Here is a 144,179-nt window from a genome sequence, read left to right on the forward strand (position 1 = left end):
GTGTCGCTTTGTGGTTGACACTTGTGAATGTCAGAAAACTAGGAACCATTAGAAATCATAAAGAAGATAATAAAAATCCATCATTCTACCATCCAGACAGGAACAGCTGGATGCCCATCCTTCCACACTTTTCTGCTCACGTATATCCTTTAACATTAAAAAATGAGAAAGAACTAAATGTAACACTGTATAATCTTTTTATTTTCTTTGGGTTTTGTGGGTATCTTTCCACATCAGCAAATATGAATCTACATGATCATTTTTAATGACTCTATGGGGCCAGCATTTTTGTTTCATCCTTTGTGGAGAGAGATTAGGATGTTTCCAATCATGCTGTTTTATAAATATTCCTGGGACAAACAGCCTCATGCAGAAGTCTTTCCTCAGTTGCCTAATTATACTCTTAGGGGGGGAAAAAAATCCCTAGAATTGGAATTGCTGAATTGGGCATTTGCACTTTCTGTAAGGTTGTTAATCCTTCGTGCCAAAAAGCTCTCTGGAAAACTCTCCCACTTTGCCTCCTCCAGCAATTTAAGAAAACACCTGTTTTCCACACCCTTACTCACTCCAGGTTTCAAAAATATTTCAACCTTCAGTGTACACGTTTTCAGGAAAGCACATCACACTCCTGCTTTGTCTTGACCCCGGCCTGAATGGTCAGAAGCCCTGGGACAGGGGCGAAATGGCCAGATAGAGCCAGCCTCCCCGGGCACACCACCTGGAGCGTCTCTCCCCAGCCCTTCTCTTTCAAGGCAGAAAATGAAAAGCCCTGAGGTGCCAGCTGGAGGTCAGAGGAACCGGGGTCAAGAAGGGACCAAGGGTGTTACAGGGCGCCTCCTTCACACCCCTAGGTGGGAAGCATCGGACTCCCTGCCCCTTCCCCCACCTCCTCCATCCCAAACAAAATCTGCGGATGAGAGATGCCCAGGAAAGGGGAAAGCAAACACAAGGGCAGAAGGGACCAGCTTGAACCTGCAGGTTAGAAGGGCAGTCCGTTCCCACCAGGGACCCCCCTTTCAGCTGCAAACTGCTGCATTTGACATTTCAATGCAACCCGGGGGAGGGAAGCAGAGAGAGTGGAGAGGGGAGAGGGGCAGACTGCAGACCTGAATAGGGGCGGGGAGGCAAAAAAATCTGCATCTCTTTAATTCCGCCACTTGTTCTTTCTGCCTTTCTTCCCTCCTCGCCAGAATGTGACAGTCAGAGCCAAAGGGGCTTCTCTCCCTCGCTTTCTTCTTCTTTTTCTCTTTGACATTTAAAAACAATATACACTTGGGAGCATTGTAAGTCTGGGAGGGGTGGGAGGCGAAGAGAAGAGGAAGATTGTTTCCGCAAGAATTGAACCTCAGGAAAGCTGCTTTCATCCTCCTTGTGACTTGTCCCAGCAGCCGGATTCCTTTTCAAAGCTTTGGAGGGAAAACTGAAAAGACTTGGATTTTGCAAACAAAAAAGTAAATTCTGACCCTATCTAGTGAATGTGCTCTCTGGTGGGGGAGTTGCTTATTCCTTGGAAAGAATCTTAGATCATTAAGGAGCGGTATTCTCACAAAGCTAACCTCGGAGATCAGTAGCATCAGTACTTCAGAGTGGGGTTTAAGATTAAGCTGGGGTCCCAGCCAGGCTTGCCTCTTCTTGCCTGTCCCTGAAGATGAACCAACCCCCTACCCTCCAGCCAAGGAATAGTTCCTAGGAATCTAGACCCTGGGCTCCAGCCTTGGCCTTGGGGAACAGCCCTGGATTTGAACAGAACACACTGGTCTATCCGGAATACAAGAATAATCAAGAACAACACAAGAATAATAATTATAATAATTAACACAAGAATAATCAAGCTTGTCTCTTCTAAGTCTGTCTCTGCTCGCTCCAATTTGCAGATGAGAAAACTTGAGGTCCCAGAAGATTGTGTGTGTGTGTGAGTGTGCTTAGTCACTCATTCATGTCCAACGCTTTGTGACCCATAGACTGTAGCCCGCCAGGCTCCTCTGTCCATGGGATTCTCGAGGCAAGAATACTGGGAGTCGGTAGCCATCCCCTCTCCAAGGGATCTCCCAGGGCTCAAACCCAGGCCTCCAGCATTGCAGGCAGATTCTTTACCATCTGAGTCACAAGGGAGGATTGAGGATGGGAAACTCACAGAGCTAGGGGACACAGGCCAGAACTCGAGGCCTTTCTCTTCCAGGGCAAGGAGCACCTCACCTCCCTGCCGCCTCCACGTGTGTTGAAAGGGAGGAAGTTGTGCTTCCCTCGTGGTCTAGTGGTTAAGACTCCACCTGCCACTGCAGGGGACACGGCTCCCATCCCTGCTTCGGGAAGAGCCCACGTACCTCGGAGCAACTAGACCAGTGAGTGCACCACAGTTCCTAAAACCCCTGCGCCCTAGAGCCTGTGGCCTGCAGTGAAAGAAGCCCCCGCAATGAGACGCCTGGGGCACCGCAGTGAAGGGACGCCCCCCACCACACTGCAGCTAGTCCAGGGGCAGCACTGAAGAGCCCGCGTGGCCAAAAATAAATAAATCGGTCTTTTTAAAAAAAAAGAGAGAGAGGAGAGATGGAGTCCTGCATCTAAATCAGAGTCACCAGCGGCAGCGGCTTTCTCCACCCAGGACGGAACAATAACAGCAGGAAAAGCAAGTCAGGTGTTCCCTTGGCAGAGGAATATCACTCCCCCTGGAGAAGGAAATGGGCGAGCTTGAAACTGAGGGAGAAGGACCATGTTTTCATTTTCAAGTCCTCAGGGACTTCAGGTTGCGGAGGCTGGAGAAGCCGTCTAGCCACCAGACACCTTGAAGACGTCCGAGCTGGGAAACAAGGAGCCAGGACCATTGGGGACCCCAGGCCTGACGCAAAGGCGCACAGGTGTGATGGAGAACGTGGCCTCTGTCCAGTTATGCCCAGACCCTCAGAGGCAGCGCCCTCTTCGACCACTGGGAGCCTCCCTAACGAGGACAGGACCAGGCTGTCTTGGCCAAGGGCACAGCAGAAAGTTTCTCGAGGCTGTCAAAGGGGAATGCGAGTCCATCACCCTGCATGTTGAAAAAGATGTGACCGACCCCCATTCAGTATCCCAAGCTGGTGAAGCGAGACATATGGATTTTGTAAGTCTAGACCCTGATCACAGCCTTTCAAATCCCTTTAGCCTCTATGTAGGACCAGGAAGGACTAGACTGAATTAAAAATAACCTTTTCTACAGTAGAAACTATTATGTAATGGAACAGACCTTTTTTAAAAAATTAACTTTTAATTTTAGAACAGTTTTGGATTTTCTTTCTTTTTTTTGTCAGTGGTAGTACAGAGTTCCCATGTACCCCTAATCCAGTTTCCTCTATTATTAACATCTTGTTACAACGGTGTATTTGTTACAAATGAATGAACCAATATCAATACATAGTGTTAACTAAAGTACATAACTTAATTCAGATGTCCTCGTGTGCGTGCTAAATCACTTCAGTTGTGCCTGATTCTGTGCAAACCCCATGGACTGCAGCCCGCCAGGCTCCTCTGTCCATGGGATTCTCCAGGCAAAAATACTGGAGTGGGGTGCCATTTCCTCCTCCAGGGGATCTTCCCAACCCAGGGATCAAACTCACGTCTCTTATGTCTCCAGCATTGGCAGGCGGGTTCTTTACCCCAAGCGCCACCTGGGAAGCCTGATAGAGTCCTGGAACTGTGTTCCACACAGCCATAGGGTTCCAGGGAGAATTGGAAGGATGTCTGCAGAAGGGAGGCAGTAAGTAGGGGTGCAGCCTCTGGTTTCATCCCACCAGGTGGGCCCACTGTCTTCAGTTCTTATTCTGAGTATCCTTAAAGCATGGGCTTCCCTGGTGGCTCAGCTGGTAAAGAATCTGCCCTCAATGTAGGAGACCTGGGTTCAATTCCTGGGCTGGGAAGATTCCCCTGGAGAAGGGAATGGCTACCCACTCCAGTATTCTGGCCTGGAGAATTCCAAGGACTGTATAGTCCATGGGGTCACAAAGAGTCGGACACGACTGAGTGACTTTCACTCACTCACTCATCCATACAACATAGATTTGGGGGAAAATCATTTTACTTATACAAATACGGTTGAAACACTCTGAAAGAGAAGATGTTTTGCCTTGGTTGACTGTGACCCACCCCCTAACTTCTGACAGCCTTATTCCAAGGTTGCAAATGACTCAATTAGATTTTATTTTTTAAAAAAGAAAAAATATTCCTTGGAAAAAACATTTTACCCTCCTACTTTTCCCTAGGGAAAATACCAGGCCAAAGAGAAGATGGTCCTCAGGTATGAAAGCTGCAAGACCAGCTGAATCACTGAGCAGAAGCGAGCTGGCTTTCTAACTCAACCTCAGCTGTGTCGCCTCCTGTCCTTACTGAATCAGGCGACGGCAATGGCCTGAAGTCCTGCAGGTAAGAGAGGTAAGAAGGCTGCCTCTCCCCCTTACGGCTGTGTGTTTGAGGTGTCACCAGGCAACAGTAATCCTCGCAATTACCAGGCAACACGATTTTCCAAAGTGCTGGATTTAAGAGGATGCAACCCCAGAAGCCAGCTCAGTGCTTTCCTGAGAACGACCTCTCCCTTCTCTTTCTAAAAGAAGACTGGATGTTGCTCCCAATTAAGAGTGATGGGTCCCACTTTTCCTGCCTACAGAGAAATAACCCTCTCCACATTCATGTCTTTTAAATTGACGATCTGGGGAGAGATCAGCTAAGTACACTAGAACCCAGCTGTCTTTATGGAGAGAATCAGCATGGCTTCCAGGAAAGAGCTGTGCTTGGCAGACAGACTGAAGTTTGAATGCCAACGCTGTTACTTACTGATTGTGTGAACGTGAGCAAGTGGCTTGACTCCTAAGCCCTGGTTTCTGTGTGTCGAATGACAGTAGTAATGCCCACTTCCCAGAGCAGTGGAGGAGTGACGTGCCCATGGAGCCTGGCCTTAGATGGGCCCTAAGTACATGACAGCTACTGATATGTTTAAAATTTGGGCAAGTTCTTTCTAGGGGTATCATTCTACAGAAACTACTTCTTCTTTGTGAAAATTCCAAAGCACCATTCAAGAAGACAGCTGGTAGTATCACCCTACGATGAAAAATGGGTCATAGAATACAGACTGACCTCAGAGATACTGAGGGTTTTGTTCCGAACCACTGCAATAAGCAAATGTCATGATAAAGTTGAGCCACATGGAGTTTCTGCATATAAAAGTTATGTTTACTCTATAGTTTATTAAGTGTGTATAGCATTATGTCTGAAAGAATAATGGATGTATCTGTTTTCAAATACTTCATTGCTGTGTGTGTGAAGTTGCTTCAGTTGTGTCTGACTCTTTGGGACCCTAGGGACTGTAGCCCGCCAAGCTCCTCTGTCCATGGGATTTTCCAGGCAAGAATACTGGATTGGGTTCCCATGCCCTCCTCCAGGGGAACTTCCTGACCCAAGGATTGAACCCACATCTCTTATATCTCTAGAACTGACAAGCAGGTTCTTTGCCACTAGCGCTACCAATTTTCAAATAATTTATTACTAAAAAATGACAAATCAATTACAATAGTAACATCAAAAATCATTGATCACAGATCACCATAAGAAATACAATAATGATGAAAAAATTTGAAATATTCCAAGAATTACCAAAATGTTACACAGAGACATAAAGCAAACAAATGCTGTTGGGAAATTGGTGCCCATAGACTTGCTCCATATAAGGTTGCCACAAACCTTCACTTTGTAAAAAGAAAGAAGAAAATGCAATATCTTGGAAACACAATGAAATGAAGTAGACCTGTAATGTCCCTTAGGGACTATTTTCTTAGGAAACTGATGACCTACAGAGGGAGGACTGGGAAGAACTTAGCAGGAAGAGGCTGCATCTTTAAAGAGGGCCCTTACATGCTTCCCGGGGGGCACTAGTGGGAAAGACCCTGTCTGCCAGCGCAGGAGAAGTAAGAGATGAGGGTTCGATCCCTGGGTCGGGAAGAATCCTCTGGACAGAGGAGCCTGGCAGGCTTCAGTCAGGGGTCGCAAAGAGTTAGACACAACTAAAAGTGACTTAGCACACACACAGCATTTACAGAGTATTCAAACAACAAGCCAGACAACTCTAAGCCCTTAACATCCGGGAACTCACTTAATCCTCCCGACGACTGCACTCAATTGAGACTATTATTACCATTACGTGTTTTCATGTAATAATTTGGGAAGTAATTAGTAATAATAGTTTGGGAACCTGATCCTCACAGTAGTTAAGTAATTTGCCCTAACCCAGCTAGTTAGTGGTGGGGCTCAATTCAACCCAGACCTTTAGACTTCAGAGTCCGTTCTCGGAATCACTACTCTCTGCAGAGCTTGTGGGAAAGTCATCTCCCTGGGTATGTGGACATGCTCCTTCAGGAAGAAGAACTGTGTGGACCAGACCGGACCTGTAACAAGAAGAGACTGGGGCTGGTTTGAGCAGGAAAGAAACTTCTTAAACAAATCTGAAACCGAAAGCATTTTTCAAATGCATCAAATACACAAAAAGGCTGGGAAAGGGAGTGATTCCTTAAAGAAATGGAAAGACACAAGATATTTTTAGGAATTGTAGAATGTCGAATAAGAACTGGATATTAGATGATATTAAGGAATTGTTTTAACTTTCTTAAGCATGACAAGGGAATTATGGACATAGAGAATGTGCTTCTCCTTAGGCATCAGGGGCTGAAGTATTGGTTGGTGCAAACATAAGCGTGGTTTCAGACCGTGCATTTTAAATCATTATAACTAAGCACAAATACGTCTTTATTATTAACATATTCTATTTCATACATATGTTAAAGCAGTTAGCTCTACCCCAGAAACTAATACCACGTTGTAAATCAGTTATACTTCAATTAAAAGATAAATAAATGAAAGAAAAAAAAAAAAACTTTATATGCATTAAGCATTTAATATGGACCAGAGGCATTCTGGGCAATACTTAATTTCTTTCTCATACCACCACCTATGAGATGGCTACTAATTTGACCATTCTCTATAGGAGAAACTATTTCCAGAGAGACTGGGGTAGAAATGGGAGTGGCACCACTCACGCTTACCCCTAACAACCACTAGCAAATTCTTCGCTTCCTGTTCCCACAACTCTATCCTCTGCTAGCCTAGAGGTCTTAGTTTCAGGGAAAGGAATGCTTTCACCAGGAGACACAACAATTGTTCCACTGAACTGGAAGTTAAGACAGCCACCCAACCATGTTGTATTCCTCATGCCTCTGAATCAATAGACAAAACAAGGAGTTATGGTGTTGGCTCATTTAATTGATCCTAGCTACCCTATCATTGAGGTAAGGAAGAATCTGGGGGATAGGAGATCCCTTAGGGCACTTGTTAGAAAGACTATGCCCTGCGATTAAGGTCAGTGAAAAACTACACCAAATCTAAGACCAGACCCTTCACAAATGAAGTTTTAGGTCACCCTACCAGGGAAAGAATCATGACTAACTGTAGAGCTTGTTGAGGGCAAAGGGAAAACAGAATGGATATAGTTACAAATATCAGCTGAGTCATGTTCAACTCTGCAACACCATGGACCATAGCTTGCCATGCTCCTCTGTCCATGAGATTCTCCAGGCAAGAATACTGGAGTGGGTTGCCATGCCCTCCTCCAGGGGATCCTCCCAACTCAGGGACTGAACCCAGGTGTCCCTCACTGCAGGTGAATTTTTTACCTTCCGAGCCACCAGGGAAGCCCATAAATACCAACTACAACCATACAACCTGTAATCGTAGCTAGAACTGGAATTGTCATGAATACTTCCTCCTTATCTTGTCACAAATACATTTGTGTGTCTATACTCACATCTGAAGATATTAAGCAAAATCTACTTTCCTATCTTTTCCCCATATCATGCAACATAAGATGTATTGACTTTGTACCAGTATTTTTTTTTTAAGGATCATTGATTTTACATCATAGTGTTCAAAGTACAGAATATCAGGAGAGTAAACATCACTCAAGGACTTTACTTGCTCTTCGGGGAAAGGAATTAGTGTATTTTCAGTTGCACCAGGATAGTCGTGTGATGTTAGTACAAGTGTGACCTCATTATTGCCTTTATTTGGAGATTAAGTATGGTTTAGGAGATGTGTATAGCTGCCAGGTTGACAAGGGGTGGATTTGTGATGGTTCTTTTCATGTATTAGCTTGACTGGGCTAAGGGATGACCCCGATAGCTTATTTCTGGGTGTGTCTATGGGAGTGTTTCAGGTGGAGATTACTATTTGAATTAGTAGATTGACCCACCCTCTGTGCTGTAGGCAGACCCATCCAATCCTTTGAGGTTACAGCAACATAGTGGAGGAAGGGGGCTTTTCCTTTCTCTCTCCATCTCTCTCTCTTTCTCATAGAGCTTCAGTGTCCATCTTCTCCTGTCCTGGAATATTAAAGCTCCTGGTCCTCGGGTCTACCACTGTCTTCCTGCAGGTGGCAGATCACGGGCCTTCTCAGCCTCCAGAACCAAAACATTCAATCCCTATGATAAATCTCTTACGTAGACATATCAAGATGTATCTAATGGGTTTGGTTTCCCTGGAGAACCCTGACTAATAGGGCCAGAAGCTTTATGAGCATTATTTTTTTCCTTATACCACCACTTATGAAGTGAGAACCAATTGCATGCCCATTGTATAAGTGAGAAAATCTCAGAGAAGTTGAAGGCCTTGCCCATGCTATGTGATTAGCAAGCGGAAGTGCAGGGAGTCAAGCTGGTCTGACTCCACAGCCCATGCTCATTCCAATCCAGGGCGCCACTATCAGAGCAAGGCCTTAATGAAGTACGGCACTGCTAGGGTCAGTGCAGCCGCCTGAAAGGTCCCGGAGGCCCTCAGGCTCTGTACCCCCCGCCACTCTTTTCAAGATCTTCTCCTGCAAGCTCCTCCAACCTGATAAATTCCCAAACCCGTATCGCAGAGTGAGGTGTCAGAAGCCATTCAGCTGTTTGGGAAGTCCCAGCTACACAGAGAGTTATCTCAGGGTGTTTTGGGGAGCTCAATGGACGCTCCAAAACTAATTACCCCTCTACCAAAGGGTGAGATCTTAATGGCATTTTTATTTATTTCCTTCTTTTCTGTTTTTCATTTTGACACTTTTATTCCAAAATTGGAATATCACTTTTGGGGTCCTAGAATTTTCTCTCTTGTGTTTTATAGCAAGTTCCTTCTACCTGCAAGACTCTCAGGGCTTCCCTGGCGGCTCAGTGGTAAAGCATCTGCCTGCCAGTGTAGAAGGCACGGGTTCGATCCCTGATCCAGGAAGATCCCGCATGCTATGGAGCCACTAAGACCAGCTAAGCTCATGTGCCACAACCACTGAGCCTGTACACTAACTAGAGCTTGAGAACCACGGCTACTAAGCTCTGTGTTGCAGCTACTGAATCCCAGGGGCCCTGTGCCACAGCTGCTGAATCCCGGGTGCCCTGTGCCACAGCTGCTGAATCCCGGGTGCCCTGTGCCGCAGCTGCTGAATCCCGGGTGCCCTGTGCCACAGCTGCTGAATCCCGAGTGCCCTGGGACACAGCTGCTGTATCCTGGGAGCCCTGTGCCACAGCTGCTGAATCCCGGGTGCCCTAGAGCCCGTGCTCCGCAGCAAGAGAAGCCACCGCGAAGAGAAGCCCGCGCCCCACAACCAGGACTAGCCTCCCCTGGCTCACCCCAGAGAAAAGCCCGCACAGCCAGACCCAGTACAGCCAAAATTTAATAAATAAATAAACCCTTATCTTTGGGGGAAAAAATGGCCCACAGCAAAAAATCTCAAAAAAAAAAAAACGACTCTAGTGAAGCGGACCAAAACAGATTGGTCATTGTCTTTTTTCTCTCCCAGAAAGAGAAGAAAGAAAATCGGGTTGTGCACCTTTTCCAGCCCCTCCCACCCTCCTCCTGCAGCCTGATGACCTTCCCAAACCCCAGCTCCGCACATGGCCTTCTCTGCTTCATGCCTTCAAGGAGCTCTGGTGGAGCCGCAGAGGGGTCAAGAGGGCGCCTGGACGGCGTTCATCTGGCGGGCGAAGGTCTTTCAGCACGAATGCGGCACCGGGCACTGTGTGCTCCTGGACGGGCTGCGTCATCTCCTGCCTTTTTACTTCCTTTACCCCTGCGGCCCCCTCTGCTCTCCTTTGCCTTCCTCGCCCCTGCTGCTGCTCCAGACTTGTGCCAGGTCTCACTCTTCTCCTTAAACCGGAGTCTGGGAGAGACACCCTTCCTGAACAGGGCTGGTCGTGTTCAGGTCTCGATCCTGAAGCTCCTTGTGCCAGGATTGGGCCAGAGCCGACGGTCCATCTGTGCTTCTCTGAGTGAGTCCGCGTTCCAAAGCTGATTAGTGGGGAGACATCAGGCAAGGTATTTCTTTACCCTCTTGAAGTCTCAACTGTTTCACTTTAAACTGGAGGTGACAAACCATCACGACGCTGTAAAGCAATTTTCCTCCAATTAAAAAATAAATCTAAAAATTAAGATAAACTGGAGATGATAACAGCTCCTCAACAGATGGTCCAAGTAAGGACAAAACAAGGTGATGCAGGTGAGATATTCCCAGGCCTGGCCCAGCCTGGCCTAATAGAGCTTGTTCAGGTGAAAAGTCCTGTCTGACTCTGTGACCCCATGGACTGCAGCCTGCCAGGCTCCTCTGTCCATGGGATTCTCCAGGCAAGAATACCGTTGCCATTTCCTTCTCCGGGGATCTTTCCAACCCAGAGATCAAACCTACATCTCCTGCATCTGCTGCGCTGCAGGTGGATTCCTTGCCACTGAGCCGCCACAATACAGCTTAGTGATTCTCAGTAGCTATTCCCTTATCTCGCTAAGGGGCTCAGAAATGGGCCATGTGAGCTAGGGGACAAGGAATCAAATGGCTCAAGTGGCTAACACTGAAGGGCCGGAATGTGCACAGCCCTGTTTAGGAGTTAACAGGTCAGAATGTCCAGCCAAGCACCTAGTACGGCAGGAAAACGCTCTCAGCCAGCCCAGAGGGAAAGCGAGGCTGCTCCCAGGGGACCCCGCACTTAGACTCAAGGTTAAAACTTGATGCTATTTTAGCCACTCCTCCTCCCCAAAGGCATCAGGGGATGAGCAGGGTCTATGACACCCTCTCCCAGCTCAGGCCGTAGCCGCATTGGCTCTAGCCCTGCACTACCCACCTGCACTGCCCACCCTCCCAACCCCCTCCCCTCCACCCCCTCCCCCCGGACAGCTGTCAGGCTCTCCAACTGGACAGGAGGTCAGAACCTGCAAGAAGCAGGATGGCTAAAGGAAGGAGGGGCGGGGGGTGTGGAAGGCGAAGCAACTAGGCAGAGGGCAGCGAAGGCCAGCACAGGTATGCCCCAGGCTGGGGATATGCTCACCTGTTCCAGAAGGTTCTTTCGTTGTAGCTCTGAGAAGGAAAGGCACAAGAAAATATTCATACCCAGTGGCTCCAAACGTGAAAGAAAGAGCATATTTTTGCAAATTTGGAGCTGCTCTGGTCATCCCCCAATGACACAGGTCAAATTCCCACTATTTATGCCACTTTTAGGTCAAAGCATGCTGCTGCTGCTGCTGAGTCACTTCAGTCGTGTCCAACTCTGTGCAACCCCATAGATGGCAGCCCACCAGGCTCCCCCGTCCCTGGGATTCTCCAGGCAAGAACACTGGAGTGGGCTGCCATTTCCTTCTCCAATGCATGAAAGTGAAAAGTGAAAATGAAGCCGCTCAGACTCGCATCGACCCCAGGGACTGCAGCCTAAGGGGTTCCTCTGTCAATGGGATTTTCCAGGCAAGAGTACTGGAGTGGGTTGCCATTGCCTTCTCCAGTCAAAGCATGGCCACCACCAAACCCTCTTGTTAAGTCAATATGCCCCCTTAAAGGGGACACAATGACTAATAACTGCTCAGCAAAACATTTTTTTTTACTTGTTCTGAATTGATAAAAGCAGACTTCTTTTTGGAGAAAGTAGCTATAGACAGAAAAGACTAGCTGTGGGAATCAAGGATTTGGACAATGCCCAGGTCAGGGTGCTTAAAGTCTCCAAAATGGTCCTGAGTTAATAGCTGAGCCAGGAAATGTTGAAAAGTGTGTCTTCAGGGAAGCCTTAGATGTTCAACACCAAGGACTGGAATAAAGCCCCAAATGAAACACATCTAGTAAATCCCTTCCCCAGTTGGCAGACGCACCTATTTGCCCAGCCTCCATCCCCTCTGTGAAACTGATAGGGTCAGATGTCATGCTGGCGGAAGACTTTAATTGAAGCTGAGTCACATTAATTACATCACTGTGCTATCCAAACTTAATTCCCCTGAAGTGACGTCATAAAACCAGGGCATTACAAAGGATTAGGGACCAAAAGGAAGGTAGACGTGAATAAGGTTTCTGTATGGCCGTGACTCATGTCTAATGGTTGTGTCCCAAATGTGGGTGCTCATGACTCACCCCTGGTACCAGCACCAGCTCCACGTGGCCTCCACACATGTGGGGCTCTGACCTGGCCTCCCTCTGCTGAGAAGCCTGAGGCCCCAGGTTTAGTCCGGAGTGAGGGAAGCCACAGACAGGATTCACCGGACCAAATGGGACCTCTCAAGGTCTGTGCTTATCCTGTAAGACTTCAAGACTCACCAAAGTTCAGTGTTGCCCCCAAAGCAGTGCTGCTTTGGGTGCTAATGTGTGCTATGTGGAAAACAAAGGGTTTAGTGGCCAAACATATTTGATAAAGGGATTGATCAATGGGTTTCCTCACTGCAAGAGGCCCTTAACCTGCTAGTGATCACTGAACGCTCGCAGCAATAGGTTATGCAGCGTTTCTTGAAGTTTGCTGACCAGGGAATCCTTTGCACTTATGGATTTTTTTTTTCTGGCTGTATTGCAAGCCATGTGGGATCTTTGTTCCCCAACAAGGGATCAAACCCTTCCCCGCTGCTGTGGACGCACAGGATCACCCACTGGCCAGGAAAGTCCCCAGGGAATCCTTTTTGAAGGAGAATTCGTGGGGTTAGTGCCCTGAAGAACACATCTCATAAAAGCCTTTTTAGTTGTAGCCTCGCCTTTCACCATTTCCCCTTGTCACAAAGACAGAGATGCCTCTGGACATTTGTGTTTCTAACACAGTCCATCAATGTCCATCCAGACCATTGACAGATTCTGCAGCAGATTGCCCCTCATTCCCGCACACAGGTCAACATGCTTTGGCTTCCACTAGAGGACTGCTGGACTTCCCTGGTGGCTCAGTGCGTAAAGTGTCTGCCTGCAATGCGGGAGACCCGGGTTCAAGCCCTGGGTTGGGGAGATCCCCTGGAGAAGGAAATGGCAATCCACTCCAGTACTATCGCCTAGAAAATCCCGTGGACAGAGGAGCCTGGCAGGCTGCAGTCTATGGGGTCGCAAAGAGTCGGACACGACTGAGTGACTTCACTTCAGAGGACTGCTAACCCACTCCAGTGTTCTTCCCTGGAGAATCCCAGGGACAGGGGAGCCTGGTGAGCTGCCGTCTATGGGGTCGCACAGAGTCGCACACGACTGAAGCGACTTAGCAGCAGCGGCGGCAGCAGCAGAGGACTGCTAAGTCATACAGCATGGCACCACTGAGACGGACACCTGGGATTCTTGATTCTGATGTTACCACTGAGGAAAGTAAGGCCCACGGAGCAGAAGCAACCAGCTGGTGATGAGACAGCTAGAGTGAAGCAGAGCCAAGACTCGACCTCCTCTGTGCTGAGTCTCAGTCCATCTCAGTCCCAAAAATGGGAACTGCTTCTTGGGTATAAATAAATGCAGTTACTAGTTAATTACTCAACAACTTACTACAGTTACTAATTACTAAGTTGCTACATTGAAGAGTGATTTTTAGATCAATGGGCTACTAGATAGGTCTAGCAACAGAGGAAGCAGCTACACTCAAGTGGTGCCAAGAGTTAGGAGAGGACAGGCTATTCTTTTCAAAGTCTCCATAAACATCCTGGGCAACTGAGAGCTTACTGCATTATTATTTAATCTGTTGGAGGATCTTTTCCCTGTATCAGAGTTCTTAGTTGCAGATAGCAGAACCCACTATAGCCAGGTTAAGCCCAAATAGTGGTTCATATTGGATAGTTTGTGGTATCTTCAGAAGGAACAGAAACTGACGTCATGTGACACAGACAGGGAAAAACAGAACCAGGAGAAACACCCAACCTCACCATAGGTCTGTTCTGGAGAACCTCCACTGTCTCTACCCGCATCGCTTGACCCTTACAATGCTCTGCCTGATGTCAAAAGAATTCCAGAGACCCTAGAAGAACAGATACCTTAAGCACATGCTTGTGAGTGTATCTGCAGAAATTCAGCACCTCCCCTTGCTCACTTCAGCATCTGCATCTCAAGTAGATGCATCTTTGAGGCCAAGCTAGATCACATGTGAGGAGGGCATGGCAACCCACTCCAGTATTCTTGCCTGGAGAATCCCCATGGACAGAGGACCCTGTCAGGCTACAGTCCATGGGGTTGCAAAGAGTCAGACACGACTGAGGGACTAAGCACAGCACAGCATCACTCTGTATTATGGGCTAAATTGTGTCCCCCTTCCCAAAATTCAAGTGTTAAAGCCTTAACTCCATATCATAACTACATTCGAAGATACTACATTTAAAGAGGTAATTAAAGCTAAATGAGGTCATAATCAATTCAATTCAGTTTAGTCGCTCAGTTGTGTTTGACTCTTTGTACCACCATGAACCGCAGCACTCCAGGCCTCCCTGTCCATCACCAACTCCCGGAGTTTACCCAAACTCATGTCTATTGAGTCAGTGATGCCATCCAGCCATCTCATCCTCTGTCATCCCCTTCTCCTCCTGCCTTCAATCTTTCCCAGCATCAGGGTCTTTTCCAATGAGTCAGCTCTTCACATCAGGTGGCCAAAGTATTGGAGTTTCAGCTTCAGCATCAGTCCTTCCAATGAACATTCAAGACTGATCTCCTTTAGAATGGACTGGTTGGATCTCCTTGCAGTCCAAGGGACTCTCAAGAGTCTTCTCCAACACCACAGTTCAAAAGCATCAATTCTTCAGTGCTCAGCCTTCTTCACAGCACAACTCTCACATCCATACATGACCACTGGAAAAACCATAGCCTCAACTAGATGGACCTTTGTTGGCAAAGTAATGTCTCTGCTTTTGAATATGCTATCTAGGTTGGTCGTAACTTTCCTTCCAAGGAGTAAGCGTCTTTTAATTTCATGGCTGCAGTCACCATCTGCAGTGATTTTAGAGGTCATAATAGTGGGACTCTAATCCCACAAAGCTGATCTCCTTATAAGAAGAGACACCAGGGCCGTGTGAGGACATGGCTTGGAGGCGACCATCTGCAAGCCAAGGAGAGAGGCCTCAGGAGAATCCAAACATGCTGACCCTTCAATCTTGTTCCCCCAGCCTCCAGAACTGTAAACAAATAAATTTATGTTGCTTCAGCCACCCAGTATGTGGTTTTGTTATGGCAGCCCTTATAACTAATATACCTGCATGCAAGGGAGCCTGGGAAACATAGTTTCTCAATTTTCAGGCCCAAGAAAACAGAGAGGAAAATGAGAAGAGCCAGTCTCAGAATCCACTACTTTATCTAAACAACAGACTCTCAACCGAGATCAGAAATGTACGAACAAGGGCTTCCCTGGTGGTCAGTGGTAAAGGATCCGCCTACCAGTGCAGGAGACACGGTTCGACCCCTGGTCCAGGAAGACCCCACATACCGCAGAGCAGCTACAGCCCTTGAGTCACGTCTACTGAGCCTGTGCTCAAGTCTGTGCTCTGCAACAGGAGAAGGCACCACAAGGAGAAGTCCATGCACCGCGACCAGAGAGCAGGCCCCTCTCGCTGCAGCAAAGACCCAGCACAGCCATAAATAAGTAAGCAAAATTATTTTAAAAAGAAGTGTACAAATGGATCCCATCTAGCAAACTCCCTCCCCAGTTGCTGAACACTCATATTTGGACAAGCCCAGCCGCCATCCCCTCTGTGAAACTGATGCGGTCAGGTGTCACGCTCTGGGCTTCTCCCAGATCCACCCAAACTTCCCTCCCATCACGATCCTGCCACCTCCCACCTGGACCGCGGCCATCACTGGGTCCCCACCCAGCCAAGACTCCTGAGCACCCATCGGCTCAGCAAGGCCCTATGCGCATCTCCTCTCACCTACTGAACAGAGCTCTGCTCCCTGCCACACTTCACAGATAGAAATACCTCCAGTGAAGCAATTAAAATGCCAGGCAACCACACACAGGCGGTGAAATGAAGCCTCGCACCCCACAAAAAATAAAGCATCAGTAGAAACGGAACATGAGAACCAAAGAAAAGAGAAATACAAGCAGTCCAGCCATTTGCTTCAGAGTTTCCTAGAAACCATGACGTCATGGAAGTCAGATGTGTTATGTAAATTTCATTAACGCAGAAGAAGAAAAGTGCAAACTTCTCAAAGGGAAACTGGTTTTTCTCCAGTTCTATGTTAAGAAATGGCTCCTCTAGGATTTCAAGCAGGGGCAGTGAGAGACACTCGGGACCAAGGGCTCAGCAGGATCCCTCACTAAAGAAGCAACAGCGGATTTCTTACGGGTGTCTTCCCTCTGAGCCAAGGGAGTATAATTAAGAAGTAATTTAAAGAGCAGCATTCCCAACAGATTCACCTTTCTTAAATGTGCATAAATTATGTGACTTCACTGTCCAGAAGCAGTGTTGTCTCTCTTTTCCCTCCCACTGCTAGGTGAGTATCTCTAGGCTCCCATACCTCCCTCATCCATGGAAACTCGCTCTCCACCACTCCCTGGCGTGCCCTCTGTCTCCCCACCACCTCTCGCTAGAAAGTATTCACCTTTCCTCCTTGTAACCTACCGAAATCCTGAGGCCTCTGCAAGGAGGGATGCAGGATGAAAACAAAGCAGAGAGTCACGTGGGGAAGGGGGCAGGGAGGAAGAGTAGGGAAGAAGGGGAAAAGGAGGCATCGCGAGAAGGGATGGAGGGCGGGAACACCAGGACACTCTACGCCAGGGACTTTGCCGGGCAGGCTCACAGGTAAGGCTCAGTCTAAGCGCTGGCACTTCCCTGACATTTCTCTTCCCACTTCAGGCAAGAGGATTTCCCGGTGCCTTTCATTGCTGCAGGTAGCACAGCGGTAAAGAATCCGCCTGCCAGTGCAGGAGGTGCAAGAGGCTCTGCTTCAATTCCTGGGGCGGGAAGACCCTTCCTGGAGAAGGAAAAAGCAACCTACTCCAATATGTTTGCCTGGGAAATCCCATGGACAACAGAGCCTGGCAAGCTACTGCCCATGGGGTCGCGAGGAGTCAGACACAACTGAACACACATATTTCCCTTGCCCTGAACTATTGCTGCCTGGCCAGTGAGTACCATGCTCTTCCCCCGACATGCTCTCTGGCACCCTAGGCTCTGGCAATACCAAGAATGAGGAACTTGACATTCCTCCAAGCATACCATGGCAAGCTACCCAGTATCCATTCTCCCCTCATCCTTAATAACAGACCTTGGGATTTATTCAGAGTTGCAATGTGCTCAGCTCCTCCCTGGAATCCAGGCAAAGACTAAGAAGTCTCTTTCAAGGGGGCTGATTGAGATGGAAGGAATAAATTTTTCCCCTGTCCCCTCTTCTTTCTCTCCTTGGAACATAGACATCCTGGCTGGAGGCCCAGCAGCCATCTTGCGACCCTGAGGGTAAAAATTATACCCAAGGACGGCCAAAGCAGAGAGTGAGAAGTCACATCCACACCACTGCTGAGCTGCCTGCTTTTGGACTTCCTCATGGAAGAGAAGCAACCCTTCATTTAACTTCAGCCACTCTGGTGTCCTCTTTTAGATGCTAAACCACAGTCTGATACAACCGCCCTGTGGATTCATGCCTCGGAGGACTTGCACAACTGTTCTCTCTCTCAGTGACTCCTCCCCTCCAGTTCTCCACCTGCTGAGCCGGTAGTCATCTTCAGAGTCTCCACTGACGCATCTCTCTGTGTGGAAAGAGCGCTGGTTGCTCAGCTGTGTCTGATTCTTTGCGGCCCCATGGACTGTAACCCACCAAGCCCCTCTATAAGTGAACTTCTGCAGGCAAGAATACTGGAGTGGGTAGCCATTCCCTTCTCCAGGGATCTTCCTGACCCAGGGACTGAACCTGAGTCTCCTGCATTGCAGGTGGATTAATTGACCGCTCAAGTGACCACATGTTGTTGTTCAGTTGCTCAGTTGTGTCTGACTCTGTGACCCCACGGACTGCAGCCCCTGAGGCTCCTCTGTCCTCCCCTATCTCCCAGATTTTGCTCAAAGTCCTGTCTATTGAGTTGGTGATGCTATCAAACCATCTCATCCTCTGCCACCCCCTTCTCCTTTTGCCTTCAGTATTTCCCAGGAAAGACTGAAGTGGCTATTTAATATTTGTTTAATAAATATGCAGAGATGTTTAATAATTGATGAATAAAAATTCCTGGGAATGAATGAAAAATAAACTGTTTGCATAAAATGACAATATCCTCTATTCCAGAGCACTGTCTCCTCTTCAGCCTCAACTCTTAGGGGGTCTCCTTTGGCCCCAGATTCCCAAGGGATGATGTGGCATCTAAACAGACAGGTGTGTCAGAGATTCTAGTCGATGCTGGTTGGGCAGTATAACACAATTCCTACCAAGGACAAAAAAAAAAAAAGCAAGAGAAAGAAAAAGAAGTAAAAGCATATTTGTAAGAGCTTGAAAGAAGCACCTAATGTTTTTCACACTTGCTTCAAATTTCCCATGAAAATTTGAAGCTTTTTTCCCCCCTACATTAGAGTTGATTTCACCCCAAAATGGCTTTCACACTGGGGTGAGCAGCCCAGAATACCAAATGGGTCTCTGCTATGGAGAGAGTAGGGGAGGACACTCATGCAAACTCCATGCAAGAGCTGGGTGGTGGGGAGTCCCCAGAATGCCAAAGCAGGTGAGAGGAACTGCTGTTCCCCCCAGAAATACTTTGGAGCCTGCACTGACCAAAAAAAAAAAAAGAAAGAATGTCCATCTCAGCAAATGGACAAATATTCAGCTAAGCAGGGGCCACAACAAATGTTTCTGAGGACCTAATTGTACTGGGCAGAGAACTGGGTGCTGGGGGTTCCAGAACGGCCACAAGGCAACTGTCCTCAAGCCCTGTTATCAGATCCCAGAAGTGGGAACTGACATGATCTTTGTCACCATCAGCATCCTCCTCCTGGCCGGGGCTGTTATTCCTTGAGAATTCACTGCCTAAAGGATGAAGCTAACCTAAAAGCAGGTGTTTGCAAGGCAATATGATAAATGAAATGATAGAACTTCACATATGATGCGGTAGGGAGGAGGAGAGAATGATTATCCGAGATTAGAAAAGGTGTAGCCAAGAGGGAGATATTGAGCAAGGTTTTGAAGGATACATAGAAGTTTGCCAACCTTAAGCTAAGATGCTTAGAAATTCTTTTGCCTACAGAAGTCTTTAAATATGGTTCTGTATGAAGGACCCCTGTATTTGAACTAATTTCTCAGGAAGATTCCTTAGAGCAGCACTTAAAAAAAAAAAAATTGCCATGTCACATGGCATGCAGAATCTTCGTTCCCCTGAGCAGGAATCGAACTTGGGCTCCCTGCATTGGACGTGCAAAGCTCTAACCACTGGACTGCCGAGGAATTCTGGAACAGCACTTTTCAAACACGAATGTGCTTATGAATTACTTGGAAGCCTTGTTTAAATGATCCTGGATCCAAAAGTCTTGGCTGGGTCCTAAGAATTTGCAGTCTAGCCACTCCTGATGTCTGGACATCTCTCGTCAACCAATAACAGGAGTTCTCAGGCAGTGCAGGTCCACGGGCCATGGAGAATTGGCGTAAAGTATCTCAGATGCTCCGAAAATGAGGGAGATGTTTGCCATTTCTTCCACCAGGACTGCTTCAGGACCATCGTTCTCAACTGCACATAGAAAACCCTGTAGAGCCGTAACCATCCCCATGCCCAGAACACACCTTGAACAGTTTTATCCAAATGTTTCATCAGGATGCAGACTTCCCTTATGGTCCAGTGGTTAGGACTTCGCTTTCCAATGCACCAGGTGCGAGTTCAGTCCCTGGTCAGGAAGCTAAGATCCCACATGCCTCTTGGCCAAAAACAAAACCAACAACCCCTCCCCCATAAAACAGAAGCAATATCGTAGCAAATTCAATAAAGATTTAAAAGAACAAAAGAATGTCTTTAGAGGAGGAACCCCAGCCTTGATCGTTTCTAAAGTTCCCTGTGTTTGCCTGCTCAGTTGTCCAGTCACTCAGTCCTGTCCAACCCTTTGTGACCCCGTGGACTGTAGTCCACCAGACTCCTCTGTCCATGGGATTTCCCAGGCAAGAATACTGGAGTGGGTTGCCATTCCCTTCTGTAAGGGATCTTCCCAACCCAGGGATCAAACCTGCGTCTTCTGCATCTCCTGCACTGACAGGTGGATTCTTCACCACTGAGAAGCCCTCTAAAACTCCCCAGACGGTCCCAAAGTACAAGCAGGGCCGAGAACCTGGGCTTTAGGCCAGGAGAGCTCCACTGGTCGTTTATGATGACTGGATGTGACTCCCCCTGCAGACACTACTATCTCCCACATTGGACAAGCAAAGGCCCAGGAGTAAGAGAATTCTCCTACCTCCGTCCTAACCCCTCCTTCTCAAAGTGCGGTCCCTAGACCAGCACCAGCGGCCCCTGGAAGCTTGTTAGGAATGGATCACAGAGTGATCCTTCCCATCGTCCCTAAAAACATCGACAATCAGGGAACGGCCCCCCTTCTGCGTAGGCTGCCCTGAGCCATCAGAGAATATCTCTGAGTAGAAGCAGAAAACCGGAGCCCAAGGCCTGGGCTGACCCCTGGGTGCTGACCCCTGGGCGACCCCTGGGCCGTGTGAGTCACAGTCTGCGTTCTAACCTGGCTCCCCCAGTCTGTCCCAGCACTGATGGCACCAGCAGCTATGCCCCTCCAGATGGCCGCGATGCCCGCTGACAAGGTGACGGGCAGAGCCGCAGGCAGAGCCCCAGATGTCAGTAAGCCGCAGCAGCTCCTGACCCGGGGGCACAGACGCACGGCAGCCTGGAGTTGCAAAGGCATCCGTATTGGAGCGTTCCCGCCCGCCTCTCCTGGCATGGGGCTGTTCCCACGTTTCTCATGACAGGTGCGGCGCCCACTTTTATCCCCTCCCTTCCAAAAGCACCACGGACCTTCCGCAGGCCCTTTGTTCCCAGAGCGGCTTAGCAAAGCATCCGGGGAGCTGCTGTGGGAAGCTCTCCGGGCCTAATCCCCGGTGGCGGAAGCAGCTGGCCCTCCAGCTGGGCCCGGGTGGTGAGGATGCAGGCCCGGGTATGTGGCTCAGCTGGGCACGCAGCCTGTGAGGGTCCCCACCTGCGGGGCCGCCATGGAGACTTCTGAGCTCTGAATTATAATGGCTACACAGGGCAGTAGGAGAGATATTCTAACACAGTCTGCTTCTACATTTCTGGGTGGTCTGAGATTCTGCTTTAAAAAAAATTTTTTTTGGCTGTACTGAGTCTTTGTTGGGGTGCACGGGCCTTTTCTAGTGGCAGCGTGTGGGGGCTTCTCTCTAGCTGTGATGCCTGGGTTGGGGGCTTCTTCTTGAGGTGCCCAGGTTTCTCCTGTTACAGAGCGTGGGCTTCAGGAGCTATGGCGCATGGACTTGGTTGCCCAGCAGTGTGTGCAATCCTAGTTCCCCGACCAGGGATCGAACCCATGTCACCCCCATAGCAATGCAGAGTCTTAACCACCAGACCACCAGGGAAGTCTCGGATTCTGCGTTTCTGATGAGCCGCCAGGTGATTCTTAGGCTGCTGGTCCTTGGACCACACACTGAAGAGCAAGGGCTCAGCACAACTAGTTTCGGATACTTCCCAGGCCATTCTTGACTGCACGACTTTGAGAAAGGTATTTAACTCTGGGAGCCTCTGTTTCCTTGATTGCAAGATGGAATAATAATCACTGACTCCCCAGGGCAACAGGTCACTAAGCTCCTGAGTGAGCGAGTGGAGCTCAAGGCCAGGCCGTGCCTTCCATAAAGCAAGATACAGACTCTGTAAGGGTGTCTGAGGAGAGTCTGTGGCTCAATTACGTCATTAGTTCCAAGGAGCCATGCAACAGCAGGAGTTTCAGAATCAAATGGATTTGAATGGCTCTCTGAGTCTCAGGAATGCCTCTGCCACTTATGGGCACCACAACTTAGGATGGTTTTGTTGTTAGTTAAAATTAAAAACCTTTAAAATACTAGCACAGGGCTTATTACATAGCAGGCATTCAATAAATGTTAGTTTCCTCGTTTCCTGGGTTAGTTTTTCATTTTCCTATCTTCCAGAGAAAATGCAACTACAAACCACTTAGAGTTTCTGGGGGAAAATCATCCAAGACCATGAGCATGAATGCTTATCTCTAAACGACTATTATAGTCAGAATCCTTTGACCATAGGCGACATGAACCCCAGTTCCACAGGCTTAAAAGGATGTCCATCTCCCTTAACTTTAGAGCTTCCCTGGTGGCTCAGAAGGTCAAGAATCTGCCTGCAATGCAGGAGATCCAGGTTTGATCCCTGGGTTGGGAAGACCCCCTGGAGAAGGGAATGGCAGCCCACTTCAGTATTCTGGCCTGGAGAATCGCATGGACAGAGGAGCCTGGTGGGCTACAGTCCACGGGGTCGCAAAGAGTCAGACACAACTGAGCAACTAATACTAACTTAAACTGAAAAGTCCAGTGGGATTCAGGCATAGCTGGATCGAGGTGTCCACACGGTATTGTCAGGAACTTGTCTCTCCACCTCTTTCCTCTGCATCAGCTTCGTTCTTGGGCTGGCTATCAGCATTTGGTGACAAAAACTACCTCTAGTGGCTCCAGGTTGACAGACCTGGCCGAAAAAGAGATCCTCTTTCTTGAACAATCCAGAAAAAGCCCCAGACGTGACTCTTGCTGACAGATTGAGTGATGCACCTGTTCCTGAGTAAATTGCTATAACCTGCTCAGTCCTGTGTGACATGCTGCCCTGGAGGCAGGCCACCCAGTCACTGTGACAGAGTAGAAGAGTGAAGGTTTGCTAAGGCTGTCACATCACCATACCACAAACTGGGTGGCATAGACAATGGAAATTTATTCTCTCCCAACTCTGGAGGCTGGAAGACCAAAACCAAGGTGTCAACAGGGTTGGTTTCCCCTGGAGGCTGTGAGGGAGACTGTTTTAGCCTCTCTCCTGGATGCTGGTGGTCACCAGCAGTCCTTGCGGTTCTTTCACTTGGAACTCTTGTTACTGGACCGAACTTGGAGTCTGCCCGCCATGCAGCAAAGTCAGTTTACGGATGCTGAGTTCTGGTGAAGGAAACTACAGCATTGGCCCTTCCCTGGTGGTCCGGTGGTTAAGACATTACCTTCCATTACAGGGGATAAGAGTTCAGTCCCTGCTCAGGGACCTAAGGGAGCTAGATCCCACATGACTCACAGCGAAAAAAAAAAAAAAAAAATTAAACAGAAGCAATAGGTCCACATCAAAATAAACAAAAGAAAAGAAAAGAAAGTGCTGTGTTTATTGCAGGCACCAAGCAAGGAATAAGGGCAGCTTAGGCTCAAAAGACTCAAACTCCCTGATGGTTTTCAGGAAAGCATTTTTAAAGACTGTGTTTGGGGTGAGGGTGACAGGATGCATGCCTTTCTTCTGATTGGTTGGTGATGGGGGCGCAGGGTGGTGGTGCAGGAAACTCAGGTCATCAGCCTGCTGATTCCAACCAGTCTGGTGTCTCCATGCTTCTGCTTAGTTGCCACTATCCTCCACTTGGCCGGAGCCGAGTGGGTGGTGGGGGCGGGGGTCTTAGATCCTGAAGAATAACTCAGAGCCCTCCGTCAGATTGTTATGCATGTCCCTTAAGGAGAGCTGGGGCCCTGCTTTAATGCTGATCTATTGCCATTACTTGCCTTGTTTGACTGCCGCTCCTTTTCCTCTGCATTCCCTCACTTCCCTACTTAGCAACTGCATGAGCCTGCTCTTTGGAATTCAGGGAAGGACTAGGAAACTGGAGTCTTTTTCTGCAAAGGAGAAACAGGGAATACAGAGAGACTTTTGTAACCAAGAGACCCCTGCAGGGTTCTGCTCATTTTCAATCTCCTCTTTTCTCTGATTCTCTTCAATTTTGAGGGGAACAGCTATGGGACAAGAAAGGGAACAAAGTTTTGGATAGAGACAGTGAAAGTGAGGTCGCTCAGTCATGTCCGACTCTTTGTGACCCCATGGACTGTAGCCTACCAGGCTCCTCCATCCATGGGGTTTTCCAGGCAAGAGTACTGGAGTGGGGTGCCATTGCCTTCTCCGGGGGGTCTTCCCAACCCAGGGATTGAACCCAGGTCTCCCGCATTGCAGGCAGACGCTTTACCATCTGAGCCACCAGGGAGGCCCTTGGATAGAGAGGTTAATCAAGACTCCAGTAAAGAACTAGGCTTTAGAGGTACTCAGTTTTGCTATGTCACCCTGTTCTCTGCCCCGTGTTTTTCTGTGTCTTCACATGACCTTCCACTGACATCAGTCACTGGATTAGGGCCCACCCAGATCCAGTATGACCTGATCTTAACTGTTACACCTACAAAGACCCAGTTGCCACATAAAGTCACACTCTGAGCAGGAGTCACATTTCCAAGTGGGAGGAGACCATTCAACCCAATACAGGTGAGAAACCAGGCAAAAAAACTGGGTACAAAGACCGAAGACAACAAATGACGACCCGCTCCAGTACCTTGCCTGGAGAATCCCATGGACAGAGGAGCCTGGCGGGCTCCTCCATGGGGTCACAAAGAGTCGGACACACCTGCGCAACTAACACTTTCACCTGTTTTTTTCACCAGAAACTAAAGCGTGTGTATGCTTTGCAGGTAAAATTGAAAACTGACTGATATCCATAACACCACCTAAGTTACCAATCCCCAGATCGTAACAACAGAGATCTTGAGCAAATCTGTTGTCCCGCTGTCTATAAACCACAGTGCCGACTTAACTGTACTCGGGAAATTCCACAGGGAACCAAATTCTACAACCAAGAATCGCTCTTAAGTGGGAATGCTTCTTAGAGGCTGAGCTAAATTTGTAACAAGCAGCCTGAAGTCTGGAATTCTCTTCAGGCAAATTCACAACTGTTCTGATTTCACATGTGTCTGAGATATTCAGAGCCTTACCCTCCAGGGAATTCAACTTCCGTCCTTAGAGCCCAGCTGCATCTAAAAATGTAAATTTCCTTTGTGAAGGCAAAAAGTCAACAATTTCTGAATCTCCGGCTTCAGGAGGCATATGCTCCAACATGCCTAAGCTGGACCCAACTCCTCAGAATTACTGTCACCAAGATTCTAACCTAGTCACAGATTTCTTTTCCTCCTTGCAGAATAAGATTCAACTTTCAATTTCTTAGGGGGAAAAAATGTAGGAGAATTTCATTTAAACTCTTAAAAGTGGTAACCAATCTCTGGATGGTAGGATAAAGGTGGGTTTCACTGCAGTATAAATTATTTTTAAATTTAAAAAATAACAAAGATGCTTATAAATTTAAAATATCTTCTAGCGGTTCTGCTAAACCCACTACAGCATGTTAGCAAGGTAACAACCACAGATTTAGGATGTCCAATGAATAAGAAAATTTCTCCATCGACAATAACCAAAACAAACAAAAAAATCTAAATGAAAAGAAAAGCAGTGGAAACAGAAAAAAAAATTCCAGCCAAGTGACATTTTCCATTCTCATTTCCTCAAAGAAGCAAAGATTTCCCATTTGGTGCAGTGATACTCCTTGGAACCTGAGGCCCTGCAATAGGGGACCCGAGTCCCAGGTCTGACTCACAGTGTTGCCACTTCCCAGCTGTGTGACTTGGAACGAGTCACTTTACCCATCCAAGGCTCTATCTCTCCATTTTCCAAAAATATCTCTACTGTTCGACTATATTTATATAGTTGTCATAACACTCAAGGGCTTCCCTGGTAGTTCAGTGGCAAAAAATCTGCCTGTGAAGCAGGAGCCACAGGAGTCAAAGGTTCTATCCCTGTGTTGGGAAGATCCCCTGGAGGAGGCCATGGCAACTCACTCCAGTATTCTTGCCTGGAGAATCCCATGGACAGAGGAGCCTGGCAGGCTACAAGGCTACGGTCCAGAGGGCTGCAAAGAGTCAGATACGACTGAAGCGACTTAGCAGTCACACACACACACACACACACTAACACTCAAATGGGTCCACCCATGGGCAAGAGCTCTGAAGACCCTATAAATATTATAGGGGATTATTATTAAAACTATTAACCATTTAAGCATGTGTGGCATCCTGCCAGGGCCCATTAAAGCACATACACAAACAAAAGGAAACCCTTTTCCTCAAAATGATGGTCATTTTTGCTTGTTTGTTTTAATCTCAGGTGTGCTGAAATTATCTCACTTCTCAGCCCATGGAGTGTGATCACCTCTACCCTTGAAAGCTTCCAGTCTTATTATTTATTCCCTTTCAGCTCCATTCCTCACTACCATTTGCCTCCTCCCTGCCTACAGGCAGTTATTTTGTCCTGTTTAACTCACAGTATTTTGTACATATTCCTTAAAAGCTGTATATATTTGCATGCATATACTTTTTACCTATGCAAGCCTTGTTTAGTGTTTCGTTCTGCTTCCTAAGTGAAGCAGAGAGTTCTCATTATGTTCTTAAGGCCCAGCTATGTTGCTGTCATATATGGGATCTGTTTCCACTATGTGGATGCTGAACTTCACCTGCACCCATAGCACTTTGCCAGCCTGGTTTTCTAGCTTGAGGGACAACCCTCCACCATGACAGATAACTTTGCAGTGAACACCTTCGTTCAAACCTCCAGCTACAGCTACGAACCAGCTTCCAAGTTGTGTGCGTATACTCAGTTAGCTTGTTCTCCAGTCCGCTTTCTCCCAGCAGTGGGGAAGGCACCTGTATTTCCCATCCCACCACACCTGGCATTATCCAGCTTCCTAACAGACATATGGTGTAGTCTAACAGACATAATTCTGCTTTATTGACTATGCCAAAGCCTTTGACTGTGTGGATCACAATAAACTGTGGAAAATTCTTCAAGAGATGGGAATACCAGACCTCTTGAGAAACCTATATGCAGGTCAGGAAGCAACACTTAGAACTGGACATGGAACAACAGACTGGTTCCAAATAGGAAAAGGAGTACATCAAGGCTCTATATTGTCACCCTGCTTATTCAACTTCTATGCAGAGTACATCATGAGAAACGCTGGACTGCAAGAAGCACAAGCTGGAATCAAGATTGCCAGGAGAAAAAGTGAAGAGGAACTAAAAAGCCTCTTGATGAAAGTGAAAGTGGAAAGTGAAAAAGTTGGCTTAAAGCTCAACATTCAGAAAACTAAGATCATGGCATCTGGTCCCATCACTTCATGGGAAATAAATGGAGAAACAGTAGAAACAGTGTCAGACTTTATTTTGGGGGGCTCCAAAATCACTGCAGATGGTGATTGCAGCCATGAAATTAAAAGACACTTACTCCTTGGAAGGAAAGTTATGACCAACCTAGATAGCATATTGAAAAGCAGAGACATTACTTTGCCGACTGTGGTCCATCTGGTCAAGGCTATGGTTTTTCCTGTGGTCATGTATGGATGTGAGAGTTGGACTGTGAAGAAGGCTGAGCACTGAAGAATTAATGCTTTTGAACTGTGGTGTTGGAGAAGACTCTTGAGAGTTCCTTGGACTGCAAGGAGATCCAGCCAGTCCATTCTGAAGGAGATCAGCCCTGGGATTTCTTTGGAAGGAATGATGCTAAAGCTGAAACTCCAGTACTTTGGCCACCTCATGCGAAGAGTTTACTCATTGGAAAAGACTCTAATGCTGGGAGGGATTGGGGGGCAGGAGGAAAAGGGGACGACAGAGGATGAGATGGCTGGATGGCATCATCGACTCGATGGACATGAGTCTGAGTGAACTCCAGGAGTTGGTGATGGACAGGGAGGCCTGGCGTGCTGCGATTCATGGGGTCGCAAAGAGTTGGACACGACTGAGCAACTGAACTGAACAGACACAAAGGGATATTTTATTGTTGTTTAATTTTCATCTAACTGGTTTCTAATGACATGAAGCATCTCCTGATGTATTTATTACTTGGGGTGGGGGGATTCTTCTCCTGACAATTATCTGTTCATATCCTCCCCCATTTTGTTAAGAGTTGCTAATTTCTTCCTGCTGATTTGAAGATTCCTTGCGTATCCTAGATATATCCTCTCCCATTCTGTAGTCTAACTTTGCCCATGGTGACTTGATGTAATCAGTCGTTGGAATGTAATCAGATTCATCTCTTTTCTGCCTTGCGGTTTGCACTTTCTGCTAAATCTTTCTCACCACCCCCACACCTGGTCCCCATATCTCCCAGCCTTACACCTAATACCTTGTCCTGGCTGGCAAAGCTCACCTTGTGGTTTTGAAGGAGGAAACAGACAGAACAGGTTCCATCTTGAAAGCAGGACTCCATCTTGGGCCGGACTGTGGACTTTGAGCTATACGCCCTGTATCTATGGAAACGACATACAAACTGGAAAATCAGACCCCCGAGTGGAAGAGCCCCAGGGCTCGTACCTAGACTCTCCATCGCCTGAAAAAAAATACTGTAATTATCTGTGTAACCTAATAGAATCATAAATTCTATTATGCTTATTGGAGTATAACTACAGGCCTATTGATCATTGTCCACTGTTAACTACCTAGGCTTAAGGCATACGAATCATGGGCTAACTTTGATTGTATCTTTCTCTTCCTTTGTTCAGACTAGTTTCAGAGAATTTGGGGAGGTAGGTTTGGGCATGTATGCTTAGGGTATATAACGTTTTCACAAAAACTGGTCGGGATCCTTGGCTAAGAGGAGACTCTGCCTTGAGCCCACCGGTGTAATAAACTGCACTCCAATATCTGCATTGTCCTTCTGAGTGAGTTTGTTTCCCAGAACGCATGGCTACAACAGTTTCAACTCTCCTGCTGGCTAAAAAATGAAATCCAAGCACTTGCTCTCTCATACAGGACCCTTTGCAACGTAATCCTGAAAGTTCCCACCTCTTTTCCGCTACGTTAGCCCCCACTTCCACCCCATCCCTCTCCTGCTAGCCTGTCTTGCATACACTGTCCACACTTTCACAGACCCACATTCTCCTTCGCAGCAGACAAATGTAAAGATGCTTTTGAAACAGGAGGGAAGGTGGCAGGGCACAGCTTCTGAAAGAATGACATAGCCCCAAGATATACTATAAACCAGTTAAAATCAGTGGGTCCCATATGGCAGATAATTCAACTTTGATTAGACCTTGATCCTCTATCAGTAAGCTAAATGATATACTCAGAGGCACCATGACAGTTCCAAGGTACCACCAAAAGACCAAAAAGTGGGCAGTAGCCCAACTCCTGGAAATCTCCACCACTTCCCCAAAATAGCTGGACTAATCCTCTCACTCATTAGCCTATGAAATTACCCAGCCCATGAAAACGAACCACCCCACATTTTGAGGTGGCCAGACTCACCATCTGAGATAGTCCACACCCTGTCTGTGGAGTGTGTTCCTCTTCAAATAAATCCACTTCTTACCTATCACTTTGTCTCTCACTGAATTCTTTCTGCAATGAGACACCAAGAGCCTGAGCTTCATTAGGTCCTGAAACCAGGCACTCTGGGTTTAAGCTGGCTTCAAGTCCCAGCCACATGGATTCAAGTCCCAATCTGAGATAAACGGTTCCACTTTCAACTGTTGCTTTTGCTTTTGTGTACCTGGGAGTCTTTCTCCTAGTCAGTACACCATCAACATTTGCACACTTAACACATGTGGTTTCTGCTTCAGGAGACAGTCCAAATGGCCCCACCACCTGTTACTGGGTGTATAGTCGTAATCACAAAGTAACGTACAGAAGAAGAACACTCACATCTCCATTTTCGAGGTCAGGAAGCCGAGTCTCGTCAAAGAAAAATGGGGCCGGACATGTCTTACTGATGGCAAGACAGGCTTTATTCAGACTTCTGCATAGAGGACAGAGATTCCACCGTAAACAGGTCAGCTCCAGCTAATACAAAGATAACTGAGGTTAATGGAGAACAGAGAGGGAGTCAGAAAAGGAGGTTATAGGAAATGAAACAAGGTAAGAAAGAAGGGACTAGGTGGGTTATAGGGAAAATAAGCAATTACAGAAGGGGATGAATGGAGAATTACTGGAAATGGTTTGGAAGGGTAGGTTGGGACAATGTGGATTTTGCAATATGGCAACATTGCACTTTCTTGAGCAAGAATTCAGTCGCAGGGCAGGGGTCGCCTTAAGGCGATCTAACGCAGATGGAAGCTGGGCTGAAGTTTCCTAGCTGTGGCGTTTGGCCAAGCCCTTTGTGCTGCAGAGAATTTACTGTTCAGTGGTTAGGTCATGCACGTGTAGCTGCACAAGCAACAAGGCAAAGCCTGGATTTAAAAGCAAACCTGCCTGACCGTGACACCCAAATGCGACCCTTGCTTCTGGCCGGTACCTGTGATTTTGCTGAGAAGCAGATCTGGAATGTGGAAGCCTTGGAAGCAGGAGAGAGGCACTCAGCTGGTGAGGCTGCCCCAATTACCCTTGGTGTCCTGGGTCTCCTCTGTCCTAAGGGAGTGGGAACATAAAAGCCATTTTTAAAAGTCACTTTCCTCTGGAGAAGGGAATGGCAATCCACTCCAGTATTCTTGCCTGGAGAATCCCATGGACAGAGAAGTTGGGGGCTACAGTCCATGAGGTCACAAAGAGTTGGACATGACTGAAGCGACTTAGCACATAGGCATGCCACTAAGTGGGAAACACACACACACACACCCCTCATGGGAAAGTTGGAGTGATTAAGTGTAAGAGAGTAAGAACTAGATGCTTCTTGATGGAAGCATAATTTGGGAGAAAGCTTAAACTTTCCTTCACGGAGCATGGCAACTCTAAGAAGTTTCTAGAAGTAGCCCTCCCAAACGCCACCACCCTGAGATACAAGGAACTCTCTGAGTAGGTTTTGGCAAACAGCACAGTTCTGGGAATCACCTGAAATTGGCCATGGGGCACTTTACTGCAAGCCACACCCTCAGCAAAAAGAGACATTAGCAGCAGTGCTTTCTGTGGCAAAGAACACAGGGTTGAAACCTTGAGTCCCCCTCGGAGTCTAATTTAGATAATTACAGTTCACTTCCTAGGACTCTCCCTGCGGATACATCTGGCTTTGGTTGTCATCCTTACTTCTGTTCTCCCAAATTACGGGGCAGGGCAGGATTCTAAGGCCGAGCCCGCGACAGGGAAAACACAGGAGGGAAGGCGGCCTCCTCTACCAGCTAACAGGTCCCTGTCTGACAGGATCATTCTTCTCAGAGCACGGTGCACCTGCATTTGGTGTAACATCATCGGGAAAATGAGCGAGTTTTTTCCATCGGGCAGACTTTCTCAGTGAGAACCCTTTGCAGCGTCCTGGGAGCCCAGGTTCCCAGGTTCTGGAACACCGGCCGTCCTGACTCAGAGATGGCAGCCACTAGAACATCTTGTGGGAGCCAGACGCCGTGGGTCCGACCCTGGTTCCCTGTGCCAAGCCTCGTGGCTGTCACGCCTCCCTCTCGGGCAGTCATGAGGAGGGGCTGAATTCACGCAAGGCCCAGAGGGAGCCTGCCCGGGACGCACTCACAGCCCCCGCGCTCACCCATCCACCCGAGATCCGGCCGCCGGCCTCTCTGAGCTGGGCTGGGGCCGATATTGCAGCCGCTGCGAGTGACGACAGCTGTTCGTGTGTGTGTATACCCCTTCAAGGGCTTTCCCGGTGACTCGGCGGTAAAGAACTTACATGCAGTGCAGGAGACCTGGGTTCCATCCCTGGGTCGAGAAGACACTCTGGAGGAGGGCACGGCAACCCACTCCGGTCTTGTTGCCTGGAGAATCCCACGGACAGAGGAGCCTGGCGAGCTACAGTCCATGGGGTCACGAAGAGCCGGACGCAACTGCAGCGACAGAGCACACACACACAGACCCCTTCGGGGTGAGCTGTTGTGGCAGACGGACAAACTGCGAGCGCTTGGCACGCAGAGGGGCCGGGGGTCGGGGGTGCGCTCCACCAGGCACTGGCTGCGGCGTTCTGGGCCCCTCTCCTCCGCCTTCTGTGCCTCCATTTCCCCCACTGAAAAATGTCACAGGTTGCATAGCTCATTTCTTAATGCCCAACTTCCATTCTAAGACTTCTAGCCACTGCCTAGGCCTGGCTAAGGATTCTTCCAAGGTCAGATTTTATAATCATCACGAAGTGTGATGTTTTTGTCTCTCTGGGAAACAGAACTTCCTAGAATGAAGACCAACACGCGTTACGTCAGCTGTACTTGAGGAAATTCCCTGGCGGTCCAGCGTTTAAGACTCTGAGCTCCCCGCGCTGCGGACGTAGGTCCGATCCCCGGCTGGAGATCTCAGAGCCCACACGTCTTGAGGCCCAAAAACCCAAACAGAAGCAGCATTGTAACAAATTCACTGAAGACTTAAAAACTGGTTTGTGTCAAAAAAATATTTTAAAAGAGTGTATACTTCAATTGATTTTCAAAAATTAAAAATAAATACTAAAAATTAATTAATTAGAATAAAAAGACTAAAATGTGAAATTACGGGCAGGTGACTCAAGATGGTTGCTCTCTTGCTTTGTGTACATGTCCTGCTCGATCAGCGCCTGCTTCACCAATACCTACTCCCCTGACTGACCTGCCCCAGGCCCCAGCTAGAATTGTCCCAGCTATGTATCAGAACTCTCCACTCCCCTTATCAAAGGGGCGGTGAGAGGCGTGCCCCTCTGCTGGTTTCCCTGGTAACTGGTGAGCCAACCTGACATCAGTTCCCCCAGTAACCACCCTATCCCACCCATGGGAGCAAAGACTGCCACCGTGTCCTACCAGCCTGACAGCCACTGTGTCAGCGGAACACAGTGGAGGCAGCTCCAGGACCCTGCTTCAGGAAGCTGGGTGTAAGCTCCCTGACCCATGAAACATAGGTGTCTCTGCCACCAACTCCTGGCTCTTCCTTCTGGCTTGGAGTTGGGCGCACACAGGCCTTGCGGACGTGCAACGTACGGCCCGACAGAAACAGACCTCCAAGAGCCTCACTGAGATTAAGGACTGAGGATGAGAGATGGAGAAGTCCTCAGGCTGCCTGACAAGAGATGAGGGAGAAAGGCCCTTCTCCAGGAGGCATTCCACACATCAGGAACGGAAGGGGACGTTCCAAGGTACTAGGGAACCTGACGCCATCACTGCCACAGCTCAAAGACTGTCCTGTAATCCCAAGACCTTCGGTCTCTTGGAGAAGGACCAGCCAAGGTGCCCTCAGGGAGCACACTCCTGACTTGTGCTGGGCATTGGAAAACTCAGTGACAACCAGCTTAGACAGTCGATCTAAGCATCATTGAAATCTACTAGAGTCTGTGCAGCCTTCCTCACCTGGGGGTTGGGGCCTGAGAGTGAAAGGGAGGGAGCTAGACTCTGAGAAGGACAGGACCAAGGCCAAGGACGTTAGCCAAGGGGCCGGCTGCCTAAGTCAGCTGAGGAAGGCAGGTGACCTTGAGCTGGAAGGTGGATGCTCAGGCTTTCAGATGCATCTGTACCCAGCCTTTCAGGTCACACAGCAGCGGGGAGACACAAATGCCTCCAGGCAGGGCCCTCCAGAGAGGAGAGGATGCAAGTCTCCTTAGAATGGCAATGAGTGGCCCAGCCCTCACTGGCCAGGGCTGGAGCCTGGGAGGAGGGGGGCGGGCACCAGACCCTCTCACAGCAGGCTGGCAGCCGCCAGTACACGCCACGTAAGCATCGGGTGGAAACGCTGCGACTGCTGTGTGTGCGTGTCTCGGCTCAGCTGGGTCCATTCGGTCCCACCCCAGGGAGGAGAGAATCCGCAGGCATAGGAGGGGAAAGCATCGTAACTGTCCAACCTCATCTCAGGGTTGATTCAGCGCCCTCTGGTACCTAGAAAAGTGCCCCCAGCCCAAGCTCAGTCCCCGAGCTGAACAATCTGCTCGCCCAGATCGTGGTCCTGTCTGCCGTCTTGGACAAGGCCCTTTGCCACTCCCAGCAGCCCTCTCAAAACTGTGACAACCACACTTGCCTCCAGGTGTGTGAGAGACAGACCTGGAAAACACACGGGAAGCTCGGTCAGAATCTACAGGGAAGCAAGATTTCCCTGGTAGTCCAGCGGCTAAGACTTCCCTTTCCAATGCAGGGGGGGCGACAGGTTCAATCCCTGGTCTAGTCGCTAAGATCCCACATGCTTTGTGGCCCCCAAAAATATAAGAAACAGGAGCAATATTGTAACAAATTCCACAAAGACTTTAAAAATGGTCCACATTAAGAAAAAAAAAAAAACTTTAAAAAAGCAACACAAAAGCAAGAGATTAAATAGACACTGTCTCCTTCTCATTCCTCTCTGATATGCCCACAGTGGTGTGCTTAGTCTCTCAGCAAGTCCGACTCTTTGTGACCCATGGACATCATTAGCATACACACACCTCAGACCCAGACACACACACACACACTCACGCACAACCTGTACTTTGCCACTTCAGCCCTGCTGCCCCCTGCTCGCCACTGTCCCCTCTATCAGTGAGCGGCCCCAGCATCCATCCGTCCAGGACTCAGCTTCTAGGGAGCCCTTGCTGACACCACTTCCACTCCCTGGTCCAGTTCCAAATTGTGAATCCAGTGGAACCCCCGTGTGTGTGTGGCTCAATCATGTCCAACTCTTGCAGCCCCATGGACGGTAGCCTGCCAGGCTCCTCTGTCCGTAGAATTCTCCAGGCAAGCATACTGGAGTGGGTTGCCATTCCCTTCTCCAGCGCATCTTCCCAACCCGGATCAAACTACATAGCTTTTAAGTTCCTCCTCCTGCTCTGATCTACAGCACCATCCTCTCTTGCCTGGGCTGTTCCATTGGCCTCCAAGCTGGTCCCCTCTGCATCTCCTCCTCTGCCAGAGTCAGCTTTCCAGGAAGCACATCTGATCGCACCAACTCCTTCAAAAACCCTTCTGCAAGGGCTTCCCTGGTGGTCCAGGGGTTAAGAATCCACCTTGCAATGCAGGAAACGTGGGTTCGATCCTTGGTCAGGGAACTGAGATCCCTTGTGCCATGGAGCATCTAAGTCCACACAGTGAAACTACTGAGCCAGCACACCACAGCTGGAGACTCCGTGTGCCACAGTGAAGTTTTGCCCCTGTGCCAAAACCAAGACCCAGTGCAGCCGGGTTTTAAAAATGCCTTCTACAGCTCAAGACGGGGTCAAGCAGGGCCTGGGGAGCCTGCCTCCGCTTCTTCTCAGGCCTCATCTCCTTTCGCCTTCCTGACTGCTGCCCCGTGGGTCTTCCATCAGACTCCCAAAGAAGGGCAATGCCCAAGCCCTCTGTTCAGGCCGACCACAGGGGCCCAGAGGAGACCACAGCACATGCGCACAGGCCCTGACCTCCAGCTCAGCAGAACAGGCCCCAGGCAGCCAGACGCAGCGCGGGCGCCCACCTGCTCCCAAGGATGGGGTCCTGATGAACTGCCCCTGCCCTCTGCTTTGGCTCAAGCCCAGAATGTCTCTGACACAGCAGCTTGAAATTCTTCAGGGCTTTAAACCTGTTGAATCTGGGGACAGCTTAATTACGGCCAGAGAAATTCCTCCATAATTTTTGAGCCCATTTAGAGTTTGATGCTTAGAAAGCAAACTCTTTATTTGCTCAGAGTGAGAGTGTTAAAAAGCCCCCAACAGACAACAGGGCTATTGATGAGCCCGGCCCCCTCCCTCCCCTCTTCTGGGCTTCGCAGGTCAGCTCGACGTGTTGGTTTTTTTTGTCTGTGTTTTGTCCTCGTTTTCAGAGCTGGTCCAGGAAAAAAGACAAGACTGACAACTTGGAAAGAGAATGGCCCTCTCCCCCTCCAGTCTGGAAGGGCCAGCATCACCTTGGCAATCAGCCAGCCTGATTTAATGTCCTTCCTAATGATGGGAAAGGGCTGGTGATTAAAAACCTGCAGACAAGATCCTGTCAGGAGGCGTGGCAAGCCCAAGGGAAATCCCGGGGCTGCACAGAGGGGGCTCCCAGTCTCTGCCACCCCCGGGGCCCTCATCAGCAAAGTCAGGTTTGACACAAAACTACACTGCACTCACTCACACCAAGCCTCAGCCGCTAGATGATGGTAGAACTGGGCTACACCCTCGATAGTATAGACCGTAGGGAATAGCCAGGCCCCTGGAGAGGAAATTGAGAGTCAGAGGGACCCAGCAAAGAGGTATTACTAGGGAGCTGTATCGTCACTAAGCAACCAGATTGCAGGTAGAGGGGAGGCAGACCATGGGGCAGAATTCCATGTCCGCACAGAGATGAAGGCAGTGTGCAAGATGGAAGGGGGGAACCAAGGCCAGGAGCCCCCAGCAAGCCACACACCCATCCAGGCAGGGCAGAATGAATGGATGAAAATAGCCTCGGCCTGTCAAAAGCTACCTCCAAGAGTCACCTTGGAAGGCAGCCCTGGAGAATAGCAGTGTTTGATTGACACACCCCACCCCAAGGCACAGCCTCGCTTGCAGAATCTGGCATAATTCCTCACGGTCTAATGAGGTTTGTGGATTTTATCGATTTAAGGGGGGAAAGCTGCAATTCACTCTCCCTGAGCCCTGCTGGAGGGAATGATGGCCCAGCGGGGGGCGGGGGTCGGCAGGGGGAAGGTAACAGGGTGTGCCAGGCTGGGGGAAGGGACCCCGGTAGACAGACAGCTTTGAGAAGATGCTTAATCCTCTGAGCCTCATCTTCACCTCTGCACAAGGCGAGGGTTTGACCAAGCTTCTCTGTCTCCCATTGGCTCCTTGGGAGCTGGAGAGAACATTCCTTTGAGTCCTGCCAATCAGGTCTTTCTCTTTTACGGCTTCATACTTCTCATAAGCTGCCTTCGATGTTCATTGCTGCTGCTGCTGCTAAGTCGCTTCAGTCATGTCCGACTCTGTGCGACCCCATAGATGGCAGCCCACCAGGCTCCACCGTCCCTGGGATTCTCCAGGCAAGAACACTGGAGTGGGTTGCCATTTCCTTCTCCCATGCATGAAACTGAAAAATGAAAGTGAAGTCGCTCAGTCGTGTCCAACTCTTCTCGACCCCATGGACTGCAGCCCACCAGGCTCCTCCGTGCATGGGATTTTCCAGGCAAGAGTACTGGAGTGGAGTGCCATTGCCTTCTCCATCGATGTTCATTACCGTGATTAAATCCTATTTCCCCAAAATAAACTGTGAGCCTCTGAGAGGAGCCCAGCCGAGTCTGACCTAGACCCAACTCTGAGTCACAACAAAGTCCTACTCTCATGAGTGTCTGTGTGTGTGTTAGTTGCTCAGTCATGTCTGACTCTTTTCAATTCCATGGACTGTAGCCCATCAGACTCCCCTGTCCATGAAATTTTCCAAGCAAGAATACTGGGGTGAGTTGCCATTTCCTCTTCCAGGGGATCTTCCAGACCTAGGGATCAAACCCGTGTCTCTTACGTCTCCCATGTTGGCAGGCAGATTCTTCACAACTGCGCCGCCTGGAAAGCCCTGTTAAGTGTCTACTGGGCAGTAAAAACCAACGCCACCTCTAACACAAATAACAGTCCCAAGGGTAAGGAACATTACTGAGAGCCGAACACAGGCCGGATACAGCATGGAGGACCGTCAGCCCACTCCCTTAATCCTCCCAGCAGCACTACAAAGTCTCTTATTTTCCCATCTAACACTCAAGGAAAACTGGGGCACAGCATTAACAAATCTCACAGCCAGGAAGTGTGTAAGCCAGATTTTCAACCCCAAAACCCATTTTCAGAGCTTCTACTCAACACTGCCTCGCCAAACAATACACAAGACAATGCCAGAAAAAATTCACACGAGCTACACACATGTCACCTAGCTTTTGCTGTGTAACAAGCTACCCCAGAAACCCAGCTTAGCTGCTAAAGCAGTACTTGTTGTTTCCCATGATTCTGTGGGTAGACTAGGTGATTCTTCTGGGCTGGGCTGGCTCAGCCAGGACTGGGTGGCCTAGGATGGTCTCGGCTTCTGGGTCTGGTGTTGGCACAGTATCAGCTGGGATGACAGGAGCAACCTTGACACCCAACAAGCTAGCCTGCACCCATTCATGTGGCCGTGACCCAGGGTTCTTCAACAAGAGGGCAAGCCTCAACACACAGAAGCTCTGTAATGAAATCAATAGAATATTGTAGATCAATTATAATTCAATTTTAAAAAGAAGTTTTATAAGCTACGTTACCTACATCACATTTGATAATGTCACACAGCCAAGGCCAGACTCAAGAGGAGGAGAAATAGATCGCTTGCCTTGATGAGAAGACAAGCAAAGTCATATCACCTACAGGTGTACCAGAATGGGGGCCATTTTGCACAGCTAGCTACACATACCCAGAGGTGAGCATGCAAGTGTATGCACGCATACACACACACACACTTTCACAGGCCAACAGTGCTCAAGCATCTAGTGCGGTGCCCCACCTAGTAGACACCCACCCATTGTTTTGGTTTTTTTTTGGCTGCACTGAGTCTTCCCTGATACACAGGGGCTTTCTCCAGCTGCAGCGAGTGGGGCTTCGCTGCCCTCTGTGGGCTTCTCATTGTGGTGGCTTCTCTTGTTGCAGAGAACAGGTTCCAGAGCACACAGGCTTCAGCAGCTGCCGCACGGAGGCACTGAAGCTGTGGGCCCAGGAGCTGTGGGCCCAGGAGCTGTGGCACTCGGGCTTAGTCGCCTGGGGGGCATCTGAAATCTTCCCAGACCAGGGATCGAACTCGTGTCCCCTACATTGGAGAGGAATTCCTAACCCCTGGACCAGCAGGGAGAGTCCTGCCACCCAGGCATTTATTTTGATGACAGCCTCTATTATAAGACTCAAGTTGTCCTGTCAGCTGACCAGACATTTATAAGCCAAAGGATCACATGATTCTCAAAACTACTTAGGAGAAAGACTTAGATCAAGATTACTAATTTCTTTCACTTGGACACTGATCACTGAGATAACAGCAGGAGTCACAAAGGAAAGGTTCTCCTTTTCACTGGAAAGGATTGTAATGCCACTGCTACAATCATGCCCATGAAATTCTCACCCCTCACTCCCTCTCAGCGACCTGCCCGGCATCTCTCCCTGCCTGTCAAAAGCATCTCAAGGGTATGCACTATGCCAGGCATCCACTGTCCGTTCCCCTTTATCCCTATGACCAGATCCTTCGTTTCGTCTGGGGTGCAGTGTGCTGCCCCAGACTGCCTTCCCCCTGGGCGGCCGGGTACACAGTCACAGCCTGAAGGGCACAGGGGAGGAGCTGAGGAAAAGCGTGCATGCTCCTGACCCAGGTTTCCGTGACCAACACTCCTTCGCAGCCCCCTTCCTGCTGCTTCCTGCTTCTGGCCTGCAATGGCGACAGGCAGCCGGAGGGACAGCCACCACCCAGGACCACAGAGCCACAACCTTGAGCACAGAGCGGAAAGGCGCAGAGCTTCAACTCTTCAAAGCACCTCTGAGCCACCGCTCCAGCCCCTGTCTCCTTGTTACACAAGACACACAAGTCCCTTACTTGTCCAAGTCAGTGTGTATGGCATTTTTCCACCACTTTGCATTGAACTCAATATACCCAAAGCTGAACTCACGATTCCCCCCGAAACTGGTCCTCTGCCAGCTTCTGCACATCTGCAAGCCAGAAATAAGGTCCTTTATGAATTCCTCAGGCTCCCCAGGTGGTGCTAGTGGTAAAGAACTGGGCTGCCAATACAGGAGACATAAAAGACTTCAGTCCCTGGGTCGGGAAGATCCCCTGGAGGATGGCATGGCTACCCACTGCAGTATTCTTGCCTGGAGAATCCCACAGGAGAGCCTGGCGGGCTACAGTCCATGAGGCTGCAAAGAGGCAGACGTGAGTGGAGCAACTCAGCACGCACACATGAATTCCCCACCTCCTTGTCCTCTGCACTGAGACGGGTAGATCATCTCATCTCTATCTCCTCCACCTCCCCCAAATTCATTTTCTCCCTAGTGCCACCAGAGTCATCTTCTCCAAGCACAGATCTTCTCAGGTCACCGTCCCCCACCCCCACCCTCACCTCCACCCCCAGGCCCCCCACCCCCCTCTCCCCCTCCCTGCACCGCCACAGCCCTGCAGGGCACTTTGTGCACTTAAGAGAAAGACCGGCATCTTTACCCGGCCCCTTACCTTCTCCCCACGTCTCTCCTCTTCTGGGCTCTCTACAGTCTCACCTTTCAGTCCAGTGCTTGTCAGACTCATCCCATGTTAGAGTCACTGGACTTGTTTAATATTTAACTGAATCATGACCTCTATATGTGTAACCAGGGCATCAGTACTTTTTGAGGCTCGCTAGGTGATTTCAGGGTGCAGACAAATTTAGGAACTACTTCTCCTTAGCCAGATGGTGCCCACCCCACCTGCTCATGGGCTTCACCCATTTTTCCTCTTGCCTGGAGCCCCACACTCCCTTCCCCCTACACCTTCTCAACCTTCTCCTCCTTCAGCTGACAGCTCAGATGTCACTGTCTTGAGGAAGCTTCTCCAAGCCCCCAAACTAGGTCAGGTGTCCCTGCTCCAAACTCTCAGAGCCTGTGGCTCTCCTCCAGAGTGCTCACTGCAGTTGGTCAATATACTTCTATTTTGTGATGATTCGCTCAACATCTGTTTTCCCCACCAGGCTTTAAGCTCTCTGATCTCAAGTCCTTTCTGGTTTTCCTGTCCACTGTCCTGGCTTATTAGGGATGCAATCCATATTTGTTGAATAAAGGGATGCTCGGTATCACCTCCACCATGTAGATGAGGACTCAGAGATGCTAAGTCTAAAATCCCTCTTTTAGTGTGTAACAAAGAAATCCTCAAGGCCAGATGTTAGCACTTTTCTAAGCCAGGGATTTACAAACTTCTGCTACATCGACATCACCTGGAGGCTTGGTAACACAAATCACTGGGCCTCAGCCCCAGGGCGTCTGCTGCAGTAGGTCTGGGGAGAGGCCCAATAATTCACATCTGGGTCAAGTTCACAGATGCCAATGCTGTGGGTCCAGGGACCACACCTGAGGACCATGGACCAAGCGACCCTCTCTCCCAGCCATTGGGTGCATTCAGTGACAAGGAAAGCCGGAGTGAACCCAAATCCACTCTAAGAACTGAGCGTTTTCTTTTCTTTCTTCCTTCTGCTCATTTCTCTGTTCATTCGTTTCTCCCTTCCTGCCTTTCTTTCTCCCTTCCTGCCTTTCTTTCTTTCCTTCTTATACGAGGGTTATGTTCGCATTGTTAGATGCTGGTGTTCCCCCCGGCCTTCAGAAGGGCTTCCTTTCTCCCCACAGCCCTGCTGACAGAGCGACCCCAGCTGTGGCCAAGCTCCATCTCCCCAGGGGGCCAGGCAAAAGCTCCGAATATGTTGGCAGCCAAGTGACAAAGGGGCCTGGCGGGCCCACTCCAATCCCTGCACTCCTGACTCATGTCCAGGAAAGAGGCCATCATGAAATCCTGCCTGGAGGAACAGGGAGGTTACTAGAAGACCCCCAGAGCCACACTTCTGGGCACACACACCCCCAGCCGTTTAAAATCCCCCCTTTTCCACTTTTTTCCTGCCTTCCCTGTACCCCGACAAATTGTCATGCACAAGCCTGAAAGAAAAGAAAGTGTCGGTCACCCAGTAGTGTCTGACTCGTTGTGACCCCATGGTCTGTAGGCTGCCAGGCTCCTCCATCCATTGGAATTCTCCAGGCCGGAACACTGGAGTGTCCACAAAAAAACAAAGTAAAATAGCTCCCTAGTTAATGGCTCATTTCAGGATTGAGAGTACCTTGTCAGAGATATTACAAGTAAGAGCAGTTTCTAAAAAAAAATTGAGAAATTTGAAATATTTTGAACAAACCCATTAGGCAGAACCAAAGTAAGAATGGAGGAGAAGGTTGGACTTTTACGTTTTCATCAGCCCATTACTAACCAGAGCTAAGACGCCATCCAGCCCTCATCCATCTGCCTTTCACATACCAGAATTTTTTAAATAATCGTACTTTAAGCTTTACCCCAGTACAAACTGAGAAGAAAGCATTTGTGTCTATTGTTCTAACTGTTAATTAACTGTGTCAACAAGGTTGTAGAGAAAATGTTTTTAAAGCCTCTTAAGAGGGCAGACACGTCTTAAGCACTTCTAAGTACTTTAGGAATACCCAAGGATTTAAATTGACAATGATAAACAATCACTAATTATAGTCATTCTTAACTGGTTCTCACCAAGGATCTCTTTATTAGATAACACTTGTTAACCTAGTTTCAACCACAGTATGTATTTAAAGAAGATTAAGTTCCATTTAATTCAAATCGGCACTTATATGAGACTGATTATTCTGAAATATGCTGTCATTCAGGGCCTTCCCCAGTTAGCCAAAAATGGTAAGATTAACTGTGCTTCAGAAACCTATAACCATAAACATATAACTTAATTTGCATCATATTAAAATTGCTAAGATGTCCCATGACAAGGACCCAGGCATCCTCTTTGTAGCCTGGCACCCAGCACAACGCTCATCCCAAAGAAGGTCTTGACGCACGTTTGCTGAGCAAACACAGGAATCACAGCAACAATGCAACCTCCATGATGGATTGTCCCAGAAAATAAAAAGGGTAGAATTCATGTCGCTATTTGAAAACCGGACTCTCTTTAATTGCACATTTCCAATGAGCAAACATTGAGTTAAGCTTTTTAGTTGCTTTATCTTATTCAAGCCTCTTTTTCCTCAATCAATTTTTGCTGGAGTCTGGTTGCTTTACAATGTCGTGTGAGTTTCTACTGTACAGCAAAATGAAGCAACACAGAGCCCCTGTTTTTCGGATTCCCTTCCCATTCAGGTCACCACAGAGCACTGAGTGAGTTCCCTGTGTTAGTCAGTGGCTTCTCATTAGCTGTCTATTTTATGTGTAGCCTCCATAGTGTATATGCGTCAACCCCGGCCTCCCAGTTCCTCCCCCCCTCCCCCCCCCATTCATGTTTCTTCTCTTCATCTGTGTCTCTACTTCTGCTTTGCAAATAAGATCATCTAAACCGCTTTTCTAGATTCCACATATGTATATTCATATACGATATTTGTTTTTCTCTTTCTAACTTTTGAGGGACATTTTCTCAGTGTACCCGCTTTACAAATGCAGGCCTGTGTGGTAAGAGAGAGAAGAAAGAAGGCAGGTCTGCTGGGGTCCACTCCAATCTCCCACTGGGCTCCGTGCCTCCCACGTAAATCCAGCCCAAACTGAGCCTAAGCCCACACACCCTAGGCCTAGGGTCTTTATTAGATGTGACAATTTAAGAAAGCAAAAGATGGTGGAAGCAGCCCAGTTATCCAGAGTGAGGATGAAAGAAGGGGGAAGGAGGGGTGGGGGAATGAGAGCCAAGGAAAGGAAAGAGAAGCGCTTTGCAGGAAACATACAAGGGGTGACCTCATTTTGTGAAATTAGAACATTTTCTCACACCATATACAAAAATAAACTCAAAATGAATTAAAGACCTAAATGTAAGGCTGGAAACCATAAAACTCCTAGAAGAAAACAAAAGCAGAATACTCCTTAACATAAATCATGGTGGTTTTTTTTTTTTTGGACCTGTCTCCTAAGGCAAAGGAAACAAAAGCAAAAATAAACAGTTGGAACCCAATTAAACTTAGAAGCTTTTGCACACAACATTGTAAAGCAATTATCCTCCAATTTAAAAAGATCTTGAAAAAAAAAAAGCTTCTGCACAGCAAAGGAATCCATCGACAAAGCAAAAACACAATCTACAGAACGGGAGGAGATATTTGCAAATGCTGTGACTGATAAGAGGCTAATACAAAATATAAACCGCTCATATAACTCAATAACAACAACAAAATAAAACCTTGCCTGATTAAAAAGGGGACAGAAAACCTGCATAGACATTTTCCCCAAAAAAAGACATACAGATGCAAACAGGCATGTGAAAAGATGCTCAACATTACTGATCGTAAGAGAATACAAATCAAAACCACAATGACATATCACGTCATACTTGTCAGAATGGTTATCATCAAACAAGAACACAGGTGACAGACGTTGGCGAGGGTGTAGAGAAAATGGAGCCCCAGATAATCCAGTGGTAAAGAATCTGCCTGCCAAAGCAGGAGGCATGAGAGACGCGGATTCGGTCTCTGGATCAGGAAGATCCCCTGGAGTAGGAAATGGCAACCCACTCCAGTGTTCTTGCTTGAAAAATTCCATGGGCGGAGGAGCCAGGTGGGCTACAGTCCCCGGGGTTGCCGAGTCGGACATGACTGAAGCAGCTGAGCAACTAAACACACTCGGTACAATGCTGGTGGAAGCAAAACGTGAATCGGTGCAGCTGCTATGGGAAAACTGAACAGAGGTTCCTCAAAAAGTTAAAAACAGAACTACCACACGATCCGACAATTCCACTCCCGGGTCTATAGCTGAAGAAAGCAAAACCACTGCTTAGAAACCCTGATGTTTATAACAGCACTGTTTACAATTGCCAAGACATGGGTGCAACTTACGTGTCTATCAACAGATGACTGGATAAAGAAGATAAAGAATAGAATACTACTCAGTCATTAAAAAGAATGAAATTCTGCCATTTGCAACAATATGGGTAGACTTAGAGAGTATTATGTTAGCGAGATAAGTCAGACAGAGAAGTACAAATACTGTATGTTGTCACATATGTGGAATATAAAAAAGAAGCAGACTCACAGATACAGAGAATAAACTAACGGCTACCAGAGGGGAAAGGGAAGAGGAGAGAGACAAGACAGGCGCAGGGGGTTAAGAAGTACAGACTACAATGTGTAAAGTAAATAAGCTACAGGGTTATAATATATGGCGCAGGAATATAGCCAATGTTTTACAATGACTTTATAACCTATGAAATATAGAATCAGTATGTTGTAAAGTACACCTGAAACATAATATTGCAAATAAACTATACCTCCCTTACAAAGAGGAAGGATGGCTTTATCTTGCTCTCCTTTGTGTAATCAATGGCTTTATTATTGCTTCCCTGGTGGCTCAGACGATAAAGCATGTGCCGGCAATGTGGGAGATCCCTGGGTTGGGCAGATCCCCTGGAGAAGGAAATGGCACCCCACTCCAGTACTCTTGCCTGGAAAATCCCATGGACGGAGGAGCCTGGTAGATTACGTCCATGGGGTCGCAAAGAGTCGGACACGACTGAGCAACTTCAGTTTCCTTTCCTTTTTCCTTTCCTTTGTGTAATCAAAAGGCTTCCCAGGTGGCATTAGAGGTAAAGAACCCACCTGCCAATGCAGGAGGCTTAAGAGACACAGGTTTGATCCCTGAGTGGGGAAGATCCCCTGGAGGAGGGCATGGCAACCCACTCCAGTACTCTTGCCTGGAGAATCTCTTGGACGGAGAACCACTGTGTCGTCAAAGCACTGTGGCCATGCAGAAAAACTGCCCTTGCAGAAACCCATGTGAGCTCTTTTCTCCACTAAGACCTCCTTTTTACCGTCATCTTTGAGCAAATCAGTGGAGTGGGAAATTACTACTTAGTAGGAAATCAAGCAGATTCCTACACAAATTGCTGGGGGTGGGGGGGGGGGTGGCGGGGAGGGAAGCATTCCAGGTGGAGGGGACACCAAGTGCAAAGACACTTGAAATTCTGCTGCAACTGACTCAGGTGGATTTCAAGAGCCCTGCTGTTCTGCTGAGTGCTTTACAGCAACGATCTCCTTTCACAGATAAAGCAACTCTGCACCACTAATTATTATGACTCCCACTTTGCCCAGTTACACGGCAGGATGGGGGAGGGGCGGCCACAGATCCAGAAAAGGCTGGCGCTGACATATGGCCTGGGTGGTTGATGGAATTTCCCCAAGCACCGTGCTTTAGGGGAATTCACCGGTGGAGAAAATACCCTTCTTGATCAGTGGCAAACATGCACAGGAGCCATAATTTTAATTCTATGGTTAAATCACTGTCAGATGATGTTTAAGAAGAGTTTTCTTGAACTACGTGGGTTAATGCAACGCCATAGGAAGCAAGAGTATACAGAATGATGTAAATAGAATGAGCTTAACTATAGAAAGGGAAAAACCACACAAGAATATATAATGAAAAGGAAATATGCCCACACGTGAGCTTTCTGGATGCCTCGAAAAAATGGTAGATTTCTTTAACGCTTCTATTTGGTACTTCCCAAATGTGTCTATTATGATAAGCGGATACTTCTTTGATCATCAGGAGATGTGCACAGCTTTCTCCTTTGTCAGTCCATGGTTGAAGTTTTGACCATGACCCCACTTGTGGGGGTGACTGGCCACCCTGTTCACAGTAAGTCCTCCGTGTCACCATCCCTGCCGGCTCTTGTCCCTCCTGGGAGGCCATGCGCCAGGTTCAGCCACCAGTCCCCAGATCCAGGGTCTGGCTGGTCCCCCGGCTGCAAAGGATGGGAGGTGGGGAGGGAGCATGTGCTATCCTCATCCGTCAGTGGCAAAGGGCCACACTCGACAAGAGATATGAGGGCTCCGCTCGCAAATCTTTCAGCGTTTCCCTGCTATAATTTCTCCCGGGTCTTATTAATAAAATATAATGGTAATTCCTAGAATAATGGCCTATTATCCAAAGTCACAGAATGACAGGGCAATCAAAATCAGAAAGAATGATAGTGCCCGTGGAGAGGGAGGAAGGGAGGGTAAATTCTGGCTTCTGAAGGAGTGGCCTTAGGCTCATGTGGGAAATCAAAGGAATAATCTCCACGGCAGTGGGTTAAATTACCCGAAGAATAATTTGTTGTTCAGTCTCTCTGTCGTGTCGGACTCTCGCTACCCCAAGAACTGCAACACGCCAGGCTTCCCTGTCCATCACCATCTCCCGAAGCTTGCTCAAACTCATGTCCATTAAGTCAGTGATACCATCCAACCATCTCATCTCAGTCGTCCCCTTCTCCACCTGCCCTCACTCTTAAGCGTCAGGGTCTTTTCCAATGAGTCGGCTGTTCACATCAGGAGGCCAAAGTATCAGGTGGAGCTTCAGCTTGAGCATCAGTCCTTCCAAAGCATATTCAGGGTTGACTTCCTCTAGGACTGCCTGGTCTGATCTCCTTACAGTCCAAGGGACTCTCAAGATGGATGATCCACCATATACACTAGGTGGACATTTAATGGGCTATGAACCAACTCCAGCCAGCCATGACAGTTCACGTTTTTATATTGTATTTACTTCCTTCTCTCAAAGTGTTTTTATTTTAATTTTGCTTTGTCTGTGTCTGAGTTCTGCACTGACAGTTCTGGAATTGTTCCATCTTCTATCAGGTAAAAAAAATGCATTTGACACAGACCTAGCTATGGTTTTTCCAGTGGTCATGTATGGATGTGAGAGTTGGACTATAAAAAGCTGAGCGCCGAAGAACTGATGCTTTTGAACTGTGGTGTTGGAGAAGACTCTTGAGAGTCCCTTGGACTGCAAGGAGATCCAACCAGTCCATCCTAAAGGAGATCAGTCCTGAATATTCATTGGAAGGACTGATGCTGAATACTTTGGTTACCTGATTCGAAGAACTGACTCATTTGAAAAGACCCTGATGCTGGGAAAGATTGAAGGCAGGAGGAGAAGGGGACGACAGAGGATGAGATGGTTGGACTGCATCACCGACTTGATGGACATGAGTTTGAGCAAGCTCCAGGAGTTGGTGATGGACAGGGAGGCCTGGCCTGCTGCAGTCCATGGGGTCAAAAAGTGTTGGACATAACTGAGTGACTGAACTGAATCAAACTGGCTGTGCCATTTTGAGGGTAAAAGAGAAGTTTTTGAAGTTCAAACAGAATCACTCTAGAAAGAGAATCATAGTAACTAGGAAAATCCAGAGTTCCCACCACCAAGGGGCTTGTTGACCACAGAAAACCTTGACGTGGACTTTGCTGAGAACACTCTGACTCCACAGAGCAAACCTCTTCCCCCAAAGACACCAAGGCCATGTGCTATAATGATTGTGCCTTGCTCCCCCAAGCAGACTTGGAGATCTTTCAAGTTCCACACAGAAGGGATCATCTGCCACACCACCTCAGCAGGGTGGGCTTTAATCATGGCGGTGGTCCCCGAGTTCCTGAACTCCCATCGTTTACGAGGTTCTACGGCAATGGGTCTCAACCCTATAAATCTGGGGAGTCTCTTCAGAAGCCCATAACTAGGACCTACCCCCAAGAGATTATGATTTAACTGTTCTAGAGCCTTGTTGCGAAGAGCTGACTCATTTGAGAAGACCCTGATGCTGGGAATGATTGAGGGCAGGAGGAGGAGGTGACAACAGAGGATTAGATGGTTGGATGGCATCACCGACTCAATGGACATGGGTTTGGGTGAACTCCAGGAGTTGGTGATGGACAGGGAGGCCTGGCATCGTGCTGTGGTTCATGGGGTCGCAAAGAGTCGGACACAACTGAGCGACTGAACTGAACTGAGACACTTGTTACTCAAACTGTGGGTCCTGGAGCCAGCAGCAACAGCATCAGCAGGGACCTCATTAGACACACAGAATTTCAGACCCCACTGCAGACCTCAATAATCAGAATCTGTATTTCATCAAGATTCCCAGATTATTCTAATGCACACTAGGGCTCAAGAAGTGCTGAGCTAGAATAAAACCCAAGAATTTTTTTTTTCATTTCTCCAAATGTTGGACCAAGACTAAGAAGCCCCCACTTAAGTTCTGTCATTGGTCCTTCCTTCTTCTTGCTGACCACTGCTAAGTCCAGAGTCCCAGGCACCAAACCAGCCGATCCCTACTTCATCCCTCACAGGAGGGGCTACTGCTAACTGTGGAAAACTCACAGTGGAAAATTGTTCCACTCCTGCTCGCCTGAGGTTTATCCCCGCCAACCACATGTAGGTGGGTCTCCCCCCACTCCAGGAATCTCTTTTTGCTTTCCTTATCCTGTGGCTGGTATTTCCCTGCCTTGTCTGGAGATTGGGCTCCTGCCCACCTCCCCACCTCCCTCAGCCATTTTTGTGTCTTGGCAGCTTTCAGCAGAAGCATTTCCACAATAAAGAAATATTAAATGAAAGGAGGATAGGCTTTTCCTTTTCTTGTTTTGACAGCACCATCTCCTCACCCGCAAGAGGCTTTCTCCCTGAACCATGGGTAAATAATGAAAGTATATAAGAGGAAGACGAGAAAACCAGGAGGACACAGCAAGAGGGTTGCTGTTGGGAAGGCACTATTTGATGTCTAGCGATAAGAGCAACAGCAGTAGTAAATAACAGCTATTGTTTCCAAACAATAACAATATAAGCTGATGTGAAGGCAACTAGAGACAGAAACTTGGGAGAAAGGCTGCATCCTAATATCAGGAGATTTCACAAAATGGCTCAAAATATTAAATACAATCAAGGGTCTACATCTTAAGGTTATCCAATTTCAAATCACAGCCCCAACGAGAGAAAATAACCATCTCACAAAAATGACTGATGCAAAAATCGAGGTTCACCCAGCTCTGACCATCTTTCATGGCAGGTAACAGGTACAGCATCCAGGGTGCAGGAATGAGTTTTTTGTTGATCCTGGAATACTGAGCACTAAAGAAAAGATTGGAACCTAAAATATAACACAAATGAACATATCTAGGAGAAGAAAATAAAACAGACTCACAAATCTAAAGAACAGACTTGTGGTTGCCAAGGGGGGGGGGGGGGGGGAGGAATGATTGGGAGTTTGGGGTTAGCAGATGCCAACCTTTATATATAGGATGGATAAACCACAAAGTCCTACTGTACAGCACAGGCAACTATATTCAACATTCTGTAACAAGCTATAATGGAAAAAATATGAAAAAGAATATATATATGCATAACTGAGTTGCTTTGCAATACAGCAGAAATTCAACCCAACATTGTAAATTAACTATACTTCAATGAAGTTTTTAAAGAATAGATTAAGATTTTCCTATATATCCCAAAGCTGAGAGTAGCCTGAGAAAAGGTACAAATGTCTCTTCACCTCATTCCAGCCTTTCAAATGTATTCAATGAAAATGAGGAAGTTCTATACTCCTGATGAATTCGCTCCGCTTCAAGATATGCTGGCCTGGTTGTGAAAGTCGTTGGTTAGTACACACTCCCTAGAGGCCAGTCACAAGAACACCTGGAAGCCAGGGGACGATGCAGAATGCTTGGCTGGTTTGTTCGGGTTTTCATCCGATCCCCGCAGAGTCTCCCCCCTCGGGCATCTGCAGACCCCATCGTCTGTCTCCTTCGCTCTCTCCTCTCCGCTCCGTCCCCCCTTCCGGGCCCAGTGCCGAGAAGAACTTCAGTCCTGCTCCCATCGCAGGAAGGCACTCTCAGCCCTCAGTATCTTCCACCCCCAACCCTGTCCATCAACAGGAAACATCTGTAAAATTAAATGACAATTTTCTCCAAAAATGGTGTCTCAACACACACTTCCAGTGCTTCATTATGGCAAGAGAGCCTCTTCATGCCTGAGGCAAGGGTGTCGGAGAAATGGAATTCCCAGGGATGCCACCTCCCAGAACCATTACAGTGGAGACAGGAACAGTCCCAGTAGACGCCTGTGATTCGTGCAGCCAGCGGTGTTTTCTACTATTTTCTAGAATCAGCAAGTCTGCATAAAATTTCTGACAGGAACAGTTATCAGAGAACCTCTAAAGAAAAGTCTTTCTGAGGAAAGAGGGGCTGCAGACCCTCGCAGGGTCGGTCGGTCACACAATGAACACGGGTCTTTGTTACCCCCATGACCTGTCCCCATGGGATTGTCCCTTCTCCATCTTCTGTCTAAGCAGAGAGGCGAAGTCCCCTAGGAGCCAAAATGTACTCAAACACAAGCTTTATCTGAAAAGTTCATGCCAATCTCGCAGTCTCAGGCTGCACGTTTTCATGTAAAAATAATTTAGAATTGTTTAGAATTTAGAATTCCTTATCAGTAAACTATTAACGTCTGTGTCATTAGGGTTCCAGAAGAGAGAAGAAATAAACTGGTGCAAAAAGAAAACATTTGAAAAAGCATAGCTAAAAATTTCTCAAGTAATATGAGGCATAAATTAAGATTTAAGAATCTCAAGGAATACCAGATCAGAGAAACTCAAGGAAACCTGTGCCATTGGTACATCATGGTCAACCTGACGAAAACCAAAGATAAAGAAATATGACACATTACATTAAAAAGAGCAACAGTTCAAGTTACTGAAGTTATTATGAAAATAACATGGATCAGAAGGAATGAGAACATCTTCATAGCATACGGAAAGAAAAGAACCGTTGATGCACAATTCTCCATGTGAAGTTAGCCTTCAGAAATAAGTGTAAAATAAAGATGCTCTTAGATGTAGGAAAAGTGGGATAACCATTGTTAGCAGACTTGCTCAAAAAGAAATGGCAAAAGAAGCCGCTTACACGGAGAAGTGGCACCAAGCGAAACGTGGCATTTCGTAAGGAAGGAAAACCAACGGAAATGATAAACAGCTGCATAACGTATTGCACTCTTTCTCTCCTCTTAAGGTTTTAAAATATTTATGACTATTAAAAGCAAAAATTACAGTATTGTCTAGTGAGGTTTTCACTGTATGTAAGTATAATGCATATGACTACCGAAGTGACAGGGGTGAAAGGGACTTAATTGGTTGTGAGAGTTCCACACTCTACTCGGCCAATTAGGTGAAATTAGTCTAATTAGACTGTAAAAATTCATATGTAACTATTATCCCCAGAGCAACACTAAAAAAAATCTACACAAAGAGAGAGAAACCCAAAAGTTAATAGAAAAAATTTAATAAAAGACTGAAAAATACTCAACCCAAAGAAAGCAGGAGAGATGAGATAGAGGGACGAAAATAAATAATAACAGGGTAGCCTAAATTCAACCATATCAATAATTAATGTAAGTGGCTTAAACACACCAATTAAAAGTCAGAAATCATCAGCTGGGATTTAAGAAAGAATTTTAAAGACTCACTATATGCTGCCTTTAAGAAATCCACTTTAAAAATAAGGATACAAATGAAATAATGGTAAACAAATAGAAAAAGACATGTGATACAAACACTAATCAAAAGAAATTGGTAAGTGACTGTTTCGATTTCAGAGAAAGATTTCACAAGGAAAATACCAGAGATGAGAAGGGACATTATATGACAATGAAAGGGTCTCTTCAAGAAAACAAAGCAGGACTTCCCTGGTGGGCCAGTGGTTAAGATTTTGCCTTCCAATGCAGGGGATGTGGGTTCAGTCTCTAGTCTGGGAGCTACAATCCCACATGCTTCGCAGCCAAAAAACCCAAAAGGTAAAAACAGAAGCAATATTGTAACAAATTCAATAAAGACTTTTTAAATGAAAGTGGAAGTGTTAGTCGCTGTGACCCCATGGACTGTAGCCCATCAGGCTCCTCTGTCCTTGGGATTTCCCAGGCAAGAATCCTGGAGAGGGAAGCCATTCTCTTCTCCAGGGGATCTTCCTGACCCAGGGGTCAAACTCAGCTCTGCTGCATTGCAGGCAGACTACCGTTTGAGCCACCAGGGAAGTCACACAATGAAATATTGTAAATTACGGATGAGCAACTACATTCAAAATATGGATAAATCCCACAATCAGTGCTGAGTGAAAGAATTAGGCTCACATCACGTGTGCTTTCATTCATTTAAAGTATAAAACAGGCAACACTAATGTCCAGTGTTAGGAGTCAGGATGAATGGTGACCCTTGAGGAAGTCAATACTATTTCTTGATCTAAGTTCCGTTACAAGGGTGTGGTCTGTTTTTGAAAACTCAGTGGTATGTACATTTGTGATCTATGTAATTTTCTATAAATACTTTTCAGTTTATTTTTTTAAATAAAAATGTTATTAAGCATTTATTCCAAACCCTTGAGTCAGTTGCGCCAGAAAAATACACTGAGGGTGTCAAATAACCCCTGACACACATGAGCACATGGATTGCAGTTTTGAGACATCCTTTCATAATGTTAACTGATCTTCATGACCTTTTGGGAAATGACAGGTTCTTTCCAGTGCTTCATGCGTTACCCAGAAACCTCTGGATCCCTGGTTTTTGTTTGTTTGTTTTTTATTAAAAACTTTACATCTCTTTTCTGCCAACAGCAAAATAAGGTATCAATGTTATCTTGGGTTTGCAAGCAGTTAGGGTACAAAATTTGACCATGCAATGATGGTGAGCTTCCTGTGGGGTAGCTTCATCAGCTGCTTATTCTGAATTAGCAATAAAAAGAAACAAACTATGGATACATGCAAAGGCATATATTAATTTAAAATGCATCATGCTCAATGAAAGAAGCCAGACTCAAAAGGTTACACACTGTGTGAATGGACAACTAATGAAAAACCACAAGTCCTAAGGACATACATTGCAGCCCAGCACACAGACATAAGATGTACTGCCTCCTTGATTTTCTTTCCTGTTTTCAAAAATTTTTAATTTTATATTATAGTTGGTTAATCGGCTTTCCAGTTGACGCTAATGATATAGAACCCGCCTGACAATCCCAGAGACCTAAGAGACATGGGTTCGATCCCTGGGTTGGGAAGATCCCCTGGAGGAGGGCATGGCAGCCCACTGCAGTGCTCTTGCTGGAGAATCCCATGGACAGAGCAGCCTGGCGTGCTGCAGTCCACGGGGCCACACCCAGGTTCGATCCCTGAGTTGGGAAGATCCCCTTGAGGAGGGCATGGCAACCCACTGCAGTGCTCTTGCTGGAGAATCCCACGGACAGAGCAGCCTGGCGGGCTACAGTCCATGGGGTCACACGGAGTCGGACGCAACTGAAGCAACTTAGCACACATATACGAACATAGCTGATTAAAAATGTTGTGTAGCTTTAGGTGTATAGCAAAGTGGATTAAGTTATACATTTTCCCATTTAGTTTGTTTTATAACATTGAGCAGAATTCCATATGCTATACAGTAGGTCCTTGTTGGTTATCCATTTTAAATATAGCAGAGTGTATATGTTAATCCCAAACTTCCTAGCCTCTCTTCCTTTTCTTTCTTACCTGAATTTTTTTTCTCTCCCTCTGGATCAGTCAATATAGATTATTACTAGTATAAACTAGTAACAAACAATTTCACTTCAATGGCTTTTATTTATTTTTTTAGTTTTTTAAAATTTTTGTTTTATACTGGAGTATAATTGATTGACAAGGCCGTGTTAGGTTCAGGTATACAGCAAAGTGATTCAGCTGTACATATATGTGTATCTATTCTTTTTCAAATTCTTTTCCCATTTAGGTTATTACAAAATATTGAGCAGAGTTCCCTGAGCTATGCAGTAGGTCTTTGTTGGTAATCCATTTTAAAATCAGCAGTGTGTACATGTCCATCCCAAACTCTCAATCTATCTCTCTTCTCCTCGCCTGTCCCCTGGTAGCTATAAGTTTGTTCTATGAGAAATAATGTTTCATTTCTCACTAATTTTATAGTCCACGGTGTACTGGTAGGGAATCTGTTCATTAGAGTTGGTGTGGATCTCCAGCAGGTTGCCATGCCAAAGTGGAAAAGGGGGAAAGGTTTTTAGGAGTCGTGCACATCCTTGAAAAAATCCATGTCAGTTCTGCTCACAGCTCCTTGGTCAGAACTATTCAAAGGCTCTGTCCAACCACAATGGAGCCAAGAAATGCAGTCCTACCATGTAAGAAGGAGAGCCAGGGGTATTTATTGAACTGCATAATTTACTACTACTCTCTTCTAAATTCAAGTTCCCAGGAGAAAAAAAAATGCAGTTAATTTCATCTGACTGCATTGTCCTCCCCACTTCAAGTAGCTAGGCTACTGACTCCTGGGGAAAGAGGAAACTGTACATTTAACATATGTCTAGGAACAAGGAATGGATGGGTGAGGATGAGGAAGGCAAGTTATGGGTTTACAAATCAAGCAAGTAAGCCAGAAGATATAAAAAAGGACCTTTGGGTATGAATGTGGTAAGAGCAGAACCAATGGGTTAATAAACACAAAATAAACCAGTACAACTGCAAGGAATCCAGAACAGCTAATGAGTGCTTAGTTGCTGTCGTGTCCGACTCTTTGCGACCTCATGGACTGTAGCCTGCCAGGCTCCTCTGTCCGTGGGATTCTCCAGGCAAGAGTACTGGAGTGGGTTGCCATGCCCTCCTCCAGGGGATCTTCCCGACCCAGGGATCCAACCTGTGTCTCTTCCATCTCCTGCACTGGCAGGTGGGTTCTTTACCTCTAGAGCCATCTGGGAAGCTCAGAACAGCTGATGCCCATCACTAAAACTCAATCTCTGACCCCAGTATTCCTTCAAAGAAATGTGTCAGCCATGTAGCTGTTAACATACTTTCAAGGCAGACAAGCTTCTCAGTCTGAGTTAAACCATAATGGGGATTGAGCTAATGAAAGACACTGATTTTTCTGTTCCTCCGCTACATAATTTATGTACTAGTCAGACATAGTTTTCATTTAATCAAGAGCTATCTTGTCCAGCCTTTCAACCCGGAGTAACTTTGTACAAGATGAAAATAACTAAATCCATTGTGATGATAGAAATTTTTCTATTTCTTCCAGACCCATACTGGCCAACAGAATGCCAGGAATCTTTCTTCCTTGAATGGTTTATTAAAATGCCACAGACCCAGATTTCATTAGGGCTGTGAAATAGCATGTGCTGCCCACTAACTAATGCTTGCCAGATGTATAAGCTCACCACATCTGCAAGTACCAAGCCACCTGCTCAAAGGAGCAGGCCTCCAGAGTCCATGCAGGGAGAACGCTGCTAGTGCTTTATTTGCCCTTCAAATGATGTACCCTGGAGCAAAAATCATAAATTAAAATGGAGAAGGGGGATTGCCAGGCTGAGATGGCAGTATTCAAAGGGACAAGGCTTCAATGAAGTTATTTCCCACTAGATTTTTCCAAGAACATTCCCTGAACTTCTGCATCTATACATTTAGACTGAACACCAAAGTTCCCGTCCCCACCACGATGACCTTGGGTAAATCCCTTAACCTCCTTGAGCTTTACACTCCGAATAAGGAAAATGGGAATGACCGCATGCGCTTGTGGGGCTGCTGTGAGGATGAAATGACACGAAACCTAAGGAATTGCTTTGCACAGTGAAAGGGCTGTTAAATTGTTCAATAGATGTCTAGTCCACATATGCATTTTTTGAACGTGTAAGTGGGGTCAGAAAACCTGATTCTGTCTTCCATTCTTAAAACGTATTACCCTCCACCCCCCATGTTCATTCCCTTTCTTTCTCCCTCTAACTTTCCCTCCCTGATCCTTCCCCTTCTTCCTCCTCCTCTCCTCCCTCTTCTTCCCCTTGGTTTTCTTCTCCTCCTCCTCTCTCTTTCTCTGTCTTTTCCTCCCTCCACCCTCTCGGCTTTGGCCAGGACTTCACTATAATGCCAAGGTTAGCATGAGACGCTCCAGGGACAGGTAGGGCCAAGGTCATTCATTTTTCCAATGATAAAAGGGCAGAAACAGGCAGAAAGACTGAATAATGCAAGCTCAGTCCCTCCATGCCACTCCCTTGCCTGCCCCTTCTCATAGCACAAGGAAGTAATAGCTAGCATGAATCACCAGCGCTATATACATATCCCTAAGGAGCATATTACTTTGCCAACAAAGGTCTGTCTAGTCAAGGCTATGGTTCTTCCAGTAGTCATGTATGGATGTGAGAGTTGGACTGTGGAGAAGGCTGAGCACCGAAGAATTGATGCTTTTGAACTGTGGTGTTGGAGAAGACTCTTGAGAGTCCCTTGGACTGCAAGGAGATCCAACCAGTCCATTCTGAAGATCAGCCCTGGGATTTCTTTGGAGGGAATGATGCTAAAGCTGAAGCTCCAGTCCTTTGGCCACCACATGCAAAGAGCTGACTCATTGGAAAAGACTCTGATGTTGGGAGGGATAGGGGGCAGGAGGAGAAGGGGACAACAGAGGATGAGATGGCTGGATGGCATCACTGACTTGATGGACGTGAGTCTGTGTGAACTCCGGGAGTTGGTGATAGACAGGGAGGCCTGGCGTGCTGCGATTCATGGGGTAGCAAAGAGTCGGACACGACTGAGCGACTGAACTGAACTGAAGGAGCATATTGTTTAGTTTGGGATGTTTTTGAACTTCACATAAATGAAGTCGTCTGTATGACTTGTGTTTTGCACTCAGCATTACATTTTAGAGATTCATTCATATTAACGCAAGAAGCTACAAATTATTCATGTTCGCTGCTGTGTAATATTCCACTGTGTGGCTGCACCAGACTTTATTCTATAATTTATGGACATTTGTGCTGATGTCAGTTTTTCACCAGCACAGACATCTCTGTGATGAACATTCTTATGCTCATGTACACGATCAAACTGTTTCCCAAGGTAGGAAGGAGAACACTGCTGAGTCACAGGTTATATATATTTTCAAGTTTAGCCTATAGTACAAAATCATGTTTCCAAAGATCTTGCTCCAATTTATACCCTGATTTCCCAGTTCCTGGCAAAAATGTTGACAACTACCTTAGAAAACATTATTCTTGCAAGTAGTGGTCACTGGAGTTTCAGACCACTAGCCAATTTGGTTCCCACACACGTCACTTGCAAGTTCACAGTCACAGACACTGCCCCCGGGGAGGGAGAGGTTTTGTCATGTACATAGTTGCTAACAAAGAGAGTCTTCAGGTGAGCGGTTTTGTGGCCCCCTGGCACTGGGGATGATTCTTCCACAGGATGAACGTGTACCGTTCAGCCCGTGAACAGAACACTCTGTAGCTGCTACTGGTTTTCACACGGGGGTGGTGGAAGCTGGCATAAGGCTTGCTTTCCAAACCACTTTTCATCAACAGATGCCTCCAGCTAGACTGTGATGTCTTTGAGAACAAGGACCACTCTTTCCTACCTCGTGTGTATCTGTAATGCTTAGCATGGTGTCTGCATATCATGTGGGTGTTCACTCGCTCAGTTGTGTCAGACTTTTTGAGACCCCATGGACTATAGCTGGCCAGGCTCATCTGTCCATAGGATTTTGGGGGCAAGAATACTGGAGTGCGTTGCCATTTCCTCCTCCAGGGGATCTTCCTGACCCAGGGACTGAACCCGCCTCTGTTGCATCTCCTGGACTGGCAGGCAGATTCTTTACCAAGAGAAGCCCCTGTACATCATCAATTTAACTTCATAAGAGTTAATTGTTTTGGCAGACAGGCTATGTTTTGCCAGAATCTGTCTCCTCCTCCTTCCAAGTACAGTGCTAGGTTATATTGCCCAGCATCCCTTGCAGTGTGACATGGTCTTGACACTTACTTGGGGCCGATCAAATGCGAGCAGAGGGGCTACTTTCTACCTCTGGTCCTGGCTGTCAAAACCTCCCCTAGGCTGCCCCACACGCTCTCTTTTGCTGGCTGCCCCATGGATGCTCTTTTTTTCCCTTAGCTATCACCTGGGTTCACATCACAAAAGGTGGAAGCAGCATCTTTATAAAATCAAGCTATAAAATAAATACGTTTTCTCTTTAAAATAAACAAAACTGCTTGAGAACCTCTTTGTCTTATTTTAGGGTGATTGTTTGAGAAGGCAGATGGGCACATTCCTGATTCAGACCTTTGGGTGATTTGAGGCTCAGCTGCCCAGGTTGGATCTGAATAACCTTGTTGTATTTCTATGCCATGTGTACCAGATTTCACCTGTACACACCTCTGGTTAAAGACTGGAAGCATAAGAAACAGTGATGTGGAAATCAGCAAGCAAGAAACGAAGCATTTTAACTCTTTATTGACCAGGAGATTTTTGCAGAAACTGACACCTGTGGCCTATAATTTGTTATGTAAGTGAACACACCAGTATATATATTGAGGCACTCTAGTCAATAGCATTCAGGTAACAAAAGACATATTAATACATTTCTGGTCAATAATGGGTTACTTACCTATTGCAGCATAACACATTACTCTAACTTTAGTGGATTAAAATAAAAGCATGAGCTATGTCACATTATGTCTGTGACTCTGGAATCTGGGCACAGTTTAGCTGAGTCCTCTGGCTCACAAGGTCTCACAAGCTACAATCAAGGTGTTGAGGGGGGCTGCAGTCATCTAAAGGCTTGACTGGGACGAGATCCATTTCCAAGCTCACTCCGTGGTTTTCAGCAGGATTCCACTCCTCGTGGGGCATTGGACTGAGAGCTTCAGTTTGTCACCAGCTGTTGGCTGGAAGTCGCCCTGGAGGGTGTATGTGGAGGCTTCCTTATAACACTGCAGCCAGGTTCATCAGCATGAGCAAGTGAGAAGAGAGAAGGAGAGCAAAAGAGAAGTCACAGTCCCTTACAACCTGTCCTTGGAAGTAATATCCTGTCAGTTTCTTTGTTATCCCATCAGTTTCACCAGGTTCAGCCCACACTCTAGAAGAAGGAATCATCTTAGAAGCTGCCTCCCACACAAGAAGCTTAAAAGTGATAATTCTGGGGCTCCCCTGGGGGTCCAGTGGTTAAGACTTCACCTTCCAGTGAAGGGGGTGTGGGTTCAGCACCTGGTCAGGAAGCTAAGATCCCACACGCCTTGCGGCCAAAAACCACCGCATAGAAGAGAAGCAATATTGCAGCAAATTTAACAAAGACTTTAAAAACGGTCCACATCAAAAAATTTTTCAAGAAATGATAATTCTGCCAAATCACTCCTATATTTTCTGAGCCTAATCTCTAAATTTCATTTATTTAGTCAAAAGCCTTAGTGGCCCTTCAGGCTGTCTCTGGCATTCCAGAACCCATTGTTAAAGTAAGAAAGCTATAATGAGAATTAAATGCATGCTTCTTCCTTTACTGGGAATGAAACTATCCACTCCACCAATGGGATAGTTTAAATAAGTAATAGCAAGTGACCTGTTCTCCTCTTTTATGTCAATATTTAGAGATAAAACTCAAAATTAATCAGTTGAATTTTTTTCAGTCAAAATGCAGGAATTCCAAATGTGAGGTCACAAAAGCAGGTCTTGCCTATTTTCAATGCTAACACATAATTAAATTTCCATTTACATTTTAAAATTGTGTTTCTCAACCAAGTGTGATCAACTATGCAATTACTGAGTGTCTTTGTGGATGAATCATGCTTTTCTTACATAATTAATTTAGAGTAAATAGAACAGCATGCATCAATAATTAGATGTGGAAAAACATGTCTAAAAATTCTTAAATTCAATTTTGGTAACACGAGAAAGTGACAAAATGCTTTTTTTTTTTTTCTTTTAATTCCTATAGGACAAGGCAAGGTAAGAGATTATATATTCTTAGAAGGAGGTTCCAGGTGTAAGTTTTGGAGAAACAGCTCAGTGTATTACAGACCTTCCTCCCCCTCTCTGGTTCATGTGACAGTGGACAAATCAAATGCATTGGAAAAGACCCACCATCATCTGTTCCCATAGCCCTATACAGTACACAGATTTGGAACTATTAGCTCCCAGCAAGCTCACACGTTTTAGTTAGCCATGGTCAACTGGAATGACGGAACCCGTCAGCCGTGTCAACGCTGCACAGCTGGTCCAGGCTGCAGAGACTGTCTCCTCCCCAGAACATCACCCTGTGTCCAGCCACAACCACATGAGACCTAAATGCAGAGAGTATTTCCCCAGCTGCTCTCAAGAGCCCAGATGAAACTCACCTTGAGCTGAGGAGAGAGCAGGGAGCATGGAATTCTAGCCAAAGTGGGAGTGTGTTGGAGGAAACCCCAGCTGAGGAAAGAAATGGGCAGAGCGGGGGTTTAGGGGCAAGAGCGAACGGGCAAACCTAATCAGCCCAGCAAACTGGCAGTGACATTTTCAAGTGCAAGGTCATCCAGAGTTGCAGAGCTAGGAACGTCTTTAGATGTCGAAATGGCTTTTGCTAAATGTCAGCTTGGTAAATTTGTTTTTCCTTTGGCTCTTTAAAAGAGAATTAACCATTTATCCAATAATGAAAAGAAATATGACCCTCCCAGGGTTCACAAGCATCCACCTGAGGCTGGCCTAGCCTCTCCCATCTAAAATTTCGCTCATTTTATAGATATATGTTGCTGTTGTTCAATTGCTAAGTCATGTCCGACTCTTTTGAGATGCCATGGACTGCAGCTCCCGGAGCTTGCTCAAAGCCATGTCCATAGAGTCAGGGATGCCATCCAACCATCTCATCCTCTGTCATTCCCTTCTTCTCCTGCCCTCAATCTTTCCCAGCATCAAGGTCTTTTCCAGTGAGTTGGCTCTTCGCATCAGATGGCCAAAGTTTTGGAGCTTCAGCTTCAGCATCAGTCTTTCCGATGAATATTCATATTAGCAATATGTACTTACCAAGAGGCCTCAGGTACCTGAGAAAGTTCCTGCCCTGAGAACACTTTCAGTCTGCTGCAGGGACAGAGTGGGATGCAGATGGTGATGCCACAACGTGGATGGGTCCCATTCTGCAGAAGTGCTGATCACTGCGCTACAAAAGCCTCTTGCAGGGGACCCTGCCCAGGGGGCTTCTGGGTGATAATTAGCTATCATGGCATTTAGCTGAGCCCTCCAGGGTGAACAGGAGAGACCTAAAGAAAGTGAGAGGTGGTTTAAGGTACTACATTTCTTTACCAGAGAGGTATTTATTCTTACTACTCAGGTTACAGGAAAACAACATGCTGGCATTCTAATGTGCCTAGATTTTACACATGTTTCAAACAGCTTCATTTATTTGTTTAAAGTATAGTTGACTCACAATGTCTCAGATGTGCAGCAAAGTGACTCAGTTTTACATAGATATATATTCTTTTTTCAAATTCCTTTCCATTAAAGGTACAAGTAATTGAATATTGTTCCTGTGCTATAGCCCCTTGTTTATCTATTTTATATATAATAGCATGCATCTATTAATCCCAAACGCCCAGTCTATCCTTCCCCTCCCTTTCTCCTTTGATAATCGTAAGTTTGCTTTCTATTTCTGTGCAGATACTCCTGCTTTGTATCATTTTTCAGATTACACACGCAAGTGCTATAGGATGAAGTTCGTCTTTGTCTGAATTACTTCACTTAGGGTGACTATCACTGGGCCCATCCAATGACATTTTTGCAACAAACCGGCACTGGCTCTGGTCATAGCATGACATCTGTTTTAATTTATTTTATCCTCAATAACCCCTGGCAACCCCCATTATCTCCAGTTTACAAACAAGGAAGCTGAGGAACAGGAATGTTAACTGACTCCCCTCCGCCAAGATCCTCCAGCTAGTAAGTGGCTAAAAATGATTCTAAATAACCGAGGATAGGGGCTAGCGGTAGGGAGGAGGTGATGAGGCATGGGCTGTCTTGAGATTTTTTAAAAAGCCAGAAGAGTCCAGATGATGAAGGTCCACACACATCAGGTTCAGAATTTGCAAGTGTCTTAGCAACTCCTGAAGGGGTTCGAGTTGGTGACGGCTAAGAGCTGCGGTGAACTCCAGAAAGTCCACACCGCGTGCCACGTGCGAACTGTATGGGAGGCAAGCAAGGCTGCTGTCTCCACCATCTGGTAAGAGACAGGGAGCCTGGGCTAGAGGAGCTGCAGCGAGGAGGATGGGGACCAGGATGAACCCTGGACCCTGGGTAAGTAGCATCAACTGGACACGGCTACTGGGATGAGAGAGGATGGGAGGAGGGAGGCAGGGAGGCCAACCGCCAGGCTCCTGGCTTGGGATCCCCACAGCTGATGTGGCTAGAATAACAGTGATGGTGATAGGCTCTGTCCCTCAGCTCCTTGATGGCAGCAGGCTAGACATTTGGAAGACACATCTGCTTTAGAGCTAGGAATGCAAGCTCTCTCACCTTGTCACTCTTAAACAGAGCTTGAGCATTTGCATAAAACAAAAGTGAAAGTGAAAAAAAGTGAACGTGTTAATCACTCAGTCGTGTCCAACTCTTTTCAACCCCATGGATGGTTGCCTGTTAGGCTTCTCTGTCCATAGCATTTCCCAGGCAAGAATACTGGAATGGGTTGCCATTTCCTTCTCCAGGGGACCTTCCCAATCCAGGGACTGAACCCAGGTCTCCTGCATTGCAGGCAGATGCTTTACCATCTGAGCCACCAGGGAGCGAAAGTTGCTCAATCGTGTCTGACTCTTTGTGACTCCATGAACTCTAAGTCCATGGAATTCTCCAGGCCAGAACACCGATGTGGGTAGCCATTCCCTTCTCCAGGGAATCTTCCCAACCCAGGGATCAATCCCAGGTCTCCTACATTGCAGGTGGATTCTTTACCAGCTGAGCCATAGGAGAAGCCCAAGAATACTGGAGTGGGTAGCCTATCCCTTCTCCACTGGATCTTCCCAACCCAGGAATCGAACCAGGGTCTCCTGCATTGCAGGTGGATTCTTTACCAACTGAGCTATCAGGGAAGCCCTGAACCACCAGAAACTTCTTAAAACAGGAATACTGGAGTCAGCAATGTGGCAAAGTATCAGAGTCAAAGCTTGCCACCTTTCTATCCTGTGGCCTCATCTTACAGAAGGCCCTTGAAGATGCTCAGGGAACAAATATTCCAAGTGTTAGACTAATGCCTCATGGTTATTTCCAATTACTCTAATATGCACAAGCTGCCTCAGTGTCCTGAAGTAATCAGTGCTTTTTATATTTTGGCCCTATTTCCTCTAAGGAAGAGATCAATTGATACATCAACTATTTAAGATTAAATGTTTTTGAAGACTTTCTCCTACTTTGCGGGGGAAAAAAAACCTAAAAGTCACCCAGAAACTCGTTTTTATGACGGCTGACACATCTGGGGGCTATGAAAGATGTCTGCATTCCTTCCCATTTTTTGGCCAACCCTTCAGAGAGCGTGGTTTTGGATTCCTGTGCTGTTCCCTCTCTTCCTTCGAGAAGAACAGGCCAGCCTCGCTTCTGTCCACTTCCGCCAAGCTATTGCCCAGGGCCCACCTCTGAGGCACTTTGTTTATAAGCAGTTCTGAGAAGCAAGCGGTCAGAGCAGGCGAGAGCTGGTCCAGGGAGGCATTTATGGATGGCAAAATTCAGACAGCAGCATGCATTCCAGAGAGGGCAGCCCTGTGGTGTATTCTGCAGCTGGGCCCAAGGAAAATACGCCTGCTCCTCTCAGCTCCAGCCCCTCCCTGGTGGGGCTGTCTCTCACTGGGCCCCCCCACTCTTCAGGATCAGCTGATGGGCCCACATTGAGGGAGGCAGCTGATGAAGAATTCACCTGGGCTGATTTGCAGAGAAAGATCATTGATTCCTCTGGGCTTGTTAAGTCGATATCCTCTATACAAACTATAATCCAAAGGCTTGCAAGATTAACCAGCTGAAGCCACTGTCACCAAGGGCTCTAGCCAGACACTAGAATGAGGCAAAATACCCACAGGGCAGGAGGCAGTCCAAATGGCATGCCATCTGCCACCTCGATTGCCTCCTTGTGTTATATCTCAACTCCTCAGCTCCTGTTTACACCGAGACACCAGGAAGGGGACTTGGACTCACTGCTGCCGCCAGCATGAGTGAGGCATTTCTCCATTTCCTGCTTCTTTCGTCCCTTTTCTTGCTGAAAAAGGAACACGGATGTGGCAGGCAGTCTTCGCTAAGAAATCATTATTGTCACCATTTTTGTATTGGCTTGTTTGTGCAATTTATTTATGAACTTGTGCCCAAGCCCCATCCACATAAAATTTGAGGTAGCTACAAGAGAACCATAAAACAGAAACTGTCAAATGAGAAGCATCAGAATCAAGGAAACATAACCTGTATTGGAGGTGCTGGCTTCCGATTCAAGATGGCAGCCTGAGATTCATCTTCCATCCCTCCCAAGAACCCCTGAAATACAAATGCCGAAGGACAAAGATGAACACGCCTGCACAGTGGCTGTGTCACGTGGGGGCTCCAGGAAGTTAGAACTGAGCCTATATTGGTATTGCCCTAAAGCCTTTGAGAATCCCTCTGTGCCCAGGGCTCAATGCACAGGAGGAGAAAATTAATAGGCTCTAATAAAGATAAACCCTATAAACATATTCACAGGCAATGGTGCCTGTTGGCACTGAGTCAACCCACGAGCAATACTACAAGTAAGGCAGCTAACATTTGCATCGGTGGAAGGGGAGGATCATCTCTATGCTAACTGAAACAGGCATCATTAAACCAGACCACTGTGCTCAGCAGAACAGGATGCATAAATTCCACAAGGAGACCCAAAGGCAAGTAAGCACTGAGAATTTCTCCATAGAGGTCCAATAACCAAGATTTTCCTGGGAGATGTTGAAAGAGAGCAGCTTGTGAACACCCAGGAAAACAATATCAAGCAACCCACAGCCGTCAAAGAGGACGGATGGGAATCGAAGGCCAATTTCAGGCCTTCCCACATACTAGACTGTCTTCAGGCTACCCAGAGTGAGTCAGATTCCTCACATCTAAAACCCAGTTTTTGCGTCTGTAAATGGCAATGATGCTATTACCTACCCCACAGGGATAATGAAGGGCTCAATCAAATAAAGTGCACAACAGCTTAGAACAGTGTCTGTCATGTTGGAAATATGCTAGCATATAAGCAGCTTTTATCAGTATTATTCATTGTAATGGCAGAAAGTGAAGAGGACCTAAAAAGCCTCTTGATGAAAGTGAAAGAGGGGAGTGAAAAAGTTGGCTTAAAGCTCAACATTCAGAAAACTAAGATCATGGCACCTGGTCCCATTACTTCATGGGAAATAGATGGGGAAACAGTGGAAACAGTGTCAGGCTTATTTTGGGGGGCTCCAAAATCACTGCAGATGGTGACTGCAGCCATGCAATTAAAAGATGCTTGCTCCTTGGAAGGAAAGTTATAACCAACCTGCTGCTGCTGCTGCTGCTAAGTCACATCAGTTGTGTCCGACTCTGTGCGACCCCATAGATGGCAGCCCAACAGGCTCCTCTGTCCCTGGGATTCTCCAAGAACATTAGAGTGGGTTGCCATTTCCTTCTCCAATGCATGAAAGTGAAAAGTGAAAGTGAAGTCGGTCAGTCATATCTGACTCTTAGCGACCCCATGCACTGTAGCCTACCAGGCTCGTCCATCCATGGGATTCTCCAGGCAAGAGTACTGGAGTGGGTTGCCATTGCCTTCTCTGACAGCATATTAAAAAGCAGAGACATTACTTTGCCAACAAAGGTCCGTCTAGTCAAGGCTGTGGTTTTTCCAGTGGTCACATATGGATGTGAGAGTTGGATTGTGAAGAAAGCTGAGTGCCGAAGAATTGATGCTTTTGAACTGTGGTGTTGGAGAAGATTCTTGAGAGTTCCTTGGACTGCACGGAGATCCAAACAGTCCATCCTAAAGGAGACCAGTCCTGGGTGTTCATTGGAAGGAATGAGGCTAAAGCTGAAACTCCAGTACTTTGGCCACCTCATGCGAAGAGTTGACTCATTGGAAAAGACTCTGATGCTGGGAGGGCTTGGGGGCAGGAGGAGAAGGGGATGGCAGAGGATGAGATGGCTGGATGGCATCACCAACTCGATGGACATGAGTCTGGGTGAACTCCAGGAGTTGGTGATGGACAGAGTAGCCTGGTGTGCTGTCATTCATGGAGTTACAAAGAGTCGGACACGACTGAACAACTGAACTGAACTGAATATGAAAAATTTACAAATTTTATTTTAGCTATAATTAATAATTAAAGGGCCATGTGTGTTCAATCACACTCGATCGCTCAGTGGTGTCCAACTCTTTGGGACCCCATGGACTCTGACCCACCAGGCTCCTCTGTCCATGGAATTCTCCAGGCAATAATGCTGGAGTGGGTTGCCATTTCCTCCTCCAGGGGATCTTTCCAATCCTGCAGGATTGAACTGCCAGCCTCCAGGGATCAAACCCAAATGTCCTGAGTCTCCTGTATTGACAGGCAAATTCTTTACCACCATGATACCTGGGAAGCCCAAAAGGGACATGGATAGAAAATTTTTTTTAAAAAACTGTTTATTTGGGTCACAAAACACAGTGTTCTGTGATCTTACAAGGTCCTTCTGATGCACTATGCCTTCCTGTACACAGTACATCTCAACAAGGTTGTAGGCCCAAGTTCTGGCCAGAGCTGCTTGTCAGTCCCTAAGTATTTTTAGACCTTGGCTGAGTGGTTTCTCTCCTTTTTCAAAAGGGCTGGATGACAGCTTGCCACTAAGAATAGCAGTTTTCCAGTTTAATCAGCAAGTCTCCTGGCTTCATAACTGTGCTGGCACTCATGGGAGGTTGACTGGCCACGTTCACCTGTGGATCCTGAGTTGTCCATGCCAGCACTGGCCAGACCTGCTGCCCTCTCCATAGCCTGCTCCCTGGGGGCCTGTCAGGACATGCAAAGGAGGAATAGAAACATCTCTTCTCCCAGGAGAGAGAGAGAAAGAGGGAGAAGTCTGGACCCAGCATCTTTGGCATCTCTTCTGAGAAGCTTGACTCTGTAACACATGGGATTGTGGTACATAGAAAATTCAGGCTTAAAACTCATCTTCAAATCAAGAATTGAGAGGTAGGTCTTCCTTAAGAAGCCCTGTAGTCTGAATGTTTGTGTCCTTTCAAAATTCATGTGTTGTAACTCTAAAGCTCAATATGATGGCAGGATGTGATGTGGCCTTTAAGTGGTGATTAGACCATGAGGGTGGAGGCCCCAGGAACAGGACGGGTGCCCTCATAAAACAGAACCAACAGAACTCCCTAGCTCCCTTCCACCATGTGGGGACATAGCAAGAAGCTTGCAGACTGCAACCCAGAAATTGTCCTTCACGGAACAGGTCCTTCATGAGAATCCACCATGCTGGCAGTCTGACCTTGAACGTCCAGCCTTCAGAACACTGAGAATTAAATTTCCATTATTTATAAGCTACCTGGTCTATGGTATTTTTTTTTATAGGAGCTGGAATGGACTAAAACAGGAGGGTAACTGGAGATTTTATTCAGATGTGTGTGTGTGTGTGTGTGTGTGTGTGTGTGTGTGTGTGTGTGTTAGTTGCTCCATTGTGTCCAACTCTTTGCAACCCCATGGACTGTAGCCCACCAGGCTCCTCTGTCCATGGGATTTCCCAGGCAAGAATACTGGGGTAGGTTGTCATTTCCTTTTTCAGGGGAACTTCTTGACCCAGAGATCAAATCCATGGCTGCAGTCGCATCTCCTCCTATGTCTACGGCAGACATGACTAATTGCTCATGACTTTCTTTCCCACTGAGCCTAGGCAGAAATTCAGAATGTTTTCCAACACCATGCTATCAATGATTAGGGTTGCCACACAAGATGAAGCCTAATTGCTAATCAGACCTAATATAATGCCTGGAGCCGGGTAGCTGCACCATGAAATTTTGTTGATTGAATAAGTGAAATGAAAAAATGTCATTAGTGAAGTGAAAAAATATCATTAGGTTTCTGGAAATAAGAATAGTAAGTTAATTAAGTAATACAAATGCCCAACCATTGAAACTGGGACAGGTATCTAAACAACCAGTTGGCAAGTTCAGACATGGAACAGGAAGATCTTCATGAAATTCACCCAAACTAGCTCACCCACAATGATGTCACTCAAGTTAGGTCAGACGTGTTGCTAAAACCAATTTGGCTGATCAACAGTGGTGAGTCATGATACACTGATAGCTGTTATGTCAACATAGGTTAGCAAGCAGCAGCTGTGCTGTAATTTTGATATGCAAGATCTCCCTAGGAGCTTACAGTTCCCAAATACGTATAGGTAGATGCATTCATACAGAACTGAAAGCTTCTCTAAACATTTTTAAATAAAATGGCAACAGCATGTCCTTGGAAGTCAAAAGACCACAGTAAACTTAATGTTGACTAAAAGGCTAAATATTTTTTATTTCTAAAGTAATAAAGCAACTGAAAACCTTATTGATAGATTTCTCCCGCTGGTAAGAATACTAGCCAAGTCTAAATTTTAAAAGATTTTAAATATTGTAAAACAATGATCCTTCAATTAAAATAAATAATTATTTTTTTTAAAAAAAGAGATTTTAGTTCTGACAGAGGCATTAAAAAGTACCAAGCCTTGTACTTGGTACCAGCTGATTCCTTTTCATGTTTCCATAGGTTGCTCAGACCATAAGAAGCATCATATTGTAATATTAGCCCCAAATTCATTTTCCAGGGCACCTAGCTGAGGTTGTCCATTAGAATCATGGGGAAGGTTTAAAAAAAAAAAATACTCATGTCCAGATCCCACCTGCAAAAATTCATTTCCTTTAATCCAAAGTGACCCATACATGGATATTTTTAATAGATCCCAAGATCTGAGAAGTCTTTTTTTTAAAATATAAATGTATTTAATTGGAGGTTAATTACTTTACAATGTTGTATTGGTTTTGCCATACATCAACGTGAATCCACCACAGGTATACACATGTTCCCCATCCTGAACCCCCCACCCTCCTCCCTCCCCATACCATCCCTCTGGGTCGTCCCAGTGCACCAGCCCCAAGCATCCAGTATCATGCATCGAACCTGGACTGGTGATTCATTTCATATATGATATTATACATATTTCAATACCATTCTCCCAAATCATCCCACCCTCTCCCTCTCCCACAGAGTCCAAAAGACCGTTCTATACATTTGTGTCTCTTTTGCTGTCTCGCATGCAGGGTTATCATTACCAGCTTTCTAAATTCCATATATATGCATTAGTATACTGTATTGGTGTTTTTCTTTCTGGCTTACTTCACTCTGTATAATAGGCTCCAATTTCATCCAGCTCATTAGAACTTATTCAAATGTATTCTTTTTAATGGCTGAGTAATACTCCATTGTGTATATGTACCACAGCTTTCTTATCCATTCATCTGCTGATGGACATCTAGGTTGCTTCCATGTCCTGGCTATTATAAACAGTGCTGCAATGAACATTAGGGTACACGTGTCTCTTTCAATTTTGGTTTCCTCGGTGTGTACGCCCAGCAGAGGGACCCACAAGTCTTAACACATACAATATTTGCCAAAGACTGGACTCTAGAAAGCATGCCTAAACTGGAGTGTCAAGAGCAAAATTTAATTATTCTAAGACTACACAGTCAATTCAATAGCCACTAGAAATATGTAGAAGTCAAGCCCTTGAAATATGGCTAATGCTACTGAGGAACTAAATTTTTTTACTCTATTTTACTAAATTTAAAGACTGATACTCAGTTTAATTGTAGGAAAGCTCAAGTATGTTTGAAACAGCTTGGGTATGTGAATCTACTTTTTCAACTGTAAATTTTGTGAACCTAAATATAGATCAAGTGTTTCTGGTAAAGTGAATGTCTGTATTGAGATGTGCTGAATTTTTCAGACTCCATACAAAAAAATATATATATAAATATTTCCTAAAAAAAATTTTATTGACTATATGTTAAAGTGATAAAATTTTTACATATTGGGTTAAATAAAATATATTATCAAAACTAATTTCACTTGTTTCTTTTAACCTTTTTAACATAGCTACTAGAAAATTTTAGATTACCTATGTGCGTTCCAGGGAAAATGAGCAACTCACTGCCAAACATAACAAAATACACGTAGAAACAAAGCATTATGTGAATATCAGCAGACACAATAATAGCTGAATCAGACTCCCAAGCATTTCAGACATTAGAATTTCAGACAAAGAATATAAATTTTACATTTAAGGGAATAAAATGGAAATTTGAAATATAAACAAGAAATAAAAGACTTTTTTAAAAAACCAGGCAAAATTGAAAAAGAGAACTTTTAGAAATGAAAACCATGGCAGTTGAAATTAAAACCTCAACAGAAAATGAGCCACAGCCAAATGGAAAATGAGAGAATGGAAAGCTAGATACAAATAAATTATCTAAAATGCAACACTGAGAAACATGTTCGGAAGTTGTGAATATAACCTTAAGAAACATGGCAGATAGAGCAAGAAGTCTAACAAATATTTACATCAGAGAAAATGGGGCAAAGGCAATATTTCACAAGAAAACAATGGGTCAAAGTTTTCCACATTTGTTTAAAGACATCAAACTTCAGGCATAGGAATCGCAACAAATTTCAAGCAGGATCACCTTTACAAAACATAAAGAAATGGCAAAACACACACACAGAATAAAAAGAAGACAGTAAACGCAGCCATAAAATGAAAATATAATTTGTCAAAATGTATGGGATACAGCAAAAGCAGTGTTTACAGGGAAATTTATATCATCTAATGCATATATTGGGAAAGAAGACATTTCCAGTAATTAACAGGAAAGTAAAAGAAATTTTTCTAAACTACCAGTGATGTAACGAAGACTTTCCTGGTGACAGTAGTGATATAGACCCCGCCTGCCAATGCAGGAGACGGAAGACATACAGGGTCAACCCCCAGGTCAGGAAGACCCCCTGGAGGAGGAAATGGCACCCACCCCAGTGTTTCTGCCTGGAAAATCCCATGGGCAGAGGAGCCTGGAGGGCTACAGACTGTGGGGTTCCAAAGAGTTGGACATGACTGAGCAACTAAGTACATACACAGGCATCCCTGGTGGTGCAGTGGATAGGAATCCGCCTGCCAGTGCAGGGGACAGGGGTTCAATCCCTGGTCTGGAAAGATTCCCTGTACCATGGAGCAGCTAAGCTCATGCACCGCAGCCGCCCGGCCCGCGCTCCAGGGCCCGCGTCACGGCCACTGAGCTTGTGCGCCACGAGTACTGAGCCCGCGTGCTGCACTTACTGAAGCCTGCTTGCCTGAAGCTGGTGCGCCGCACCAAGAGAAGGCACCTCACTGAGAAGCCTGGGCCCAGCAACAAAGAGCAGCCCCTGTTCTCGGCAACTAGAGAAAGCCCAAGCGCAGCAACAAAGCCTTAGCACAGCCAGAAATCAGGAAATGGAATTAGTAATGAAAACCTAGTGGGAACCAAAAGTCACATACAACGTGGTTTCAGGTTCGTTTTTCATTCCAGGCTCCCAACAACCCTGTGAGATTTTATAATTGTGAGATATTCTAATAATAATCTTATAATTTCAGTGGTGAGGCCACTGAAACACAAAGTACCCTGCTTAGGATCACATAACTAGTATGCGTGGGGAACAGCACTTGGACCCAGGTCTTCCAAATCCCAAATCTGAACTCTTCTCACTTTAGCACATGGTTTGTCCAGCCTAAATCATGTGGTGTGTGTGTGTGTTAGTCACTCAGTCATGTCCGACTCTTTGCGACCGCATGGACTGTAGCCCACCAGGCTCTTCGGTCCATAGGATTCTCCAGACAAGAATTTTAGAGCGAGTTGCCATTCCCTTCTCCAGGGGATCTTCCCGAACCAGGGATCGAACCCGGTCACCTGCGTTGCAGGCAGTTTCTTTCACCCTCTGGGCCACCAGCTGGAAGTGCACATTGCTACATGACTCTTACTTAGCTATTCATACACACCTCTTCCCTGAACAGACCACAGCTCAGGCCAGTGGGGCAGCTGAGCACCTCAGGAAACCCTGCAACAGCTCCCTTCTACATCTCTGAAAGCTCACATCGTGGCCGAGAGCCTTCAGGGTGACTGAGCCCTGGGGGAGCCTGTATCACGCCCCATGGGTCTCCAGGCTCTGTGCTTGCCTGGGTCTCTCTGGGAACAGGGCCTGTGAGAAATGTTTAAGGAGTGGCCTTTGTAGGTCGCTGGGGACCAGAGAGAGTTCCTGTCTGATTCCTGGACTCCAATAAAAATAAAATCAGAGAATGTTCTGGACTTTGCCACTGGGTTTCAAAACAGAACATTGAAAGTGATGGAGTTTCGTAACCGATCCATAAGCAGATCTTTCCTGAGGGCCCGTGGGGACGCCGGGTCTGGATTAAGCCCTCTGGAGCTGGCAGTAATGAAAGGTCCAGTTTTCCAAACTTCAAAACATCCAGTTTTCTCAGAGATTTCCCAGGCAAGCTGAGATGGTAAAATGTAGCTTCCTCATGCAAAGAGTCAACTCATTGGAAAAGACTCTGTTGCTAAGAAAGATTGAGGGCAGGAGAAAGGGACGACAGAGGATGAGATGGTTGGATGGCATCACCGACTCAATGGACTCAAGTTTGAACAAGCTCTGGGAGTTGGTGATGCACAGGGAAGCCTAGTGTGCTGCAGTCCATGAGGTCACAAAGAGTCGAACATGACTTAGCGACTGAACAACAATGGGAATTCAGATGCTATGGGTGTCAGCTCCGAGTTCTGAACTAGTCAGAAGCCACGGGAGCAGGAAGGAGGCTTGGAGAATGTTCAGCGTCAGTTATGAGGCAGCCAGCAGAGGAAGCAGGTTCTAGACTGTTCCAGCAGACCCTCTCCTGCTTCCTGAACTCATCCAAGCTAAACCTAAGCCCTGGCTGGGGGTGCAGCATCTGAGCATGTCCTGATGACAGAGTTTGTGATTTCTTTTTTTAGGACCCAGTGGACTTGGGACTTCCTGGATCTCTTTCTGTCCAAGGATTTATGAAACGGTGATGGTCCTCTTGGTTACAGTATGAATAGATATATCATTTCTAAACTACTGAGGCTAGAGGAGTAACACACAGGTAGCAAGTAGAGATGAGAAGACCTGTGGGTGTGCACCCATATGTGTGAGTATGAATGTTCACGTGGATGTTCTTATTGATGGAAACCCTAAGGGTAGAAATGCATTTCTTTGTGGGAAAGAGGTGGGGCATTGTCATTCACTGAGCACCTACTACTTGCCAAGCACAGTGCTGGGAAGATCCAGCGAGGTCACTATTTGGCTGTAGTATTAAACAGTGGAGAGAATGTAAGAAGCAATCTTCCTGGGCACAATTGGAAACAGTTTATAAATTGCTATAAAACTTTTATGGAGGGCTATCTGGCAACAGACAGAGAACTTTTTCCAAATGTTCATGACTATAGATCCAGCAAGTTTGTTTCTACAAATTTATCCTGAAGAAGAAATGATGAATGCGTGTGAAGATTTACCTACAAGGATATTCATCCAAGTACTTCCACAGTAATAGGGGAAAAGTTAATTGGAGGGGGGAAAAAGTAATTCTCTAGTTCTCAAGGTTTAAATAAACTATGGTACATTTGTTAAAAATAAAAACCCACTCAGCCATTCACAATGATGCTATAGAGGAATGTTAAACGCTATAAGGAGACGTTTTCAGTATCCCAAGAAATGACGCAGCAGATTATAAATCACTCTACAGAGCATGTTTCGTATTTGTAAAATACAAGTTTATCAGTCAAAATCCCTACTGGAAACAGATGGCACGTTCAAATAGGACACCCACAAGGGAGTTTACCGATGAAGGGGTGAGAGACGGGGACCATAAGGAAAGCCCGGAGCTAGCAACAGACCAAGGGTAGAAGCAACTCTGCAAGCTTCCCTGGGAGGGGTAGTGGCCAGCTGATGGACACACAAGCCCCAGGTGATTTCCTAGGAGGAAACAGAGACGTAAGCACTTTAACCTCTCTCGTAAGCCAGATCTGTGCCCAGAGTACACTGCAGTCCAAACCCACCTGGGACTGGGGGCCGCAGAAGATCTGCTGCAGGTGTGGTCCATGGCAGGCCAGCCTCCCAGGCAGCGAGAAGGGAGGAGAAGGGCCGCAAAGTTCCAGCACAGCCATGCATACGCTCGTCCACACGCAAACAGAAAAATGAAGGGATGGCGTTGACCCGACATGGCAACCACAGCCATCTCTTGGCAGCTCAGCCGCTACTGAGTTTTCATTTCCCTCTTCTTGCTTTTCTAAATTGGCTACAACAGGCATACGCTGCTTTAGGCTTCATCCATGAAAGCAACCTGAGTTGGAAGAAATTCAGAAGCCGTCCAGAGCGTGTTCATAGTGCAACAGTGAGAAACACCCAAACTGGCCGTGCTAGGAAAGGCTAGGGATGTGTTTTTGTGTGTAAGAGAGAAGGCTTAGCTACTTTCAAAAATGAGGAACCTCTTTTATGGGGGAAGGATGAGGCTTGATCTGCAGTCAGCCCAGGACCAGAAAGTAAAATGACAGGCAGGCAGGATTCAAATCTGAAGAATGAGATGGGGCTTTGGACTAGATAAACTTTCAAGTATCTTCTACTCAAAAAAAGAGTTATTGATTACTAATTAATGATGATTATTATAACAATTTCTTTGATATCGCTTGCTCTGGTCTTAGGGGTGGAGTAAGCTCCAAGGATGTAGTAAGATGAATTCTTATTGGAATGCTCTTACACTGTTGGTGGGAACATAAATTGGTATAGTATAGAGGTTTGCTAAAAAATTAAAAATAGAGTTACCATATGATCCCAAAATCCTACTCCTGGGCATATATCTGGAGAAAACTCTAATTCAAAAAGACCCATGCACCCCAGTGTCCATTACGGCACTATTTACAATAGCCAGGACATGGAAGCAACCTAAATGTCCATTCACAGAGGAGTGGATAAAGAAGATGTGTGTATATATATATATGTATGCACATATATATAATGGAATATTATATATAACAACGGAATATTATGCAGCCCACAAAAAGAATGAAATAATGCCATTTGCAGCCACATGGATGGGCCAGAGATTATCATACTAAGAAAGTCAGACAGCAAAAGATAAATATCATGTGATATCACTTACAAGTGGAACCTTAAAAAAATGATACAAATGAACTTATTTACAAAATAGAAATGGACTTACAGGCATAAAATAACTTCTGGTTACCAAAGGGAAAATAGAAGAGACAGATAAACTAGGAATTTGGGTCTAACAACACTTTCTATACATAAAATAACCAACAAGGACCTACTATATAGCACAGGAAACCATATTCAATATCTTATAATAACCTATAATGGAAAACAATCCAAAAATATTATGCGTATATACCCACATGTATGTATATATATAAAACTGAATCACTTTGCTCTATACCAAAAACAGTGTAAATCAATTATACCTCAATGAAAAAAGAGAAATCAATTCTCATCATCTGGGATGTTTAGTTCCAAGAGATCTCTGATGAGTACTATAACACTAAAGACAATTCAAGCTTCTACAACACCGACTTCAGGCTTGGTTGGATCCAGGCACACAAATGATTCATTGGTATCCAGTCTCTCCCCATCTCTTGACTGACTCCTTTATCGGGTTCTCCCTCATGGAAAGATGGGTTCAACAAGCTCACATCCTCACAAGTGCAGTAGAAAAGACAATACTTGCTTATAAGTCGCTCAACCAAAGTTCCCAAGAGAAGCTTTATTGGAGGTTGGTTGGTTAATGGGTCAACTACCCATTCCGGAATCAACTACTGTGGCCAAGGGATGCCACATACTCACCTCTTCTGGCTCTTTCAGGAAGAAAATATGGAGCTGGGGATTAGAAATGACTCCGTCTAGGTTCTGAAACTTTTTCCTCTATGTGCAAATTTGATTCAACCATGCTTCGGTTTATAGATTTTTTTTCCTCCAAATAAAATCAAAAGCAGAGCTACTCTATTAGAATGATGTAGAGGAGTGGGTTTCCTAGGAAGAACTCCTGGGTGACTGATGCCACCAAGGGCAAAAGCAGAAGCTCCAGGAACCCCTCCCCACTGTGGACATCAAGAAGAGCCTTCTATTTCTGCAGCCTATAGACCAGCCTTTCCTGAAGTGCGATCCACTTGATATTAATTTGTGTCTCTGTCTCAGAGCCTCTTAATGAAAGTGAAAGAGGAGAGTTTAAAAGTTGGCTTAAACCTCAACATTCAGAAAACTAAGATCATGGCATCTGGTCCCATCATTTCATGGCAAATAGATGGGGAAACAATGGAAACAGTGACAGACTTTATTTTCTTAGGCTCCAAAATCACTGCAGATGGTGACTGCAGCCATGAAATTAAAAGACACTTGTTCCTTGAAAGAAAAGTATGACAAACCTAGACAGCATATTAAAAAGCACAGACATTACTTTGCCAACAAAGGTCTGTCTAGTCAAAGCTGTGGTTTTTCCAGTAGTCATATATGGATGTGAGAGTTTGACTATAAAGAAAGCTGAGCACTGAAGAATTGATGCTTTTGAACTGTGGTGTTGGAGAAGATTCTTGAGAGTCCCTTGGACTGCAAGGAGATCCAACCAGTCCATCCTAACAGAAATCAGTCTTGAGTATTCATTGGAAGGACTGATGTCAAAGCTGAAACTCCAATGCCTTGGCCACCTCGTGCTAAGAACTGACTCATCTGAAAAGACCCTGATGCTGGAAAAGTTTGAGGGTGGGAGGAGAAGGGGATGACAGAGGTGAGATGGTTGGATGGCATCACCGACTCAATGGACATGAGTTTGAGCAGGCTCCGGGAGTTGGTGATAGACAGGGAAGCCTGGCATGCTGCTGTCCATGGGGTCACAAAGAGTCGGACACGACTGAGCGACTGAACTGAACTGAACTGAACTGAACTACCTCACCCAAAAAGATGACGGTTCCTGGTCAGTTAAGTTGGAGACGTTTTCAGCTCAACAAAGTTGAAGAAATCAAAGACTTCTGACTCTTGACTCTAGGACATTTCGGAGACCCTAGTACTCACATGTGTGCTGTGAATCTTCAGAAGAAAACATGACATGCAGAATTGCCCAAACCTATCTGATCATGAACCTTTTGGAGCATCTCTTGAGACGAGTATTCCACAGAACATACTCAGAGACTGGCTGCTCTGGAGAAAGTCGCTCATTTTCTATCCCAACCCCACCTTGCCCCGCCCACCATCTCAACTGAGGTCACAAAGTAGTAAAAGGTTACGGAGGAAGGCTGTTTTTGTCCCTCCATCACCTCTCTGGAATGTTTAGAAATGAGTATAATAACACAGAGATAAAACCCATCAAATCCCCGGTTTCTCTAAAGAAACACTTTCTCCATCCAACCTGTTAGCATAGGCGCTGGAATCAGATTGCAAAAGCCCTGCACTAACTCCCACTCCAGAGGGAGAAGAAACCACTGATGGGTGGGCGACACCGGGAGGACTAACGGCCTCTGTGGGAACCCGCGTTCACCTCTGGCAAACCTCTGTCTGCAGCTGCAGAAGATCAAGTCAGGCTCACATCTGTTCCCCAGACACCCGACACCCCACCCCAGCTTCCCCATCCAACAAAGCCTGGCCAGGTTTTCACAGTTAATTCCTCCAGGGCCCCTGGCCCATCTCCTCCCTTCTTGCTCCTATGAATTCTCAGAGATCAAAGCAGCAAGTTAGCCGAAGCTTTGTTTGCTCTGCATTCAGAGAACACCTTAAATTCCCAGCTTGAAAGGAGGCCAAAAGAAGGTCAAACATACCCTATTGTTGAAACACTTGCAAACTGCAAGACATCACCAACATATTAGCTGAGGAACCTTCGTGATTTCTCCGGGCTTCCGGGTCCTGTGAAGGGAGGGACGTCCCCCCGCAAATTTAATATAAGAATCTGATGGGAAGGCCACCAGAATTTTCCTTGGGGGTCACTCTGAGTTGACTCAGGCAGTACACTGATCCTGAGATGGAAATTGGGAGCTCCTGCCACAACGCAGAGAGTCAGTCCTGAGGTTAAAATGAGGATTGAAATGCCCATTCTGGATTGTTCTTCTGTTTCACTCAACCCCACCTTCTGGACTGTTCCTCCTCCCCCTGGCTTTTGTTCACAAACTTATATGACTTTTTAGAACTGAAAGGTCATCTAGTCTGGAGATTGTCAAATTTCTTGGCAGCCGAAAACGTTTTTCCAAAGAAAATCTTAAAAGAGACTTCAATATAAAGCAGAGTCAGGGGCCCTGGGGAGGATGGGCTGGGGCAAAGCCTGGACTTCCACCCACTCAGCCACCCCTCCACCACTGTGGCTTTGGGCTCCCTCAGTTGGAAAAGCCTCCGATGAGTCCAACCCCTTCAGTTTACATGAATGCCGAGAACCAGAGATGGAAAGGGAGCCGCCCAAGTGTCTGATGCTCCACATCTTTGTCTTCACTAAGAGCTTATGCCTTTGTTCTGCGTGTTTAAAAAGTCTCCAGTGTGGTCAGTCCTGCTTTTAAAACCGCCCTTTTTCACCCTTTCTCACCATCTCTACCTCCCTTACTGGGAAGCACCTGGGGCAGCCCCCACCATCCACCCGCCTGCTCCCACCCCCAGGCCCTTCAGTTGTGAGATCTTGTTTCCTAAACCCAGTTAATCATTAAATCACCAGGGAGCTTGTTAAAAATATGGATTCCCAGGCTCAGCACTAGACCTAGTAAATCAGAATTTCCAAGGGTGGGTCCAAAACTCTTAATTTAAAGAAGCACCCCAGGTGATATTAATGACTGGCTAGCTTTGGAAAGCACTGTATTCAATGAAGCTGGGTTCCTCCTTCAATCTACCACCAGAGGATAGGAATTCTTCCATGAAATCCCAGCCCTTGTTGCTGGTAGGAGCATGATTTTATACAACTTTCTCCGGACTTCCTTTTCAAATAATGGGGGAGAAAAATACAAGTCCTTTCACCCCAGTTTTTTAAACAAAGATATAGCCGTAGACTTGTGCAAATATTTTTCTGTGAGGATGCAAATCACCGCACTAATAAAACAGAAATGTTCAACAACGTGATGATCAAGTCTATGTTGGTATATACATATAATATTATATGTTTACCAACAAATAATGTTTAGAAGATTAATAACAAATATACTCACAATATATGTGCATACACATGTTACATATATATGTTACATGGTACAAAAAGAAATACACCATGGAACTCCATTTTTCATAAGCATAAAAAACTAGAAGTTACAAACAATGAAATGTTAACATTCTCTCTAGAATGAATGTGGAATTAATGTCAATGCTTCTTGCTTTTACGCTTCCAAAATTTCTTTAGAGAACCTGAATTTTGAAATCTACAAAAAATAAAATTTATCTTAAAATGATCTTTGGGAGGGAGAGAAAAGCAATAGATGGAATCAAAATGATGATTTAAGTTATTAACTACTTTAACCCTTGCCCACATCTCTTAAAATAATAAAGAATAGTTTGGGGGGTTTTGTTGTTGTTAGAATAAATTCATAAAAGTGCTGTAAAACAAGAAGGCACACCATCAATAGACTAGATACAATAAGAAATTCCTAGAACGTAGAACCCAAATGAGGTCCCCAGAGACTTCAGGAAAAGCAGCCATGTGAAGGATAAGAACTAAAACAAGATATCTAAGTACATAAGAAAAAAGCAGGTTTTATTTTATAAACCTATATATAAAAGTAAGTTTTATATGTATATATAAAACATACATATATAACCTATATTTATATATATATAAGCTTTATATATATACAAAACATATATATATATAAAAGTTAAGATATTTGAAGAATATATCAAAGAGGTCTAACTTCACTGGGAGGAGGAAAGAGAGAAAATGAGAAAAGAAAAGAAAAAAAAAAAACCAGAAAACTAATAGAAAAAGTGCTCAGTGGAAAAAAGCATGAGCATTTAGATTAAAATAGCTCCCTGAGTAAAATGAAGTAAATAATATAATGCCTAAAAAAAAGTGTCTCTTTCAGAGAGAGGCACTGGGCTAAGTGATTTCCATGCGATATATATTTTAACCCTCATAGTAAACCTGAGTTTAGAACCACCATTTTCCCCATATTACAAAAGAAGCAACCAATTAGAAAATTATTAAAAACTTTGGCCAGGTACTTACAACTAGCAATTAATGGAGCTATGTGCCCAATGAAATTTTAGTACACATAAGATTTAAAAAAAAAAAATTCCTTGAAATGGCCAGAAAGGAAAATTATCTTAAAAAAGATAAAGACACAAGAAACAGACTGACATAAAACTCTTCTTCAACAACACTGGATTTTGGAAGACAAAAAAAAAAAAAAAAATGAACAGAGAAAATTATTTTGAACTTAGAAGTGTAAATCCCACAAAGCTCAGATGAATAGTTGCTATTTCAAGGGTAATTATTTTTTGGCCCCAAAAGCAAGTATTTTCAGAGTAATTCCAATCAAATACAAGAAACTATCAAAGCCTTTTGTTGAACCAAAGTGGAATTTTACTGTATTGAATAATTGAAAAACAAATAGAAATTTAACCAAAAAAAAAAAAATTTGCATCAAGACTCCCTCCGAAGAATTACTCAGGAGTGCTAAAGGGAAAAAATGAAAAATTAGTTTAAAAAGAAAGATGTGCAATTTAAGAGATAATGTTAAACAAATAAATGAATAAAGCTTATAATTTAGTCTAAATACTGAAGCGATACTGGAAAAAGAAAAAGAAGAGGAAGAATAAGGAGAAGAAATAACAAACTTTCTTGGTAATAAAAACATGAGAGGAGAGTGATAAGGAAGAAAAACAAGAAAATTTTAAAATATTAATAAATACATGATAATGAATATACTTATCAAAACTCATGAGGTATAACTAAGGCAGTAGAGAAAAATATATAGCTGTGTGTATGTATTTGCATAATACTCATTACTATGCATACAATTTAAAATTAATTAGTATAAGGAGTATATATCAGTGAAAATAGTGAAATAAGGACCTCTGAAATTCTCCTCTCCACTAAAGAAATTAAGACCTAGAAAAAAATTGTTAAAGTTAACTTTTTCAGAATTCTGGAAATTAACCACTGTGTGGTAGCAGTCCCTGAAGCAGTTACTCAAGAAAAATGGCTAAATCTCAGTAAGAACAGTGAACTTTGTGGCATTTTAACCTGCCCTATTCCCAACCCCTTTCTCCCCAGCCTACTTGTAGTAGCCTTGAAAATCTATACTGTAGCAATCACAATGAGAAACAGCAGCCTAGCAGCCATTGGAAAAGAGAATGAAACTGGAACTCTCCCAAAGCCCAATTCCCAGAGAATTGTCATAATTTGTCCTATCTGGTCCTCTCCTGGAAAATTCCACTCACAGGGTTTTTCTTTATTTGACCTGACTCAGAGCTTGCTCAGTACAAATAGGATTCCCCTGAGCTTTTATTTAGGAAAAAATAATCAGCAGCAATTGTTTAACATTATAGCTGCCTGAGGTTGTAATAACAGTGGCAGTGAATAACAATCTAATCCAAAAAAAAATTTAATTAAAGGATAAAGTTTTGGAGTGAGATGTCCATTGGAGTTTTCAGATCAGTTCAGTCACTCAGTTGTGTCTGACTCTTTGCAACCCCATGGACTGCAGCACACCAGGCCTCCCTGTCCATCACCAACCACCAGAGTTTACACAAACTCCAATCCCATCCAACCATCTCATCCTCTGCCATCCCCTTCTCCTCCCGCCTTCAATCTTTCCCAGCATCAGGGTCTTTTCAAATGAGTCAGTTCTTGCATCATGAGGCCAAAGGAGTTTTGGAAAGGCCAGAAATATTCTTGGGACTCTGAAGGGCCCCGTGCGTACACAGCTCTGGGCATGCACCTGTGAACAATCACACATCCATACAAGACCTAAGAAGGCTAAAAGTTCTCATTTCTCACTGACTCCGCGGCTCTGCACAAACAAGAGGTGAAGGCTAAGGCAGAGTCATAAACTGCCTGCCTGAGTATTAAAGTATGCTCCCAGCACAACACATTGCCCTTTGGCAAACACTGGGAGATTTACTGATTTCAGACATTTAAGAAGATCTCTATCCAATCTTAGATGACTGCTAAGCTAACTAAGTACAGACTTCAAAGACTACACATACAAAGAAAACAGATTTTACAGAATTAGATCCAACAAACAAAATTATTACAAGCAGGAAAAAAATAAAATACCCTTGGGGAGGGGAAACATCATTTCCAAAGCTGTCACATTATGTGTTCATAAATGACCAGTTTTAAACCAAAAAAAAATCACAAAACTGCAAACAAATAAAGTATGGCCCAATCACAGGAAAAAAAGTTAACAGAAATTGTACCTGAGGAATCCTGATGTAGAGAAGCAGTTTTTACATATATTTTATTTTATTTTGCTTAAAGATTCTGTGAGCTCTGTGTTTTTTGTTTTTTGTTTTTTTAACTTCTTATTTTGTATTGGAGTATAGCCAATTAACAGTGTTGTGACAGGTTCGGGTGAACAACAGAGAAACTCAGCCCTCTGAGTAATCAAATCCTTTACGATTATACAGTGGAAATGGCAAATAGATTCAGGGGATTACATCTGAGAGAGTGCCTGAAGAACTATGGCAGAGGTTTCTAACACTGTACAGGAGGCGGTGATCAAAACCATCCCCAAGAAGAAAAAATGCAAAAAGACAAAATGGTTGTCTAAGGAGGCCTTACAAATAGCTCAGAAAAGAAGAGAAGCAAAAAGCAAAGGAGAAAAGGAAAGATATACCTATTTGAATGCAGAGTTTCAAAGAATAGCAAGGAAAGATAAGACTTCTTAAGTAAACAATGCAAAAAATAGAGGAAAACAATAGAATGGGAAAGACTAGAGATCTCTTCAAGAAAATTAGAGATACCAAGGGAACATTTCAGGCAAAGATGGGCTCCATAAAGGACAGAAACGATATGGACCTAACAGAAGCAGAAGATATTAAGAAGAGGTGGCAAGAATACACAGAAGAACTATACAAAAAAGATCTTCATGATCCAGATAACCACGATGGTGTGCTCACTCCCCGACAGCCAGACATCCTGGAATTCAAAGTCAAGTGGGCCTTAGGAAGCATCTCTACGAACAAAGCTAGTGGAGGTGATGGAATTCCAGTGGAGCTATTTCAAATCCTGAAAGATGATGCTGTGAAAGTGCTGCACTCAATATGCCAGCAAATTCGGAATACTCAGCAGTGGCCACAGGACTGGAAAAGGTCAGTTTTCATTGAAATCCCAAAGAAAGGTAGTGCCAAAGAATGTTCAAACTATTGCACAATTGCACTCATCTCACACGCTAGTAAAGTAATGCTCAAAATTCTCCTAGCAAGTCTTCAACAGTACATGAACTGAGAACTTCAGATATTCAAGCTGGATTTAGAAAAGGCAGAGGAACCAGAGATCAAATTGCCAACATCCATTGGATCATAGAAAAAGCAAGAGAATTCTAGAAAAATACTGCTGCTTCATTGACTACCCTAAAGCCTTTGACTGTGTGGATCACAACAAACTATGGAAAATTCTTAAAGAGATGGGAATACCAAAACATACTACCTGCCTCCTGAAAAACCTGTATGCGAGTAAAGAAGCAACAGTTAGAACTGGACATGGAACAACAGACTGGTTCCTAATTGGGAACAGAGTAAGTCAAGGTTGTATGTTGTCACCCTGCTTATTGAACTTATATGCAGAGTATATCATGCAAAATGCTGGGCTGGATGAAGCTACAAGCTAGAATCAAGATTGCTGGGAGGAATATCAATAACCTCACATATGCAGATGACATCATCCTTATGGCACAAAGCAAAGAAGAACTAAAAAGCCTCTTGATGAAAGTGAAAGAGGAGAGTGAAAAAGTTGGCTTAAAACTCAACGAAGATCATGGCATCCAGTCCCATCACTTCATCACAAATAGATGAGGAAACAATGGAAGCAGTGGCTGACTTTATTTTCTTGGGCTCCAAAATCACTGCAGATGGTGACTGCAGCCATGAAATGAAAAGACCCTTGCTCCTTAGAAGAAAAGCTATGACCAACCTAGAGAGTATATTAAAAAGCAGAGACATTACTTTGCCAACAAACATCCATCTAGTCAAGCCTATGGTTTTTCCAGTTCAGTTCAGGTCAGTCGCTCAGTGGTGTCCGATTCTTTGCAACCCCATGAATAGCAGTATGCCAGGCCTCCCTATCCATCACCAACTCCCGGAGTTCACTCAAACTCACGTCCATCGAGTCGGTGATGCCATCCAGCCATCTCATCCTCTGTCATCCCCTTCTCCTCCTGCCCCTAATCCCTCCCAGCATCATAGTCTTTTCCAATGAGTCAACTCTTCGCATGAGGTGGCCAAAGTCCTGAGTTTCAGCTTTAGCATCATTCCTCCAAAGAAATCACAGGGCTGATCTCCTTCAGAATGGACTGGTGGATCTCCTTGCAGTCCAAGGGACTCTTAAGAGTCTTCTCCAATACCACAGTTCAAAAGCATCAATTCTTCGGCGCTCAGCCTTCTCCACAGTCCAACTCTCACATCCATACATGACCGCAGGCAAAACCATAGCCTTGACTAGACGGACCTTAGTCGGCAAAGTAATGTCTCTGCTTTTGAATATACTATCTAGGTTGGTCATACCTTTTCTTCCAAGGAGTAAGCGTCTTTTAATTTCATGGCTACAATCACCATCTGCAATGGATGTGAGATTTGGACTATAAAGAAAGCTGAGCATCGAAGAGTGGATGCTTTTGAACTGTGGTGTTGGAGAATACTCTTGAGAGTCCCTTGGACTGCCAGGAGATCCAATCAGTCCATCCTAAAGGAAATCAGTCCTGAATATTCACTGGAAGGACTGATCCTGAAGCTGAAGCTCCAAGAACTGACTCATTGGTAAAGACGCTGATGCTGGGAAAGATAGAAGGCAGGAGGAGAAGGGAATGACAGAGAATGAGATGGCTGGATGGCATCACCGACTCCATGGACATGGATCTGAGCAAGCTCTGGGAGATGGTGATGGACGGGGAAGCCTGGTTGCTACCATCCATGGAATCACAAAGAGTCAGACATGACTGAGTGACTGAACAACAACAAAGCTAATCAAATACAGACAAAGAAATGCAGAGCACTGATAAAGGTAACTACAGATGTGAGCATAGAAGGCAGCATAAGTTTATTCTGTAAGTATTTTTCTCACATGTATGATTTAGAAGACAACTGAATTAAATAATTTTTAAATGTTTCTATAAATTATGAAAGTATGTTAAAAGTCTTTCTAAAAATAGTTGTGAATGTACTATGCTGATGGTCATGAGTATATCTAATATGTGATAATAGCATAAAGGAAGAAGGAGATATAGCTGAGGAAAATTTGTATACGCTATTATAATTAAGTTGGTATTAATCAGAATGAGAGTGTTATAAGGAGAAGGCAATGGCACCCCACTCCAGTACTCTTGCCTGGAAAATCCCATGGATGGAGGAGCCTGGTAGGCTGCAGTCCATGGGGTCGCGAAGAGTTGGACACGACTGAGCGACTTCACTTTCACTTTTCACTTTCATGCATTGGAGAAGGAAATGGCAACCCACTCCAGTGTTCTTGCCTGGAGAATCCCAGGGATGGCGGAACCTGGTGGGCTGCCGTCTATGGGGTCGCACAGAGTCAGACACGACTGAAGTGACTTAGCAGCAGCAGCAGAGTGTTATAAATTAAGATATTCTGGTAAGTCCAGGCAACCACTAGGAAAGTAACCCAAAAAATATACAGTAAAAGAAGCAACAAGGAAATTAAAATGGTACAATGGAGTATATAATTTAACACACCAGCAGGAAAATGACCAAGGAATATGAATAAATAATATTCAAAAAATAAATTTAAGTGGATGATAAATACATAAAAGTGACCAACCTCATTAGTAAACTGGAAAATGTTTAAAATGATGAAATGTTTTAAATTCATTGAATTAGCAAAACTTAAAGACTATGTTGACAAAGCATAAGAAAGTGAGGACTCTTGCACCATAGATACGGGAGTAAAAATCAGTGCAGCCTTCGGGGAGGCATTTTGACTGAGTACATAAAAGTTTAAAATTGATAACGCTCTTCGACACAGTGAGAACATGGCCTTGAACAAGACATTTCCGAGTGTCCTAAAAAATTTGTTCTGATAGCTGATTAAAATGAGAAATGTACAAACATTTTCTAAATTCCTAACTTTTATAAACAACAACAATAACAGTGTGACTTCTTTGTCTGCATGTCACAGAAGCCAGTAGAAGAATCCTTGTGGGCAGATAGTCACCTTCTTTTAAAAAAAAAGTGAAAATGCTTTGCTTAAAATGTTTTAAGGGAAGAATCTGAGCTTCTCAAACATGAATGTGGACAGACATCTGCTAACAGGAGAAAATGTTATAGAGCAGAAGGTAGAAGAAGGGCAAAATAAGGGGGACAAACTTCATGAGGGGCTTCCCAGGTGCCTCTAATGGTAAAGGGCCTGCCTGCAAATATAGGAGACCTAAGAGTCCAGGGTTCGATCCCTGGGTCGGGAAGATCCCCTGGAGGAAGCCATAGCAGCCCACTCCAGTATCTTGCCTGGGAAATCCCACGGACAGAGGAGCCTGGTGGGCCACAATCTATAGGGTCGAAAAGAGCTGGACACAGCTGAAGCGACTGAGCACGCACACACGCATCTTAAAAAATACAGAAAAATTTCAGGAATATAATAGGCTTTGATAGAGGTACCATGAAGTTTTGTCAGGTTTGACTTTTTTAAGGCTCAGATTATAACGTTTAAGCTCGTGGTCATGCTTTGTTACCTCCCCATAAATGACCACAATGCTAAATTCTTTATAGATCAAATCATAATTCTTTTGCTTAATTTTGGAGAAGGCAATGGCACCCCACTCCAGTACTCTTGCCTGGAAAATCCCATGGATGGAGGAGCCTGGGTAGGCTGCAGTCCATGGAGTCTCTAGGAGTCGGACACGACTGAGCAACTTCACGTTCACTTTTTACCTTCATGCATTGGAGAAGGAAATGGCAACCCACTCCAGTACTCTTGCCTGGAGAATCCCATGGATGGAGGAGCCTGGGTAGGCTGCAGTCCATGGGGTCTCTAGGAGTCGGACACGACTGAGCAACTTCACGTTCACTTTTTACCTTCATGCATTGGAGAAGGAAATGGCAACCCACTCCAGTGTTCTTGCCTGGAGAATCCCAGGGACCCTGGTGGGCTGCCGTCTATGGTGTCGCACAGAGTCAGACACGACTGAAGCGACTTAGCAGCAGCAGCAACAGCATGCTTAATTTTAGAGTGTTACTTCTTAGTACCTGTAAAGACGGTAATAGCTCAGTAAGCATCCAGGCATTGTTAGCGTGCTTTTTTGTGTATTGTAGGGTATGGCTACAGTCCTCGGGTCGCAAAGAGTCAGACACAATGCACTTGCATACTTTATGACATGGCTCTTCTCCAAGACTCTTTACCTGCTTTTCCCCTAAAAAATCAATACCAACATGACTCAATTCATCTGAAACTATGGATCCACCACAGTTAATTCCTGTGCCCTATACATAGGATCCTTACATATCTCTAGGCTGTAAGCCCATGTCACACACACACACTGCCCTGTGACCCACCTACCCACCCACTACCCGACACACATAATATTGCTTCTCACTTGGTTATTAATCTCATAGTCAACATGGAGTTTCCAAAGGCCAGACCGTTCCCATCATAAAGAGGCTGCTACAAAAATAATGAAAGATCCCTCTTCTGGTGTAGGAGAATTCTCTTTACTTTCTGCGCTGGTAAATTATTAACAGCTGTAGTAAATCAACATTAGCCGGCTCCAGAAGACAAGATGCTCATATCTGTGACATCATCCAGCAGCTTTGGGGTTGATCCACGTGGCAATGCAAGGTCAAGGTCATCTGCACTGTAGAGAACTTGCTACAAATGACAGGAACCACTACCTGTGGGACCTTGAACGGGTTACTTCTTTTCCTGAGGCTGGAATGATAATGCAATGAAATGATGTAGGTTAAACAGACTCATGCCTAGAATAGGGAAGGTACCAAGGAAAAGAAATAAATATTTGCTTAATAAACAAATAAGCAACCTATTTAGTAAATTCACTTAGGACATTGCATGAAGAATCAAACTGTTGGCATTAGCACCAGTTTGTATCAAAACGTAAGGTCTTCTCCTGGAAGTATCAAAAGGTAAGATCTTATTTATCCTGCAAGAAAAAAAAAAAAATCTCAGAGAAAGATTCAATTTTATCTCAAAAGATAGGGACTAGTCCATCAACCATGGAGATCTAAACTTGGGAGGATGAGAGAGGCAGAGAAGGGTAGAAAAAGGAGGAGGGGAAAGAGGGCAGAATGGTAAGGAAAGGCGAGCAGAGGGAAGGAAGGAGACCGAGAAATAATAATACATGAAACATTTCCATTGCACCTCCCGCGTGCCAGGCACTGCTCTAAGTACCTCATGTATATTACCGCATTTAATCCCTACAAAAGCCCCATGAGTCAGGGACTCATACTATGTCAATTTCACAGATTGGTCAATTGAGCTACAGAGTAGCCAAGTCTCAAGAGGTACAATGAGCCAGAAGTTAAACTCCTTCCCTGCGGCTCCAGAGTCCAAGCTCGTTGTCAGGGCACCTCGCTGCCTCTCAGAAAAATGGAATATGGAGAAAACTTCCAGTTCTTCTGTTGTCCTCCCGGAAGATGAAAACTTTCTCTCTTGTGCCCGCTCATTCACGGCTCCGACGGTACTTTATTGGAAATCTCAGCTTACAGGTCTACCTCCCGCTAAACTATTTATTTCCCTGCGGGCAGAAATGCATCTTCCATCTGTGCAGCAGGATTTGCCGCAGGAAACTCTTGCCTTCATCCTAACACCTGCCATTCATTAGACACTGAGTTCATTGGAGCCGTTGTGGGGTCTGGAGGTCTTTAGATTGCCAGCCCTGCATTTCTGGGAGGCTGCTATGTTTGGAATTGTCTTGTCGTTCTGCTGGAACCCTGTAGCTTTTCCAGCTGTTCTGGAGAGTCACCGTTCAACAATGCAACACTCCTTGCCCCCAGGCCCAGTGCAGACTTCGTGATTCCTTAGGATGGTCCCAATTTCATAAAGCTGACTTTTGCTCAATCAAAGCAATTTACTACAGTGTTTAAGAGTTCTAACTGTGATTTGTTAAGTCAGTATAAAAATTTTGATGTATTTAGATAAATTCACAAGTAAGAGAAAATCCTTCCTTAGTCCACAGATCTTTTTTCAGCCACTTTGCTAACAATATTCAGGAAGTCATAACCTTAAAAGTCAGTTATATATATGGAGAGAGGGGGGTCTTCCCTAGTACCTCAGATGGTAAAGAATCTGCCTACAGTGCAGGAAAGCTGGGTTCAGTCCCTGATTTGGGAAGATCCCCTGGAGAAGGGAATGGCAACCCACTCCAGTATTGTTGCCTGGAGAATCCCAAGAACAGAGGAGCCTGGCAGGCTACAGTCCACGGGGTCACAAATAATCAGACACGACTGAGTGACTAACACACACGCGTGGAGACAATGAGGAGTGGACAGACAGAAGAAGGGTGGGAAACACATTTTAAATGTTTTCATTTTTTAATTACAGAAGTATTCTAAATAGGGGGAAAAAAGAACAATCAAAAAGAGAAAAAAATAAGCAAAAAAGAAAAGGGAAAAAAATCTCCTTCAAAAAGTAATTACCGTTAGTATTTTTAATATACACTCTTTCAGATATTTCTCTGTACATGCATATCTTTACAACTGGGTGATTCTACATGCAGTTTTTAACCTGCTTTTTCCCTTAATGTTGTGCATAACATTGTTCAAGTTTTCCCTCCTTTTCCTCATTGCTCTGACTGCACTTCATTGCAACTTTCCATCATTCTTTATGACCTCAAAGTATTCTACAAAATGAATGTATTCTGCTTGCTTTACCAGTCCCCTCCTCTTGGACATCACGTTGATTTCAATTTTTTGTTTTTCTTATATACGATTCCTTAATTGTCCCAACATTTTGAACAAATGCCACTCATCTAAAAGAATGGAACTCCAAAACTACACTACCAGCAGTGGTCTGAAATTGTATGGAGTCCACTCTTATGCTGACTTTCATTTTCTCTCTTGATTTTTTATTTCGGGAGCCCTTCTTTCCTATCAACAGACCGTTTTTACCCATCCAAACACTCCCTGTCTTGACCCTTCACTCCCTTCCTGCCTACTCCTCTACCAGTTTTTCTGACACAACTTTGTCTTTTCTATTAGCTCCATTTCTGCATACGTCGTCCTTCGCTTTCATCCACTCACCCTTTGATCCTTTTGGCCCAGTCCATCCTTTGAAGACTACTACACAAAAGACACATGCAAAGCCCTGTAGGGGTCAAGGGGTGAATGCAGCACATCCCCAGCCCTAAAGGAGTTCAGTCTACTTGGAGATGCCAGGTGCACAGGCACAGTGGTATTCCAGTAAACTGGCTCTCTGGGAGGTTGGGGAAACTTGATGTTTAGGTTTACCAGTTTCTATGCCATAACATGGGCTTCTCCGGTGGCTCAGTGGTCAAAGAGTCTGCCTGCAACGAAGGAGACGTGGCATAAGCCGCGGGTTCAATTCCTGTGTTGGGAAGATCCTCTGGAGAAGGAAATGCCTAACCACTCCAGTATTCTTGCCTGGAAAATCCCATGGACAGAGGAGCCTGCCGGCACTACGGTCCACGGGATTGAAAAGAGTTGGACACGACTTAGCAACTAAACACACACGCCATAAAATATTCCTACCATGACTGAGCTACCAATATAACATTCGTTACAGAGCCCAGCGGTTGGAGAATAGATTCAGATAAACCAGCTCCAAGACATGACTGCATGTGCATGAGAAGCTAAAATACATACGTGCACACACATATGTACCTGGAGCAGGAAGTGGCTATCCACTCCAGTATTCCTGCCTGGAAAATTTCATGGACGGAAGAGCCCGATGAGCTACAATGCATGGGGTCACAAAAGAGTCAGAAGTGACTTTCAACTAAACAGCACATATGTGTGTGTACCGTACACACGTGGTATATACACCCAGTGTATGGATTTCAGCTTCGCATAGACATGCAGGCCGGTATGTATGTGTTTGCAACCAGGCTAGACAGCGAGAGCACATACTCATGAGTAGACAGCCGTGCCAACAGCACCTTCTTCATCGGTGACAGTCACTGAGCACGTTTATTGTGTCCAGCCCTGCGTTCAACGTCTTACGTGCGTTGCTCTGTGGCTCACGCCTGGGATGAGGCATCCTTACTACTGACAGCTTTACTCTTTACAACTTTACTCTTGCAAAATGGCAGCCTTGAAGAGGCAAACCATTCGCCCTGGGACGTTCAACGCAGTAAGTGGTGAAGCCAGGGTGAACTCAAGGTTTGTCTGATTCCAGAGCCTGGGCTTTGATAACTGCACTTTCCTGCCACTTCCTGTGAGGGAGCCAGGTCTCAGGGCTCCACACTGTGGATTCCAAGGGGCCAACTGGCCATGAGTCCAAAACAGCAGACTGACGTTCCTGTCAAGTCACATGACCAAGCTTGCTTCCCCATTACATCATTCCCCTTCTCCAGCACACCGTGAAGCCTGATGGGTAATACCCAAAGGTGCCCTGCAGCCGAACATATCATTCTCTCTTCCTTTAGTTCTCTTGTCTTTCCTCCTGACGTCTTTTTTTTTTTTTAACTCTTGCTTTTCTGTGCCTATCAGTTTACATTTATCTCCTGAGCTCTTTTTAAATGTCTATCTTCTTCTCAATTATCATTGATAATTCTTCATTACGAAATCCGGGGAACAAAGCTTGGATGACTAGAAGGATGCATAGACATAAAGAGGCAAATGAAAGGCCCAAGGGGGTGGCCAGCTCATGAACTGTCAGCAGGATAAGGCTTCATCCAGAAGGCACACACATGTATAAATGAGAGTGTCGGGAAAAGAATTTTGCAATCATTCTCCTTCCTCAACCTTGGGGCGTCTGAGTCTAGTACTGTTTCAGAGGACTTGACAAAATTGGAGAGGATTCAGCAGAATACCACAATAGGATTAAAGAATTGAAAAACAGGACCAACAACGGCCAGTTAAACACACCCAGAACCATCCTGCTGGTACAGACTGAAGGGAGAATGAAAAGTCATTTTCCACTGGAGGTAGCAATGAGGATGGAGACTTCTTGAGTAGCTACCTTGTACTAAGTGCTGTGTCTGGTACTATATCTACATTTTCTGAAAAGACTTTCAGTAACACTTCACAGTCAGCTTGACCAAACTCCGTGCCTTCGTGTAGGTCATGTTGTGTCCATGGGGTTTGAGAACCTGTTCCAGGCTACACTGCAGAAGAGTCAGGAAGAGTCAGAAGGCAAACCCCTGTCTCGTGGGTTCTGAGGCCCCGATTTTTTCTACTTTGAAGACTGTCTCCCATTGAGGTGGCAGTTTCCCCACTGTGGCACTGCTGACATTTAAGACCAGATAATTACTTTCCGGGGTGAGGGAGTGGTGCTGTCCCATGCACTCTAGGAGGATCAGCAGCAAACCTGGCCTCCACTCACCAGATGCCAGCACCCCCGTCCCTCACCAGCTGTGACAAGCAAAAATGTCTCTGGGCATCGCCGGATGTCCCCAGGCCACAAACTCAACTCGGGTTAAGAACCATTAAGACAGAAGTGAAGGTCTGTGGTGGCTCAGTGGTTAAGAACCCGCCTGCCAATGCAGGGCACACTGGTCCATTCCCAGGTCCAGAAAGACCCCTCACGCCACAGAGCAACTAAGCCCAAGCAAGCCTGTGCACACGCCATGTCTCCTGGACCCCGTGCCCCTCCAGGGCCTGTGCTCCAAGAGAGGCCACCACAGTGAAAAGCCCGCGTACCGCAACTAGCGAGGAGCACCCACCCCCACAACCAGAAAAAGTCCCCACACAGCGGCGAAGACCCAGTGCAGCCCAAAAGAAGCGTTTTTAGTTCATTTATTTACAGAAAAAAGACAGAGGCAGCTGATAATTTACCCAGTGTCTACCGTTCTCCATTTCCCTTAGGGACTCAAGCAGTCATTTTGATCAGAAGTGAGCAAGAACATACTGACCATGTAAGCTGTTCACTTCAGCACATCGTACCATACAAGGTGATGGGCTTCCTGAGAGCTGCAGGATGGACAAGATGACATAAAAACCCTTTCCCTCTCAAAGATATTTTTTTAATAAAGCTAACACATATATATACTACTGAAACTATACTGTTATTGCTGTTCAGTTGCTAAGTCATCTCCAACTCTTTGCGACCCCATGGACTACAGCACACCAGGCTTCCCTGTCCCTCACTATCTCACAGAGTTTGCTCAAGTTCTTGTCTATTGAGTCAGTGATGCCATCCAACCATCTCACCCTCTGTCGCCCTCTTCTCCTCTTGCCCTCAATCTTTCCCAGCATCAGGATCTTTTCCCATAAGTTGGCTCTTCACATCAGGTGGCCAAAGTGTTAGAGCTTCAGCTCCAGCATCAGTCCTTCCAATGAATATTCAGGGTTCGTTTCCTTTAGGATTGACTGGTTTCATCTCTTTGCTGTCCAAGGGACTCTCAAGAGCCTTCTCCACAATTTGAAAGAATCAGTTCTTCGGCACTCAGCTTTCTTTATGGTCCAACTCTCACATTCATACAAGACTACTGAAAAACTATAGGTTCGACTATATGGAAATTTGTCGGCAAAGTGATGCCTCTGCTTTTTAATAGGGTGTCTAGGTTTGTCATAGCTTTTCTTCCAAGCAGCAAGCATACTATGTATAAGATAGATAACTAATGAGGACCTACTGCGTAGCACACAGAACTCAGTGCTCTGTGGTGACCTGAATGGAAAGGAAATCCAAAAATGAACTGATATATGTCTACATACAGCTGATTCACGTTGCTGTAAGCAGAAACTAACACAACACTGTAAAGCAACTATACTCTAATAAAAACTTTTTAATAAATAAAATAATTTTTTAAATTAAATAGCTCTAATACTTACGAACAATTGGATCAGGCTGGCACTATACCACATACTGACTATGTATTAACACATCGAATCGTGATAACAGCCCATGAGGTAGGTAGTATGAGCATTCTCATTTTACAGATGAGGAAACTGAGGCGAAAGGAACTAAGGAAACTGCCCAAGGTTTTAGAGCTAGTGATAAAGACCTATGGGAGGAAGGAAGGCGGGAGGGAAGAAAGGAGGAAATTGGCACTAGACCGACCAAGTGACAAGTGAAAACCAGAGGTTCCAATGAGCCTGGCCCCTGACCCTCATATAAAACAGCTGATGAATCCCAAATGAGGGTTTTTCTCCAGCAGCAGAGGCTCTAGGGAGACCTGCCCCTGCACATCCCAGCACTAATTGGGAGGCCTGATTTTTTCTCTGCTTTTCTGAGATCTTACAGTGTTTAACGGGTGGCTTTATCACTAGGCAATTGTATCATATAGGAGCATTTAAGACTGATTTGGGGATTTCTGCTCAGATGCCAAGATATATGCAAATAATCAGGGGCTTCCCTGGTGGCTCAGATGGTAAAGAATCACGTGCAGTGCAGGAGACCTGGGTTTGATCCCTGGGTCAGGAAGATTCCCTGGAGAAGGGAATGGCAAATCCACTCTAGCATTCTTGCCTGGAGAATCCCATGGACAGAGAAGCCTGGGGGGCTACAGTTCATGGAGTCTCAAAGAGTTGGACACGACTTAGCAATTAACACCTTCCTTTTTTCACTTTCATAGTTGCTTTATGATGTTGCGTTGGTTTGTTAGTTTCTGCTGTACAAAGAAGTGACTTGACCATATATATATATACATCATGGATGTCCCTCCCACCCCCACCCCACCCATCTAAGTTAGAAAGAGAAAAACAAGTATCAGATATTAACGCATATATGCGAAAGCTAGAAAAGTGGTACCAGTGAACCCACCTGCAGGGCAGGAATAGAGACATAGAGAAAGGATGTGTAGACACGGTGTTGGGAGGGTGGGTAGGATGAATTGGGAGGTTGGGATGGACATACACACACTACCAAGTGTAAAATAGATAGCTACTGGGAACCTGCTCTATAGCCCAGGGAGCTCAGCTCTGTCCTCCGTGGTGAACCGTACTTTTTAAATTTTTTTTGTCTTGGGGTGTAACTGACTAACAATGTGCTAGCTTCAGGTGAACAGGGAAGGGACTCAGCCACACATATACAGGTGTCCATTCTCCCCCAACCCCACTCCCACCCAGGCCGGCACATCGCTGATGAGCAGAGCTCCCTGCTATGCCCAGGGTTTTAGAGCTAGTGATAAGACTAGTGCTGCACAATAGAACCGTACAGTTTTTAACTATAAAAGGCAGAAAAGAAAGACATGGTCTGAGGCCGTCACAGCCCTGTGTGTACCAGGGCCCGTAGCCTCCTCCTTGGGTCTCTCCCAGCCAGAATGTTACTCCTTCCCGATAGGGTCACGGGTCCCTCCTGCTTCACACTGAGGCGCGGGTTTGGGGTGGGGGAGGGTGGGCTGGGCCGGAAGCCGCCCGACAGGAGCTCCTGGGAGCAGACCGTCCATGGCCCCAGCCACTCTGAAAGGTACTCTTCTTTCCTCTCGGTTCAGAAGCCGGGGCTCCTTCTGAAGCCACCACATGGCAAACCTCTCCTCCCCGAGCCAGCCCAGCGTGGTTCCCTCCAGCGCGCCAGGCCCAGGGGCCTCTGTATTTATGCCCTGACCCGTGGCTGAGGCCTATTTTCCCTCCCGGGCTGTGACCCGACCTCCCAGGATGCCTGCCCTGCATCTGTTGATTTTTCTCCTTCCTGTCTTCTCACATCTTCCCCATCTGCAAATGGCATTTCTGGGGATGCAAGAGCAGCCCCAGACCACAGGTATGAGTCCTGTCTCTGCTGGGCCACAACCCTTTGCAATCAAAGGCAGACGCCTGCGGTGCCCTGTCCCGGCGGGGTGCACAGCCTGTGTCCTGTCCTGGTGTGCAGTCAAAGGAAACTTTGTGCTTGGGGGGCTCCTCTCTCCTTCCCTTTCACTGCTATGGGTTCAGAAAGACCACCTCCCGTGTCTGGGGGCTCCTGCCCTGCCTGGGGAAACTAGGCAGTGCAGAGCTAGCGAGTGAGCTGGAACTCAATAGCCATGGGTTCGAATCCTACACATCATTTCTTTTTTTTTTTTTTTTGTCTTCTTAAACTTTTATTTTGTGTTGGGATGTAGCCCAGTGGGACTTCCCAGGTGGCACTAGTGGTAAAGAACCCACCTGCCAATCAAAGAGACATAAGAGACATGGATTCTATCCCTGGGTAGGAAAGACCCCCTGGAGGAGGGCATGGCAACCCACTTCAGTATTCTTGCCTAGAGAATCCCCATGGACAGAGGAGCCTGGTAGGCTACAGTCCATGGTGTTGCAAACAGTCGGACACGACTGAAGCGATTTAGCACACAGCTTGCATAAGCCAATAAAAATATTGTGATAGTTTTAGGTGAATAGCAAAGGGCCTCAGCCATACATATACAGGTATCCACTGTCCCCCAGACTCCCATCCCACCCAGGCTGCCACCTGACATTGAGCAGCGTCCCCTGTGCTGTACACTAGATCCTTGCTGGTTATCCACTTGAAATACAGCAGTGTGTACATGTCGATCTCAAACTCCCTAACCTTCCCTCCATCCTTCTCCTCTCCCCACCCTCCTTGGTAACCGTAAGTTTGTTCTCTAAGTCTGTCACACATCCTGTCTTAGCTGCCCCTAACTCCCCTCCTCTGGGAGGCAGGGAGGCTGCGTGTGGATGGCAGGGATTCAGGGCCACCCTGGCGAGGCTCCGGTCAGGATGCAGTGGCAGAGTCTGTGGGAAGTCCCAGTGCCTGGGGGGCACTCCATCATGCCAACAGCCTTCCCGCCTCACCCCACAGGGCCTGGGCCACCCCCAGGGCACAAAAGCATCAGGGACCCTGTCCCGTGTGCTCCCATGTGACCTGCCACTCTCTGAGTGGAGCTCCATCCTGGGGAAGCTGCCCCAGAGAGGGGCCCCACCTCAGTCTACATGAAACTCTGTTGACCCAGATTTCTGTTTCTTAACAGCATCACATTGTCACATTTTATGTTGAATACTAAGGGCCTCTTTTTTAAACAAGAAATAGAGATAAAACAATTTGCAGATAGAAGTTTCTGCCCAGACTTTAGACTTAGACTAAATACTTAGACTTCCACCCTAAGTATTTTCTACTTTGGGATTTGAAAGGTTCAGAGTCAACAGGATCCACAAAGCTCCCACCTGCTCCTTCTGCCAGGAAAACTAGACTAACATTCTCTGGATAGACAGGAGGGGCCACATCTTGTTGATGACGCGTGATCAAGGTGGAGTTGCATCAGTAACCCCACCTCAAACATTCCCTCCTTTCCCCCCACCATTCTTCCTCTCCCCCTACACCCCACCCAGAGCATTTCATGATGCATCTGCCCCTAATACTTCTCTTACTGGTGGGAAAAGCCCTACTGTTTGAGTTCAGGCCCTTCAGGTTCAAATTATAGCACAGTTCCTTACTGGCTGTGTGACTTAGGGAAGTTGTTTAACCTCTCTGAGCCTCAGCATCCCCATCTGCAAACTCAAGAGAGCTGATGGCAACGTACTCCTCTCGGGGCTGATGGGAAGATGGGATGAAACATGGCTCAGAAAGACTCTGATACAGGGTTGGAACTGAGCAGAGGGTCACCTCCATCATCACTGTGCTCTGTCGCCATTTCAAACCAACAGACGCTGCCCAGCCCAGCCCCTCCAGCAGGGCAACCAATGTCCCAGGTGGCAGGACCCACTGGATCCTGATGCTGTCTGTCCAGCCCTGCAGGCCTCCCCCAAGTTAGCCCAGGGCAGGACTAGCCAGGCTGGCCTGGGAGGGGCCGGGGAAGGTTACCTGGGAAGGACAGAGAGGGCAGCAGAAGGAGATGGGGAAATAAGCTACAGAAACAAATTTAAATTTTCACTAAGTCTTCCCAATTTTAAAAGGAACACTTTGTGGGAAATTTAGGAGGGTATTACAGAAGATCAACAAAGTACAAATGAAGTAAAATTAATGTTTAAAAGCTTACGATGTCCCCACACTGAGAGCAGCCTTGTGGGGGGCTGAATCCTTTCTCACATCTTGTTCACTAGTCAGTGACATCCGTTGTCACCCAGCTTTGCATCCTGACTTTGGACCCTGATGTTAAATGGTCCCAAGCAGGAGGAAGTGATGTTGCTAGTTCCCAATTCTGTTGATAAAGCTTTCCAGGCTCCAGAGAACTTGGCCAAGGTCACCGAATTCAAGGTCAGATGAAAGAGCCACTTACATTCTATCCACCAGCTGCTGGTCTTGGTCTCCATCTCTGGAAAATAACCTCAAACAAAAAGCAACAGAATCAGCAGTTAACCCCTGGCTTTGGAAGAGGGCTTTACTCTTTCAGAAGGACTTTCGTGCTGCTGTTTCTTCCTGTCCTCCCAACACCTCTGCAAGGTAAATGGGTAGGCTACCATTATTCCCACTTCAAAGATGAGGCTCCGAGAAATTAGTGATTCCACTGCGGTTACAAAGATGGAGATGGAGATGAAAGCAGACTCGGGTTGTCCCCTGGAAACTGTGGCAGCCCCGGGCTACCCCAGGGAGCTTAGGTGGAGTGAAGGAGAGAGCAAAGCAGGAAGGCAGTGTCCTGAAAGAAAACGCAGAGTGAGGACCACGGATAACACATCTCTGCCCGCAAGTCTTCCTCCGCTGCAGAGTCCCCAGAGGCCTCCAGGTAATGTCCTTAACAGACTCTGAGCTCCTTGCTGCCAGAGCATAAGCAGCCCCGCCCCTCCCCTTTGGGCCAAATATATCCCCATAAAGCCTTTTTCCAGGTTAATTGATTATGGGTCAGAACCTTAATCAAGCTCCCATTTCATGGGAACCATTGGTGATTTCAGTCCCATGCTGTAAGCCTCCCTTTAAACGCAGGGTGCCTGGACTTGTTTTTTTTTTTTTTTTAATTTCTTTGGCTGTGCAGGGTCTTAGCTGTGGGAACTTTTGGTGGCAGCATGCGGGATCTAGTTCCCTGACCAGGGATTAAACCCAGTCCGCTACATTGGGAGTGCCAATCTGAGCCACTGGATTCCAGGGAAGTCCCATCTTGACTTTTGAAATGACAGCTTCCAGGGCACTTTTCGCCAATGCTAGCATGTCCTCGAATTCATGCTGTATACCTGGCGGTGAACTTTGAGTTGTGTTCACACCTGACTCTGGCCTCCAGCCAGGGATGCTACGGAAAGGATACATATCTGGTTCAGCACCAGCAGGAAGATCTGGCGAGAGCAGGCAGGCCACACGGGGCTCCTACAGGAAGAAGGCGGTGTCCTCCTCCCCTCGCTCCTGATCAGAAACCAGGCTAGGGAACTGCAGGGACAGGGCAGAATCACGACTGGCCAAGAGACGCTCTCGTCCATGAAAAGAATCGCTAACCTTCTCAGGCACTCAATCAGCCTGACATTCAGCTAAGAGCTTTACTTTTTTTCGTCACATCCCTTCAACTATAACAGAAGCTATTGAGAAGTCATCGGCTCAGGTGACCCGAAGGCCCAGGGTTGGTCCCAAATGGCATGAACAGTGAATGATGTCATCAGGCATTATCTCTCGCTCTCTCTCTGTCTCTTTCTCTCTCTGTTTCTCCTTCTTTCCCTCAGTCTGCCTTTCCCTGTGTCTCTGTCACTTTCCATCTCTCTATCTCTCTGTCTCTGCATAGCACTCTCTGAGTTTCTCTGTGTCTCTGCTTCTCTCTCTGTCTCTCTCTCGTATGCTCAGAGGTATTTATGCTACATGGATGTTTGCACAGTGCTTTCACATCTGAGTTATCATCTGGGATTTCTATCAGATTCCATCTGTTTCCAGAACTGTGTGCAAACAGCTCAGAAAAGGGGGGATATAAAGCATTTTAATTTGCTCTGACCTGGAAAACCGTAGGATCCAGAGTGTGTGAAAGGAAACCAGGAAAGGGAAGGAAGAACATATTGGCGGGCCTGTCACAGTCCATAGGAGACTCTCAGACCCAGTTGGACATAAAACCAGCCCCCAGCACACGCCCTCGTGTGCAGCATGGCAGCTCTCCGAACCATTGCGCCTTCCCTCTCAGAAGCACACACTCGCCTGGGGTGAAATTCTGTGTCTGCAGCTTTCTAGGGTGTGATCTTGTGCGAATGATTCTACTGCTCTGAGCCTCAATCCCCTCCCCTGAAAACAGGGCCAGTCATTCCCACTGCGGAGGAGTGTTGTGAGGGTTACACCCATGTGAAGCCTTTAGCTGGAGTTCGGCGTGTAACAAGGGCCCCCGTGAAGGGGATGGTAGTGGCAGTGGTTGATGAGGTGGCCGTGGGGCTGGAGGTGGAGACGGGGATGCTAGTGATGGTGCTGATGGCAGCGACGGTGGCTGTGTCAGAGACGAAGATGCAAATGGGTCTGTTGGCGGTAGTGGTGATGGTGGTAATGTGTGGGTAAGTGCAGGGGCAGAAGAGAGGTGGTTGCAATGGAGCTGGGGGCAGTGGTCCTGGAGGAATCTGCCTGTTCATTCCTCTAGTTTCTACAGTGCACGTGTGCTTTAGGAAGACCAGGTGTGTCTGTGACTAAGCCTTCTTGCCTTCAGACTCACTTCTCCCTAAGGGACTCCCAGAATCAGCAGTCAGTATGCTAGTCCCTTCAGCCCAGTTCCCACGGTCACTAAGCAGGAGTCACTCGGCTTGATAAGTACTAAGCTCAGTCTGGGCTGGGCCCTGGGAGGGCCAGTGTGAATGAAGACACTCTCTTGTCTCTCTGTCTCTCTCTCCCCCTCTCTCTTTCTCCCTTTCTCTCCCCCCACTCTCTTTCTCTCTCTCTCTCTTTCTCTCCTTTTCTCTCTGTCTCTCCCTCTCTCTCCCTTTATTTCTCTCTCTCTCATCCCTGTGCTCACCATTTCCTGCCTCCTTGGCACTTAGCTTTCCAAGCACACTGTGGCTTTTTTACCAGCTCCACTACCTTTTCGCCCTGTTTCCCTATCTGCCCTGAAGACCTAATTCTTAATTTCTTGCTGTGCTTCAGATTTCACACTAGGGAAATACAAAGTGAAGTCCCCCAGTACAAATTTTCCCCTCAATACAAACCAAGAACTACCTCCTATCCTGCCCCCAGCTATCGTGAGGAAATTCCTCAACAGTCAGAGAACAAGCTCTGAGAACCTAGGTGAGCCTCAAAATGGCAAATCCAAATTGGACATGGAACAAAAGCATCAAGAAATTAATAGCAAATTGTAAGATACTATTGACCCAGGAGGCATTTTACCCTTAAGTCATTGAAGGTTCTTGAGAGATGCTGTCCCAGCAAGCGTTACAGAAAACACGTTGTCTATGGGGATTTCAACAAGGTTGATAAAAGGGAAGGAAGCATCAGGCCTAGAACCAGAAGCCTAGGTTCAGGTCCTGAGCCTCTCACTCTTTCCCCCAGGCCTCGATTTCCACATTGCAAATTGGAGATAAGCATGAAACTGACCTCCATCAGGGTGAAGGGACTGGCGTTTAAACCATGAAGAGCTCTAAAAGATGAACCTTCTTTATCCTCCTAATCATTTGAACATCTTTCTACAATAACCCAGCTTTCATCCTTCAGGTCAGGGCTGTGGCTCCCTGCTCTCCCAAGGCAATTATCCCTAGTCTCATTCTGTTTTGAAGCCCTTTCTCCAAAACCTAAATTGTAATGAGGTCAGTGATCAACTCTCTTGCATGAGGGTTGGAGCTAAATTACACTCAATTGTGATCTGGGATGAGTGTTATTTACAGAAACCTCTGGTGCATTGAGAATGGAGATCAGCACATATTTTGCATCCATGTGCGTCTTCAGGGCCTGGCAGTCTCTTCCTGGGGAACTTTCCAGGAAAACAAAGGATGGAGTGATTTTTTTTTTTTTTTAATCTACTAGGCCGTTTTCTAACAGTTCATTCCCAACAGCCTGGAAATTTGTATAGCGTAAGGTAGCTTCCCCAGAGAATGCGATGGCACCCCACTCCAGTACTCTTGCCTGGAAAATCCCATGGATGGAGGAGCCTGGGTAGGCTGCAGTCCATGAGGTCGCTAGGAGTCAGACACGACTGAGCATCTTCATTTTCACTTTTCACTTTCATGCATTGGAGAAGGCAATGGCAACCCACTCCAGTGTTCTTGCCTGGAGAATCCCAGGGATGGGGGAGCCTGGGGGGCTGCCGTCTATGGGGTTGCACAGAGTCGGACATGACTGAAGTAACTTAGCAGCAGCAGCAGCAAGGTAGCTTTCCAGGTGGCTCAGCAGTAAAGCATCCGCCTGCCAATGCAGGAAATGTGGGTTTGATCCCTGGTCTGGAAAGATCCCCTGGAGAAGAGAATAGCAACCCACTCCAGTATTCTTGCCTGGGAAATCCCACGGACAGTGGAGCCTAGCGGGACTACAGTCCACAGGCTCACCAAAGAGTCGGACATGACTTAGCAACTAAACAATAACAAAGGTGGCAAGAATAAGCTGAGTCACACCAAATATTTCAACTGAGGCCCACTTAGAGGACATCATTGTAACCCAGCATGAAGGGCAATGCCTGGTATGTCTTGAGAAACAGTTGAGTTAGCTGATTACTGAGTAACTAAACACCTGCCCCACTCTTCCCTCCACCTACAATTTCCACTGTCTTGGCTGGTTACTTTTTTTTTTTTCAAAGCTCAACTTAAGTTTTCCTTTTCAGGGAATCCTCCAACCATCATCCTCCACTCCCATTCCCTCCAAATGGTCCCAGAACAGCTTGGATACATATCTCTAGACGCCTCTCCTGCTGTAATAGAATCATTGGTTAAGCAGTGTTCTGTCCACCTGACTGTGAGATCCTTAAAAGTAAAGACAGTGCTTTCTTTTTTTTCTTTTCTTGGCTGCTCTGGGTCTTCACTGTTGCACACAGGCTTTCTCTAGTTGCGGCAAGCGGGGAGTTCTCTCTGGCTGCGGTGCTCGGGCTTGTCATTGAGGTGGCCTCTCTTGCTGAAGAGCACACCTTCCAGGGCAGCTGGGCTTCAGTAGTCGTGGTTCCAGGGCTCCAGACCACAGGCTCAGTAACTGTGGTTTATGGTCCTTAGTTGCCCCGCAGCGTGTGGAATCTTCCTGGACCAGGAATCAAACCCATGTCCCTTGCATTGGCAGGGAAGATCACCAGGGAAGTCCAAAAACTGTGCTTTCTTTCCTTATGTTTCCATATCTCCAAATGGGAGGAAATTGGAATGAAGCTGCTAATTGGTGTCAAGGACCCATTTAGAATCTGTTCTGTCCGAGTTTCAGCACTGGAAGTGATAATTGTCAATGGAGAGATAACCCAAAGCAAAGGTGGACATTTTGCCTGGAAATTTTTTATTTGAAGTCCAGAAATCAGTGGTGTCAAAGATACATAAAGTCTTCTATCCATGCATGAGGGACAGGGAGGCCTGGCATGCTGCAGTCCATGGGGTTGCAAAGAGTTGGACACAACTTAGCAACTAAACAACAACAACCTAGGCATGGGCTTAAATACCATGAGCATCAAAGGAAATGAAGCTAAACTCTCCCAAGGATCGAAGCCTGCAAAGGAGATGCTTCAGTGATCCTGGCTTTCTCAGCACCAGGGTGGTCTGCCTATGGTTGGACTGTCTGAGACACTTGGCTTCCTCCTTCAACCCACTAATGATCTCTGACTCCTGAGAGGACTGTAGGGTTCTCAATGATGCAAACGGACATCTGCCCCAGCCCCCATCTGCAGCTCACCACTTCTAAAAACACTGGCTTGCTTACATTTCTAACACATGGGGAAATATCCTAAGCTTCTCATAGCCATGTGGTGTTCCCTAAATTCTGCCCCCATTCCACCCCATGTCTGCCACTGTTAGAAGCTGGGTCTGGTTGAGAGTCAAGAAATTCTCACGAATCCCAAACCAGGAAACTTTTTGCAACAATCTGAAGATAGGAACCTTCTCTGCTGCATGTTTATACTTTCCAATCCCAAGGCATGGCCAATGTGTGTCTTCCTGCAAGGCAGATGTCCATCTGCTAACTGAAGAAGAGAGTCTCTTAAAATCACAGCACAGTTGCTTCCCTGGTGGTCCAGTGGTTAAGAACTCACTTTGCAAAGCAGGAGATCCAGGTTTGATCCCTGGTTGTGGAATTAAGACTCCAGTTGGAGCAACGGAGCCCGCGAGCTCGAACTGTACACCACAACGGAAGATCCCGGGTGCCTCAAGTAAGACCCAAGGCAGCCAAATCAATAAGTAAATGTTTAAAAAATAAAATCACAGCACAGATTAACACAGCAGAGGAAAGTGGCTAAGTGGAACTGGGCAAGAGACTTAACCTCTCTCTGCTCAGTTTCTTCATTAGTACAATAGGGGAGTTTGTGATACCTCCCTCAAAGGGTTGCCGTGGGGATTAAATGAGGCAATTCAAGAAAAACACTTAGGACAATGCCAGGAACAAAGCAAGTTTCAACGAATGGTAGCTATCATTATCATAATCACTATCACAATTCAGCAATCTCAAAAGAACAGAGCAGCGCAAGTTGAAGCAATGAGACGTGGACACCGCCTGCCTGTGAGCCACAAGCTCTGCCAACAGACTTAATGAAAGGGGCCAAACTAGCAAGTTCCCTATAGTGCCTCCACCACTGCTGAAACAAGAAAGTGCAAGGCAGAGATTAGTGATGGTCTTTTTCTTCCCTCCCAAGCCTCCAGGAACGGAAGGCAATGATCAAACATCTCCTGGCCACCAAGTCCCGTGTGAGCGTATAGTCCCCAGCATCCTCTGTGTGCTGTTGCTATCTGAGCTGTTTGTGTGTTTCTCCATCCCTCTGGCAGGGCAAATGTGACCTCCTCATCAGCAGCTGGGAAACAAACCAGCTATAACCTCAAGTCTTTGGAAGGTCAGGTGGAGAAGCAGCATCTTCCTAGCAACAGTTGCCAGGGAAGATTATGAGGGTGGACTCAACTCCCAGTGGAGATGAAGACATGGAGGGCTCTGTAATTGGCATTTGTTTGAACGGGGCGGGTGCGGGAGACTTGCCACTGTGAAGGGCATATTCAATCTCTTTGGTTACTGCGCTATTCATTCTTTTTGTTAAGAGTTCTGGCTGGCTGTTTTGTATCATTTGATGTTACTTCATTTTCCTAAAATATCAGAACTGAAAATTACCCACTCCAAAGAGTGCTAATCCTATTAGACTCAAGACCCTATTTTTATAGCAAATATTTTGTAATATCTCCTTTGCTAGACTTTTTTAAATTTAGTAATGTATAACTGATTTACAGAGTTGTCCCAATATCTGCTGTACAGCAAAGTGACTCAGTTATACATATATATATGTTCTTTTTTATATTCTTTTCCATTATGGTTTATCACAGGATATTCAATATAGTTCTCTGTGCTATACATTAGGACCTTGTTGTTTATCCATTCTAAATGCAATAATTTCCATTTACCATCCCCTTTCCTAGACTTAAATGGAATTATAGATGTATAACCTACCTAAGTACATAATTTTAAAAATAAATATAGCACTCTGTGCTATAAACAATAAGAAATAAAGCAATTTACAATACAATAAGATGAATTTCAACCTTTGAATGTTTGTGAACAAATACACTCAGAAGAACAAATATGCTTGCTTCCCTGATGGCTTCAGACAGTAAAGAAACTGCCTGCAATGTGGGAGACACAGGTTCAATTCCTGGGTTGATAAGATCCCCTGGAGAAGGGAATGGCTACTCACTCCAGTATTCTTGCCTGGAGAATTCCATGGACAGAGGAGCCTGGTGGGCTACAGTCCATGGGATTGCAAAGAGTCAGACACAACTGAATGACTAACTTCTCATTTCATTTTCATTTCACACTTAGAAGACGAAAAGAACAAGTCAGATGCTTATATCTAGTTTTGATATATTATCCACATTCATTCTTTCTAGCTGACATTTTAAAATAACCTAAATAAGTACATTAACAGTCGGTATAGAATCACCATGCACTCAGAGCCTACAGCTGCAGACAGTCTGAGGCAGTGTTGTCACAGCAGACACTAGAAGCAATGCTGTCATCAGAGGCATGATTTTTCAGAAACGGTGAACAACTCTGCAGAGCTACAAACTAAGCAAAGTGTCAATATATGCTTTCTTCCACTGAGGCGGTGCTTGCCTTCTTGAAAATTCGGTGCAACCATGAAGCAATGGCTTGAGTGTACATGCACAACAGAGTTAGGTTCATGGCCCAGGTGACCACAACAGGATGTCTACCTACTTGAGGAACAGTTGGTGGGACCGACTCAGGATGTCCTGTGCAGAATACCATCGTTCTCTGGTCTCCACCCACCAAATGCCAGTAGAACCCAGGCCCATCCCTGTGACAATCAGAAATGTCCCCACACACTTTCAGACTGTTCCCTAGAAGCACCAGTGATCTAGCCCAATCCCCGCCCCCACCCATTATAAACGGGGAAAAACAGGTTCAGAGAGAAAAAGTGACTCATTCAAGGGACAGCCAAGATGAAATTGAGACCCAGCTAACTCTCAAGTGAAGTTTCAGGACAATTAGCTGAAATTTTGCGACTCTCCTTCACTCCTCGGGTGTGTCAACATGAAGCTATGAGTTATACTGGCATTCTTCACGGTTCTATTTTTCTGCTTTTCTGTCCATTTTCAAAGTTAATCTTGATTTCTTCTTGCTGGTAATTTCTTGTCCTGTACTAAGCTGTGAGCAATTTTGAAGCTCCAGTTCTGGCAGAAAAGCATTATTCTTTGGAGAAAAGAGTCATTTCTCCACCTGGTGCTTATTTCACATGGATCAACAATAGAGTCTACCAACACTCAGCCAATGAAGATGATAGAATAAAGACCACACAGTTGGCCACAGTGAAGAGTTTTATTTCATTTTACATGTAAAGAAAAGATGTGATACTGGGATGTGATGAGCATCATGTATCTGACTTTCATCCCCAGTTCCTGGACAAAGCTCCTGAGACCCTTAGAATTTCTGAGTGATGGGGAAAGAGAAGTGTCTTTTGTTATTCATAATAAGTCCCTTTCAACCACACCTGAATTTATACTAATAGAATGACGCCTAGGGGCACGAACCGCAATGTTAGAGGGTTAGAACTTTTAGCCCCACCCCTGACCTTCTAGGAGAGGAGAGAGGCTAGGGATTGAGTTAATCACTAACAGTCCGTGATTCAGTCAATCATGCCTGTGTAATGATGCCTCCATTTTTCAAAAAGAAACTATTTGCAGGACAGGAATAGGGGATAGAGACGTAGGTGCAGAGAATGGGCGGGGATGGGAGGGTGGGGTGACTTGGGAGACGAGGAGTGACATTTACACCCTACCGTGTGTAAAATCGCTAGCTCGTGGGCAGCCGCTGTATAGCACAGGGAGCTCAGCTCAATGCTCTGCGATGGCCTAGAGGGAGGGGGCTGGGGACGGGGTGAGAGGCAGGTCCAAGAAGCAGGGGATAGATGGATCCATAGAGCTGATTCACTACGTCACACAGCAGAATCTAACACGACAGTGAGAAGCAATTATATTCCAGTTTCAAAAAGGAAAGAAAAGCAAACCCTCACCTAAGGATTTTGGGGTCTAGATTGCTAAACACATGACGGAGCGGGGAGAATGGTACAGCTGGAGAGGGCCCGGAAGCCTGCTACCCTTTCCTTCACCTCTCTCTGTGCAGCTCATCGGTCTAGCTGCTCATGAGTTGTGTCCTTTCATAATAAATTGGCAATACAGCTAGTAAACAGCTTTCCTGAGTTCTGTGAACCATTTTAATGAATTACCAAACCTGAGAAGGAGATCTTGGGAACATTTAACTTGTAGCCAAGTTGGACAAAAGCAAGAAGTACTTTTGCGTTTAAAGGCATTACCATGTTTTAAGAATAAGAGTTTGATTATCTGGCTTACCTTTTTTTAGTTATTGAAGTTGTATGCTGCTGCTGCTACTAAGTCGCCTCAGTCGTGTCCGACTCTGTGCGACCCTGGAGATGGCAGCCCACCAGGCTCCCCCGTCTCTGGGATTCTCCAGGCAAGAACGCTGGAGTGGGTTGCCATTTCCTTCTCCAAAGCATGAAAGTGAAACGTGAAAGTGAAGTCACTCAGTCGTGTCCGACTCCTAGCGACCCCATGGACTGCAGCCTACCCAGGCTCCTCCATCCACGGGATTTTCCAGGCAAGAGTACTGGAGTGGGATGCCATCACCTTCTCCATTGAAGTCGTATAGTAATATAATCATTATTATTTAGAAAGCCTGACACATGTTCAAAGACAATGTCCAGGATGTTAAGGAGTTGGAATCGAGGAGAAAGGAGAAGGCTGAGTTGCTGCTGTTGAGGAAAGGAGGTGAGGTAGAAAGAGGGTCTCAGACTGAAAAGTGTCCAAGAGACATCCATGCAGAGATAGCCAGCAGGTCTCTAGTGATGCAGTCTGGGTTTTGCAGTGTAGGGGCTGGGCTAGAGTTTCAGATCTTGGGGTCAAACCCAAGGAAAGAAGAGTTGATACAGACTAAATTAGATCACCCTCAGAATATGTGCTGAGTAAAACAAGACAGAAGGTCCAGGAAAGCCCATGTTTGAGGCATAGATAGAAACAATATGCCAAGAAAGGATGGTGAGAAAGAATAAACTGAAGAAAAATAAAGAGACTGATGTCAAAAAGAAAAGAAAAGGTTAGCCACCAAAAACAAAGTCTTGGGCTAAGTGCTGAACAACACACACCATCTTGTTTATCCTCACAGCACTAACAATGAGATAGTATTATGATCCCCAGTTTACACTTGAAGAAACCACAGCAAAGAAAAGGTAAGTCACATGCCCCAAAATGCACAGCTAGGAAGTAAGAGGCTTAACTAGAATTTGAAACCAAATAGTCTGAGTGCAAAGACTATGATTTCCAGCTAACTAAGAGAAATCCAAGGCATCAAATGTGTGCTCTGGGGGTTCCCTCGTGGCTCAGTGGTGAAGAACCCACCTAACGATGCAGGAGACCAGGTGGGATCCCTGGTCCAGGAAGATCCCACATATGGTGGAGCAACTAAATCCATCCACCATGACTATTGAGCCTGCGCGCTAGAGCCCGGGAACCAGAACTTCTGAAGCCAACGTGCCCTAGAGCCTGTGCTCAGCAACAAGAGATGCCAGTGCAGTGAGAGGCCCGGGCACCGCAGTGAGAGAATAGACCCCAGTTCGCCACATCTAGAGAAAACCCCACGAGCAGCAACGAAGACCCAGCACAGCCTAAAATAAATAAATAAAATAATCTTTAAAAAATGTGTAAGTATGCCTTGGCTCTGGATTTACAGCAAAATGCTGTTAATATAAATAAGCAAACAAACATAAAAACCAAGGTTTCATCTCAGTGGAGTTGGGGACTGTGACACCTGCTCCCAGGAAGCCCTTCAGGCAAGGGGCAAAGTCAAGGACAGGACGGGCTCTGCCTGTCTCCATCACTATGCTTCTCACCCTCCCACAGTCCTCAGCAGAAGCGTGAAAATGGAAAATTCCTCATTATGGATTACACTGTCTTGTCAATAAAGCAAAAATTACTCCCCAAAATAGATCTTCCCAAATGAGTAAATGGATGAACAAAGAAAACATGTTTCCAGACTATTATACAGAGCGAATGAATTTGCTCTTAAAATGTGGAAAGCAAAATTGATCAGCCCACACACAGATATAATTTCTCCCTCCTATCCTTAGCAGTCAGGCTTCCCTGGTGGCTCAGCAGTGAAAATCCACCTGTAATAGAGGAGACTCTGGTTTGACACCTGTGTTGGGGGGATGCCCTGGAGGAGGGAATAGCAACCCACTCCAGTATTTTTGCCTGGAGAATCTCACAGACTGAGAAGCCTGGCGAGCTACAGTCCCTGGGGTCACAAAACAGTCGGACACAACTGAAGGGGCTGAGCAGACATGCACGCATCCTTAGCAGTCAAGTCACCCACATGAGACAACAATGCCTACACCCTCAGGAAGCGTTTTCTGGTAGACGGCAAAAGGTGAACTCCAATCCTACCCCACAAAAGGAAACCAAGCCTGGACTAATTTGGTCCAAGCCATCCTGTGTCTGTGATCCAAGCCATCCCACAAGAATGGTTTTCTGCCATATTGAATGAAGCTTTTCTTAGAGCAGAGATGAAATCCATCGCTTGTCTTCGCCTTTGTGGGATACTTGGCTTTCCTGATCACCTCCAGTAGAGGAAAAGGCAAGTGGTGCTCCAAACCAAAACGGTAATCACAGCCCTATAGAGGTGGCAGTGATGGGAGGTTAAGCAAAGTAGACAGGTTTTGAGAGAAACTCCTTAAGATGTAAAAGTCATAGACAGGTTTTGAGAGAAACTCCTTAAGAGGTGAGAGTCGCTGGGTCACGTCCGACTCTTTGTAACCCCGTGGACTTCTCCAGGCCAGAATACTAAGGTGGATGGTCTACTCCTTCTCTAGAGGATCTCCCTGACCCAGGAATCAATTTGGGTCTCCTGCATTGCAGGCAGATTCTTTACCAACTGAGCTATCAGGGAAGCCCAAGAATACTGGAGTGGGTAGCCTTTCCCTTCTCCAGGGGATCTTCCCGACTCAGGAACCCCGAGAGAAAGGGGAATGTTGAGGATGATATTGAGGTGTTCCCCCTATAAACTGGGGTCAGTCACTGATTTGGGAAACCTGGAAATTGACAGATTGAAGCAAGACAGATCACAAGTGTGGTTTTGGACATTCTGATCTTGAGATGCCTTTGAGAGCTCTGAGAGGGGGTTGGCAATTGCTCAGTAGTTCTGCAGAGATAACCTACAAATGTCTGGGCTATACTCAGATAAGTGGTACCAGACTTACATGACTTCAGACTTAAGGCTTACAACTAGGGTGAATGAGACCTCCCAAAAATAAAGAAGAAGAGGAGAGTGAGCCTAGGACTCAATTCTTCAGGAGTTCTGACATTTAATGCCAATAAAAAAGGGCAATCCTGCAAAACCGGGAAAGTGGAACATCAGGACAGTCAGAGGAAGAGAGTGTTTCAAGAAGGAGGGAGGGATCATCATCCTTCAACCCTGAGGAGAGGTCAAGAAAGAGGACAGAGAAATATCCGTTGTTTGCAGTGACAGAAGGTAATGAACGCTCTTAGCAAGAGCTGTTTCTGTGGTATAAGGGTGAGGGGGTAGTATGAAGAGAGGCAATAAGAAAATAAAGATGCAAGTGCTACAAAGAGCCCCAGACATATCTTCTCCAGCATTTAGATGAATTAAGTACATGGGCAAGTTTCCTGTGCACACACTCTTGGGTACAGGCAGGGCGTGGTCAGGCTCTGTTCCCTGCAGCCATGCACCACTGCCCAGGGCAAGACCAGCGCCCACCCCGGTACCCAGCACCCTCCATCTGCTTCCTCCAGGGGTAGAGGAGAGGACAAGACAATATCACATTTGGGGATGCATAAATGACAGGTCGTGGGAGCCACTTTCTGGCCACCAAGCTGAGCCCAGCTGACAGGCAGCAGACACTACAGGGTTTTGCTTTCCAAACTGAAATTCATTGTGTTTTAATGAAAAGCTTCACTGTGTTTTCTCATATGCCTACTGGTTTTAATATCAATAATGCTACTAAGAATCCACCCTTGGAGCCACTGCTACTCAGACTGGGGTTCCCAAGCAGCAGCCCTGAATGACCAAGGAACTGGCTAGGGATGAAACCACAGACCCCCAACCCAGACCTGCTGAATGAGAATGTATAGTTCAGCAAGACAGCCACGTGGTTCATGGGCACTTTCAAGGGTGAAAGCATCGGTTTGGAGAATTATTGAAAGTGAAAGTGTTAGTTCCTCAGTCGTATCCGACTCTTTGTGACCCCATGGACTGCAGCCTACCAGGCTCCTTAGTCTATGGGATTTCCCAGGCAAGAATACTGAGAGTGAGTTGCCATTCTCTCCTCCACGGGATCTTCCTGACCCAGGGATCGAACCCGGGTCTCCTGCATCGCAGGCATATTCTTTACCCTCTGAGCCACCATATGCATTTACTCTTTATTCCTCGAGACAACCCTGCAATCCGGTGAATTGCCCCTGAGGACGAAGAATGCTGCCTGCCAGGTTAGTATACAAAGGATGCTGGAGCCATCAGCTGCTATAGATGCCCATGGTGAGCCCTGAGGGGACTCAGGATGGAAACAGAATGCCCACCAAGTCACCAGTCACGGCAGCCACCAGCCCCCCGACAGAGCGCCCTGAGGAGACTCGGGATGTGAAAACGGGACACTGGCCCCAGGTAGCCAAGGTGCGTATCAAAGGAGTGATTTCAGGAGCACAGACTCTGGCATATTCCCATACATAGAAAAGTGCTAAATTCCTCAACGTGAGCTGCCTGGTGTTCTCTAATTAGAATCTTTTCATGTTCCAACTACCTAGTCTTTGTTGCAAAAATTCCTATATGTCCTGGTTCCTCCCTGACCTCTCTGGAGCAGGCTCTCAGAGCTACCGAAAGCTGTGTCCCAGGCTTAAGTCCTCAGTTGTGGCCACCAAATAAAACATAACTCTCAGCTTTTAGGCTGTGTATTTTTTTTTTCAGTCCGCATCCTCATTTATACTTGGGCAAACACGTTCCTAGTGGTTGCGTGCACAGTGCTACAGAGCCAGAGAGTAGAGGGGCCAGGACTGAACCTTTTCTCTTAGTCACTGTACACTGCCGTTCTTGCCTTACTCGGCCAGGAGCAGGGGCCAGCAGGCAGCGAGCCATCCGGGGACTGGGCTGTGCAGAGGAGCTGGCCTGCGGGGACTCCTGTTCCAGAGGGCACAGCTGTATCAACAGAGCTCTGCACTGATTCATACCCAGTCATCTCTGAGTATGCCTGCATGCTCAGTCGTGTCCGACTCTTTGCAGCCCGGTGGACCAGGCTTCTCTGTCCATGGGATTTCCCAGACAAGAAAACTGGAGTGGGTTACCATTTTCTCCTCTGGGCAGTCTTCCCATCCCAGGGATCGAACCCAGGTCTCCTGCATTGCAGGCAGATTCTTTACTGTCTGAGCCACCAGGGAAGCCCTCATTTGAAGCTATAATCCCGGGTAAATTCTATGTAGGCGGTCCCCAGAAGGAGTCCTAAGAAACATAAATAACTGGGTGCACTTAATGGCTGGCCTGTTGGGAAGAGGAAGGAGGAAGCTGTAGGAAATGAGAATGGAAATAAATGAGGCCTTTATTCCTGGGGGCTTAGAGATCAGAAGAGAGAAGGTCCAAAGAGTCTGAGTTCAGGCTGTGTCCCAAAAAAAGCAGGCTGACCACTGGCTGCCTCCCCCACCGAAATAGAAGCCCTGGGATCTGTTTTTACTGCCACTGTATTGCTCCCAGAGTGTTTAGCACACAGTAGGTGCAAAGTAAGTATTTCTGGAAGAGAGGGAGGTGGGAAGGAAGGAAGGGGGAGATGAAGGGGGAAGGGAAGGAAGGGAGGGAAGAAGGGAGGAAGGGAGAGGAGGAGGAAGGAGGAAGGAAGAGGGACGGCTGAACGATGGCAGGGTAGCGAATGGTCTGGAAGGAGGCTGGGGGCTGGAAATCTCCGACTGCGGTCCAAGCCAGGGATAAGGGCCTGTCTATGGCTGGGAGGGGGAGTGGGGAGAAGGGGCAGAACTCACAAGCACTCTGGCATTTTCGAGGCCATCGAGGCCTCACAGGGCCTCTTGGAAGCATTTCTGTATTTCTGGCATATTCGGGAATGTCTATGAAACTGAAAGATTTATGAGTCGTAATAGGGACTGAAGTGCGCAGCAAAGCTGGTCCCTCTCCCCATCCCGACCCTGGGAAAGCTGCTTCTTCATGAGCAGACAGCTGGGCAGGGCGCAGGGCTCCCGCTCCATCCAGCCCGGAGCACACCCAGGCCAGGCGGCCGCCCTCCCAACCCCTTCCCTTCAGCCAGAGGCTCCATTCTGGGTTTGGCAGGCATTTGGGGGTTTTTGTGTCCTGGAGACATTTAACTCTGTACTTAATTTATGTTTAATAGGCAGCTATTACGTTAAATAGAGACCAGCTGAACTGATTATTGAAGACATCGTTATGGTTGCTTAACAACTGTGTGGTTTGACTGCTACATCTCAATAAAGGTTTCCCAGTATTCGGCTATTATTACGGTTTTGCATCGGATAACTCCCCACACTCGGCCACTGAGCTCTCTTTAAATATTGCCTGGGGGCCTGGAAGCTCCCAGCTCTGCCTCTTCCCCTGGTCCCCAGACTGCTGAGCCTCTGTGAATCCAGGAGAATCCACAGAGATGAGGAAACTGGAGCTGAGACCCTGTGTGGTTGTGCAGGAGAGCCTGGCCCTGCAGACAATGAATGGGATCATGGCCGCCAGCCAGCTCCAGTTCCAGCTCCTGTCAGCAGTGTTTGGGGCTTGCCTCTGATGGCAACGTGGCTTTGTGGGGAAACTCGGAGGCCATAGCTGAGCCCAAGAGGTGACTAAGACCTAGGAGAAAAGAATCTGTGTGTTACAAAAAAAAAAAAAAAAGGAGAACCAGGAAGAAAACTATAGGGGTACTAAATTTTCTAGAAGTTTCCTCTAGTGTGCTGCTACTGCTGCTAAGTCGCTTCAGTCGTGTCCGGCTCTGTGCAACCCCATAGACGGCAGCCCACCAGGCTCCCCCGTCCCTGGGATTCTCCAGGCAAGAACACTGGAGTGGGGTGCCATTTCCTTCTCCAATGCATGAAAGTGAAAAGTGAAAGTGAAGTCACTCAGTCGTGTCCGACTCTTAGCGACCCCATGGGCTGCAGCCCACCAGGCTCCTCCATCCATGGGATTTTCCAGGCAAGAGTACTGGAGTGGGTTGCCATTGCCTTAGTGTTACTTAAAATGTGATTCACAGACCAGTGCCTGAATGAGCCCTTTGGAACTTGTGTGGCAATTTGAAATTGCCACGATATCCAAGCAGGAGATCAATGGATCTGGCTGATGAATCCATGCGTAGACTTGTTTGGGCATCACTTAACTCACGTACAGAGGTGCCCATGGTTCAGGCCACAACGAGCCATATGCCCTGGGACCACATACCGGTCTACCAAGCGTTGGACATGTGAAAACTGGCCTTTCAGCTCAGGATCTTTGAAAACCACAGGCTTAGAGCTGTGTCTCTCAGCTCTAGTTCCTCCACCCTGTCCGCACATTTGGGGGCATGAAGCAGGACTTTAAAAATTTTCCTTATATACATTTAGAACATCAAGAAAGACTGTAAATATAATAAAAATCACTGGGCTGCACACTTTAAAAGGGACCCCAAGTCCATCACCGACATTCACTCCCAAGCTCATGATTCGTATTTCCAACCTACCCACTGAGCACTGGAGATCCCATAAGCGCCTGAGAATGCCTCATACACAAGACTGAGGCCAGGAACCTGGACGCTCACCCACCCCGCCTTCCTTCATCTCCAAAGGCAGCCAGTGATCCAACCTCCCTTACCTTAAACCCCATCCAATTTTAAGATTGGATTGTAATTCATTTGTCTTAAGTTCCATCCAATCCGAGGATCCAGATTTCATGGGGATTTGAATACACTGTACATGCTTGGACAGTGGGCCACCAATGGGAATATGGAACACACAAAGAGATTTAAGTACTGGCCAATTTTTTATCTTCTCTGTTCACTGCCAATTTTTTTCCATTTCAAGTACATTTTTAATTGTCTCATTTTAAAACTTGACACCGTGTAACAAACAGTGGTTAACACCAGTCCCCACCACCAGCAGTGCATTAAGGAGCAAGTACATTGACCCAATTCCATCAGTTAATGAGATATGAGAGAAAGTTTTCTGGGGACTTTTGGAGAAGTTTTCTTTGTCCGTAAGGAAAAGCAGATAATGAAGTAGTCCCTTTTTCTCCCACTAGAGGTGTATATCTGGCACCAGTAACTCCTGGCAGCCCTCTTACAAGCACCCGAGGAAACAACCTTAGCAGGAAGCCAGCTGCACTGGTTTTCTATCGCTGTGTAACAAAATACCACAAACTTACAGTTGGTTGTTCAGACAATAAAGAATCTGCCTGCAATGCGGGAGACCCAGGTTCAATCCCCGGGTCTGGAAGATCCCCTGGCGAAGGAAATGGCAACCCACTCCAGTATTCTTGCCTGGAGAATCCCGTGGACAGAGGAGCCTGGTGGGGTCGGACATTTCAATGGGTCTACTCCACTTCACAGATGATAGAACTGAGACAGAGAAAAGTTAGGTCACTTGTTGAAGGCAATACAGTTGTGTATGCTTGGACAGGGGGCCACCCCACTGCGGGTCTAATATATAAACCCAGCTAGTCTGGCTCCAGAAAATACACTCACTGCACCTCTTCACAGCAGGCAATATTCAATACCTTCCTTTCCCCCCTATATCAGCCAATGCATCTCCTTATTGTTTAACCTGGCTCTCGATGAATTTTCTCTACTTGCAACCCAAAACATTTTAACTGATACAAGTGCTATCAATAAAGTATTCATTATTTGAGGGATCCCCTGGTGGCACAGTGGATAAGAATCCACCTGCCAATGCAGGGGAATGACATGCATGCTCAGTCCTGTCCGACTCTATGCAACCCCATGGACTGCAGTCGGCCAGGCTCCACTATCCGTGGGATTCTCCAGGCAAGAATATGGAGCAAGTTGCCAGTATTTCCTCCTCCAGGGGATCTTCTTGACCCAGGGATGGAACCTGCAATTCCTGTGCCTCCTGGTGGAGTCTTTACCATTGTGCCACCTGGGAAGCTGCCAATGCAGGGGACACAGGTTCGATCCCTGGTCTGGGAAGATTTCACATGCTGCGGGGCAGCTGAGCCCCCGCACCACAACTGCTGAGCCTGCGTGCCCTAGAGCCTGAGCTCTGCAGGAGGAGAAGTCACCACAACGAGAAGCCCACTCACTGCAACCAAGAGTGGCCCCCACTCGCTGCAACTAGGCAAAGCCCACACCTGAAGAAGGCCCTTACAAAGCAGTGAAGACCCAGTGCGGCCAAAAAGTAAATTGTTCCGAGTATTCGTTATTTGGAAGATGAATGCCATATGATTTCATTTACCTGTGGCATCTAAAAAACAAAACAAAACAAAATAGAAACAGACTCAGAGATAGAGAACAAACAGGTGGTTTCCGGCGGGGAGGGTGGTGGTGAGTGAAGTAGGCGGCAGAGATTAAGAAGTAAAGATATCCAGTCGCAAAATAAATGCAAATGTTCTCAACAAGGGCAGAAACTCATAAGAGGGGACTTGCAAGAAATGTGGGGAGGTTTTCACAGTCATTCGATGGCAGTGCCCCAGGGATAGCATTCAGTGGCCGGGAGAGAGGGACGCCAGGCGTCTCTGTGCAGAGACAGTTGTGCAGAATAAAGAATGACCCCGTGTCCCGTACAGTTCTCTAATGGACTTAGGGACAGTCACAGAGGTGAAAACTCTGCATACAGTATCAGAGCTTGAAACCTGACTCCACTTTAGATATAAAAACAAGGAATTTTTTTTAATATAGTTTTCCAGGAATGCAACTACTCTTTGAAAAAAAATGATTCTTTGCCTCATTTATAAGCAATTGTGCCATTCACTATTTTGGAAAATCCCGTTCCCTACAGTATCATAGGATCCTGGTTGCCAGTAAACACACCTGAATAGGTGCGCATCCAAAGAAATTGTGCTCATGGTAACCCTACCAACGTGCATGAATATAAGAGCCCTGATTTTAAATGCTCAAGTACTGTTAAAGTTTCAAAATTATTCAGTTGCATATTATGTTACATCTTAAAAACTTGAACTCATTCACTGAGACTCTTCTACTTCATTATTCAACAGAAAATATTTTATTATAAATATGTCTTGCTATTTTTCCCTTATGCAGCAGTGACAGCCTTGCTTTTTTTAGTCAGTGGGTGAGTAGGTTATAGAAACTGCAAGTTTCACTTCAGAAGAATAGACAGGCACAACTATATACTTGCCCTGGGAAGGGGGCAGGTCTGGTAGGTACCAGCCACCACCACCTCATGTACATCACTGCAGGGCCCAGCTGGACAGTTTTCGTCTCTCTCTACCTTACAGGAATATCATAAAAAGAAACAAGATGGTCAGTGAGTTCTTAGCGGATTCACTGTACAAGAATTTGGTGAAACCATCTTTCATTAGCTCTTTCCACAAATGAAGAAACGGAGGCTTTGAGAAGCCAGGCCAGGCATCACCTAGTGCATCCCTGGTAGCCCCCTTCTCTGTCCTCCTGCACCTTGCAGCCTGGCCCAACTCCTGATGGCCCACCCACGACCACACCGGTTTGGGATAAATCCCAAGTGAGGCAGACAGCATCACAACAACACAGCTCCCCAGGCTGGGGACAGATCACTCGTTCTCTCCTACGAGTCAGAATTCTCCAAAGAGGCAGAACCAATAGACGACCCCATGGAGTGCAGCCCCCCAGGCTCTTCTGTCCATGGAATTCTCCAGGCAAGAATATTAGAGTGGGTATTCTTCTAGTATTTCCTTCTCCAGAGGATCTTCCCGACCCAGGGATCAAACCGAGTTTTCCCTCATTCCGAGCAGATTCTTTACTGCATGAGCCACCAAGGAAGCCCAATAGGTACATGGATAAATAATAGAGATAGATAGATTAGACAGATGATAGACAGATAACAGGTAAGACAGAGAGAGAGATAGATTATACAGATTTTCGTTGTTATCATTCCGTTGCTAAGTCGTGTTCCACTCTGCCACCCCATGGCTGGAGCACACCAAGCTCCTCTGTCCTCCACTATCTCCTGGTATTTGCTCAAATTCATGTCCACTGAGTCAGTGATGCTATCTAACCATCTCATCCTCTGCCACCCCCTTCTCCTTTTGCCTTCAATCTTGCCCAGCATCAGGGTCTTTTCCAGTTCTTTGCATCAGGTAGCCAAAGTATTGGAGCATCAGCCTCAGCAACAGTCCTTCCCATGAAGAATTCTGGATTGATTTCCTTTAGGATTGACTGGTTTGATCTCCTTACAGTCCAAGGGGTTCTCAAGAGTCTTTTCCAACACCACAATTCGAATTATAGGGATTAGTTACAGATGCTGAGAAGCCCCAAAAGCTATCTGCAAGCTAGAGAAGCAGGAAAGCCCGGGGTGCAATCCAGCCCAAGTTCAAGGGACTGAGAATCAAGGGCCAGTGGTCAGAATCCAAAGGCAGAAAAACCAAGACTGCCAGCGTCTAAAGGCAGGAGAAGCTGGATATCTCGGCTCCAGCAGAGAGCAAATTCACTCCTCTCCAACCTTTTCGTTCTATTCAGGTCCTCAGCAGATAGGAAGACGCCCACCAGCACTGGTGAGGGTTAACTTCTTACCCAGTTCCCTGACTCTAGCCCTTCTCTTCTGGACACGCTGTCACAGACACAATCAGAGAAACCATTTCCCCAGCAACCTGGGCATCCCTTAGCCCAGTCAAGTTGACAGAAAGTCACCCATCATACACTCACTCAGTCATTCAACAACCACCTGTCGATTCTGACTATTCCTCCCTCACCAGCCAGGAGCCTGAAGACTGGTCTAGAACACAGACCCTACCCTCTGGGGTCAGTACACACCAGCAAAAGAGAGAAACAGATGGGGAAAAAAAAAAGAGAGAGAGAACCAGCAAGGACCTACTTTTAGCACAGGGAATTATATTTAATATTTTGTTAACCAGTAAGGGAAAAAATCTGAAAAAGAATACATACATAAAACGGAATCACTTTGCTGTACGCCTGAAACTAACAGAAACCCATAAATCAACTGTACTTCAATTAAAAAGCGTGACTCTCCAGATTGAAAGCTTAAGCAGTCATATGAACAAAGAATACTGAAGAGGGGGTGATAAATGTTTACCTGGTGCACAGCAGGGACTCCACATGATCTCAGACAAAGAGGGAGCAGTCCTCCTCTTCCAGCTCACACAGAAACATCTGGACACAGCTTGGGGATACCACATTTTGACCTCAGGCGCTTTGTCTGGCTCGATCCATGAGCCGGAGAGTTAGCAATACTCCAGCCCAGACCTTTGGGGCTCTGTTGACTTGGACTACAATGGGTTTGACGTGGTAAAGCCCGAGACAAATTTAGGGGAGAAAATTCCCCCTGCGAGCCCATCTCAGACCAAGATACTGAGCATCAGAAACAGAATTTTTTTTAATCTGAAGCTCTGTGAAGTGAAAAAAACTGAGGCAGCATAAATCTCAGGGAGAGCACCTTTTAAACAAGATAGCCCAGGAGAAGTTAGGGTAATGATGCTACAGCAGAGTTCAAAAATAGATCCATGATCTCAAATGAATTGGATAGAACGATGGACAAAAATAGTTCAAAAGGTCTTCAGCAGAAGCTTCTCAGAATGAGGGCAATCAGACTTTGGGAAGCAAGTTCTAAAATGGTGTTTGTTCCCTTGACAGCAAGCAGGTAAAGCCTTGGGGGAAGTGTAGCTTTCCAAACCCCAGGGAACAAACTGGAGGTCACTCTGGAATTATTTACACTTCCTGGGTGGCTCTAGTAGTAAAGAACCCACCTGCCAATGCAGGAGACCCAGCAGACCGCAGGTTCGATTCCTGGGTCAGGAATTCCTTGGAGGAGGGCATGGCAACCCACTCCAGTATTCTTGCCTGGAAAATCCCATGGACAGAGGAGCCTGGCGGGCTATCGTCCATGGCGTCACAAAGAGCTGTGCACAACTGAAGGACGTGCGCACTTATCAGGGCCAGTTTTAGCAAGGATGATTTAAACCTAGAGACAGCCCCAGCATCCTTTAATCTCCATCTCCACCAACCTTCCCCTGGCACATTTCTCAGAAGATCCATTTACAGGCCACAAAGTGACCCAACATCAGTTGCATCTTTGGTCCAGAAAAAAGCTCTCTGCCCAAAACCCTTATTTAAACTTTGTCCCAAATATCTCACTTTCTGTTAAAAAAAAAAAAGTTGTTTTAGCTAAGACAACTTGTAACTGAAACCGCTATTTCTAATTTTTGCTAGAGAATTATTGACTGATTGGTGCATCCAAAAGCTGGTTTTAGCCAGTTCTGGCCTCAGGGGGATGTGCCCCACCCCCACCCCCACCCCCACCTCACTATGTTCCAGGCACAGGACTGTTTCATCACCAACCCCAGGCTCTGAAAAGCCAAGCCTTCCCTATAAATTCTGAAAGAAAAGACTGGCCTGGGTGACTGCATCACCCCAGCCCATGTTCCCAGACAACCCACAGGCATCTTGTTCTGCATATGTCTCCGCAAAGGCTCAACACTGAGGACCTGCCAACAGCTGAAAGTTATAAATAGGACAGTTAGGGAGGCTGGGGGTGGAGGAGCAAAATCTAATAAGCATTCAGATGCAAGGGGCCAAGAAGGCTCTTTGGAGGGACAAAGAAGGAAAATACCATGGTATGCTTCTAAAACCAAACAGAACAGTTCAAGCAAACTTCATCCATCTGATCTGTTGGTCTCGGGGATTGACTGTTAAGAGGGATTTCTCTAATGCAGTGATGTCCCTTGGGGAATGTCACTTCCTCAGGTAAGATCCTATTCGGCTATGTGGCCAGGGGTGGGAGTGGGGGCACCGATGAGCCCTCTAGAACAGGAGTTCCACAGGAAATGTAAACTGGAGCTTGAAGCAGGACCTTAAGGTGGGATGCCCATGGTAGGGCCAGTGATTAACACTGGGGTGACCGGCAAACATCTGTTACGATGCTAATCTCCCCCCCTAGGTCCCAGCTCCATCTCCACCCTGCATGCTACCCCATCCCCAGTGCCAACTACAGTGCCTGGTGCATCGCTGGCGCTCACCATTTTATGTACTTCCTCACTCCATCGTGCGTGTTTTCCTGGTGGTTCAGATGGTGGAGTCTGCCTGCAGTGCAAGAGACGTGAGTTCAGTCCTGGGATCGGGAAGATCCCCTGGAGAAGGAAACGGCAGCCCACTCCAGTACTCTTGCCTGGGAAACCCCATGGACAGAGGAGCCTGGCAGGCTAGAGTCCATGGACTCACAAAGAGTCGGACATGACTGAGCGACCAGCAGAGGCCCAGGCTCCACCACGTGTCCTCGGCACTCAGAGCTCTCACTGCGCTGAGATTCTGTGTCCCCTTCTGTTCCTCTTGGGCATTTTAAAGGCTCATCTTAGCTTCATAGCCCAGCTCCTCACAGACCACCTGGCTCGCTCATGGAACAATTGAATTGCCCTAAGAAAGACACGCATAAGTTAAAGAAGATCCCTGGTATGATGCTCTTCTACATTAACAATTGAGGATTTCTCTGTTTCTCCATGACGTCATATATTCCTTCCTTACCAGTATCTTCGGCTTGGGAAATATATGAGTCATCTGTTCCCTTTATAAAAGGACCCGGGAGAGCTGAACTGCAGGAATAATGAGCAGCTGTGTGAAGCAGAAGCAATCCTCTGGTATCTTTCTCAAATCGCTTCCTTAGGCATTGTTTCCTGATGTATCAGGGCTGGGGAGTTTTTCCTGCTTGTAAGCGTCTCCACTCTGGGACCACCCCCCACTTCCTCTTACAAGAATGAGACTCTCTGGGATCTTAGGATCCACCTTGAGGCCCAGGAAGCAGATTCTTCCTTTTGTCCCCTGACAACAGTGAGGCTCATTCTCAGACCCAGGCTGTGAGCGATGCCTGATTCCAGGCTTGCCCGCAATCCAGGGAGCCAGTGTCCTGGATGTCAGTTCCCCTCGCTCCACGCGGCTTCCCCACTCCCTGGAGGAAGCCGAAACATCCAACACACGTAGAGCAACACTGGCGTGCCAGCGCTCCCCCAGGCCTGAAAAGACTGGAGGGCGTGACCAAGGAGAGAGGGGCAGATGCATTCAGATCTGCCCCTCAATCAGAGGGCAGGAGGGCCCACGGATTTCCCCTGTGCTCTTCACATTACAGCTTAGTGTAAGGAATTCAGCTTTAATCGCCACCCAGTACATACTCACACGTATTCTGATAGTTTTATGTGTCAGCTTGGCCAAGATACAGTCCCCAGGGATTCAAACACAAGCTAGGTGTCCCTGTGAGGGTTTTCTGGAAATGAGATTAAAGTCTATCATCAGTTGTTTTTCTTAAAACTTTTGTCCACTTTATTTTTTCTCATTTAAATTAATTTATTTATCTTAATTGGAGGCTAATTACTTTTTACAATATTGCGGTGGTTTTTGCCATCCATTGACATGAATCAGCCATGGGTGTACATGTGTTCCCCATCCCCAACCCCGCTCCCTCACTTTATTTTTTGATTGAAGTATAATTGATTTACAATGTTGTGTTAGTTTCAGGTGTACACCAAAGTTATATATATTTTTTTGAGGGGGGAGGCTCCAAAATCACTGCAGATGGTGACTGCAGCCATGAAATTAAAAGACGCTTACTCCTTGGAAGAAAGGTTACGACAAACCTAGATAGCCTATTGAGAAGCAGAGACATTACTTTGCCAACAAAGGTCTGTCTAGTCAAGGCTATGGTTTTTCCTGTGGTCATGTATGGATGTGAGAGTTGGACTGTGAAGAAGGCTGAGCGCCAAAGAATTGATGCTTTTGAACTGTGGTGTTGGAGAAGACTCTTGAGAGTCCCTTGGACTGCAAGGAGATCCAACCAGTCCATTCTGAAGGAGATTAGCCCTGGGTGTTCTTTGGAAGGAATGATGCTAAAGCTGAAACTCCAGTACTTTGGCCACCTCGCGCAAAGAGTTGACTCATTGGAAAAGACTCTGATGCTGGGAGGGATTGGGGGCAGGAGGAGAAGGGGACAACAGAGGATGAGATGGCTGGATGGCATCACTGACTCGATGGACGTGAGATTGAGTGAACTCTGGGAGATGGTGATGGACAGGGAGGCCTGGCGTGCTGCAATTCATGGGGTCGCAAAGAGTCGGACACAACTGAGCGACTGAACTGAACTGATATATATATATATATATATATATATATTCTTTGTCTGGAGAAGGAAATGGCAACCCACTCCAGTATTCTTGCCAGGCAGATCCCATGGCAGGCTATAGTCCATGGCGCCACAAAGAGTCAGACACAACTTAGTGACTCGCCAACAAACAATACATTCTTTTCCAGCTTTTTTTCCCTTATAGGTTATTACAGAATATAGTTCCCGGGATGCACAGTAGGTCTCTGCGGGTGATCTATTTTATATACCGTAGTGTGTATCTGTTAATCCCAAGCTCCTAATTTCTCCCTCCTCCCTTTCCACTTTGGTAACCATAAGATTGCTTCTGTCTGTGGCTCTGGCTCTGTATCATATTTTTTTAGATTCCACATATAAGTGATCCCATGTGATACCTGTCTTTAAATAAGGATAATCGGAGTGGTCTGGATCCATCAGCTGAAAGGCCTTAAGGGCAGGGCTCAGACTTCCCTTAAAGAAACCTAGTGTTGCGGGGAGAAGTCAATTCCGACTCCACATTGAAACTGTTTCTTTGACTTATTTTCCGTTGCTCTTCTTAGTATAATCACACATAAAGGTCTGCCTCAGAGGGTCCCGCCCCTCTGCCTGACTGTTACACTGAAGCGCCTTTGCTCAGAACCCTGTCCACCTGTAGACAGCAGGAAGAAGAAACCAACACAGCCCCCTGCCTGAGGCTTGCCATCCTAGGAGATATTCGCGAGATTAATGGCCTTTTCTTCACTTTGTTTCCTCATCTCCGATCCATAAAAGGACTTGGCATCCAGATCCCAGCAATGGTCATTTTGAGGCGTCATTAGCCGGCCATCTCCCTGGTCAGCTGGCTTCTGAATAAAGTCTATTCCTTGCGTCAGCCCCTCGTCCATTGGATTCACTGGCCCGTCGTGCAACGAGCAGGGTGAGCTGGCAGTAACACCGCCTGTGCACGGAAGCTTCAGCTTGTGCCTGAGAGCTCCAGCCTGTCCTGTGGGTCTGAGAACTGCCTAGGCAGCCCCTACAGTTCTGTCAACCAGCTCTCCAAAATCAGTCAATCTGTAGATAAAGACGGGCTTTCCCAGCGGCTCAGGGGTATAGAATCCGCCTGCAGTGCTGGAGACACGGGTTTGATCTCTGGCTCAGGAAGATCCCCTAGAGGAGGGCATGGCAACCCACCCAGTATTCTTGCCTGGAGAGTCCCATGGACAGAGGAGCCTGGCGGGCCACAGTCCATAGGGTCACAAGAGAGTCAGACACGACTTAGCGACTAAACAACAAATACATAAAGACACATATATATACAGATACGTATTTATATACAGATACCATTATGAATGCTGTTTACAGATAGAAATCAATAGATAGACACACACATCTACTGGTTCTGTTTATCTCATGGACCCGATTGCTACCCATGCGTCTTGTGCAGGCCTAACATCATTTCCTTCTGCCTCGGATCATTTAATGTGTGTGTGTGCGCTAACTCGCTTCAGTCACGTCCAGCCCTTTACAACCCTTTGGACTGTAGCCCACCAGGCTCTTCTGTCCATGGGTGTATACACCTACAAATAAGTGGATACTCAAGACACTACTTATTCTTCCTATTTATAATGAACTTCTATATATTCGATGTTGGTCCAGACCTCGAAATCAATTTTATATATTATTAGAGGATCATAAGTTGCCACTTGAGAAACTATACTATAATGAAACTTCATACACCCCCCTGGGAGGTCTGGGAATTAGAAAAGATAACTTCCTCAAAGGAATTACGGAGGGAAAATGTACCCAGACTATAGCTATGGTCCCACCCATATCACATATGAGCACGGCTCTGCAGGGCAGCCTCTGGAAAAGGGGGATCCCTACCTCCAGGCGAGGGGTGCCAGTGTTGCCCCAGAGACAGAGAGAGGCAGACACACTGAAGGGCTTCAGGCCATCCTTCCCAGGAGCAGAGACCAGGCCAACTGAGTCTCGGGAGCCAGCGTGCTGTGCTGCAGCCTGGGGACAAGACGTTGGCAGTGGGGCAGTGTGCTGCTCGGTGGCAGGCTTCCCGCAGAGACAAGGCCTCCAAGGGCCTCACCGGCGGGGGGGCTGGGCCCAGCGCAGCCAAGCTCAGTTGTTCACATACATCCAGATGAAGGATGCCTAAGAACAGCAATGGGGAAAGAAATCTGAGGGTCTCGTTTTTCATGGGGTCACAATCTGAACCAATTGTGTTTAAGAAAAAGAAAAGAAAACTCTCACAACTTGCAAATAACGTTGGCCACTCTACCTAGTTACACAGAAAGGGAATGAGGTCCTGACAAACGGATGGCGGGGCTGGACGAGCAGACCCGGAGCTGAGCTTCCAGAATGTACTCCGGACAAGCAGCCGCTGCCCGGGTCATGGCCAGGTAACGAGGACACCACGGGCTTGGCCGCCTGTGGCGCAGCCACTTGCCCTGCTGCTCGGGCTCCTGGGGCCTCAGGCGCAGCCGTCACAGCCCACGCCTCCCGCAGTCACCCTCTCCTTCCAAATCTCACGGGCTGCAGCGTCTGGGGGCAGCCAGCGCCAAGCTGCAAGGACTGCGGGTGATGGAGCCCACAGCTGGGCTGCCTCTAGGATGGACCACAGCCGCGCACACCCCACTTCCTGCTTGGGAACCGAGGCACACACAGCAAAGCAAGCTGACAAACAAAAACCCAGAAACTTTGGGCCTCAGAGCCGACCTGCTGCAAAAATCTTGGAAGAAATGATGTCACACGTAAGATCTATACAGTGTATTTGAGGCACAGTCAGAGGAAGGTGGAAGGCAGAAGGCTCTGTTCTTTGCGAGAACTAAACATACGGATTAAAAGGAAATGAGGAGATGCTTCTTGGGGATCAGAAAAATAACGCAACTATCTTGAGCCGAGGGGTGCCATTTTCAAAGATAACCAGAATTCTTTTTATTTTCACCTCCCAAACCTTCCCTCCAGTGACCTGCAAATCATCAAGAGGGATGATTTTAATGACCCAGGCTCTGGAGGCGCTTCGCCTGAGTTTGAATCCTGGTCTCACCACTTAGAGCTGTGTGACCTTGGACAAATTCTTAACTTCTCTGTGCCTCTATTTCCTTTGCTGAGGGGGGAAAAAGAAATTAACAGAAAAGAAAAGATCATTGTATTTATCTGCCGAAGTGAGTTAATATATATAAAGCTCTTAGCAGAGTGCCCAGCCTCTAGTAACAGACAGTAATTACTAGTTGTTGCTATGGTAGATTATATGGGCGTCCCAGGTGGCACTAGTGGTAAAGAACCCACCTGCCAATGCAGGAGACATCAGAGACACAGGTTGGACCCCTGGGTCCAGAAGATCCCCTGAAGGAGGGCTTGGCAACGCACTCCAGTATTCTTGCCTGGAGAATCCCATGGAGGGAGGAGCCTGGTGGGCTATGGTCCATAGGGCTGCAAAGAGTTGGACACGACTGAAGCTTCTTAGCACGTACACATGATAGATTATATAACCACTCCAAACTGAAACTCACAGTCATGAAAGGGCAGGAACTCGAATCGGATGGGTCTGAGAAGGTGGCATCAGTTTTAACACATTTTTACTCATACAAAGGATACACTCACCAGCACCATGTCAGGCAGACAGAAAATTGAGGTCCTCTGAGGACTTAGGAGCACACGTCAGTGTCCGTGGGATCCCACACCCTCTTGTCTCCAGCTTAGGCCAGGAATGGGTGACTGCACGCCCCACCCCAGGGTGAAGATCCTGGAGGAGAGAAGACGGACAGCCTCGCTTGCTGACGGGTTGCTCCCTTTTAGCTATGATTGCTTCCTGTGGGCATGTACCTGGGTGACAAAGGCCAAATTCATGACCAGCTCTGGGACTCAGTACAGGCAAGTACTTCACGTGGGTATGACCTTAGCGATCCAGCTCGGGGTGTCTGGGGCCCTGACCATATAGTTAAGTCATCAGCAACAGTGCATGCATCTGTGTAAAGGATTATTTCACTAAATTTGGGGTCAGTGTATCTTATGGCCAGGGTCCCAATCTGTAGTCAGTGCATTGGGCAGAATTTTCCCTGCCATGGGTCATCAGCAATTTAGCTGCATTACAGTGGACTGCATGGGACATCCCAGTGGATTTTCCCATCTCAGGGAGGGCTGTTTCACCCATGCTGTCTTGTCAGCGGCCAGTATTACAGGAAGACCCTCCTCAAAGCATCGGTCTGGATCAAGCAGTAGGTGAGGCTGTGTTACAGGCTAATGTAGACAGCCACTCTTCAGGTGGCTGAAGTCTCTAGGCCAGGTTTGGCCTTTAATTGGATGCCATTTCCATCTCACAGTGGGATATTCTAGAATTGGTGCCATGTTATGGGAATTGAGTTCCACCAAGGGTCCCAGGAGAAACCGGGAGAGTTAAAGGCATGCTCGTCGCAGGAGGAGCCTACTGAACGTATGAAGGAAGCAGACACACGTCAAGTGCACTCAAAGTCACCTACCAAGTGCAGTAGGAGCCACTCCAAAACAAGCAGATGGGTTTGCTGCAGCAGAAATCACTATGGAGGGGCTGCTGATAGGGAAGAGAAGGTTTGAGCTCTTCTAGCTACAGGAAAGGAGAAGGCAATGGCACCCCACTCCAGTACTCTTGCCTGGAAAATCCCATGGATGGAGGAGCCTGGTAGGCTGCAGTCCATGGGGTCGCTAAGAGTTGGACACCACTAAGCGACTTCACTTTCACTTTTCACTTTCATGCATTGGAGAAGGAAACGGCAACCCACTCCAGTGTTCTTGCCTAGAGACTCCCAGGGATGGGGGAGCCTGGTGGGCTGCCATCTATGGGGTCGCACAGAGCCGGACACGACTGAAGCGACTTAGCAGCAGCAGCAGCTACAGGAAAAATTTGCAAGATTTTGTGGCTGAGAGCTGTAGGACTAAAAGAAAGGGACCACGCTGTCATCTGAGAATTGTCATAGATTTAAATATTCGTATTATTTAAAAATACTAAATAAACATCAACTAGAGAATTTTTAAGCCCAAGGACAGTAGATGAGAAGACATGATAAAGGAGAACTCAGAGAAATTAACCACTGTAGAAATGAGCAGGAATTCTAAGACCAGGTTCTACAGACTTGCATTTGAGTAACGAAACCTCTGAAAATCCTAATATCAAAAAAAGAGAGAGAGATGACAAAAAATATATAGGAATGAAAAACAAGACAAAAGAACATATATGCAAGGGGGTTTTCTTAACAAAATGTAAGAACAGATATGCAAGGGTTGTTTTTTTAACAAGACAGAAGATCAGCTATGCAAGGGTTTTTTTTTTAACTATAAGAGAGTAAGGTGGTACAACTCTATGTTAGTATATTTCGAAGTCTCAAAGAAGTAGATCATTTTCTGGGAAAACACACAGTACTAAATTTGTCTCAAAGAGAAAAAATTGCAATGACCAGCAAGCATGGGAGAAAGCAAGCAAGTTTCGAAAAACTGCCTCCCCAAAAAAGGCGTTGGGGCCAGACTGTTGCCACAGCGTGCTCTTCCAAATGGTCGTGGAACAGATAATTCTCCCATTATGTAAACTGTTCCAAAGTAGAGAAAAAGAAGGAATATGCTCTCATCTATTTTATAAATCTAACATAGCATTAAGGATAAAACCTATGAAAGGGTATAGCAGAGAAGCGAATGAAGTCATCTCAATAATAAAGAGGCAAAGCTTCTAATTAAATCCTAACTAGATACTAGCGCACACACCGAGTTCAACAGCCCAACGGAAGGCAATGACAGGTGCTGGGGAGACGCAGAGACTGCACACACACTCTGCCACGCGCCCCACTAAGGATGCTTGTGCTTGTTGGGGGGCAAACGACACCTGCTGGGAGGCGGGGGGTGGGGGTGCCTTACCCAAGAGAGCAGCCCACTGAGAAACGACCACCCACCCCGCCCCCAGCCAAAGGACAGAGCTGAGTTTGTGGGTGACTCGAGAGGATAAGAAGAGCCACGTCTCCAGCGTCTGGAAACGGTGTTGGGGAGCCCCACAGCCTCCCAGAATAGCTCCTCTACGTGCCCCACAAGGCTACCAGCATCCTCAGGCCTGACACAGACGAGCGCCCGCAGCCAGTCAGGACGCGAGCCAGGGCAGTCCCGGCGAGCGAAGTCCCTTCCGAGTGTCCACCCCAGGGCACTGGAGAGGGAGGGGAGGACAAACAGGAAAACCAAGACCTCGGCGTGAGCCTGTGAAAGGGAGGCAAAGAGACGGGATTCATGCTGAATGTGAGACCGAAGACAATGTGGGCTGAACTGAGTCACGGGAAGGAACCTGAGTGCCCCAGAACCAGCAGAAGAGGCAATCCAGAGAAAGTCTGGCTGAAAGAAGTGCCCAGCAAGCTACTTACAATTGTCTTTAAAAAAAAAAAAAAAAAAAGTCACATCACACAATATACAGGATCTTAGTCCCCCAGCCAGGGATCAAACTCTCACCCCCTGCCTTGGAAGCACGGAGTCTTAACCCCAGGATGACCGGGGAAGTCCCTTGTCTTCTTTTCGCCATCTGCGTTTTCCTAATTTTCTACAACAAGCAGATCACACTTATAAACGGAAAAAAAATTAAGATTGAAACTGACACTGTGGACTGTGTGGAAAGGAAAAGTATGCCATTTAGGGCATGTTTGAAGGAGGCTATGATATTGTGCCCCGAGAAGATTTAGAGGGTGTTTATCATCACATACTTACAGAGGTAGGCTTTGTAACTGTCAACTCCATAAAAATGCAAACTATAAATAACCATCATAAAACCTGAAAAAAACGCAGGCTTACTCCAGGATCTTGCAGACGCCAGGACAATGGCCATTGATTTCGAACGTCAGGGAAACAGATCCCAGTTTCAAATAAGGAATTCTCTCTGTCCACCGGGGCAGCCCAGTGTAGATCCGTCTCCAGGTTAGAGAGTTACAACTCCATCTCCCCCCCAGGCAGGTATGGGTGATGTGCGGACTCCTCGACACCCCGCCCTGGCCCCTGCTACCTGCCCAGCCTCAGCACCCACACCGTTCCTCCAGCTGCTGCCCACATTCCCAGTCCTCCACCAGGTCCAGGATGGACCCCGGGCCCCCTCGCCTAGCTCCCTGCATCACCCCTCGAGAATCCCTTCCATTTTCCTGAATGTCTCCAGACCCGTCCAAGTTACATTTTGCTGTTCCCTCCCTGTCCTCTCCTAGTGACCTGGGCACACCTCCCCACAACCCCGTGACATTTTCTTGCCGTTGGCTACCCCTAGGCTGTGAGTCCCCTGGGGGGTAGCACCTCTGACCTTTCAACTCTAAATCCCTAGGACCACGCCTGGCACACAGCAGGCTCTCAGCAAGCACTGGCTGGCTGACTGAATAACCACATCATCCAAGGCTCTCTTTTTTAATCCACACCGGGAACAGCATCCTGAATGTGTTTGGCGGCACCGAAAACCCTGCTTGCCCACTAACCCTCTTGCAATTCTCGATGCCCCATAAATCAGTCGAGGTGGACATGATTATTGTGCATTTCGGTTAATTGCAAACCCAATCATTTCCCATTAAAAAGGACGGCATTTTACATAAAGTTGAAACGAGCCACTGGTTTTGAAAGTGCATGCAATGTGGTTTTCTGATGGGCAGAGGAACTTCAGGGAAATATTTATTGCGCTCACGGATGACATTCTAGCTATTGTCCGCGTTCCTCTTTATGGCATCATAAAGATTACTTTTTACGGTCAGGATGGCTGACATCTTCATCAAATCCCCTAATGTGCGCATTCACCGAGGATCATTTGTGCCAATGAGTAACATTCAGCAACATTCAACAAAGGTTTATTGAGTGCCTGCTATGAGCTGGGCCCTGAGTAACAGGATTTGTCTCCAAAGCTTTCAAATCTGCTAAAAATATTCTCCATTTCACCAGCAGGCAGGCCAAAAAAAAAAAAACACAAGTTTGCTCTCATCTCCTCTCTGGGGCCCACTGGGTGAAAATGCACCTAGAGCTGCCCAGAGAAATAAAACCTCCCTTCAAGGACCCTCCAGATCTCCGGAAAGGCTGTTTGCAGCTGGCTGTGGGGAACACAAGCTCAGTCTCTAAGCACCTGAGCTGGGGCACGCTGCAACCCTTCACCCCTGGCACCTCCCAGAGACAGACCACCACCAGTCCTGGTCTGGCCCTGGGTCCGGATCAAGGTCATCTTCAAGGCAGAGAGACCACACACTCCACAAGCACCTTTGAGGCGCATCTTCTTCATCAACTGATGGGATAGTACCACCTTACCTCCCAAGAATGTGATGAAAGTCAAAAATAAAATCTATCCGACTTCCCTGGTGGTCCCGTGGTTAAGACTCTGAGCACCCCCTGCAGGGGGCACAGGTTCAACCCCTTGTTGGGGAACTAAGATCCCCATGTGCAGAGGGGTGTAGCCAAAACAGCTTTTAAAAAGAAACAAAACCTACAAAAGATAAACTGCCTAGGTTACTGCAAGTCATCAAGGAGATGTCCAAAAACAGGTTCATCTCACCTAGCCCGGGGCTCTGTGATGATCTAGAGGGGTGGGATGGGGGAGAGAAGGGAGGCTCAGGAGTGAAGGGAGATACATACATAATTATGACCGATGCTCGTTGTTGAACGGCAGAAACCAACACATTGTTGTAAAGCAATTTCCCTCCAATTAAAATAATTCTTAAAAAGCTCATCTTTTCACATTTCTTCCAGCCACACAACAGCCAGATAAGACCTCACCCTCCCCCCATCTCAAGCTGTCACACCAAAGTGTCAGGGAAATGGAGAAAAGAGGATGGAGAGAGGGGAAGCATATTAGGAGACTCAGTGACAGGCCAACGTAGGAAGGGAGAGAAAGAGAAGGTTTGAGGCTGGTTCCAAGGCTTTAGCCGCATGACCGTGGAGATGGCCTGAGGAGGGCCATCCTGGCTTTGAGAGCTCTCAGCTCTGGCTGTTGCTGTGGCCTCTGTCCCACCTCACCTCCTTCTTCATTCACCAGATCTGTCCCCGCTGCAGCCGCAGTGTTGTCTCCTCCAAGAAGCTCTCCTTACCGTCAGAGAGGGAGGGGAGCCTCTCTCCTCGTGTCCTGTTGCTTCACAATCGCAGATATGCAGGTGATGCCACTCAAATGGCGGGAAGTGAAGAGGAACTAAAGAGCCTCTTGGTGAAAGAGGGGAAAAGAGGAAAGTGAAAAAGCTGGCTTGAAATTCAACATTCAAAAGACTGATAACTTGGCATCCAAGTCCATCACTTCATGGCAAACAGAAGGGGAAAAAGTGGAAGCAATGACAGATTTTACTTTCTTGGTCTCCAAAATCACTGCAGACAGTGACTGCAGCCGTGAATTTAAAAGACATTTGCTCCGTGGAAGAAAAGCTTTGACAACCCTAGACAGCATATTAAAAAGCAGAGACATCACTTTGGTGACACAGGTTTGTAGAGTCAAAGCTATGGTTTCTGCAGTTCAGCTCAGTTCAGTCACCCAGTCATGTCTGACTCTTTGCAACCCCATGGAGTGCAGCACGCCAGGCTTCCCTGTCCATCACCAATTCCTGGAGCTTGCTCATACTCGTGTCCATTGACTCAGTGATGCCATCCAACCATCTCATCCTCTGTGGTCCCCTTCTCCTCCTGCCTTCAGTCTTTCCCAGCATCAGGGTCTTTTCCAATGAGTCAGTTCTTTGCATCAGGTGGCCAAAGTATTGGAGCTTCAGCTTCAGCATCAGTCCTTCCAATGAATATTCAGGGTTGATTTCCTTTAGGAATGACTAGTTTGATCTCCTTACAGTCCAAGGGACTCTCAAAAGTCTTCTCCAGCATCACAGTTCAAAAGCATCAATTCTTCGACACTCAGCTTTTTCCAACTCTTACATCCATACATGACTACTGGAAAAACCATAGCTTTAACTAGGCAGACTTGTCAACAAAGTAATGTCTCTGCTTTTCAATATGCTATCTAGCTTGGTCATAGCTTTTCTTTCAAGAAGCAAGCATCTTTTAATTTCATGGCTACAGTCACCAACTGCAGTGATTTTGGAGCCCCAAAAAAATAAAGTCTGTCACTGTTTCCACTGTTTCCCAGTCTGTCTGCCATGAAGTGATGGGATCAGATGTCATGATCTTAGATTTTGGGGTTTCTCCAGTAGTCATGTACAAATGTGAGAGTTGGGCCATAAGGAAGGCTGAGTGACGTTGAATTGATGCTTCCAAATTGTGGAGAAGACTCTTGAGAGTCCCTTGAATTGCAAAGAGATCAAACCACTCAACCCTAAAGGAAATCAGTCCTGAATAGTCATTGGAAGGACTGATGCTGAAGCTGAAGCTCCAATAATTTGGCCACCTGATGCAAAGAGCTGACTCATTGGAAAAGACCCTGATGTTGGGAAAGATTGAAGGCAAAAGGAGAAGGGAACAGCAGAGAATGAGATGGCTGGGTTAGCATCACCAACTCAAGGGACATGAATTTATCAAACTTTAGGTGATAAAGAAGGATAGAGGAGCCTGGTGTGCTCCAGTCCACGAGGTGGCAAAGAGTCAGACATGGCTTAGCAACTGAACAACAGCGCTGTTCCATCAGCATGGATTCTGACCCCTCTCCACTGGGTAAAGGCAATATGACTGGGTGTCTGGGACAAGCGAGTCGAAGACCACCAGGGCTGAACTAACCATGAATGAACAAAGCGTACCCACCAGCTCCCCAGCAGGGAACAGAATCTATCTCAGGTGGTTCAGATGGAGAGGCTCTAATGAAGGGAGAGTCCCAGGGGGTGGCAGGCTGGAGAGGACCAACAAAGGACACCAACGTGCCCAGAGGCCCATGCCAGGGGAGCAGGTGCCAACCCTGCCAGTGGGGGAGCGATGTTACCAGGAGGAAGCACTTTGGGGAGAGATGCTAGGGCAGGAGGGAGGTGGAGCAAATGGTCCTCACTTCGCCGCCGCCCTCTCATCTCCAACCGTGCCTCCTGCTGGCTGCTCTTAGGGACTGGGTTGCGCCTTCCAAAATTCAAATGTTTAAGTCCTAACAGCACTTCATAATGTGACTGCATTTGAAGATAGGGCCCCTAAAGAGGTAATTAAGGTGAAATGGGGTAGTTAGGGTGGGCCCTCATCCAATGTGACTGGTGTGTTTACGAGAAGAAATTGGAGCGCAGACACACAGGTGGGGGCACGGGGGATGGATCGTATGAAGACAGGCGGAGAAGAAGGCGGTCTCTGCTGGTCAAGGAGAGGCCTCAGGAGGAACCCACCCAGCCAACAGCTTCATCTCAGAGTCTGCCGCCTCCAGAACTGTGAGAAAAGAATTTCCATTGTCTAAACCAGATGGTGGGGCGTGTTCCGGGTGCCTGAAAAAGCTAATAGAGACACCCAACTGGAAGCCAGCGTGCAAAGCAATGTGGCCATGTGATCCTTAGAGATCAGTCTGCTGGAGCCCAGAGAAGAGCAGAGAAGACCACAGAGGGGCCTCGGCCAGGCGCGAAGAAGAAGAATCTACGCCCAGTGAATCATCAGTTCATTCTGAATGCTGAGTTGCACAGCTCTGCGCTAGGAACCCCACAAGAGCCTGGAAAGTTGGAACCAAGTCAGAGTGAAATGCCTTCCCCACCAAGAGTCAGGTGCTCAAGGAGAAGGGAGGCCCAGGGCTGGGAGAGCCTGGGTAGAAGTGAAAACAGCTCACGGGGCAGGTTCCTAGAAGCAGCAGGCAGGCTGGATGACACCAGCAGGCCAAGTGGGCCTGGTCCGTGGGCCCAGGCTCTGGTGCCACGAAGAGCAACAGCAGAACCAGAGGTGCTGACATGCTCTTTATCTCCCGAGGGCCAGACTATGCACTGCATTTCACATACATGATCTCATGATCATGTCCCAAGACTCCATGATCCCAGGTCGCAGTTCAGTCGCTAAGTCGTGTCTGGCTCTCTGCAACCCCATGAACTGCAGCACACCAGTCTCCTCTGTCCTTCGCTTTCTCCTGGAGTTTGCTAAAATTCGTGTCCATTGAGTCGGTGATGCCATCCAGTCATCTCATCCTCTGTCGCCCCCTTCTCTTTTTTTCCTTCAATCTTTCCCAGCATCAGGGTCTTTTCCAGTGGGTTGGCTCTTCACATCAAGTGGCCAAAATATTGGAGTTTCAGCATCAGTCCTTCCAAAGAATATTCAGGGCTGATTTCCTTCAGGATTGACTGGTTTAATCTCCTTGCAGACCAAGGGATTCTCAAGAGTCTTCTCCAGCACCACAGTTCAAAAGCATCAATTCTTCGTCGCTCGGCCTTCTTCATGGTCCAGCTCTCACATCCACCAGTGTCCATGGAATTCTCCAGGCAAGAATACTGGGGTGAATTGCCTTTCCCTTCTCCAGGGGATCTTCCCAACCCAGGGATCAAACCCAGGTCTCCGGCATTGCAGGCAGATTCTTTACCATCTGAGCCACCAGGAAAGTCCCAATAATCCCAAGATTTCTAAGCAAATTCTGGGTTCTAATTTGCAGCTGAAGAGACTGAAGCTCAGGATAGGGCCTTTCTTATACATGCCAGGAGGGAATCTTGACTTTGTTCTATAGCACTAGATCCCAAACTCGGGAACCTAATAATCACTTGAGGAGTGCCTTATAATGCAGATTCCTAGGCCCCAGAACAGGAATTCTGATTCTGTGCGTGTGTGGTGGAGGCCCGTACTATGCACTTTAAATTAGAGCCCTGGGAGGCAGGCGGTCTCGTTGATGACTCTGTGACTGGGACAGAGAACGCATCTCAGAGCTACAGCCAGGCCTGATGCCACGGGATGTGCGGGCTTGAATGTGCTGTGGGCAGGAGGAGGGGAAAGCAACCATGAGGAAAGCTCAGGAGAGAGACACCCATGATGATTAGAGGAGCGGAGAAGTGTGAGGGCAGGAGGCAGAACTGTCACACCTGGATGTGTTCATCAAATGCGGGAATGACTCAGAGGCCCGCCGTGATGGCTTGGTGTACTGCAGCACCAGACACCAGGGCAGCAAGCACGGGGGAGGATGGGGCTCAGGCGGGAGGGGGCTGAGGGGCTGCGGCCTCTCCAGGGGGTGTGTCCAGAGGCAAGGCAGGGCAGAGGTCTGGGCAGGGAGCTGATTGTGGAGGCATCAGAGCCTGGCTGTGGGTGACCAGGAAGAGGGGCATGGACAGGAAGGAAAGGAGTTGCCATGAGGTTTTGAGCAGCATATATACGGCTTTCCAGGTGGCTAAGTGGTAAAGAATCTGCCTGCCAATGCAGGAGACAAGCGTTCGATCCCTGGGTCAGGAAGATCCCCTGGAGGAGGAAATAGCAACCCACTCCAGTACTCCTGCCTGGAAAATTCCATGGACAGAGGAGCCTAGCAGGCTACAAGCCATGGGGCTGCAAAGAGTCAGGCACGACTGAGCACACGTGAAGGCACCCATGCACACTCACATATATACACAGACAGAGAAAGAAATAGGAGAGGCGCACGGTATACAGCTAACCACATGCCGAAAGGTCAAGAGTGAAAACAGTGCATCCAGCTAAAAGAGGTCAAATCCAAACAGCACCATGTAGAATGGACTTCTGGGGCCCAAACTAAATCTCAAAGTCCATAAACATTCATTGTAATCACCTCCTACTACTAATTCATTAATAGTAACCAAACTGTTACGAGATTGACAGTGTACATTGCAGGTAAATAATTACTTGCACACACACACACACACACACACGCACACACACACACACTAAAGCCATTAGGAGGCTAGTTAATTGTTATCTAGTTCTACCAGAATGGAGTGCTGTTGATGGCGCTGTTAACACAAGTTGGGACCCAAGTGTCTTCTTTCTAATACATAGTGACCATCCACAGAACACCTGTACAGTGTCCTCCCTTCTCATTGAGAAGACATTTTTATTCCTTCCTTGCCCACGCCTTGCCGTGTGACTTTGCAGACCCTCCCTTTAGAGCCCCGCCCAGCTGGCTGAGCCCGCCCATGTGATCTTCTTTGGCCAATCAGACATCAGCAGACTTAAGGTGCAGAGGCTGTACTCGTGCTTGGGTGGCTTGCGTTGGTTTGAGCTGGCCTGGAGGCTGCTTCTACTTGCTTGAGAACTCACCCTACATAGCCACTGGCTTCAGGTCTGCTCCACGTCCCCATCTTCAGCAGACCTGAACCCAACCTGAAATCTAGGGTCCTAGCAGGGCTCAGCCAAGCTTAAGTTCATCTAATGATCCAGCAATATACTAAACACCCCAGGAAAGACTAGAATTATGATATGCATCAATTTCTATGATCTTTCCTTATGTATATTAGTCGCTCAGTCGTGTCTGACTCTTTGCAACCCCCATGGACTGTAGCCTGCCAAGCTTCCCTGTCCATGAGATTCTCCAGGCAAGAATACTGGAGCGAGTAGCCATTCCCCTTTCCAGGGGATCTTCCTGACCCAGGGATCGAACCCAGGTCTCCTGCATTGCAGGCAGATTCCTTACCATCTGAGCCACCAGGGAAGCCCATTTTTCCTTACATTACTATTTAAATTGTTATTAACTTTTGTAGGCTTTAAAATAATATATTTTTAATAAATATATCCTAAAAACTAAGGACCCTCTTTGATGCTTTTGAACTGTGGTGCTGGAGAAGACTCTTGAGAGTCCCTTGGACAGCAAGGAGATCAAACCAGTCCATTCTAAAGGAAATCAGTCTGGAATATTCATTGGAAGTACTGATGCTGAAGCTGAAACTCCAATACTTTGGCCACCTGATGTGAAGAACTGACTCACCGGAAAAGACCCCGATGCTGGAAAAGATTGAAGGCAGGAGGAGAAGGGGACAATAGAGGATGAGATGGTTGGATGGCATCACCGACTCAATGGACATGAGTTTGAGCAAGCTCCAGGAGTTGGTAATGGACAGGGAGGCCTGGCATGCTGCAGTCCATGGGGTCGCAAAGAGTTGGACACGACTGAGAGACTGAACTGCACTAAAAACTAAATAAAAATAAACAAAACTTCGACTCTTTTAATGTTTGAATTAACTATTGATCTATTTTCCTATTCAGTTATTTGAAAGTCCCTCATAGTTGGGTTGCACATGTAACAAATAACATTCACAATCCTCGGTGACTGCAACGGCTTGTCCTGCAGTACATGTTGATATAGTTAGCAACAGTCCGTTACATGACACACAGAGGATATCGTCATTTCAGATCCCACTCAAATCCCTGCCTGTGTTTGAAAAGACGCTTTTGGTATCAACCACAAATCTCAGAGACCTCCTCCCACCCACTGGAAATATGCAGGCAGCCTTCCTGCTATCCCAGACCCATCTGCTGCTGCTGCTGCTAAGTCGCTTCAGTCCTGTCCGACTCTGTGCGACCCCATAGACGGCAGCCCATCAGGCTCCCCTGTCCCTGGGATTCTCCAGGCAAGAACACTGGAGTGGCTTGCCATTGCCTTCTCCAATGCATGAAAGTGAAAAGTGAAAGTGAAGTCGCTCAGTCGTGTCTGACTCTGTGTGACCCCATGGACTGCAGCCCACCAGGCTCCTCCATCCAGGGATTTTCCAGGCAAGAGTACTGAAGTAGGGTGCCATCGCCTTCTCCGCCAGACCGGTCTAAAACCCATCTATCCCAGACACATCTAAAACCAGTCTCCCAACTGAAGCCCAATAACTTGGCTGCACCCCACAGGTCCCACCTGCCCCCAACAAGCTCCCCACCTCATGACACTAGGGTCCTCTTGTGAATGCAGTGATGGCCAGAATTATGATTCGACTCAAAGCTTTCTGCTTCCAGACCCTTCCGGATCTCATTGCAAGATTCCCACTTGTTTGACTTTTACTCTTTCAGCTCATTCAGGGACCCACTATTCTTTGGGGAAACACCTCCCCCATTCCTATCCCCTTCCATATCATTGTGTTGGGGCTGCCTCCATCTCTCCCCATCTCAACAGCAGCATCACACAAAGGGAAGAAGAAGGAGATGAGAGACAAGTCTGGTACACCTGAGCGTTGTATCCAGTCATGCCTGATGCCGGCCAGGAGTCTCAGTAACATGGACCAGTGGCATTGCTTTACTTACCAGTTGGAGTTGGAGTTGACCATGATCCTCTTAGCAGCTGAACAGTGCCTGACCTTGCTTTGCCCCTTACTTGCCCAGGCAACTTTTTGGCATGAAGTCCCAGCACCTTGCCTCCTGGTCACTGTCTACAGGGACATCCCCTGCCCTCGTCTCCTCCGAGGGCCGTTGTCACAATGAAGCTCAAGCCTTCCTCTGCCCACGCTCATCCTGCAATCAACAATGGCACTTCTTTCAGTCCTGAACTCAGTAGGATTTGTCTTTGGTGACAGAAATAGTAATGAAACACTCCACTCAGAAGGAAAGAGCAACATTCCACGTGTCTCTTTTCAGGACCCATCACACTTAGCACTGAAGAGTAAGGGCATGTGAGATGGAGCAGATGGCGATGATTAAACTGGTGGGAAAAGCTACTGACTGTTGACATGCTGCTGGCTCCTTAGGCTGAGAATATCAATAGCTTATCAGTGCCTCCTTCTGAGGATTTGCCAACTTGCCTCATTCTCCACTCCAGACAAAACCAGTGCAGCTCCAACCTCGGAAAGAAGCAAGAGTTCAGCTATGTGGCAAGGGGAGCTTGTCTCCTTTGATTTCAATGATTTGTTTCAAATGATCTGGGCCCCATGGGCCCAAGGTTTAGCCACCAGGGTCTCCTCATTTAGATATTCATTCCCCTCTCACCCACTCAGACTGAATACACTGAACTCAAAACCTCATTCCTCTACCGAGAAGCTGTGACCCTGCTTCCCCGGTGTCCTAAACATCACAGCGAGGCTTACATGCAGGCCCACGACTGACCCTCGGCGTGAAACAGTTTCTCCCCTGGTTACCAAGGATTCAGCTGCCTCTCCATGCCATCAGGGCACTGGATGTGAGAAATGTAACATGCAAACCCTGTTGATTGATCCAGCCCAGTGTCCATATTTGTAATCTCCCTGGGCAATCTCATCCATTACTGGCTTCCATTTCTGCTCCGAAGTTGATGTTCCCTAGGTCTGAACCTATGTCTGATGGGATAATGTTTTTGAACCCCAAACTAGAGCATCCTACCTTCAGGGCATCCTCAGGTGACCTGCAGACACTGCAAACTCATATGTCCAAAACCGAACTCTCTCTTCTCCCGAAATCTGATCCTCTAAGCACAACCCCTGTCCCCATCTATATGGAGCAAGCTATGTGCCATGTTCATGAAAATTATTCTCAGCTCTTCCTATAACCAACCCCCCACCACCTGCTGATCCTAAATGCTTGATACCTCTGTCATCCACTCCTGTACCCCACTGCAGCCTTGGCTGGGTTAGACCATCAGCCTTCTTTTTTAACTTAATTTTGTCTTTTTTATTGGGGGTATAGTTGATTTACACGGCTGGGTTAGATTCAGGTGTAGAGCAATGCGGTTCAGTTATACACATACATACATCTACTCTTTTTCACATTCTTTTCCCATGTAGGTTATTACAGAATATTGAGTATAGTTCCCTGTACTATACAGTAGGTCCTTGTTAATTATCTGTTTTATATAGTGTGTATATGTAAATCCCAAACTCTCAACTTATCCCTCCCCCACATTTCCCCTTTGGTAACCGTAGATTTGTTTTCAAATACGTTCGCTTGTATTTTCTTTTTAGATTCCACCTGTAAGTGGTGGGTGTGTGCTCAGGCGCATCTGATTCTTTGCGACCCCATGGACTGTAGCCCACCAGGCTCCTCTGTTTTCAGGATTTTCCAGGCAAGAACGCTGAAGTGAGTTGCCATTTCCTCCTCCAGGGAAACTCCCCGACCCAGGGATCGAACCTGTGTCTCCTACTTTGGCAGATAGATTCTTTACCACTCAGCCACCTGAGAAGCCCAGATGTAAGTGGTATCATGTGGTTTTTGTCTCTGTCTGACATAATTCACTCAGTATGATAATCTCTCGGTCCATCCATGTTGCTGCAAATGGCTTTATTTCATCCTTTCATGGCTGAGTAGTATTCCATTGTGTGTGTGTATATATATACACACCACATCTTCTTCATCCATTCCCCTGCTGATGGACATTTAGGTCACTTCCCTGTCTTAGCTTTTGTAAATAGTGCTGCAGTGAACACTGGGGATGCACATATCTTCTGATCCCTCATTTCCTCTCCAATCTGCTTTTCACCTTGGGGCCAGAGTGATCTTTTCTAAAATGCAGACCCAATCCTGCACTGACCAACCCAGCACTGACCTTCCAGGGTCAACTTTGCTTCTAAACCTGATGCTCCAGCCAGACAGATCTGTCTGCAGCTCCCCAAGACACTTCACAGCCCCAGGCCCTCACCCAGGCTGTCTGCTCACCAGGGCCCCTTGTCTGACTCCTTTCCCTGCCCTCCGTGTTGATCTCTCCATCCTCTGTGTCCCTACCATTTGAGCTTTGCTCTAATGTGGCACTCATCAGATGCCTGTAGTCCTTCACTTATTAAGGACTTAAGTCAGGTCTCACTCATTAAGACTGTGAGCTCCCCGTTTTACCCCTGGCTGAATCCCAGCATCTAAGCAGCTTTCAGAAAATCCCTTCTCACTAAGGATTTGAAGGAGTTCCTGCCTCATCAAAGATGTTTCCCTTCTGCCCAGGACAGTCCCTGACCAACATCAGAATGCAGCCAGTCTGGGTGTGCGGAGCCCTGTGGACAAGAACCCAAGGGGCAGATCTGAAGGCTGGGCTAAAGGACCGTTCCCCAAAAGTTTGCAACCCCGGAGCCTGCCCTTTAGGGGAAGGGGAAAATGGCACAGAACCCTTCCCTCCCTGCTGAACCCACTATGCCCCAAAAAGGTGTCTGGGTCCCCCAGGCATTTTCTCTGGTCACCTAGGAACACTGCTTGGTATTTATGAGTGTAGAGAATGCAGCTCTCAAAGCTCTTTTTCCTTCCGTTTCATTAGCCAGGAGCCTTTTAATGGTTTGACGCTTACTCTTCTTCTCAAATGCAGAAATGTTAGTGGCTTCCTACCGTGAAGAGCATTCTTCATTCCCAGACTCATTTCACCTTAAAGTAATCTACACGGGGCGGGGGTGGAAGTAGGGGTCTCTTCAAGAGCTGCAGCCTGACCTCTGGACAAAACACAGTATGTGGTCTTCAAAGCTCAAAGGACCCCAATCAGAGGACAACAGAGCTTTCAGATGAAAATGAGCGATGGCGTGAAGGAGAAGAATCCACTCTTCCCAACAAATTCCAGACTTTACCACGTGATAGCTCCTTGGAAGGTATCATAACAGATATACCTTGAATTGATATTTTCAAATGAGTGTCTTCATCACAGAAATCACTGCACCACCATCAGCCTTTGATGTGAGCACTGGAACCCCAAGGTCAGTGATGGATCTGGGGTCCAGCTGTCAGACAAGGAAGCAAAAAGGCCGAGGCAGGAGTAGAACCAGTTAGACAGTCAGTCAACAGTTACTAAGTTCCCACTGTGTGCTGGACACATGGGCTCAGTGGCAGACAGGACAGAATAGTCCCCACCTAAAGAGCTCTTGTTCTCCTGAGAGGTGACAGACCTGGAAAAGACTGGGAAGTGCTTTACAGCCAAAAGGAGCCTGGATTTCATTCTAGAGATAGCCAGAGGCCATCACGGGCGTTGAAGCTAGAAAGTGGCATTTTCTTGTTCATACTGTGAATGGGCCATCTAGCAGTTAAGGAAAGAATGGGTTTTTAGGATACACTCAATCCTTTATAGGATCAAGCTAAGAGTTATTGTAGTAGATCCAGCAACTTAGGAAGAGCCTTAGACTGGGGTAGCTCTTGGAGGCGACAATCTGGGAATGGATTTCCAGGGTGCCTTTGGGGTCCACCAATGTGGGGGATGAAAGAAAGATGAGTGAGGGAGGTCTC

The 144,179-nt window shown here is 46.6% G+C and overlaps 1 long non-coding RNA gene across 1 annotated transcript; it reads right to left on the bottom strand.

The window, feature by feature from the left end:
* Nucleotides 1–58,737: 58,737 nt before the first annotated feature.
* Nucleotides 58,738–120,660, bottom strand: LOC132658153 (uncharacterized). Its single transcript, XR_009597320.1, has 2 exons — nt 120,258–120,660; nt 58,738–61,526 (listed from the first exon to the last, which is right to left on the bottom strand). It is a non-coding gene; the product is annotated as an uncharacterized LOC132658153 (long non-coding RNA).
* Nucleotides 120,661–144,179: the final 23,519 nt, after the last annotated feature.

This window comes from Ovis aries, chromosome 18 (assembly GCF_016772045.2).
Source record: "Ovis aries strain OAR_USU_Benz2616 breed Rambouillet chromosome 18, ARS-UI_Ramb_v3.0, whole genome shotgun sequence".
Classification (NCBI taxonomy): Eukaryota; Metazoa; Chordata; class Mammalia; order Artiodactyla; family Bovidae; genus Ovis; species Ovis aries.